This window comes from Rattus norvegicus, chromosome 7, assembly GCF_036323735.1.
Source record: "Rattus norvegicus strain BN/NHsdMcwi chromosome 7, GRCr8, whole genome shotgun sequence".
Classification (NCBI taxonomy): Eukaryota; Metazoa; Chordata; class Mammalia; order Rodentia; family Muridae; genus Rattus; species Rattus norvegicus.
The window spans coordinates 50,206,218-50,350,396 of NC_086025.1; the positions used below are offsets into that span (position 1 = coordinate 50,206,218).

The following is a 144,179-nucleotide window of genomic DNA, read 5'->3' on the forward strand; positions in this document are numbered from 1 at the left end:
ATGTCATGTACTTGGTGCTGAGATCTTAAATCTTATTCTTCACATGCTTTTGAGTTTTGATTGTGGTAACTGGTCTTGTATCAAACAACACTGCAGTGTCTTGATGCTAACAATGTATTTCCATACAAGAGTATGAATTGAACTTTCATTTTTTTTTAAATAAAGTTGAGATGAGGTCTCTCCCTGTAGTCTGAGCACACACTGGATTCAATATGTAGCTCAGGATGGCTGCTACATCAGTCTTCCTGCCTCCCCTTGCCAGGATTATAGGAGTGACGCCCGGTTACTTTTGCTTTTCAAAGAGGTACTTCCAAGTATCAGCATAAAGCACGGTAACTATTGTGACTATACAGTGACCAAAGTCTGTAGTCCCCATTACCACATGGATCACTTTACAAATCAACAATACATTTTAGAAAACTGTCTTTGTGTATGTTCAAATTTATATGATTTTCCTCTAATACTGCATTTATTGTGAGCTAGTATGTGATAAACTTCATTATACTTTTGTTGTTTTTGAAAGGTGGCCTGTTTATCTAAATGTATTTGCAATACATGGTTTTGTGATAGTTTGCTTTACCTATAAAATTCTGTTGAGCGTTTTCATAATTTATTATACTTATGTATCTGGGAAATCCTTAAGTCCTGTCTCCATTTTGTCTTGAGACAGGATCTCACATAACCTAGTGACTGAAATCCTAAGAGTTAGAGCTGCTATTGAACTCCAGATAATCAAACTTCACTTCTTCAGGAGCTAAGTCAGCTAAGCACTACCATGCTGGGTTTAAATCACCACTGATAAATTCTATTTTACAGTCTCAAATCTAGTACCATGAAGTTATTAAGAATTATGGTTTCATTTTTTTAAACTACAGTTTTAGAAACTTAATTACCTTTTACTATTTCAGCAAATGAGTACTGGCTGAAAAAATCACATTATTTGTATTTTAAGTTTGTTTCTATCACATCTAATGACTTCAGGGTTTAGACCTTGTAATAACTTTTAGGTGCCAGCAAGACGACTTATATTGTTTCCAATTCTAAAGTCAACTTTAACCTTTTTTTTTTTTTTTGCATACCTATTGCCAATGAGGCTCAAATAGAACTAGAAATGTTTTAAAATTGGGAAAACTCTAAGGCCTTCTAGTTTTTTATGCAACATCTTTTTCAATAATTATATATTACCATTCTCCTCCGAAGTATTATCAAGACCATCTGTTGATATACGAACGGCATACCTTCTCCAGCACAGTAAACGTTTAAACAGGTGTTTTCTGAAGGTAAGCTGAGATCTGACACTTTGTTAATGAAACTTTGCAAAACTAATGTGAAACACCACTTTCACATTGTGTTTAAGTACATGGATACCAGCTCTTCATTTGTTAAATGAACAAAATAGATGACAAGCCAGGTTCAGAGGGCGGTTACATTAATGCTTGCAGAGCAAGTGTGACTGTATCCTTACTACTTCAAATAACTTGAGACGACTAATTCCAGCATGCAGAGCTATAAACTATTTGATCTCTTTTCTGACAATAAAGATATTAACTATAGAACATACTTGTCTTTGTATCATTTTAGAAAATGAAAGACTATATTAAATCTAATTCTAAAAAATAGGATGTTTGCAACAGATAGTTTAAATACAAACTTATAGTAGATTCCTATATACACTTCATTTAATAGAAATTTAAGGAAAATCGGTTTTTAGGATTTCACCTAGTAAACCTGTCACATTATCTTTAACAGTCTGCCCCCACTTTCTTTTAAAACAATTTCTCAACAAATATGACTGTAGGTCTTAAGTGGCCAATTGCATTTAATTATAATGCATGATCACAGAAGAGAGACTGAATACTATATTACATGTCTGACGGCTACTTGAAGTATTCAACTAAGTTTCCTTCTCTGGTCCTATTCCCGTGACTTTTGACTTGTCTATTTCCCACCTTGAACTATGTAATGAGTTAGAAAGATGGGTAGAAAGTGACTTTGATCAGAACTAAATTTTATATACAATTTCTAGAAAATGCTTAAACTGATGATAAAAATTAAGATATAAGTTATTCCCTGGGCATGCGGTGGTGGAACAAACTAAGGGAGAATTAGGTAGAAGCATTTTCTGCTACATCAAATTAGTTTGATGATACATATACTTAAAAAAAGTTCTATACAAGTTAAACTATCATAAGGCATTGCTATCAGTAGGCCCAGACTGTTTTCACCCTCTTCTTACCTCATCTGAAAAAGGACAGTGTATGTATTTTTTCTCTCTCATTGAATAGTGTAGACAGAAGGATTTGAAGGATTAGATCGAGAAAGCTAGACAGAGTTCCTCTATAGATTCTGCCGTACCTCCCATTCACATACCAGGATTCAAGAGTGGTAAAACATTTATTTTGCTATGCCAACCCCTGGAAAATAGGTCATTAAAAAGATGAGTCAAACTGTTTTTTTTGAATTTTATTATTGTTTAGCAATGGGAAAATGCAATTTATTTACACCAGCAGCCATATGGGCAGGGAACACAAGAGTTAATTAGCTATTTGTATAGGACGGATTACTTATTAAAAAATAAGAATCTCCAAAACAAGGACAGTGGTGAACCTCACACTACCCTCCCCCAATGATCCCAGCATGCGATAATGCCAGGTAGTAGCCCCTGGGCATGCGGTGGTGGCAACTAATTTATGGAAGGAAAAAACCACAAACCACAGAAAATTTAAAGAACCCCTTTCCCCCATATACATACACTCAGATACATAATAGGATTACAGGGCGGTCAATACAATTAATTGAAGCGGAAGGATAGAATTCTTTTGTTACAGGAAAGGTAGGGGAAGGGGAGAGTTCCTAACCACTGTCAACTATATGATGGAGAACATTTGCTCCCAAAAAGGTAGTTTGTTCCCTCAGGGCGATAATAGCTGGACTGAACCCACCTTTTATCTACACAGAGTGGGGAGCTATGGTCCTAATGGAAATGATGGGAGACAGAAAACAAAAACACTAATAAAAAGAGGGAAGTAATATGAGCAAACCATTACCCCAAACTACCACCCACATCTTTATGTTCTAACCAGAAAAGGCAAGAAAACTAAAGTCACATTTGAGCTCCCTATCTGAAGGCAAGAGTGAGTGGGCCATGGCCTTTCTCCCTTTCATGTTTCCCAAGTACTTTACATAAGCAGGAATCTCGAGACTGCTTTTTTTCTAGAATTCATTAAATGTTCAAGAATGTAGTAAGGTATCTTTTAAAAGTATTTTTAGCTCCTGCCAAGGTTTTTTCCAAGTTCTCAATCTTCTTGGACTAAGGATCCAAACTTTAAGTAGGCCCCAACCCTGAGTTGTAAAACTCTGAGAAGGCAATAACAGATAGTCTCAAGGCCCAAGCACTATAGTTTCCTTAACTCTTGAGTACAGTAATCCAAATTAGTCCATACAGTTCAAATAGGTCCTGGGAGAAGGAAGATACATACATACACAACAAGGATAGAATAGAAAAGTGGAGCAGAACCAACTCCTTCCTGTGTATACCAGCATTCATGGTTCTGCAGTCCTAGAGGCAGTATCCAAGTAGCAATGGGAAGAAAGAACTCATGACAAGGCAGGGAGATATACTAGCAAGGTAGGCTTATATAAGAGAAACATGTAGACATGACACTGCCTTGTAAATTCAAACGAAATTTTTTTCGTTATTTTCCCATTCCAATCCAAACAGAGGAAGCCATGAGAGATTCTCCTCTAAGGCTTCCATAATAACAGGTAAAACAAAACCAACATAGAAACTTAAAAAGTTAGAGAACAAGAAAGGGAAAAGGGAAACTTGTGTAGGTTTCAGGGCAGGAGCACTGGAAGATGAGCTGAAACTGGTCAAGATAAAACCTAGAGTGGCAAGCAGCACCTGGAATCATGAGCTGCACCAGATAGGCAGGGGAGCAGTGACAGGAACATGGCCAGGCCAGACAGATGAGGCTGGACCCTTTACTGGGGCACAGAATGAGGTAAGAAAACATTTCAAATAAAGCAGCACCTTTCTTTTCTGCTCACCTCCGGACTCCCACCCTCCATAAGCCCCCATTTAGGGACTAAAACAGAACAGTTTTGATATGCCACTCACTTCCCGTTTACTTCTAAACCTGCCTCCAAAGTCAGGATATTCCCAACTTTCCAACTCCCAGCAAGAAAAACACAGCCCCTGCTGTAAGGAGGTTCTGAGGACCAAGTGACGGACTTCCCTTCCCTGTAAGGGCAGGGAAGGTGGAGACAATCTTATTCACCATAGCAGAGGTCTGACTGCCCAATTTAAGACGGGATTCTGCAACCATACCAGGTAAACCAGGCCTATTTCAGGGCTCTTAGCATTAAACTCATTCACATTACTGAAGGCAGATGGAAAGTTTCCTTCTGGTTCAATTTTCAAACAGCCTCCTGCTTGCCATGATGCCTTTCTGTAGTTCAGTGGTACCACTGGAGGACAGTGACCTGTCATAATGATCAAGTCAGACCCATGGGCTGCCTACATCACTAGTAACTCAAAAGCAGGTAAAGACTGTCCCACCAAACTTATGTCCACAGTATATAATTCAAGACATGAGTCTTCCAGGTGGAGATGATATGCAATCGCAGAGGTATACTTCATCCTCATAGCATCAAAACGGAATCTTCAGCTGTTGTAAACCACCTTGTCCCAAATCTTTGCCACTCAGTAGGATGGAAAGACAGGTCTTTTGATGAGTCAAAGGTGAGGCCTTGTCCCACAAAATGCTGGACCTTGGGAAAACAGGTGATTCTGAACTTCTTGTAGACAAGGGCACAAGGGCTTCCCACCAATTTCAAACGGGAATTAATATTTTTAGTATTTAAGTCTCATACCTGACTTGCATTTGTATCAAAGAGGCCCAATTGGAGGCTTAGAAATCAGAGGAGCAGTCCACTGAAGCTGACTGATCATGGCCTGACCATCTACAGATTCCAAACTTCACAGGGAGCCCTTGACATCAATCAGATGCAAAATCTGAGAAACAAAAGAATTTTATAGGCTGGGTACACAGCTGCTCACCTGTGTACAGAGGGCAGTTCAGGGATCTTGTACATCCACGTGTATTTATAGAGCTCAAAATACATCATAAAGCCTCTGGCCCTTCTCCTGTCCAGGATTTCTGAGCTGGCACTGGATACTCTTTCAAATGGACCCGAATTCCTAAATTCTCCTCTCTGGGTTTTTTGTTTTGGTCTTCTTGTTTTCGTTTTTGTGTTTTAATGCTAAGATCTTTAAGTGGAAATGAGACTTTTGTTTGCTTTTTTCTTTTTTATTTATTTTTCTCTCCAACTTAGCTTACTCCTCCAAGCCACGGGACCAGTCTATATTATTGTCCTGGTCACTGTCGCCCTCTCTCATGTTGTGACTACTGGAATTCTGGAGGTGAACGCTGCAGCTCCGTCTGGGGCCCATTCCCAGGTTCTCCAGGAAGGGAGCAAAGCGGGAGGCGGCATGCGCCTTTGTCTTCCACTGGCTGAATGCCAAAATCCTTCACGCTACCAGTGTCTGCAAACTCCAGGTAGAAGTAGCCACACTTGACTGCCCGGTGCACCTCAAAGCAGAATCCCAGGCAGGAATCCTCTATCAGGTCTACATAGATCTCCTGGGCGATGGCCTCCAGCTTGTTAGTATCCAGGTTGGCCAACGAAATCTCCTCCATCTTAATTGGTAAGCGACTGTGCAGAGGGCGCTGGGTCTACTCACGGCACACTCGTCGGGCTCCGCGGGCCGCGCTAGGCCTGCAAGGCCTCTCCAGGCCGCGTCCTCCCGGTCGGCAACGGCGGCGTCCGCGGCGACAGTAACTGCTGCTCCGGAGCCCCAACGCTCGCACGGCTCCGACGACACCCACGTTCGGGATTCTGAGCAGCACCCGAGCAACGACTCGCCGCTAAACCGTCTCAGCGCCTCACCCAGCCGTTCCGGCTTCTTCCTCTAGCTGACGGTCTGGGCCCGCCCCCCCACTTCCGCCCAGCGCTGCGCCTGCGCACTGACTCCGCGCGGAGGCAGGGCTTTGGCTCTGGCGCAGACCGCTAGCTTAGAGCGTTGTGGGTCTGTATGAGCCAGTGGGGACAACTGTCATGCCTGTCGCTCTCTCGGTTCATAAAATGCCATCGACGACGCATATGGTATTTTGTTTAGGGATTTAAACGTTCGCTAATGAGTTCACCTGTGTTTAAATGATTTCCTATGTAGACTGAGGAGTAATAATTACTTGTCCTGTTGTGTGATCAATCGAATAATGACGTTAGGCATATTTATCCAAGTACAAGTGAAAATTTGTCTTATAGGATTGACTTGCAATTATTTACAGTACTGCCGCAGTTGTCATTTAAGTCCACTAGATGGTGCAAGGAAACAAATTGCTCTATAGTTTCTCTTTGAGTCTTCGAATGAAAACAACGAGAATCTTGACACTAAAGGCATAATTCAAATATATTGATCAAATAAACCTAAGGCATTTATCTCACTTATAAGACCATTAAGTCAGCGTGACTGTAAAGAAATGATTATATACGTCTCCAAATGTGCTACAAGATAAAAATGATGTGTGCATTGTTTTGGGGAGGCAGGGAAAAAGGAGAGGCAGATTTTCCTCATGTTACACTGCTTTCATTGTGAGAACTGGAACTGAATCCACCAAATCCCCTGCAGCCAGCTCCTAACAACTTTTCTCCTTTGACTAAAGCAAGCCCTTATTCTGTGGTTAAGGTCATTGCTAAAACACAGGATTAACCGCAATGGATCAGAAGATGGCAGCTATTCCTAAACAGATTAGTTGTGGATTCAAACATAAGGAGTCTCTGTATTATTTCCTCTCTTTCTTTTTCTTTTTCTTTTTCCTTTCCTCTTTCTTTTTCTTTTTCCCTCTCTTTCTTTCTTCCTTCCTTCCTTCCTTCCTTCCTTCCTTTCTTTCTTTCTCTCTTTCTTTCTCTCTCTCTTTCTTTGTTCATTATTTGATCCTCCTTTGCAACTGCTTTACTTTTGTAATTTACCAGAAAACTGGCTAAAGAAAAATTCAAATGCTCATTGATACCTTTCTTATTCCAGGTTCCAGATTAGAGAAAAGCATACGATCATCAGAACACTGTGTTTTTCTCAGTATAGAATTACTGATTGGTTTACAGGGTAAATTATTTGTAAAAAAAATTATTTTCTTATTTCTTTAGTCATTTTAGATATCACAGTTTGGCAGTTACGTACCATTTAGCTTGTACTGCTTACCTTTTGTGTTCCCAGAGTTCTGTTTTTTTTTTTTATTCAAGACTTTTTTTTTAAAATTGGACTTTTGTATAATTTATATGTTCGAGATTCAAAAATTAACACACTGATGCAATGTGGGATTTCCTAATAGCCACACAATAAACCATGCAATGACTAAGAGCACACATTGCTGAATCAGACTGCTTCCTACAGTAAATGGCTATGTAAATCTTGAATTTGGATCTGTTTTCTTGAAATTTCAGTCACAGATGTCATCACATAGTTTTGTAGTGAGACACATGGCAGTAAATATAAGAATTTTCACACAGTGCCTGCATGATGTACAGTGATGCAAACTGTTATGTGCCGTTAGGTGAGAAAAATACAGTTGTGACTTTAAGCATTTTTGCTGAACTCGTTGCTCTTCAAACGAACTTTAAAACCCGGCTTTCCAGGTATATGTACAAATTCAGAGACATTTGTGAAATTTAGACTCTTTTTTTCTGCAGGTCTTGGTTTGGGACTGACTGTCTAGCTTCATTTCTCAGACGCTTTGACATAGGCTGGTGCTAACACATTAATTGCCGAGCAAAAGTTCTTATTAACGGACAATTGTCCCTTGTCACCATCGATGTATAATTTGTTCTTGCCTGCTTATCAGAGTCTCTGTTCCCTTAATTTGACAAAAGAAATACCTTATATGGTGAGAATTGGAAACTGTCTCCTATTTATCTCATAAATTTAATACAGTTCAATAAAAATTATTTCGAATATATGTGCTTTTATGTTCATTGAAATTCAAATAATAGGATTAGAATCATTTTAAATATTCTGTCAGTGTTTGATTCCATTTACTCTTACTAAATGGAGACTACTGTGCTGAAAATTTGTAGTCTTATTCACATTTTGTCTTCTCTCAGTATCGCTAGCTAAATTTTCTTAATTCGAGTTGAAATATTCTGGATATTTCATTTTAAGTCAACATTATCAGGGAGTGAGAATTTATTGGTGATCTTAGTGGAGTATTGAATGCACTGTATTTATCAATAGTTCATTTTCTACGTGCAATGCAAATAATATGGAGCACACTAACTTTTCAACCATCTTTGCTTTTCTTCCCATGACCAAGTGTGTAGAGGGAGGAGCCACTCTTTCAGAGAAGAAAACACTTGAATCCTTATGTAAACGCATTTTAATAGGCATAGCCATATATTTGATACGTACCTGGCAGGGGAGATAGCATGGTCAAGAAAGCATTTTTTATGGTGGGAGTTCACCATTATACTTAGGATGTATTGGCACCCTCGTCTTCCCCAAATGGGAGACATCAGCTTCATAATTAGTGGTGGAAGGAACTGTGCTTTGTGTCTCTCATGTAAAATAAACAAGAAAACACATAAATTTTGAGTATGCCATCGTTGTCTTCACAGAAAATAGAGACAAACGAGACAGCAGTATGCATCCAGATGGACTTGGAAGTCAACGTGCTGGATTCCCAGTCATGTCTAGAGATATTTGTCAGAGAACATGTTTGTATGCGCACGTTTATGCTTTAAAACTATTTTTAAGGAGCTTGTTTATTCCTTCAGGATTTCATGTCAGTCTTAAATAAAAATCAAATAACTACTGATAATATTTTTAATTGTTTTATTTACATTCTAAATGTTGCCCCCCCTCTTCCTGGTCCCCCCTTCAAAAGGTCTTCACCTCATGCCCCCTCCCTGTTGCCTTTGAGGGAACTCCTCCACCCACACCACCAACCCCCTCAACCACCCACCCACGCACCCGAATCTCACACCTCTCCCACTGAGACCAGACAAAGCAGTCCTCTGCTCCATATGTGCCAAGGGTCAGGGACCAGACAATGTGTGCACTTTGGTTGGTGGCTTAGTTCCTAGGAGCTCCCAGGGGTCCAGGTTAGTTGGTACTCTTGGTCTTCCTTTGGGCTTGCAGTCTGCTTCAGCTCCTTCAGTCCTCCCACTAACTCTTCTATAGGGATTCCCAACCTCAGTCCAGTGGTTGACTGTATCTGTGTCTGTCTCAGTCAGCTGCTGGTAGAATCTCTCAGAGACTCTCAGAGAAGAGCCATGCTAGGCTCCTTTCTGCAAGCACAACATGGTATCAGTAATAGTGTGAGGGTTTAATGAGGAAAGGCATAAAAGGAAGCACAGAAAGTTTATGCTTCCTGTTTGGATTTAAGGATGGGCTTCCAAAACACAATATAGAAACTTTGAAATTTTCTAAAAAAAAAAAAAATCTAAAAATTAGTTAAGCTTTAGCAGTCAGAATGCGGTAACTGTTAATAGAAACCTTAAAAGTTTCAAATGTAAACCTGCATTGAATTAGTTAAAAAAAAATAACGTTTTACCCAGATAGATATGTTGACGATTCTATCACTTTTGATTTATTTGTTTTTCCTTAAAGATTCTTTTTCAGAAGCAAGTCTGAATGATTGTGTTCTGCACAATCTGGCAGTAAAGTGAAAACCGGTCCTATCATTCCTACGTCTTTCATTACTCAGGTACTTTAAGAAGAATGCATTCGTTCACATTATCACCACACAGTGAAATTTAAGAAATTCAGATGGAGTCCGGTATCAGATATCATTGTAGAACATATGACCCATCTGAATGTTGCCAGTTGTCCTACGTCTTTTATGCAGTTACTTTTGTATTTGGCCCAGGATCCTATATTCTTATATCATGGCTATTTCGATTTTTGGAACACTTGGATAACACAGAAATAATGAGTCAATTCAAAGTGAAATAAATTCAATTTTAACCTAATACTGTATAATCAGTTGAAGGCAAACTATATCCCATAAACTGGTGCTTTTGAGCCATAGGTCCACAGTTAGTTGAGAGCTGTTTGAGGTTGTAGAAGCTTTAAGGGGTGTTCCCTTAAGGAGTGGCTGATAAAGTGTGTCATTATTGACGGGTTAGGGCTGTATATTCAGCCCCTTCTTCCTGGTTACTAGCTGCACCCTAACTTCGAATGGGATGGAATCAGTAGGCTCTCTGTCCCTGCCATCATGCCTTGATTGTCACGAAGGACTGTATCCTGGAACTGTAAATGAACATAAACTTTTCCTTCTTTAAGTTGCTTTTATCAGGGTTTTTATTTGTTGTTGTTTATTTTTATTACAACAGGTAGTATAGTCAATACATATGGATGAGATAAAATGTTTTAAAGATGTGTTCAATGAAAGCTCATAGTAAAATTATTTTAGTAGGTTAGTAGGTCAGCAGTGCTACCTGAAAATGAAGATGGTTGTGAAGAAAGGTATCTATTCAGAAGCTTTACCAGGCTAATAAGGACTCCCTCTACACATAAAAACTCTCTGTAATGTCTATTAAATCAATGTCTACATGACAGTTCATTGAATCCCTTTTCTTTCCTGATAAGCCATGTTCTTTAAAAGATCTTGATCTTGCTAACTGCTGTTTGTGCAAACACACAGGTTTGGAAACACAACCCTAGAGATTTGGGAAGAGTACTATGGTGACAGGAAAAACTATTTTTCAAGCCAGTCTAGATCAGTAAAACACGTCTACAAATTGATAGTGTTCCTCAGAGTAAACAAGGTGGTATGTGATATTTGAATGGAAATCTCTATGAAAAACACTCAGGGTATAAGTTTTACACACATCCAACTTAATAGAAAACACAGACAATGAAAATGATGGTTTCATTTTTGGACCAGGAAACTAAAGTGAGAGATGTGAGGAGATTTGTTCAATCCTGTGGCAAAATTAGTACCAACTGCTAAGTCTTCTGACTCATAGTCTAATTCCTTTCCTGGTACAGAATGCTCTCCCCAGGGTCTGTTTTCTTAGCAGCAGAAAGTTTAGTGATGGCTGAATGTATTTTATTTTAAAAAACTAGATAATTTATAATATATCAATCATACTATCAATATAGGACGTGCTAGTTAATGTAAACTACATGGCTTTATAGACTTGGCATAATGTTATATTAATTTGATATTCTGAAAAAGAATATATTTCAGATTAGCAATTCAAAAATTCAAACTAGCAAATGATTCAATCCAAAAGAAAATCACACACCTAATTTAGAGCTGCACCACATATTCATTAAGACTCTCTCCTTTCCTTCGTTTTTTTTTTTTTTAATTTGACACGTTCTTGCTCTGTAATCCAGGCTGTCTTCAATCTTCAGATCCTTCTGCCTCCTCATACGCTTAAATATCAGGATTACAGTGGTGTGCCACCAACCATACCCACCTTAAATGTGACATCATTTTTACAACTTTCCAACCAAGACAGATTTTAATTGTTTGAAATAAAATCAAAGTTATGTCTGTGTCCTTTTCCACGGTGCTTTGCTTCTCTGTTAGGAAGACAGTTTGATGTAATTAATAGAACAAAATTGTTGTACGTTGACTAATGCTTATTGACTTTGTTTTTGTTTCTTTTCTCACATGAAGAACTATTTCCTTAAGTCAAGCTGTTAAACTGGTGGGTGGTATGCTTTTATTTCTTATATTACTCAGATAGTCATCTGGCGTATGCCACCAAGGAAGAGATTGAGTTTCTTTGGGAAAAATGGTAAAATTAAGAGAAAATTGGGATTTTAACACGAGAGTAGCTCAGGACTGGCTGTGAGTTAATTACTAATATTTTCTAAGTGACTCATTCTAATTTCTCGAAATGAACATTACAGCATTGTTTACGCTTTCCCTCTATCTGTGGTGAATCTGGTCTTTGATTTTCAGTTTTAACAAGTTCCACAATTTTGCTCTGATATTCATAAGGGTAATTAATTTCTTTCTAATCTCTCTATTTCTTTAACTACTGTCTTTATCGATCATTCCCCTATTTTATTGACCCTTTATATTTGTAGCCATCTATCATTTCTACTAATTTATTAGCCATTTCCATAGTGTTACTCTAATTTTATTTTAGTAAACTATGGATGAACATCTCATAGTCATTGGATATATATTGATTCGGATGGCTTTTAGTTCCAGAACTTTGGGTATTCATTTTATAGGTACTGTGATGGTTTGTACAGGCTTGGTCCAGGGAGTGAGTGGCATTATTAGGAGGGGTGGCATCGTTGGAGTAAATGTCTCACTGTGGGCATGAGTTTAAGACCCTCTGTCATCCTAGCTGCTTGGAAGTCAGTCTTCCAGGAGCAGCCTTCCGTTGAAGATGCAGAACTCTCAGCTCTGCCTGTACCACGACCGCCTGGACTTTGCCATGTTCCCACCTTGATGATAATGAACTGTAAGACAGTCCGAATTAAATGTTGTCCTTTGTAAGACTTGCCTTGGTCACGGTGTCCGTTCACAGCAGACAAACCCTAAGACTGATACTAACACATTAAATGTGTGTATCATCATTTGCATTATTAGGCACAATGCTATGTGCACAGAAGACTCTTCATACTCCATAGTTAAAAAGAGCTCTATCGCAGCAACTTTTAGATTCACACTTTATCTTTTAGTAGCCTAACTTGATAAAATTGATGTTTCTGACAGCTTTGTTCTCCCATGAGGATTATTCCAAAGAACAAAGAGAAATGTCATTTGAGAAAGAATTGTTTACCAAATACTAATAAAGTTTCTCAGAAAGAAAAAAATCAGAGTTACAAACACACATATGAGTGTTATGAAGTATTTAAACAATATATTTAATAAAAATTTGTAATTGGAAAATTTAATGTAAAAATTTGTCAGGAAACTATTGGACTTACAATTAATTGTACTGTTCACACATGCTTTACTTCAGCAACAAATTATTGTAGCTGTGAATGAAAATTTCTATTCCATAAAAATAAAGTATTACACGGCTATGTAAACATTTGTTTGGGCTGGAGAGATGGCTCAGTGGTTAAGAGCCACTGACTACTCTTCCTAGAGGTCCTGAGTTCAAATCCCCTCAACCACACGGTGGCTCATAAACATCTGTAATGAGATCTAATGTTCTCTTTTTGTATGTCTTAAGACAGCTACAGTGTACTTATATATAATAAAAAATATTTAAAAAGAAAACATTTGTTTACACCATATGTGAAATGCTAAAACAGCTGTGAAAAAGTTATTAACCTGGGTTTGTATCTTATTTAGGATTTCTACTGCTGAGAAGTGGCACCATGACAAAGGCAACTCTTATAAAGGACAATGTTTAATTGTGGCTGCCTTACAGGTTCTGAGGTTCAGTCCATTGTCATCAAGGTGGGAGCATGGCAGCATCCAGGCATACAATACCGGAGAAGCCAAGAGCTCCATCTTATTCTGAAGGCTGACAGGAGAAGACTGACTCTTATCCCTGGGAAAGAGCTTCAGAGCCAACCCACACGGTCACATTCTTTCTTTAACAAGGCCAAATCTGTTGCAGAACCTTCCCCTAACGAATAGAGATTTCAAGGAGCCAATCACTGGGCAAGTAGGTGGGACTTCCAGGAGGGAGAGGGGAAGAGGGGAAAAGATACGGTTTTTGGACTGGAGGCCAAAGTGTAGGTATCAGAGGCCCCAGTTTAGGTGGCAGATCCGCTGGGTTCTGCTACCAGAAGATTTATAACTTAGAAGAGCTTACAAATTATGATGCCAGTTGATGTGCCCAGCGATTATGTTACCTGTTGATTCTTAACTAAGTTTGTATAGTGTTTTCCTTAAAGCAGGACTCAACTGGGTTTCAGAGAGAAAGGTATGGCAGCAAAGTGTGGGTTTATGAGGCGAGCCAAGTGGAGAGATTTCAGAGCTCCAGGTCAAAGAGTCTGCCTGGTTGAGAACAGGCCCGCTGGTGCCTTGCCAGCAGTAGCATGGATTGCCTTTTTAAAATATTTCACACAACATACACCTACTCCAACAAGGCCACACCTCCTAATAGAGGCACTCCTTGGACTAAGCGTATTCAAACCAACACACCTTCTAATAGTACCAGTACCTGGGCCAAACATATTTAAATCACCACATTCTACTTCCTGGCCCACAGGCTTGTTCAAACTCTTGAGTATATGGGGATCATGCCTAGCCATAGCATAATGCACAGATTTAGTCCAACTTCCTAAGTCCCATAATCTATATCAGTCTCAACAAAGTTAAAAGAACAAAGTTCAAAGTCTCTTCTCAGATTTGTCCTGTCACTTAACTGCAATTCCTTATAAAATTAAAATCAAGAAAGTGGATCTCTTGCCTCCACCATCACAGGATATACATTATCATTCCAAACCTTCATAGTGAAGAAATACTGACCAAAGCAAATCCAAAACCAAGGTGGGCAAACCCCAAACTCAGCATCTTCATATCTGATGTCAAAGCTCTCTTCAGATCTCCCAGTGTTTTCATCTTTGCAAACTGCAACATAATTCTTTGTCTGGTTCCACTTCCTGTCGGCAGCTGTACCCATTAGGTCACACTTCCTAACAGTGCCATTCTCTGGGCCAAGCATATTCAAACCACCACAGTTTGCATGTTATGTTGCCTAGAGTACTGTACCATCTTTGAAAAAAAATAAGTGAAACAAGTCCAGAGACACTGTTTGCATAGCTTGTTATTGGCTTTCAATCGAGTGATAGTAGTATAAAGTGAATTATACAAGCAAAATGTCATCAATGAATTTTCAGAGGAAAATACCAACATAAATTTTCTCAAACTATAAATGATTAATATGTTCCCAAGGACAATGGGGTCATCACAATTTCATTGATTGCCCAAATGAGAATTTATGAGGTAATGTTTTTTCACACAGGCCCCCTACTGCACTACTTTAGTAAAGGGAAATGTGACAATATATATTTAATTTGCATTTTTTTTCAAATTGACTTATTAAAAGAAGGATTTTAATGATTAAACCCATGCTTACTTTCAAGTTTCCAATGCGAAGTGGCTTTCTCACATTTATTCCTACTTCTGTAAATCAGTCAGTGAAAAAAATATTAAATAGAAAACTCCATTAGTTTTATATGTATCAACTCAGAAGGCAAAGGATAGTGGTGATTTATTTTCTTGATATATTTATGTACTAAATGCTAATAAAAAGAATATTTAGAAGATATGTACTTAGGTGAGGTAGAATTCATGCGTACATTTCAGTTTTTAGGCTTACTACATTTCTGTATTTTATCTTGAGTTTCTACTTTTATCACATAGGTGTTGATGATGAAAACATCTCTGCTCCCAAATTTCTAGCACCCATACATCAATTGAAGCAAGTCTGTGCAGTGAGATAGATGCTATCCTGCATCGAAGCTCAAAAGCATAAATTCTTCCATCCGACAGGTAATTTCATTCATACTTTACTTCTGCATGTCATCACTTTTTTTATAGAATCATACTCTGGACTTTATATCCGCAGACTTATGACAGACCCTGGATAGATCCCACTTTTAAGGCATTAGGGATTTTGTTAATGGCTCAAACAGTTATGACCTCTGGGAAATTATATTATCATAATATGTTCCTTATAAAGGCTATCCTGAAGTAAACGACGATGGAACTTGTCTAGAAATCATTAAATATTCAATAAGCATTCTGGTCAACATGGTAGCATGGATGGGGAAGAAGTCATGTGGCCCCACCCTAGCTGAGAGCTATTATTAGCTGAAAGCTGCTGTCAGGGGAGAGTCCTTTGCCTTTAAGGGTGTGGTCTCTTGTAAATTACAGAGTGGTTGCTTCTCTACCTGGGTACAGAATGGCAGCTCTAATTGGACGTAGTGGGAATGAGGAGAAGAGAGAAAAATGTGACCAAAGTACTTTGATACTTCTGTGAAATTTCCAAATACTCTTTTTTTTAAAAAGTCTTTAAAAATTCTTGTGGAAAAATATTAGTCTTCAAATGTAAACAGTTCTCTCATTAACTTTTTCATATGTTTACCATACATTCGAAGCCTTGTATCTGTGTACCTTAAATTGTGAAGATACTACTAAAAGTTTATCAACTGTGTAGCTTTTTAATGGAGGTAAAGGAGTAATTCAGGCAATTATATATTATAGAAGTGGTTGAGCATCTCAATAATTCAGCATCTAAGTTCAACATGATATGGTCAATCTTATGATGAGAAAAAGAACATAAGAAGAGAACATTTGAGGCCTCAGGAAGTTTAGAGGTATGGTGGGATGGGTGGGGTGGGGATATCCTTGTGGAGACATGGATGGGAGTGGTCTATGGGGAGAAAATATGGGATGGGGAACTGTCAGGGGGATGGACTGGGAGAGGAATAAAATCTGGAGTGTAAAAATAAATAAGTAAATAAATAAATAAACGAATGTAAAAAATTTGAAAGAAGAGTATTGCTGCTCAGCAAATATGGGTATAATGAGGGACATTTGGGTATTAAAAATAGAGAGATGAAATAATATGCCAATATTTTTTATCACTGAAGTAAGTTCATAAAGCACTGGGGTGAATGAAAAGCCCATGGAAACTGAGAATCACTGAAGTTGAGACAGAAAGATATAAGGCTTATGGCAGGTGACATACCCTTAGAGATTTTATATGAGAGCATCGTGAGGAGTTGATGCTTCTGATGAAAGGGAATGCTGGAAAGTCATAATTAGAGCTGCGATGGCAAACAGAACACTGACCATGAGAGAGGGGGAAGTACCTTGGTGTGTAAAGTCAACCTGTTGAGATTTGATTAAAAGCAATGAAATAACAGTTTCACAGAGGCGAATTTACAAATAAAAGCGTTTTGTAAAAAAACAATAAAGTCCTATGTGACTCTGAGTTGTTATGAGTGTTATGAATGCATAATCTGTGTCTTTAAATACACTAAAGATTTTCCATAAGGGATTTAGCTATTGAGCTAAAATATAAGTTATCTCATCCAATAAAGGTAAAGGTGGTAAAATTTAAAGACATTAAAATAGTTATGCACAGCATGCATTTCTTAAATTGCAGCTTGACTTGTCTTCATTGGTGCAGTGATTGTAAGGAACAAATTAATTTCTAGGTTATAATTGATTCTGTTCACAGAGACAGTGACAGATTTCTGAACCCAAAGTCCTATAAACCTTGACATTGACTACCATATAGATAACGTAGGACTTTCGTTCATTTATTGTCGAAGAGCCATGCCTGGCAGGAGCTTAAAAATACCCAAGGTCTTCCCCGCATACTCCACATTGTTGGGCAGTATATCCAGTGACATTAGATCTGCCACAGCTGTTCATGCATTTAAATGAAAGTTAAAGAAGTTCTTTTTGATCTAGTTTTAGTGTTTACCTAATTTACATGCACGGCTCTGTTCCAGAAGAGCTTGTTCGAAGTAATTTTCTCAGTTTTATCCGTCACTGGTATTTTTATGCCTTTATTTCTCAGCCCCTAAAATGCGACACAAATAAAAGCAGCTTTCTAAATAAAAATTGATTATTTGGGGAATACTTACCCAATAAACCATCTCCTTATATGCGTACATTATACATTGGTTTTTAAAGAGAAAAAAAATCACACGTCTTAATTCATTGTGGTATACAGACAGCAATATTCTTATCTGTGTGTTAAAGTTAAATTGGGAAATCTGACAAATGCTTTGCTCAGATGGTTGACAACATCTGTGTACAATGTCATCCTCTGGTGATGCTGGAGCACTGTATTCACCTCTTGGAATTTGATCCAGTCCTATTACAAGCATTACCTCTGGTAATGACTCATGTCCTTTCCAACACACCAGCAGATCTAAAGTCTCCCTTAATTTAAGGTCTAAACATTAGCACCTTACACTGTATGGAGAGGAAATAGAGTGCTTAGAAGAAACAATTTTTAGTTTTTTCTTTTGTAGAGGTTTCCCAGATAGTGTGAGTATGTGTCCATGTGCACAGGTAAAGTCTATGCATACCTATGTGCAGACCCGAGATTGACATACTGGGTATATTACTGAGTCTCTTCCTCCCCTCTTTTTGAGGCAGGGTCTTTCACTAAACCCACAGTTTTCCATTTCTGCTAGACAATGTAGCCAGCAAATTGCTGGATACTCCTGTCTCTGCCTGTCTAGAGCTAGGGTTAAGATATGTTCCATCAAGTGCCCAGCTTTTGTATTATTTTTTTAGATTTATTTTATTTTTTTTACATTTTTCCCCATTTTTATTAAATTGGGTATTTTTAATTTACATTTCAAATGTTATTCCCTTTCCCAGTTTCCAGACCAACATCCCCCTAATCCCTCCCCCTCCCCTTCTATATGGGTGTTCCCCTCCCAAACTTCCCCCCCCCCCGTTATCGCCCTCCCCCCAAGATCCTGTTCACTGGGGGTCCAGCCTTGGCAGGACCAAGGGCTTCCCCTTCCACTGGTGCTCTTACTAGGCTATTCATTGCTACCTATGAATTTGGAGCCCAGGGTCAATCCATGTATAGTCTTTGGGTAGTGGCTTAGTCCCTGGAAGCTCTGGTTGCTTGGCATTGTTGTTCATATGGGGTCTTGAGCCCCTTCAAGCTCTTTTAGTCCTTTCTCTGATTCCTTCAACGGGGGTCCCGTTCTCAGTTTAGTGGTTGTATGGGTTTTGAGGTCCAGAACTCTGGTCTTCATGCTGACACAGCAATTATTTTCTGTACTTTGTCAGCTCTCAAACCTTTGTTGATTTATTTTCACCTTAAGTTGTTATGAAAGTGATGCACCCTAGAATCACATGTTTCTATTGCTTCTTAATGCAGAAATGAATTTACATCCATAAAACAATTTTGTGGAATTATCACTTAAAGTGTGTGATACATTCGAAGCCATTAGAATGAGAAAGAAAAATCTCGAAAGGAATATCAATACTGTGGAAGTAGAGCTCATTAATCATTACCAGAATAATTAATATGAATACCAGAGATACTGCCGTGAAATAATTTTTGTTATTTATTAAACACAAAGACATGCACACATACTATAAAATGCTGTTCTGTTGTTTAACCACTAATTTGCTTTTTACTTTAAAGAAGTATCAAATAAAGATTATAGGTTTTATTTTTTCTGTTCCCGACACTGCACACCGACTGGTTATTATCCAAATTTATATGCCAGGGATGCTTAATTCTGCTTTCTTGAGTTAGTAACACAGTGTTACTATATTTAGTGCTAGTCTATGCTGAATCTCCTGGTATATAAAACACTTACACACATGTATTAGGTAGTTCTGATAATTCAGTAGATTTATACAATCAGGTTAATCAGTATTTATATATCTTTAGACATTTGTTATTTGTAATTGCCTCAAAATTCTAAACACTTCCCATTTTTTGAGGTGTATAACTTGTGTTGTAGACTGAAGTCATCCTACAATGCTGGAGAACCCTAGAACTAGTACTTCACATCCAATTGTGTTTGTGTGCTGTGATCTAGTTTTAGCTTCTAGGGACCAAAATTCTACCATTTGCTTCCAGGTGATCAGAAGTTTCACATTCCACAAATGAGAGTTATCTGTTGTTCAAAATAGGTAGACAAATGTCTAAGCACAGAAAGAAAAACCCCACTTGAGGTTTTGATATTCATATTTAGTTTAAATCACAAAATAAGATTGTTTTAAGTTACATGACTTTTTTTTATTTTCAAGTTATTTTATTTATTTACTTTCCAGTCATTGCGCACCCTTGGTGCCCCATCCCACAGTTCCTCCTCCCATTCCTCTTCCCCCTTGCCTCTGAGAGGGTGCTCCTCCCCATCACCCGCTATGAAGTGCTTACCTGACTTGGCTGTCCTCTGAGAGACCCTACCAGCAGCTGACTGAGACAGAGGCAGACACTTACACCCAAACAATGGACTGAAGCTGGGGATCCCTGTGGTTGAATTAGGGCAAGGATTGAGGAAGTTGAAAGGGAGAGCGACTCCATTAGGAAGATCAGCAGTCTCAACTAACCCAGACCCCAAGGAGCTCCCAGAGACTGAGCCACCAATGAGGAGTGTACACAGGCCGGTCACAGGTCCGGGCACATAGATAGTTGTATAACTTTTACATATACGTAAAATTATTCATCAAATTTAAAATAATGACTATAATACAGGTCTTACTGTCTGTTATATGACTTTCTCTACTGTCCAAAGGCTACTTAATTCCAGAATAGGCATAACAAAGCAACCTTAATGGAGGCACATATGAATTTTGAAACTTTCTCTGCATTAATTTCAGCTGTGGGAGATTATTCTGCTTGCGTTCTGCTATCAACAATCACTATATTTGTTAGTATTAAGTATTTAAATTTCAGGAGTTTTAGGCTTAAAAATACAAATATTGCATGAGACTTCCATATGCCCACTACTCTGAGTGTCTCGTCATTCAAATATTACACTAGCGTGTTACATTCTTTACAACTGAGAAACCACAATCAAAACATATTAGCATTTTTCTCTACGATTCTCACAGATTTCAGTCATTCCTTCCCTAACACTGTTTTCTGGTTTAAGATCTTACCTAAAGCGCTACGATGTATTTGATAACATAACGGGTCTCCTTTTTTTCGTCTGGATTGTGAAAGGTTTCTCAGATTATTCTTATGTTTGATGACAATTTTGAGGAGGACTGGTCAAATATTTTTATAAAATGTATGTTAATTGGAGTATGTCTAGTGATCCTTTTGATGGTCAGATGGAGATAACGGTGCTTTGAATAAAATGGCATAGCACATCAGCATTAAACATGCAACAACACTCGAGGACACTGATAGTCCTAATGGTGATTTCCTCTGTGAAGTAATGACTGGCAGGCTTCTCCACTGCTACCTCTCCTACAGTCAATTATTCCATATTTAGAATAAACACAAATTAATACTGAGTAGGAGACTATAATTTACCTCTTTGAGAAGAGAACATTTGTTTAAATTATTTGGACTGCGTGGTGGTACGAATATGTTTGGCTCCTATAGCCTCATGGCTTTGAATGCTTGACCAATAGGAAGATGCATTACTAGGAGGTGTGGCCTTATTGGAGTAGGTGTGATCTTGTTCAAGAAAAGGTGTCACTGTGGGGTTGGGCTTTGATATCTGATATGTATGTTCTACTCCCACAATGGGAAGATAGTCTCCTGGCTGTCTTAGTATCAAAAATTAAAACTCCGAACTCCTTCTCCAGCACCATGTCTGCCTGCACACTGCCATGCTTGCTGCCATGATGATAATGGACTAAAATTCCAAAACTGTAAGCCAGCACCAATTTTTTTAACATTCTTTTTTCTTTTTTTCCTTTTTTCCATCTTTATTAACTTGAGTATTTCTTATTTACATTTTGATTGTTATTCCCCTTCCCAGTTTCCAGGCCAACATCCCCCTAACCCCTCCCCCTCCCCTTCCCTATGGGTGTTCCCCTCCCCATCCTCCCCCCATTACCGCCATCCCCCCAACAATCATGTTCACTGGGGGTTCAGTCTTGGCATGACCAAGGGCTTCCCCTTCCACTGGTGCTCTTACTAGGCTATTCATTGCTACCTATGCAGTTGGAGTCCAGGGTCAGTCCATGCATAGTCTTTGGGTAGTGGTTTAGTCCCTGGAAGCTCTGGTTGCTTGGCATTGTTGTTCATATGGGGTCTCAAGCCCCTTCAAGCTCTTTTAGTCCTTTCTCTGATTCCTTCAACGGGGGTCCCGTTCTTAGTTCAGTGGTTTAATGATGGCATTCGCCTCTGTATTTGCTGTATTCTGGCTGTGTCTCTCAGGAGAGATCTACACCCGGTTCCTGTCAGCCTGCACTTCTTTGCTTCATCCATCTTATCTAGTTTGTGGCTAGATGTATGGGCCACATGTGGGGCAGGCTCTGAATGGGTGTTCCTTCTGCCTCTGCTCTAAACTTTGCCTCCCTATTCCCTGCCAAGGGTATTCTTGTTCCCCTTTTAATGAAGGAATGAGGCATTCACAGTTTGGTCATCCTTCCTGAGGTTCATGTGTTCTGTGCATCTAGGGTAATTCAAGCATTTGGGCTAATAGCCACTTATCAGTGAGTGCATACCATGTGTGTTTTTCTGTGATTGGGTTACCTCACTCAGGATGATATTTTCCAGTTCCATCCATTTGCCTATGAATTTCATAAAGTCATTGTTTTTGATAGCTGAGTAATATTCCATTGTGTAGATGTACCACATTTTCTGTATCCATTCCTCTGTTGAAGGGCATCTGGGTGCTTTTCAGCTCCTGATTATTATAAATAAGGTTGCTATGAACATAGTGGAGCACGTGTCTTTTTTATATGTTGGGGCATCTTTTGGGTATATGCCCAAGAGAGGTATACTGGGTCCTCAGGGTAGTTCAATGTCCAATTTTCTGAGAAACTTCCAGACTCATTTCCAGAATGGTTGTACCAGTCTGCAATCACACCAACAATGGAGGAGTGTTCCTCTTTCTCCACATCCTCGCCAGCATTTGCTGTCACCTGAGTTTTTGATCTTAGCCATTCTCACTGGTGTGAGGTGAAATCTCAGGGTTGTTTTGATTTGCATTTCCCTTATGACTAAAGATGTTGAAATTTTTTTTTTTTTATTAACTTGAGTATTTCTTATATACATTTCGAGTGTTATTCCCTTTCCCGGTTTCCGGGCAAACATCCCCCTCCCCCTCCCCTTCCTTATGGGTGTTCCCCTCCCAACCCTCCCCCCATTGCCGCCCTCCCCCCATAGACTAGTTCACTGTGGGTTCAGTCTTAGCAGGACCCAGGGCTTCCCCTTCCACTGGTGCTCTTACTAGGATATTCATTGCTACCTATGGGGTCAGAGTCCAGGGTCAGTCCATGTATAGTCTTTAGGTAGTGGCTTAGTCCCTGGAAGCTCTGGTTGCTTGGCATTGTTGTACTTTTGGGGTCTCGAGCCCCTTCAAGCTCTTCCAGTTCTTTCTCTGATTCCTTCAATAGGGGACCTATTCTCAGTTCAGTGGTTTGCTGCTGGCATTCGCCTCTATATTTGCTGTATTCTGGCTGTGTCTCTCAGGAGAGATCTACATCCGGCTCCTGTCGGTCTGCACTTCTTTGCTTCATCCATCTTGTCTAATTGGGTGGCTGTATATGTATGGGCCACATGTGGGGCAGGCTCTGAATGGGTGTTCCTTCAGTCTCTGTTTTAATCTTTGCCTCTCCCTTCCCTGCCAAGGGTATTCTTTTTCCTCATTTAAAGAAGGAGTGAAGCATTCACATTTTGATCATCCGTCTTGAGTTTCGTTTGTTCTAGGGATCTAGGGTAATTCAAGCATTTGGGCTAATAGCCACTTATCAATGAGTGCATACCATGTATGTCTTTCTGTGATTGGGTTAGCTCACTCAGGATGATATTTTCCAGTTCCAACCATTTGCCTACGAATTTCATAAACTCGTTGTTTTTGATAGCTGAGTAATATTCCATTGTGTAGATGTACCACATTTTCTGTATCCATTCCTCTGTTGAAGGGCATCTGGGTTCTTTCCAGCTTCTGGCTATTATAAATAAGGCTGCGATGAACATAGTGGAGCACGTGTCTCTTTTATATGTTGAGGCATCTTTTGGGTATATGCCCAAGAGAGGTATAGCTGGATCATCAGGCAGTTCAATGTCCAATTTTCTGAGGAACCTCCAGACTGATTTCCAGAATGGTTTTACCAGTCTGCAATCCCACCAACAATGGAGGAGTGTTCCTCTTTCTCCACATCCTCGCCAGCATCTGCTGTCACCTGAGTTTTTGATCTTAGCCAATCGCACTGGTGTGAGGTGAAATCTCAGGGTTGTTTTGATTTGCATTTCCCTTATGACTAAAGATGTTGAACATTTCTTTAGGTGTTTCTCAGCCATTCGGCATTCCTCAGCTGTGAATTCTTTGTTTAGCTCTGCACCCCATTTTTTAATAGGGTTATTTGTTTCCCTGCGGTCTAACTTCTTGAGTTCTTTGTATATTTTGGAAATAAGGCCTCTATCTGTTGTAGGATTGGTAAAGATCTTTTCCCAATCTGTTGGTTGCCGTTTTGTCCTAACCACAGTGTCCTTTGCCTTACAGAAGCTTTGCAGTTTTATGAGATCCCATTTGTCGATTCTTGATCTTAGAGCATAAGCCATTGGTGTTTTGTTCAGGAAATTTTTTCCAGTGCCCATGTGTTCCAGATGCTTCCCTAGTTTTTCTTCTATTAGTTTGAGTGTGTCTGGTTTGATGTGGAGGTCCTTGATCCACTTGGACTTAAGCTTTGTACAGGGTGATAAGGATGGATCGATCTGCATTCTTCTACATGTTGCCCTCCAGTTGAACCAGCACCATTTGCTGAAAATACTATCTTTTTTCCATTGGATGGTTTTGGCTCCTTTGTCAAAAATCAAGTGACCATAGGTGTGTGGGTTCATTTCTGGGTCTTCAATTCTATTCCATTGGTCTATCTGTCTGTCTCTGTACCAATACCATGCAGTTTTTATCACTATTGCTCTGTAATACTGCTTGAGTTCAGGGATAGTGATTCCCCCTGAAGTCCTTTTATTGTTGAGGATAGCTTTAGCTATCCTGGGTTTTTTGTTATTCCAGATGAATTTGCAAATTGTTCTGTCTAACTCTTTGAAGAATTGGATTGGTATTTTGATGGGGATTGCATTGAATCTGTAGATTGCTTTTGGTAAAATGGCCATTTTTACCATATTAATCCTGCCAATCCATGAGCATGGGAGATCTTTCCATCTTCTGAGGTCTTCTTCAATTTCTTTCCTCAGTGTCTTGAAGTTCTTATTGTACAGATCTTTTACTTGCTTGGTTAAAGTCACACCGAGGTACTTTATATTATTTGGGTCTATTATGAAGGGTGTCGTTTCCCTAATTTCTTTCTCGGCTTGTTTCTCTTTTGTATAGAGGAAGGCAACTGATTTATTTGAGTTAATTTTATACCCAGCCACTTTGCTGAAGTTGTTTATCAGCTTTAGTAGTTCTCTGGTGGAACTTTTGGGATCACTTAAATATACTATCATGTCATCTGCAAATAGTGATATTTTGACCTCTTCTTTTCCGATCTGTATCCCTTTGATCTCCTTTTGTTGCCTGATTGCTCTGGCTAGAACTTCAAGAACTATATTGAATAAGTAGGGAGAGAGTGGGCAGCCTTGTCTAGTCCCTGATTTTAGTGGGATTGCTTCAAGTTTCTCTCCATTTAGTTTAATGTTAGCAACTGGTTTGCTGTATATGGCTTTTACTATGTTTAGGTATGGGCCTTGAATTCCTATTCTTTCCAGGACTTTTATCATGATGGGGTGTTGAATTTTGTCAAATGCTTTCTCAGCATCTAATGAAATGATCATGTGGTTCTGTTCTTTCAGTTTGTTTATATAATGGATCACGTTGATGGTTTTCCGTATATTAAACCATCCCTGCATGCCTGGGATGAAGCCTACTTGATCATGGTGGATGATTGTTTTGATGTGCTCTTGAATTCGGTTTGCCAGAATTTTATTGAGTATTTTTGCGTCGATATTCATAAGGGAAATTGGTCTGAAGTTCTCTTTCTTTGTTGTGTCTTTGTGTGGCTGAGGTATAAGAGTAATTGTGGCTTCGTAGAAGGAATTCGGTAGGGCTCCATCTGTTTCAATTTTGTGGAATAGTTTGGATAATATTGGTATGAGGTCTTCTATGAAGGTTTGATAGAATTCTGCACTAAACCCGTCTGGACCTGGGCTCTTTTTGGTTGGGAGACCTTTAATGACTGCTTCTATTTCCTTAGGAGTTATGGGGTTGTTTAACTGGTTTATCTGTTCCTGATTTAACTTCGATACCTGGTATCTGTCTAGGAAATTGTCCATTTCCTGAAGATTTTCAAATTTTGTTGAATATAGGTTTTTATAGTAAGATCTGATGATTTTTTGAATTTCCTCCGAATCTGTAGTTATGTCTCCCTTTTCATTTCTGATTTTGTTAATTTGGACACACTCTCTGTGTCCTCTCGTTAGTCTGGCTAAGGGTTTATCTATTTTGTTGATTTTCTCAAAGAACCAACTTTTGGTTCTGTTGATTCTTTCTATGGTCCTTTTTGTTTCTACTTGGTTGATTTCAGCTCTGAGTTTGATTATTTCCTGCCTTCTACTCCTCCTTGGTGTATTTGCTTCTTTTTGTTCTAGAGCTTTTAGGTGTGCTGTCAAGCTGCTGACATATGCTCTTTCCTGTTTCTTTCTGCAGGCACTCAGCGCTATGAGTTTTCCTCTTAGCACAGCTTTCATTGTGTCCCATAAGTTTGAGTATGTTGTTTCTTCATTTTCATTAAATTCTAAAAAGTTTTTAATTTCTTTCTTTATTTCTTCCTTGACCAGGTTATCATTGAGTAGAGCATTGTTCAATTTCCACGTATATGTGGGCATTCTTCCCTTATTGTTATTGAAGACCAGTTTTAGGCCGTGGTGGTCCGATAGCACGCATGGGATTATTTCTATCTTTCTGTACCTGTTGAGGCCCGTTTTTTGACCAATTATATGGTCAATTTTGGAGAAAGTACCATGAGGAGCTGAGAAGAAGGTATATCCTTTTGCTTTAGGATAGAATGTTCTATAAATATCCGTTAAGTCCATTTGGCTCATGACTTCTCTTAGTCTGTCTACATCACTGTTTAATTTCTGTTTCCATGATCTGTCCATTGATGAGAGTGGGGTGTTGAAATCTCCCACTATTATTGTGTGAGGTGCAATGTGTGTTTTGAGCTTTAGTAAGGTTTCTTTTACATATGTAGGTGCCCTTGTATTTGGGGCATAGATATTTAGGATTGAGAGTTCATCTTGGTTGATTTTTCCTTTGATGAATATGAAGTGTCCTTCCTTATCTTTTTTGATGACTTTTAGTTGGAAATTGATTTTATTTGATATTAGAATGGCTACTCCAGCTTGCTTCTTCTGACCATTTGCTTGGAAAGTTGTTTTCCAGCCTTTCACTCTGAGGTAGTGTCTGTCTTTGTCTCTGTGGTGTGTTTCCTGTAGGCAGCAGAATGCAGGGTCCTCGTTGCGTATCCAGTTTGTTAATCTATGTCTTTTTATTGGGGAGTTGAGGCCATTGATATTGAGAGATATTAAGGAATAGTGATTATTGCTTCCCGTTATATTCATATTTGATGTGAGGTTATGTTTGTGTGCTTTCATTCTCTTTGTTTTGTTGCCAAGACGATTAGTTTCTTGCTTCTTCTAGGGTATAGCTTGCCTCCTTATGTTGGGCTTTACCATTTATTATCCTTTGTAGTGCTGGATTTGTAGAAAGATATTGTGTAAATTTGGTTTTGTCATGGAATATCTTGGTTTCTCCATCAACGTTAATTGAGAGTTTTGCTGGATACAGTAATCTGGGCTGGCATTTGTGTTCTCTTAGGGTCTGTATAACATCAGTCCAGGATCTTCTGGCCTTCATAGTTTCTGGCGAGAAGTCTGGTGTGATTCTGATAGGTCTCCCTTTATATGTTACTTGACCTTTTTCCCTTACTGCTTTTAATATTCTTTCTTTATTTTGTGCGTTTGGTGTTTTGACAATTATTGACGGGAGGTGTTTCTTTTCTGGTCCAATCTATTTGGAGTTCTGTAGGCTTCCTGTATGTCTATGGGTATCTCTTTTTTTAGGTTAGGGAAGTTTTCTTCTATGATTTTGTTGAAGATATTTACTGGTCCTTTGAGCTGGGAGTCTTCACTCTCTTCTATACCTATTATCCTTAGGTTTGATCTTCTCATTGAGTCCTGGATTTCCTGTATGTTTTGGACCAGTAGCTTTTTCCGCTTTACATTATCTTTGACAGTTGAGTCAATGATTTCTATGGAATCTTCTGCTCCTGAGATTCTCTCGTCCATCTCTTGTATTCTGTTGGTGAAGCTTGTATCTACAGCTCCTTGTCTCTTCTTTTGGTTTTCTATATCCAGGGTTGTTTCCATGTGTTCTTTCTTGATTGCTTCTATTTCCATTTTTAATTCCTTCAACTGTTTGATTGTGTTTTCCTGGAATTCTTTCAGGGATTTTTGCGATTCCTCTCTGTAGGCTTTTACTTGTTTATTAATGTTTTCCTGTGCTTCCCTAAGTGTGTTCAGGTCTTTCCTGAAGTCCTCCAGCATCATGATCAAAAATGATTTTGAAACTAGATCTTGCTTTTCTGGTGTGTTTGGATATTCCATGTTTGTTTTGGTGGGAGAATTGGGCTCCGATGATGGCATGTAGTCTTGGTTTCTGTTGCTTGGGTTCCTGCGCTTGCCTCTCGCCATCAGATTATCTCTAGTGTTACTTTGTTCTGCTATTTCTGACAGTGGCTAGACTGTCCTATAAGCCTGTGTGTCAGGAGTGCTGTAGACCTGTTTTCCTCTCTTTCAGTCAGTTATGGGGACAGAGTGTTCTGCTTTCGGGCGTGTAGTTTTTCCTCTCTACAGGTCTTCAGCTGTTCCTGTGGGCCTGTGTCTTGAGTTCACCAGGCAGCTTTCTTGCAGCAGAAAATTTGGTCTTACCTGTGGTCCCGAGGCTCAGGTTTGCTCGTGGGGTGCTGTCCAGGGGCTCTCTGCAGCGGCAGCAACCAGGAAGACCTGTGCCGCCCCTTCCGGGAGCTTCAGTGCACCAGGGTTCCAGATGGTCTTTGGCTTTTTCCTCTGGCGTCCGAGATGTGTGTGCAGGGAGCAGTCTCTTCTGGTTTCCCAGGCCTGTCTGCCTCTCTGAAGGTTTAGCTCTCCCTCCCACGGGATTTGGGTGCAAAGAACTGTTTATCCGGTCTGTTTCCTTCAGGGCCCGGCGGTGTCTCTGGCAGGGGTCCTGCCGCTCCTGGGCCCTCCCCCACGGGAGCCCAGAGGCCTTATACAGTTTCCTCTTGGGCCAGGGATGTGGGCAGGGGTGAGCAGTGTTGGTGGTCTCTTCCGCTCTGCAGCCTCAGGAGTGCCCACCTGACCAGGCGGTTGGGTCTCTCTCTCACCGGGTCTGGGAGCAGAGAGCTGCTGCGGGCCGGGATCCGCGGGTGTGGGACTTCTGGTAAACACAGAACGTGCCCGGTTCTAGAGAAATTCTGCTTCCGTGTGTCCCAAGCTCACCAGGCAGCTTTCTTGCAGCAGAAAATTTGGTCTTACCTGTGGTCCCGAGGCTCAAGTTCGCTCGTGGGGTGCTGCCCAGGGGCTCTCTGCAGCGGCAGCAACCAGGAAGACCTGTGCCGCCCCTTCCGGGAGCTTCAGTGCACCAGGGTTCCAGATGGTCTTTGGCTTTTTCCTCTGGCGTCCGAGATGTGTGTGCAGGGAGCAGTCTCTTCTGGTTTCCCAGGCCTGTCTGCCTCTCTGAAGGTTTAGCTCTCCCTCCCACGGGATTTGGGTGCAGAGAACTGTTTATCCGGTCTGTTTCCTTCAGGGTCCGGCGGTGTCTGTGGCAGGGGTCCTGCCGCTCCTGGGCCCTCCCCCACGGGAGCCCAGAGGCCTTATACAGTTTCCTCTTGGGCCAGGGATGTGGGCAGGGGTGAGCAGTGTTGGTGGTCTCTTCCGCTCTGCAGCCTCAGGAGTGCCCACCTGACCAGGCGGTTGGGTCTCTCTCTCACCGGGTCTGGGAGCAGAGAGCTGCTGTGGGCCGGGATCCGCGGGTCTGCTGCGGGCCGGGATCCGCGGGTCGAAAATTTCTTTAGGTGTTTCTCAGCCATTTGGCATTCCTCAGCTGTGAATTCTTTGTTTAACTCTGAATCCCATTTTTTAATAGGGTTATTTGTGTCCCTGCAGTCTAACTTTGTGAGTTCTTTGTATATTTTGGATATAAGCCTTCTATCAGTTGGAGGATTGGTAAAGATCTTTTCCCAATCTGTTGGTTGCCATTTTGTCCTAACAACAGTGTCCTTTGCCTTACAGAAGCTTTGCAGTTTTAGGAGAACCCATTTGTCGATTCTAGATCTTAGAGCATAAGTCATTGGTGTTTTGTTCAGGAAATTTTCTCCAGTGCCCATGTGTTCGAGATGCTTCCCCACTTTTTCTTCTTTTAGTTTGAGTGTATCTCGTTTGATGTGGAGGTCCTTGATCCACTTGGACTTAAGCTTTGTACAGGGTGATAAGCATGGATCGATCTGCATTCTTCTATATGCTGACCTCCAGTTGAACCAGCACCGTTTGCTGAAAATGCTATCTTTTTTCCATTGGATGGTTTTAGCTCCTTTGTCAAAAGTCAAGTGACCATTAGTGTGTGGGTTCATTTCTGGGTCTTCAATTCTATTCCACTGGTCTATCTGTCTATCTCTATACCAATACCATGCAGTTTTTATCACTATTTCTCTGTAATACTGCTTGAGTTCAGGGATAGTGATTCCCCCTGAAGTCCTTTTATTGTTGAGGATAGTTTTAGCTATCCTGGGTTTTTTGTTATTCCAGATGAATTTGCAAATTGTTCTGTCTAACTCTCTGAAGAATTGGATTGGTATTTTGATGGGGATTGCATTGAATCTGTAGATCTCTTTTGGTAAAATGGCCATTTTTACTATATTAATCCTGCCAATCCATGAGCATGGGAGATCTTTCCATCTTCTGAGGTCTTCTTCAATTTCTTTCTTCAGAGGCTTGAAGTTCTTATCATAAAGATCTTTCACTTGCTTGGTTAAAGTCACACCGAGTTATTTTACATTATTTGGGACTATTATGAAGGGTGTCATGGAGTTATGGGGTTGTTTAACTGGTTTATCTGTTCCTGATTTAACTTCGGTACCTGGTATCTGTCTAGGAAATTGTCCATTTCCTGCAGATTTTCAAGTTTTGTTGAATAAAGGCTTTTATAGTAAGATCTGATGATTTTTTGAATTTCCTCTGAATCTGTAGTTATGTCTCCCTTTTCATTTCTGATTTTGTTAATTTGGACACACTCTTTGTGTCCTCTCGTTAGTCTGGCTAAGGGTTTATCTATCTTGTTGATTTTCTCAAAGAACCAACTTTTGTTTCTGTTGATTCTTTCTATGGTCCTTTTTGCTTCTACTTGGTTGATTTCAGCTCTGAGTTTGATTATTTCCTGCTTTCTACTCCTCCTGGGTGTATTTGCTTCTTTTCGCTCTAGAGCTTTTAGGTGTGCTGTCAAGCTGCTGATATATGCTCTTTCCTGTTTATTTCTGTCAGCACCAATTAAATGTTTTCTTTTATAAGAGTTGTCTTGGTCATGGAGTTCTTCACAGTCATGAAACCCTAACTAAGATAGACTACTTCCATGAACTTTTGCTTGTTTCTATTTCCTGCAGCGTTAAACCAGAAGTAATTAGTTGCTTCTTGGAACACAACACCACCCAGTGATATGTGCTTAGGTGCTTGACTTTTTTTCATCCTAATATGTTAAGAAAGGTTCCTGTTTACCTGTGATTGAACCCCTTCTTTTGGAGTATCAAATTTAATATTTGGCCGTGAAATTTGTTCAAAGTTCATTTCATGTTTTGCCCAAAAGAATAGATTTAGGTCCATTGTTACAGAACCCCCAGTTTATTGGAAAAATGGTTCTAAAATCAAATTCTGGTTTCTAGATATTGATAATGCTATTTAGGTATAATTAATTTCATTCTTGTTAGTGAACAGAGACAGTTCTGTTTAATATATATATATTTTCTCTTTATATAATATATAACTTTCTATATAGTGGATCTATTCACTAACAAGACTAGAACTGACTATAATTTATATAATATATATATATGTTTAAACAAAACATATAATTTTAGTTATATTAAATTATTTATTATATTATGTATTATAATTTTATTTTTCTAACAAAATATAATTATATATATTATATAATACATACAGTATTCTGTGTAATGTACATTAGTTATATTAAAACAAAATACAATTGTAGATATCATTTTATAATATATAATACTATATAATTAAGAGTATTTATATAAAGTAAATAATATGTAACTATAGTATACTATATGTTATATATGTGATACAATAATCGTATATTTACATATAGTATATGCATGCAAACTAGCCAGGTATTGTTTTCTCATGTAAGTTCGTTCAATGATTTTTATGATTAATTATAATTTACCCTAAACATAAATTTAAGTTAACTTTTCAGAATTTTTCACCAGTAGCATTAGAAAGAACCTTACCAACCACAATAATCCTTATGTATATTGTATTTTATATTTAGACCTGAATTTAGTATTTTCCAAGGTTACTTTAGTCAGTACCTTTTATATTCCCTTCCATTTAGATAAATTACAGAATAACAATTTAAATGCTTTTCCATCAATATGCACTTCTTTCAGTAACAAGTAGGCAAGATTATTTATAAACAGAACTTGTGTTGAGTTTGAAAAATGGAGTTGCCTTCTTACTATTATTGTTTTACGTAAAACCCAGGTGACCCCTGGTAGACTTCTCTCAGTTCATCCAGGAAAATGCCCCAATTATTCCATCCACTTCCACGAGAAAGGACCTGGCTTTGCTTAAGCGTGCATCTGGTCAGCAATGTCTCTGGTCTATTTCTCTAAGAAAAATAGGGGAAGTGCTTAGAACACTGGACTGCCATCAAGTACTGAAACTGTGTTAGGACTCTTGTTCTGGTATAAAAAGAATCCTTTCGTATATTTCAGTGATAGTCATGCTCATGCCCAATGGAAAGTGAAGGCTAGTCCCAGCTGTTGACAGGTAGAGAATGAATTGCCATATAAGGAGATAATTATTATTTTAATGCTAGATGTGATTGAACAGCTAAAAATAAAGCCTAGACACTAGTAACTTTTTCCCTAAAATTTTAATATCCATCAATATATCTTGGCACATTTATGACCCCTTCTTGCAACATTATTGAGCTGTCATGAAAAGTTTTAAAACTCTCCTTAATAGGGTAAGATTTATGCTCAAAATCCCAAACAACTATTGTATTTTTTAATATTTGATACCAAAGAAGAAATAGCTGTTAAGTATTCTGTGAAATTCTGCAAACTTTAGGTTGAACTTTTCAGATTATTTTAGACGAATATAAAATAAATCAGGACTTTCAGGACTTGTTAACCATTCCTAGAAGGGTACATATCTTCTCAAACAGTATTTTAAATGAGGGGCAGAAAACTTACCAAAGGTTTCATGGAGAAATGTAGAAAAATAAATAAATATGCACGGAATTAAATTATATCCACTAAATTAACCACTTCCTTTGAGTCCACAGTCTATGGGGGCAAGGCATTATTCACTGATTTCATGAACATAAAATACACTTCTAGAGCCATGGAAATTCCCCATGACTCCTAGCATACCATGCAAGAACACAGTCATTGGTATATTACTGGCTTTAAAGAGGAAAATGTATGAATTGGAGAGAAAAAAATTAAATGAATCTTGCAAAGTCCATTTCTAAGCTAGCATGTACAAATAGTGCTTAAGGCTCTGTTAGTAGTAGAAGAAAGAAAACTATAATTTAGTTAATTTATCAAGGACAATAGACACCTTACAAAATAAAGTTCTTACAGTATTATGTTGTTAAAGAGTGAAAGCATCGGCTAAACAGAAAGGCCCTGCTGATTTCACTCTGCAATAGAGCTCTCCAGTCATGTGGCATGGCACCGACCTCCACAGTTTTAATTTTATTATGCTAATATTTTAAAATGTTAGATTTAGGAATAACTTTATTTCTGATAAATGCATTTAAAGTAAAACACGTCTTTTGCAGGCAACCTTTCCTATGTACAATATTGCAATGTCAATTTTAAGAAATAAACTCTTATACAGCACGAAGAAAGGCGATAAATTGCCTAACACTAACCCCTGTACAGTTGACCCAATTTATCATAGATCATAGGATAATGCTGCTGTTACTTTTTTTGATATATTTCTTTATTTACATTTCAAATGTTATTCCCTTTCCCGGTTTCCTGTCCATAAGCCCCCTATTCCCTCTCCTTCCCCTGCTGTTACTTTTAGATATTATAATAATTTTAATAGTGGTGGAAATGTTGCCAGGCTGATGAACAGACTATTGACACTCTCTCTCAAATTCACAATGCTAGAGTTTGGGAAACATAAAAACAAAAAGCTACTCAGGATCTTAAAAAAAATGGGCCTCTATTTTGTTTTGCTTATACTGCTAGGTTGTTTCACAGAACCATGCAAGATACATCAACTACTGATTCCTACTTATATTCAGGGCTGGTTTTCTAATTTAATATGAAATGACCTCATATGAATAAGGCTATTAATGCTTCATATACAACAGAAGAGTCTAAATACAGAAATAAGTGATGTCTTAAAACTATGACTTGGAGTCTAATAAGAACGCTAGAAGAGGATGACTTAAACCCAGTCGAAAGAACAATGAAGTCTTCCATTTAACTGTGAGGTGAATGTTGACCTTCATATCACGATAGGTCCGTGATTATGGGCGTCTATTACACAGGTATTACATGCACATGGATTTCCACTAGAGGTATCTCTTTGCTTTCTTTTTCAGTCAGGGCTGTCCCTTCTTGTCAGGGACGTTTGACATCCGAGTCTTTTGACTGTCAAGGCCTGCCACTGTGAATTTGTGGAGTTTTTTATTTGACTTTGTAGAGCTGGATTCCTTCTATTCTCTCAGATATTTGCTCTTCACAGAAGAGTGAAGAGTATAGGAAGCATGGACAATGTGCCATCATGTCCATCTCCAAGCATTTTCAAACGGGGCTCCTCCAGCATCTGAACTTCTCTGCCTCGTAGAGTGAAAGGTGTGGCTCAGGATCACCTCAGACTCAGGAAAACCGTGGAAAGGTCAAGGATTTCTTTCTTTTTTCTACTTACACAGAGGAAGGCAAGAGAAAGGAGTTTTGCCTAGTTTAGGGGCTAACGAGTTAACACTACCATCATCGTTATTATCTCATCACTTGATTCCAACACTGAGCCTGGTCCTGTGGATACAAGTTAAAGGACAGCATTTCATAAATTGTGCATCGGTGTGACAAACTTCTCTTATGAATAAATGCATTGCGTATGATTTGAGTATCTTCCTATACAAGTTTTTTTTCTCTAAGGAGGATCTATACTTTGCACCCTGGGATCAAAAAGGGGTATGTAAAATTCATGCATGAGTCTTACATGAGAGATGTTTACTTTATGGACACATGATTCAGGATACATGTCCTATAAAAGTGAAGTCTTTACCTGAACTTTTCAAAAGTCAGGAGCTACTAACTGGCTAAAGTACTCCTTGGAACTTGACTTTTTTGAAAATTCCAAGGGGACTGCATTTCTCATCCAAAGGAAGAATAGACATATGAGCTAAAGTTGGAGCTATAGAAAGGCAACTGGAAAAGGCCAGCCTGCAGGAATTTACTGCTAAATTAGAAGTTTTCATTATCACCAAGACACAGGGTCAGAGGTGGTGTTTTCTGAAAGCTTATTTCCAGCCCTCCATGAAATAAAAACCTGCTGGCATGCAAGCTGCCTGCTGGAGATTAGTAAACAGCTAACAAGTCAGACTCTTGGCACAGATGCAACGATGTATTAAGCAGTATGTGTATGTTTGTGTGCGTGCACAAGCCCTGTAAAGATCACAGATGATGGACATTTTAAGGTAACATGTGTTTTTCTTGGAAGTTAAAGGGCAGACACTAGAGGAAATATCCTCAGTACTTCATTATTACAGTATATGATTATTTAAAACAAAAGTAAACATTTTTTGAACCATTTACTAAAAAGTTACCTTATTGATTTTTCTTTCTGATAAAACTGTACACTATCAAAACTACATCATAATTTAATAAATTTGTTCGTGAATGTTATAAGTTACAATAATTTTATACTAATGTCACAGTACTTTTGCAACATCATAGAAAACATTTTGTAAATGTTGAGTTATGAAAATGTCTACTTAAAAGATTCTAATAATTTACCTTTTTACTAGTAAACTTTACTCATCATTATTAAAATATTAGCAACAAATTATATTTTGTTGTAAGTCAGAAAGCTAATTTCATTTTAAACAACTTCATTCCTACTTTCCTGTTTTATTTTAATTCTAAATTAAATTAATGGCCAGCATGTGAAAACAATGCATATAAAGATTTCAGGTTCTTTCTTTGATATGCCTATGAGTGTTGCAAAAATACTTCTTTCTTAGTATTTGCATTTAGTTTATTTAGTTTATTATGGCTCTAATCAGTCTTTGAACTTTAGATTGTCAAATAAATGACTACTGTATGGTTTTGGCTTACGAGCAGTTTCTTCTGGTATTTTGAATTTTATATGACTGTTTAACTTTTTTGAACTGAAGTATAAATTTAACATATCTTTTATTTTTATATGGACTAGTCTGGCTTGGAATTTACAGAGATCTACCGGCCCTGTGTTCCGAATGCTGGGATTAAAGGCATGGACAACTGTGTCCTGCTTCATTTTTTTGCTGTTTTGAAAATAAGTAACCCATTTCTTTTTGTGTAAGTTCTTTAAAAAATTTTGTTATGTCTACCCATGTTTTATACCTTTTGAGTACAAGATATTCATAAAAATGCTGATTGCTGATTTTTTTCTCTCAATTCACTCAATATGCATCATGAATGATCAAGTAATTTTTACTATTACTGTAATAGTTGGCCTGTCTTTTGTGAAGAACAGGTATATAATATAGTATGTGTTTTAGAATATAGTGTATTGTAGTTTAGTAAGTTTATAGTAGTTGAAAGCAAGGATACTCACACCATCATACAGCTTTTGGTATGGTAATAGAATTACTAAGGGTGATTTCATTAGGTGGAGGACTGGTTGAAAGGGCCATTAATCCAGAGTTTTCTGGTGATAGGAATTGAATCCGATCCCTGTGAATCACATTTACAGCTCCGAAGCTTATTCATTTCACATTTTACTGCAATTTGAAACCACAGGGTTTTGTTCATTGTCAAATGATAAAAGTGATGTGTCACAAGTATGCAGTGGCTTCCACTGATGTTAAGATATTACAGACTTCATATATATTATGTTTATAATTAAATATGTATTTGTGTATGTTTAAAAAAGTGTGTGTGTGTATGTGAAGGACTGGTACAAAGTACGTTATATATTTTTGCAAAAATGTCATTATGAAATCTATTAAGATATCAAAAATATGTGCCAATAAAATAGACACATATGCAGGTGCAGAGACACACAGACACATATATTTGCAAGTGGTTAGAATGTTAAAATAGCATGTTAGAATAAGCGAAGGAAATGGTTATATAATATTTATCTAAAGATTTTTTATACATTAATGATTAAAATCCTGCATTTGTTCTTAGAGAACTGTGCATTTTCCTGCATAGAAGGGTTTTAGTTCACAACCTTTTTCTGCTCTAGCGTTTATGACTTTGTTTTCCCATGCCATATGGCCTTCGTTACTTCTGATAAGTCATCTACTTATCATTCTTTTTCTTGATGTCTTCATGTTCTTCTCTGTCTTTAGTTTTGAATAATTTGTGTTTAAATTTATCACAGGGTGTATTATTTCAGTTGCATTTTCTGAGTAATTTGAGAATTTGGGAATTTTCATACATTATTCTCATACAATTTTATGAACTTTTTGCTCTCTTTCCTTTTTAATATTTACATCGCATTTATCATGGCACACAGTTTTCAAACAGAAGAAATTAGAACGCTCATACAGTGTTGGTATTGTGTGCAGTAGCAGCTGTATTCTACAAAGTCCTTTGTCAGCCCGCCATGGTGTCATATGCATGGAATCACAACACGGGGCCATGGAGGAGGAGGATCAGGAGGCTTATCTTCGGCTATGTATCCGAGTCTAAAGCCAGGCTAGGCTGCAATACAAACAAACAAACGAGTTATATGTTTTGACTTAAAATACAAAAATTTCTCATGTTATTCCTTAACTCTCTATCTAGGATTCTATTCCAAGCAAATGTAAAGTTGAGTGAATATTCAAAGAAATCATTTCCTATGCTAATGGGATTTATAAACAAGCCAGTATGTGCTAGTGGGAGAATGGGTAGCTAATAGTGTATAGCCATACAATGGTATATTACTATATAATAAAGGAAACAAAAGTACTTCAATTATAACTTGGAGGAAAGTCAAAAGTGTTATGTGTACCAAAGTAGCCCCATGTAAAACAGCGCAGTATGATTCAATTTCTACATAATTCAAAGACGGTCCAGGGATAAAGACAGCAAATAGAGCACATCATTTCCAGGAAGATGGGCTGATAATGAAGAATGATTTTAAATAAGTTCAGGCTAACTTCCAGAAACAAAGGAAATACTCAGACAGTACACTATAAAGTGATTGTTCTGATTGTTACACGACTCTGTAGACTAAAATCTCTACATTCTATGCACACTTACAGGGCAAAATTTTATGCAGAATTAGTAAAACAGAAGAAATGATAAATGCAGGAGAGAGAGAAGATAGAAAACATGGAAATAGACTGCTTCAATTAATTACTGTATTTTATACTAATATCAATATATATAAATATAAATATCGATCTTAAGTTTTGAGTTAATTGAAAAATTGACTGACTGTAAATTGATACAAATATTCAGTACTTGATATTAACAATGAATAATTTGATATAAATATCAACATATACATATATAAATATCAATCTTGAGTTTTGAATTAATTGAAATATAGTTGCCCGGAAGTATGAGGTCACATTACACACTGGGCAATGCTTACCCTCTGTATTTCTTTTAATGTAATGCTAATGGTAGAATGGAGTAAGTGTGGCAACAGCCTCTAGACAGTAAACCACAGAGACACATGTTTCCCCAATCGTTGGCTATGGATTTCACAGACACATTTCAGCTTTTAAATTCTGGCACTCTAATTATCACTTCACTGGTGCACTTTCAGTTTGCATGTGCTTTACTATAAGGAAATATGAAACCGTTTCCATATACTTAAAGTATGTTTACTTTGCTCTGCACCTTCCATTAGTACACTTTTCTGATACTCAGTCCATTTTTCTCATTGATTTGCAACGTCTTTTTACATATTGGAAAGCTTAGCCTTTCGTCCGTATATTCATTGCCAATATTTGTCTCCGCTACACGGAGGCTTGATGCTGGACGGAAGGTCTGTCATTAGGTATCCCACATTTGACTTCAGTTTCATCTTTTAACTGTATTGTCTGAGCTTCCATAGTTCATTCACAAAGAATTGCCCACAGACAAGTCTTGTTTCTTGAAATTCGTAAGATCCCTTACAATTTATTTTCATTTACTATTCGTGCTGTGAAGGATGTGAAGAAAGAGCTCGCATTTGCGCATGCTCATGTGTGAAGCCAGACCTGGTTTTCTTCTCTACTTCTTTCTGATTTTCCTGAATGCCCATTACTATACTCACTTTACGGTGACGATTTCCATAAAAGTAGTTCCTCTGGTGCAGTTTAATTCCCTGCCAGGGAATGACAGGTTCCTGTTGGCTAGCTAAATTATAGATTCCCCTCCGGGCTCATTGTATCTGTTCATATTCCCTGACCTTCTAATTCTTTGATTAGTTTTCTTAATCTGACCTTTCCCATGAGAAAACCTGTCAAGGCAGAGAAAGATGACAACAGTGAGACCTGCCTGTCCTGTCACTGTTCTCATGGTGAGGCCCACCTTCCTGCAAATAAGGAAATCCCCCTGCCATCCATCAACCTCTCCTGCAGATTGTGCTTGCCACTTATTTTTTATGCTCTGTGATCCAGACACAGATTATTTTATATAGATGTCAGTTGGTACTTTTAAATTTGACCAGTAGTGTATTTTTTCCGAGTCTCCTTCTATGCTTTCCCCCTCCTCCCCTCCCCCCTTCCTGGATCACCACTTCTTCCCTAGAGCTTCTGGTAACTTTTGCTAAAACAACCAAGTTATTTCCCCTAGGATCTCATGTCACTTCAGTGGAGAAGGCATGATGTCCAAGTAGGTTGTAGCAATGACAAAACCTCCCAGAAATAAACTCTCTGGGTACTGGTATATTTCATCCCATTAAAACATTTGTGACTGCAACAACAGAGCAAGGATCAAAAGAATTTACAAACAGCAAAAGCTGCCAACTACTGATGGGTCAACGGCTCTCGGTGGAACTTGGAAGAAATATTCCTTGTACTCATAGCCTCTGACTCTGCACTAAATCTGTGTTATTAGAGCAATTATATGACATATTGGAAGCAGAAAGAAATGCCCAAGTGAGGTTAACACAAAGAGGTATAAGGAAGAAATACCTGATTTGATAAGAATCTACTAAGAGAAGGGTAGACAGTATCTAAGAAATTAATTAAAATTTTCCTATATCATTGAAGTTTACTCAATGTCAGCTACAGCTTGAATAAATATGGGGGTTAAACTCATCACTCTCTATCTATAAGGTATGTGTGAATTACAGTTATGAAAGCTATAGACCTGTATTTGGTTTATTTTGCAAATCTCTCTTATCCTATTCTATTGATTATTAATCAAAATAGTACCGTACTTTCACATGACCATGGAATGGAAGAAATTTTGTGAAATAAGCCATATTATCTCCTTAGCCTCCCATGTCAACTTTATCAATGCAAGTACGTAATCTAACCGAAGAATGCTTTCCTTTCTGTCTTCTATCTCTTATTCAGAGAACTTCTACCATTACCAGGAGGTTCCTTCCTCTACACACCACAGAAATGCCACTTTGAGGGGTCTATTTAACTCATCACTTCAGCGTCCACTCATCACCTAAAGTTAATGTAGTAACATACTGTCACTTTTGATGTAAAAGATGCTTTGAGGACCTGGGTTCATTGAGGTATGGTCACTGTGTTTGAATTTGCTAATTTTTCTCTCTGTTGGCTTTCAATACATATTCACAGAATAAAGAATAGCCCATAAGATCCAATGTTCCAAGCTTGTGAACTCGGAAAGAGCCCAAGTAACGGCTGTAGAAACACAAAAGTACATTCTCTGTAATAGGTATTTGCTCTTTGGGTTTATTTTTCTCCAGCCCCTGGAAATCATGGCTTCATTCCTCAAATAACATCCAATTTTCCTCATGTGAATGCCTTCTCCCTGTGTGTGCGTTTCCTAGGAAAGGCTGACACGGAATATTCCCTGTCCTTGCACAGAAAATAAAGATGCTACTGTAATAGAGCAAGATAATGTAAGTACATATAAGGCAGGCAGTCCGTTCCAGCCACCTGAAAGCCTGTTGCTGGATGTTTTTCCACGTTGTTTTTCAGCTGTTATTTTCTTGGATAAACCAGACCTATAGCCTCCCTTTTAACTTCCTTTCAGATAGGTCAGGTAAGGCTGATTTCTATTGCTTACAAGTGTCTCAATTGCTGTAAGCCGAGATGCAATTAGTCTTGACACAGTAACACAAAGAGAAGTTATTGCACATATCAATAGCTTCACTTACAAGCTAGGGAAGGATGTTAAAAAGGAGAGGTGATTAAAGCTTACTCTGAGTTAAGAGCCCCTGGCTGCTGGAACTAAGGGTGTTAATAGGGCATAGTAGGTGAACCTATGACTACTGTTTGCAAAATGGTTACATTGCTACTGCCTTCTAAATACCTACATTTATACTGAAGAATTAGTGCTTCACCTCTCCTTCCTGAGAGAAGCTTCACACTACAGTGGGGTTACTGTAGAAAGTTGAAATTGGACAACCTGCCAAGAGTAAATGATGACAGGGTGCTACTAGGCTTAAATGGGGCGGCTGTATGCTCCCCTCCACAGCTCAGGGAACATAGGAGAAGAGGTGTTAAAAAATATAAGAGCCAACGGACAGAGAAATCTTCAGCTAAATATGTCTTCCGGGATGACATGCCTGTTGCATTGGCTAATCCCCTGCTGGTTGGTTATCTGCACAAGATCTGAACAAGCTCTGGCCTATCCACATTTCTTTACCGATAGTAAAGGGCCCCATGGGGACTCAAGTCTCTCTGGGGGGCACTGGGTTCCTGTCGCTGGAGTAGGAGCTGTCACTTTCTTCAAGGTTGTGACCATGGATAAATTGCTCTTGCTTGGAGTGGAAGCTCCCAAGCATGCTCTGGCAAGAGGCAGACTCAGTTCAGTGGGTTACACACAAAAGAAGACAGGAGACAATTGAGGCGATTTGCTGGAAAAAGGTTTCCGTAGGAGTGGACGAGGTGAGGTGACAAAAATTCATTAAATAGATTATTCAATTGTCGAACAAAAAAACTATGAATATTTTCCCCATGTAATTAAGCAATGCATTTAGCGTTAACTTTAGCAGTTCAGCCCCATAGATGAACTTATATTCAGTTGTAAATATTAAGATGCAATTTCTTCTAAAACTCAATTACTTCCATCTCTTGAAGACAAGAGGGAAATAGAAAGGAGTGGTGGTTTGTACTGTAGTCTCAGCTATTCAGGATAGTTGTTTGAGTATAAGGGGTGGAGAAATCTGGAAAACAGCATAGCAAAATTCTTTTTGAAAAGAATGAATACACACACACACACGTGTGTGTGTGAGAGAGAGAATGATCAAATTTATTGTAATATTAATGATAATATGTGACTCTGTTTTCCTTTGCTCAATATACCATGATCAGACAACATGGCATTTTTTTTAGGCACTGAAAGAAAAGAATGATTTGAGCCAATTTAGCCTTTTTCTCTCACATATATTAATTTAACTATATTAAAAGGAGGGTTTTAGAAATAATCTTGTCTTCTTGTTACATATCATTCAACTGAAACATAAAAGGTAAAATATAAAGTAATTATTGTGGTTTGAGAGTGAACTATTCACCATATATTCATACATTTGAATGCTTGATTGTCAGCTGGCAGAGTGGTTTGGAAGTTTGTGGAGCCCTAAGGTTTGGGAGCTTTCATTAGAGGAAGTGAGTCCCTGAGATGGAGCTTGGCCCCTCATCCTGTACACTCCCTACTGCCTGATGGTTGGTGCCATGGACTGTGACACATTCCCTGCCCTGGTGGATTGTGTTCCCTTGGAATCTGAGCTAAAACTCGGAGTCAAAATAAACCCTTCTTTGTCATTAATTGCATAGGGGGTCTTTTATCACAGCAACATGTGTGAGCGGATGTAATACAGCTGCCATGAAGCATTTCTTAGAACAGTGTTTCCCCACTTTGTGGAAGATTTTATTCCATTTTGACAGTCATTCTGATGGTTTAATATAGAGGCTACTTAAGTTTTACTAGACAGTATTAGTTGGTTTTCTAAAAACATGCAGGAACCACATTATTGTCAGATTTTGATTCCCGGTTGGGACATTGGAATTATGGGAAGATAGCAAGGCAAAGTAGGGGTTGAACCTCTCATTCCTTGCCAATGGTAGACATGGAAGGAAAATTACATATTGCTTTGTCAGTTTTCAAAGGCCAGAGGCTATTGCATCGAGTAGGATGTGAGAGGGGTAGATTAATAATGGAGATTTATACTTCAAAGAATTATGTCCACGCCTCACTTACCCCTTCATAAATTTTATAGTGAATCCTGTAGCTATTCACTCTCATGGAAATGGAGGCTGTGTCACTGAGCATACACATGTTTATAATGAAGTTAAAGGTTGTCTTATGTTCACTCTGGCAATCATCGTAGGTCCATTCACAAGGTTGGCGAGTCATCGGAAGAAGAGCTTCTGCCTTATAGCCATCCTAGCCTATAGGTAAACTAAAGTGGCATGGAGAGGAAATTGATCTAGATACACTGATGTACTCAGGGTGACAACATTCTTCTCTTAAAAATGGCACATGGATATTTTATTTTGCAAAAATATGTTGAAGACAGAAAAACCTGTATTTATGAAAGGAATCAAGTTCTACCATTAAAGCAATTGAAAATAAAATCACAACTGCTGCCTGGTTATAATTCTGAGATGTCATGAAGGATAAGATAAATTCCACTTTAAGATATGTTATAATATAAAAGATAACATATATGTCCTACTACTCCTGAGGTGGTAGTTTCTCCAACTTTCAGTTTCAGTTACACAGTTAGAATCCATCACCCTATCACAGGCACAGCTCATTGTTTAGAGGATACAAATATAACATGCTGGGTCTATTTTTGTTGTGTGTTTATTATTTCAGAGCCAGCCATTTGTTGGATAACCAATTAGGGGACTCATTCCTGGGAGAGGTAATTCCCCATCATAGCAGTCATTAGTTGCCTGTACATCTTTGTCTATGTGTGGAACCCCCTTTGCTTCTGCATTAGCATACATATTGGTAAATAAAATGAGTAAGATAAATGAGAATGAAGTTTTCCCTCCATGAAAATGATAGTTACAGAAATGAAAATTAGTCCAATTTGGTAGTTTTACATAAGAAAAAATGATAATTAGTACAACTCGATTATTTTACATGTATACACAGATTAAAATATAATACTTTCCTCCATAAATATTTTCAATTATTGTATGTCAATAAAAATACCTAAGATGGAAAAAAGTCTTAAAATGTAACAGTAATAGTACATGTGTCTTTACATTACTTTTCTTATTTAACTCCATGGCCTTTGAAACCCTCTAAATCATAAGGGCCAATTAAATATTAAACAAAGTTCTATTATGATATAATTTACATTCATATAAATTTGAAAAAAATAATGATAATCCTATTAATCTATCCTATTATGGTCATCTTTTAAATGAGAGTTCTTTACTGAAACTAAGAAATTAGCTTTAGTATGACACTGGGCACTCTAAAGGAATGATTTGCTTTTCTTCAGTTGTTGGCAATAATTTCCTCGTGAGAGTAGAATCAAAATTGCCAAGACATTCAAGAGATAGCATGCCTTCTTACTCATGCCTGCCTTTCTTTAGTTATTTTGAACATAACATTTATCAATTGAAAGAGAGTTGACTATTTTCTAGGTTGCTTCCAATCTGATGTTATGCAATGATTCCTTATGATTAATTTCAGTAACAGATTCAGAGGGATTGTTGAATGGTGACAAATACTTGTCATAATTCTTTATCAGTGCTACATAATTTCAATTTAATAGCAGTAATTGGTAGCTTTGAATATTTAGTAGAGAGGATTCTCAAAAGTTTCTTTATGATAATGTTAATACTTGATATACTTTCCTTCTACTTTATGAAGTTGATATATCTTTGCATAGATTTTTGGAATTCTTTAAGAAAAATGTGTCTCTTCTCTGCTTATATAGCTATTAAATAACCTAATTTCAATAAGAACAGCAAAGCTAAAATAGTGAGAAATACCACTCAAAAAATGAAATATCAAATTGTGATACTAATAGATTTAAAAAATGAAGATAGACGTAAAGATACTCTACAGAGCTGGAGAGATGGCCCAGAGTTTTATAGCACTCACTGTTCTTCCAAATGGCCTGAGTTCAATTCCCAGCAACCATATGCTGTCTCACAACCATCTGTAATGAGGTCTGATGCCCTCTTCTGGCATACGGGCATATATGCAGACAGAACTCTGTGTAAGTAATAAATCTTTTTAAAAATATACTCTTATAAAGTACAATACAATGTGACAAAAAAAACCCACAACCACAACCACAACCACAACCACAACAACAACAACAACAGAAAATACAAAATGATGAGACACAGAGGACACAAGAAGACTCCGCAAGAAATCTCATCTATCTGGAGGTCTGAGAGAAAGAAATCTGTTAGGTCACAGTTCTACAAATAGACAAACTACCAGAAAAAGAATAGAAAAGAGAAAAATAAAGAAACAATCTTAAATATGTCTCAGGGTAAAAATGCATATGATTCATGTATAAGGCTTTAATTTTGATTAACTAAAAAAATTACATACTAGGTTGAATCACATCACATTGTACTTTTCTGCAGTAATTTCATATGTCATTCAACTTATTTCAAGGAAACGGTACATTAATTAAGAAGCTGGGAGGCAAAACAAACAGATTTTGTCACAGACATGAGAGAAGGCAAGGGGTGTTTAATTTCTAAGCATCCACACTTGGGTCTGCAGGCTAAATTAACAAAACAGGATGTCTGGAAAAAATCTCAGTTCAAGAACCATGATACATACTTTTACTATGTAGCAAAAAACCTTCAAATCACTAAAACAAGGGAACAAGCAAGCAAAACAAAGCAACCAATCAACTAAGAATTATAAAATGATAAAAAATGAGCATATTTTTGACAAATAGCACAGAAAGATGTTAAAGAAGTCTATATTGAGCAAACCACTGTAACTGTTGAAAGTTTAGAATACTTCTTTAAGCACACACAAAGGTTAATATAAGGCTAAAATATTAGAACAGCAGAAGCATTACTTTTCATCTAATTAACACATGTAAAAATCACAGTGAACATTTTATTTTAAAGGTCGTGATATACTTTAGAATGATTATATATTTAATTGTAATTGATTTTTCTTTCATATTTTATAAATTGTGGAATGGAAAGTAATTATCACACAAAAATAAGAATGTTCTGAAAATAGATATAAATACTTGCTTCACTGTGAAGACATTTAAAAGAACATGAGTATTTTTCTAAAGGTCTTAAATTTGAGTTGGGACATTGGTGCAATGGTTAAAATACATGCCATATATGTATGGAGACCAAAGTGTGGAACCATACCTCTTATATAATTACTGGGTATAGGTGGCAAATTACTTGTAATTCTAGTGTCTTGAAGACAAGAGAAGCTAGCAAGGGCAAGATGGCTAGCTAGATTGGCCCATGTGGTTGAGCATATAATAAATAATAAAGTGGAGAATGATCCTAGAAAGTCACTTTGTCAACAGGGAGCCTCAGTATGCACACATGCACATGCACAATGAATCTACACATATATGCACATACACATCAAAGCATCCATCGCTCATGGACATGCAAACCCAAATGCATACATAGAAAAAGCAAAAGTCTTAAATGTATTCTTATTGAGAAATAAACTTTTCTCTCTGGTATCACCATGCAGGTTAAAATGGAATATTTCCCTGTACTGACTTGAGTGAAAGGAAACAAACACCTTAAACTACCAGTAATATACTAGAGTATAGGAGTCTTTTGAGAGAGTATTTGGCAAATATTTGGCAAAAACATAAACACAAAAAGCAATGCATAGTCTTTGACCTTGTAGCTCCATTTACTGTGGATATATATCAACCTAAACAGGGTAGTATAACGATGGGTGACAAATTAAAACAAGGCAAAAACAACCTGCGTGAAATATAGCTGCCTTTGGGTTGGTGGATAACATTTAGCTTCAACCCCCAAAAGCATCAAAGAAAGAAAAATGGGTTATTTGATGTATTACTTCAGTACCATTGATGAGATGATATGAACATCAGAAATTAGTTTGCCCAGAGCTCCTGAAGTGCGCTTGAAGTGGTATTCCTCCCAAAGGTCTGCTGAGGAAAGCTTTTCTTTCCAGGGAGACAGTCGCTGGTTTGTTGCTAGCTGGTCAACATCTAATAGCATGCTTGTATATTCTTTTCTCTGTTGGTGTGGCTGTTGGTATTTCTTTTGCTGGAAGAATGCCAAACATAGGGCCATTGAAATAGCTTTATTGTAAACCAATTATCTCTGTAAAAACCTTGTCTGCAAATGTTGTAATATCCTACACAGTACTGGTTGTTTGTACTTTAATTTGTGAATAGTGGTTGGGCAAATTTCAGGCTATCCAAACTTAAATTCATCTAACTTAAAAAGTTTCCACATCATCAGAGATATTAGGAGAATAAAATGACATCTGGGATATGGGGAAATTATGTCAAAGGACACATATGACCCTGGCTCTACTCCCCCTTTCTGTAGACGCATTCTGGAATCACGCTGTGCACTGCTCTAAGCTACTCCACATTGTGTAGCATTGATTTATCAGATGATCCCGTGACCTGAGAAACTCTGTTGTATGAGTAGCATTTGATTTCACTTTGAAGATGACGTTGACTTTGAACCTTCTTAAATCACTTATCCAGTTCCACCCATAAGCCACAGATGGATGGATTAAAAGAGCAAAAGTAGAAATGTTGGTACCCTATAAGCATTTGAAGCAAATTAAGACTTATGAGGATGGAGCTCATAAAAAGAGAGTCTGACCCTGCGAGTCAAGGCACAGATGACTGCTCTTCTAACCACAACTGAGCGTGGCTTAAGGCTCTAAGGCAGAGAACTCCTGATTGTCCACGTGCTCTCCTTCAGCCCCCTCCTTGGCGGGAAGTCAGTGTAGTCCAACTGAAATTTGCCTGCCCTCATCCTAGATACACTATCCATCTTTTCACCAACTCTTACGTCTCGGTCTTGTCCTGTCATTCACTTCTTCAGTCTCTACTGTTGGGGTTTGAACATGCTTTACCCAAAGGGACTGGCACTGTTAGGAGGTATGGCATTGTTGGAGATGGTATCTCACCGTGGAAGCTCTGGAAGTCTCCTTCTGTGCCCAGGCTCTACCCATTGCAGAAGAGAGCTTCCTACGAGCTGCTTGAGGATGCCATTCTCTCCTGGTTGCCTTTAGAGAAAGATGCAAAACTCTGAGCTCCTTCTCTAGCACTATGTCTGCCATGAGTTCCGCTATGATGATGTTGGACTAAACCTCTGAATCTATAAGCCAGCCCCAATTAAATGTTTGCCTGTGTAAGAGTTGCCTTGGTCGTGGTGTTTCTTCAGAAAAATGAAAACCTAATTAAAACCCTACCAAATCTGGCTCCTGCAGCTCTACTCTTACAGAAACTTGACTGTGTAGAGGCAGTAGCAGTAGCAGTACCAACAGAGCCTCTTGCAGACCTCCAACTAGGCTTCTGTACAGGAACAAAACTGATATGATGAGTCTCTCTCTCTCTCTCTCTCTCTCTCTCTCTCTCTCTCTCTCTCTCTCTCTCTGTGTGTGTGTGTGTGTGTGTGTGTGTGTGTGTTTAAAGGGAACTTAAGAGTTGCTTATAGTTTGTGGACTAGTTAATCTAATAATAGCTGTTTACAAATGGAAAATCCAAGAATCTACTAGCTGTTCAGTCCAGGAGACGGGATGTCTCAGCCTGGTTTCAGTATATGTTTGAATCCCAGAGAAGTAGACTATGATAGAATGAAGTTACCCAAGAGAGTGGGGCAATGCAGGCAAAGAGTAAAAGCTTCCTTTGTCCGTGCTCTTTTTATATAGGTTTACAAACACCTGAGGATGTGACCCAGATTTAAGGTGGATCTTTCCATTTTGAATACATGTATAGCTATCATAATATTGAACAAGCAAGACTAGACTGTTATTATTTAGATCAAGTTGGAGAAAAGAAAAGAGGTATAGAGAAGAACGCAAGCCAAAAACCATCTCACGTCTAATATACCAGAAAGGAAGTAAAGTTGACAGATTCCACAAAGTGTCTTTTCAAGAAACAACTGGAAAAAGAAATCCTGACACAACAACCGTTTCTTTAGTTCATCCTGAGTTGGATTATATGTAAGATTCTATTGAGGAATGGCATTATAAATCCCACTCTTACATGCCATAATATTCAACAATCCAAAGCAACTTGAATTTATCACTTGTGCTCCTAGAGCGATGTCTTTTCTTTTTTGTTTGCTAATATCAGACATATACTGAATTCCTATCTTCTGTGATTTTATTCTGAAAGCCCAAAAGTTACTTTAAATGAGACTAAGGGTTCTGCTAAGGGTTATGAATAGAATGGTGACTTTCATAGAACACTGTATAAGCTGGACCACATCACAGGCACACAACAAGGTGTTGAAAATTTGCATACTTTCTATTTCGATTGCCAAGTTGGTAGTCATTTTTAAAGAGAATTTTTGTCCAGAAGGCAGGGTATTATTTTACTGGCACAAACTGGAGCTATTTACCAGGTTTATTCTATAGTTACACTTCCAAGGTTAAAGAAAAAAAGCAAAATGGGGCAATCTCTTTTTACATATCTCCAAACATCTGGCAATCCATGGTCAGGAACCATAGGGGATCAGCAGGAATAGATCTGCCTAGCTGACTGTGAGCAGCTCTGTTTTACGTCGCCTCTCTGGGGATGGGTGGAGGAAGAAGTTTGACCTTTATTTCTGGCAATGATAATGACAGGAAGCGCCCCAGCTTATCATCAAAGTCAACTTGAGAGTAATGTATGCAAGTAATAACACTTTAATTTGTGGCTCTGATGAACCCTAAAATAATGAACAAGAAAAGGATAATGCCTAGGAGAAGAGCAGATCGGGAAACTGGTTCTGATAAGTTGTCCCATGCAGTTCTCATTGGCTCTCGAGTCTCGGGTTTTACATACATAATTGGAAGATGGCTTTTCTATGCACACTTAGCTCTTAAAATTTTCCAGCTAATATAGCAACTTGTGTTTTATTTTCTGTCGGCTGTAGATAGTTTCTCCATCTCTCACCTTACTGTTTCTCTTCAACATTCATGAACTTTTTGTACCTAGGAAGAATAAAGTCATAGCGGTTCATCTTATAAATTAAAGATGTGAAATGAGAATGAGTTGTCTCTATAGAATACCGAAAATTGGGATTTGTTGTCAGTCTGCCCTACACTTAAGAACTGTGAGACTTGCTGAAGCTCTTTGGTAGAAAATTGCTAAATAAAAGTTACTCTTATCACAGATTAGCTCCCCCGTTTGAAACAGAAGCATCTGAGAACAGATTGACACTCGTCACTCTCTGTAGACCAGCTAATCAAACATTGCTGTCTGGTGCCATGTGCTACACCCTGGAGCTGACACGCATTTAGCCTCTGAAGAAAGGGCATGAAACTGCAGCAGTGCGCCATGAAATCTGTTTAAATCTGGCAAATGTACCGCAATGCTTTGTTAGCAGTTATCAATTCACAGTGGTGGCTGATAAGAACAGAGTCATAATGGGATGTCAGGAAAAATGATGATCGCTTGCTAGTAAGTAGTCATTCAGTTGCCCAGAATTAAACAGTTTGACTTCCACTGTGGCATTATGGCTACTACCATGAAACTCATAGCTTCTATTACCCCCGCGGGCCCCACCTCTGTTCTGAAGAAAACAGATTTAGTTTGGGAAGTGATGTGCTGGCATCACGACAATGGTATCTCTCCTAAAAAAATAGGCAGGGACAAAGATCCATTCTTTCTAAGACTGGAGCATGTTGAACTGCTCTCAACATGAACACCATGAGAAAATAAAAAATAGTGAGTTTTAAACAAAAATAGTGAGTTTTAAACCAATATGACTATCCAAGACAGTTATAAATACCATATTTGTTTATTTTCGAAGTCAATTATCATCTAACTAGGTTTCTCTAAATCACGAATCATTTCGCTTCTTCTCACACTGGCAAATTCCAGAGTTGTTTTTCAAATGGATATTGGCAAATAAGTTGAGCAGGTGAGGTAAAAAGTGCAACTTATGTAACTCTCCCACTATGTTTAAAGCCGCCCAATTCATTTATGTTTAAATATCATTTTATTGTGAAGTTTAAGAATTATTAAAAGAGAATTTTTAAAATAAAACACCACACACACACACACACACACACACACACACACACACACACACACACACACACACACATTCCTAAATAGGAAACCATATACAGTCTGTATAATGCTGCATAAATGTACGTTTTCAGGATGACCATCTACTATTGGATCATCAGTTGGTGTCCTCTTCCCTAGGGGAAAGTATTTCTCTCACTCTAGGCACTTCTTCAGTATCTGCAGTTCTTTAGATAGGGATGAAGCCTCGTGAGCTTCCTTCCATCTGCCTTAGCATGTCTTCCTTGGCGCTATCCCTGTTGAACTCTTGTTCAGGCAGTCAGTCATATGAGTGAGACTTTATGAGTGTAGCTCCTTACATTCCTAGTAGACAAAATCTCAAAGGAAACTCCCTGATCTTCTGACTCCAAAACTCTTCCTGCCCACTACTCTGTAAGGATCCCAAAGCCATCCATGCAGGAGGTGTGCTGTAGATGTATCCATTGGGACTGGGCTCCATACCTCTGAATTTTTATTATGGGTTTCAGCAATGATCCCCTTATGATGCAAAGAAAACATAAAAATAATTAGGGGAACATGGGGTCTTGGATTTTAAAAGAGAACAAGGAGGGTACATGGGGATGTTTGGAAGAAAGACAGGGAAGGGGGGAATAGTTAAAATAGATCATTTTGATTTATCTATTATGTCCTAGCACAGCCTCTCAATTGCCCCTCTAAGCTTCATAAACATCCGGAGAGCACCTATCCAAACCCTTCCACAGAGACACTCATCATGGAATTCTCCAGCACTTCTGTGTCATATCCAACCCTTCCTTGTTCTTCAGTTTCCTATGTCAAAATTATTCTTTCCTTTTCTCTCATTTCCCCCATATTTCTTCCCCAGGAACCTACAGATGAGAGTAACAATGGCCAGATGAGTAATATATGCAGTTAAGTTTGATTGTCTCTAACGCCAGTCTTACTTTTGTTTCACACCAACAGTTTAAATTATATTGGAAAGGGCCGGATGCTCGTATCTAGACTTGGAGAAAGTGCGTCTTCATTTGGAACTCTAGTGAGCAAATGCGAGTTAACTACTGCATTATCTCATCCCGAGAATACATGAACATTCAATTAGGTGTCTTCTCAGTAGAATGAAATTGTGTTTCAAAGTATACACCTTCAGGAAGAGAGCTGGTCGTTGAACTTACACATAAACACTCTTTAGAATTTTTTAGTAATCTTAATGGCAATCCGCAGTGATGAATGGGAGCTGCTAGTGAACTGAAAAGCAGGATAAACTCATTAATCAACTCAATATAGCATCTGTCACAGGTAACTTTCGAGTTATCTGTTTTGTCCTCATATCTGGAAAGGCTTAGTTGCCAGATAAGTATTGATAAAATGCCAGCGAGAAAAATATCTGAAATTGATGTATAGCGGCTTTGACATCATGTACTTGAATTACAAAAGAACGCCGGTATTTGTTATCACACTAACTCTTGTAGGTACCAACAGTAGATGGAAGTTCTGTAGGAAATTAGAGCTAAGAATTGAAATAAATTGGATAATAATAGCATTATCACATTCCTATTCTATGGATAGTCAAGCCGATTTCTCATTCCCAACTCTGTGTTTCAGATTCAGCTCTTTTCAGAATTCTGAGGCCAAGATCAGGAGTTTGACGTCCATTCCTCTCCTTTAGTCACCTTTACAAATTACCTCTGAACAACGGCATAGACCCACTTCCAGGGTGTCATTGTGTCTTGTCATCATTTTAAGCCTCTCCCTTGCTTTGTGATCTTTTACTATACCCATAAAGCACAGGTTACTTTTGTAGCTCCATGTTTCTCATCACCCTACTGCTACTGTCCCCATATGTTTTCTCGTCTCTTAGAGAAGAATCAGACATTTTGGTGCAGCTAAGTCTCTCTTTAGGCTTACATTTGATTATAAGGGAGTCGGCATGTGGAAGAGAAAAATCCCAAAGGCTTTGAATATAAGCCGAAAGCAAAAGTGAAGGATTTTATGGTATCCACTAGCTAACCAGTGTCCAGCTGTCTTGCTTGGTATGGATGCACACAGAGGTGGAATTTTACCTAAGAAAGTAAAACTTCATTTTAATTTTTCTTTCCTTCCTTCCTTTTATCTTCCTCCCTCCCTCTTCTTGCCCTCACCTTCCTCGATCTTACAGATAGGCATGCAAATTTGCATTTGGAGGCTAGAGATGAAAGATGATGTTTTTCTCAGCTTCATTCCCTCATTCCACCATGCATCATCGGTTTGTATTTTGAGATGAGAATACTCAGTGAACCTACCAGTCATTGATTAAACTAGACTGACTGCCAAAGCCTTCTAAGGCTTAGACTCCATCCTCACCTCCTCCACCCCCACCCAGGCTGAGATCAACCCTGTGAGTCTGGTCCGGCTTAAGTGAGTGTTTGGGATCTCAACTCAGTTTCTTCTGCTTAGGAGACAAATACTTTCCTCCCTGAGCCACGCTGCCCCCATGTCCCCCAGCCAAGAGAGTAGCATGCTTCTTGTATGAATCATATATCATTGTAACTTTAAGTCTTCAGTGTGTGTTATGGTGGGGATGATTATGAGTTCCAATGAAGTAAAGGTAACTATAGGTCATTTCAGTGGCCATTATACACACCCAAGTTTGTCTTATCACTAATACTCTTTCTCTCATAACCTTGGACAGTGCTATATATCACCAAATTTGAGGATTGGAACAGTGCAATGGTCTGAGCACTTTCTTGACTCAGTGAGTTTGATTTTAATGCTATTTGTGTTTTATTCCATTTTGCTTTGGTTTTTGTGACTTTTTTTTTAATTTCATCCCTAATATGCTCCTTCCTATGACTATATTGCATATTTTCTTCTGTCCCCTGAAATTATCTTTGAGATATAGTAGATTTGTACATCCTTCTCACATACCATTCATCTTTTTCTTTTATTGGATTTTTTTATTTACATTTCAAATGTTATTCCTTTCCCAGTTTCCCGGTCATAAGCCCCCTATCCTATCCCTCTCCCTTTCTTCTATAAGGGTGTTCCCCTCACTATTCCACCCCTCCTTCCCACCCCTGACATTCCCCTACACTGGTGGTCCAACTTTGGCAGGACAAAGGGCTTCTCCTTCCATTGGTGCCCAACAAGGCCATCATCTGCTACATATGCCACTGGAGTCATGGGTCAGACCGTGTATAGTCTTTGGGTAGTGGTTTAGTTCCTGGGAGGTCTGGTTGGTTGGCATTGTTGTTCTTATAGGGTTGCAAGCCCTTTCAACTCTTTGAATCCTTTCTCTAATTCCTCCAAAGGGGTCCAATTCTCAATTCAATGGTTTGCTGGTAGCGTTTGCCTCTGTATTTGACATGCTCTGGCTGTGTCTCTCAGGAGACACCTATATCTGGTTCCTGTCAGCATGCTTCATCAATCTAACCAGTTTTGGTGGCTATATGTATATGGGCCAACTTGGGGGAAGGCTATGAATGGCTGTTCCTTCAGTCTTTGCTCCAAATTCTGACTTCATATCCCTTCCTATGAATATTTTTGTTCCCCCTTTTAAGAAGGAATGAAGCATCTGCATTTTGGTCATCCTTCTTGAGCTTCATGTGGTCTGTGGATTGTATTTTGGGTAATTCAAGCTTTTGAGCTAATATCCAATTATATGTGAGGTATATCATGTGTGTTTTTCTGTGATTAGGTTACCTCAGGTAGGATGATATTTTCTAGTTTAATCTATTTGCCTATAAATTTCATGAAACCATTGTTTTTGATAGCTGAGTAGTACTCCATTGTGTAGATGTACCACATTTTCTGCATCCATTCCTCTTTTGAAGGGCATCTGGGTTCTTTACAGCTTCTGGCTATTATAAATAAGATGGCTATGAACATAGTGGAGCACGTGTCCTTGTTGTTTGTTGGAGAATCTTTTAGGTATATGCCCCGGAGATGTATAGCTAGGTCCTCAGGTGTTGCAATGTCCAATTTTCTGAGGAACCTCCAGACTGATTTCCAAAGTGTTTGTACCAGTTTGCAATCTCACCAACAGTGGAGAAGTGTTTCTCTTTCTCCACGTCTTTGCTGTCATCTGCTGTCACCTGACTTTTTTATCTTAGCCATTCTGATTGGTTTGAGGTGGAATCTTAGGGTTATTTTGATTTGCATTTCCTTGATGACTAAGGATGTTGAGTATTTCTTTAGCTACTTCTCTGCCATTCAATATTCCTCAGCTAAGAATTCTTTGTTTACCTTAGTACCCCATTTTTAAGTAGGGTTATTTGGCTCTCTGGAGTCTAACTTCTTGAGTTCTTTGTATATATTGGATATTAGTCCTCTATCAAATGAAGAATTGGTAAAGATCTTTTCCCAATCTGTTGGTTGCTATTTTGTCCCAATGACAGTGTCCTTTGCTTTACGGAAGCTTTGCAGTTTTATGAGATCCCATTTGTCGATTCTTGATCTTAGAGCATAAGCCATTGGTGTTTTGTTCAGGAAAATTTCCCCAGTGCCCATGTGATTGAGACTCTTCCCCATTTTTACTTCTATTAGTTTGAGTGTATCTGGTTTGATGTGGAGGTCCTTGATCCACGTAGACTAAAACTTTCTACAGGGTGATAAGAATGGGTCAATTTGCATTCTTCTACATGCTGACCTACAGTTGAACCAGCACCATTTGTTGAATATGCTTTTTTCCATTGAATGGTTTTAGCTCCTTTGTCAAAGGTCAAGTGACCATAGGTGTGTGGGTTCATTTCTGGGTCTACAATTCTATTCCACTGATTAACCTGCCTGTCTCTCTACCAATAACATACATACAGTTTTTATCACTATTGCTCTGTAATACTGCTTGAGGTCAGGGATGGTGATTCCCCCAGAAGTTCTTTTATTGTAGAAAATGGTTTTCGCTTTTTCTAACTCTATGAAGAATTGAGTTGGAATTTTGATGGGGATTGCATTGAATCTGTAGATTGACTTGGCAAAATGGCAATTTTTACTATATTAATCCTGTCAATTCATGAGCATGGGAGGTCTTCTAATCTTCTGAAATCTTCAATTTCTTTCTTCAGAGACTTGAAGCTCTTGTCATACACATCTTTCACTGCTTAGTGTCACATCGAAGTATTTTATATTGTTTGGGACTATTGTGAAGGGTTTCATTTCCCTAAATTCTTTCTTGGCCTGTTTAATCTTTGAGTAGAGGAAGGCTACTGATTTATTTGAGTTAATGTTATGCCCAGCCACTTTACTGAAGTTGTTTATCAGGTTTAGTAGTTCTCTGGTGGAACTTTTAGGGTCACTTAAGTACACTATCATATCATCTGCAAATAGTGATATTTAGATTTCTTCCTTTCCAATTTTTATCCCTTTGACCTCCTTTCATTGTCTGCTCTGGCTAGGACTTTGAGTACTATATTGAATAATTAGGGAGAGAGTGGGCAGCTTTTGTCTAGTCCTGATTTTACTACGATTGCTTTAAGTTTATCTCCATTTAGTTTAATGTTAGCTAATGGTTTGCTGCATATTGCTTTTGCCATGTTTAGGTATGGGCCTTGTATTTCTAATCTTTCCAGGACTTTTATCATGAAGGGGTGTTGAATTTTGTCAAATGCTTCCTTGGCATTTAATGAAATGAGCATGTGGTTTTTTTTCTTTGAGTTTGTTAATATAGTGGATTATGTTGATGGATTGCTGTGTATTGTACTGTTCCTCCATCTCTGAGATGAAGCCAACCTGATCATGATGGATGACCATTTTGATGTGTTGTTGGATTCAGTTTGTGTGAATTTTCTTGAGTATTTTTGCTTCAATATTCACGAGGGGAATTGGTTTGAACTTCTCTTTCTTTGTTAGGATTTTGTGTAGTTTAGGGACAAGCATAATTGTGGCTTCATAGAAGGAGTTAGATAGTGCTCCTTCTGTTTCAACTTTGTGGAATAGTTTGAACAGTATTGGTATCAGGTCTTTTATGAAGGTTTGAAAGAATTCTGCACTAAACCCCTCTGGTCCTGGGCTCTTTTTGGTTGGGAGAATTTTAAAAACTACTTCAATTTCTTTAGGAGTTATGGGGATATTTATATGGTTTATCTCTTCCTGATTTAACTGGTATTTGTCTAGAAAATTATCCATTCCCTCCAGATTTTCTAGTTTTGTTGAACATAGGCTTTTGTAGTAGGATCTGATGATTTTTTAAAAGTTTCCTCAGATTCTCTTGTTATGTCTCCCTTTTCATTTCTGATTTTGTTAATTTCTATACACTCTCTGTGCCTTCTGGTTAGTCTGGCTAAGGTCTTATCTATTTTGTTGATTCTCTTAAAGAACCAGTTTCTGGTTTTGTTGATTCTTTGTATAGTCCTTTTTGTTTCTATTTGATTGATTTGAGCCCTGAATTTGATTATTTCCTTCCTTCTACACCTCTTGGCTATATTTGCTTCTTATTGTTCTAGAGCTTTTAGGTATGCTGTTAAGCTGTTAATGTATGGTCTCTCCAGTTTCTTTTTGGAGGCACTCAGAGCTATGAGTTTTCCTCTTAGCACTGCTTTCATTGTGTCCCATAAGTTTGGGTATGTTTTGCCTTCATTTTCATTAAGTTCTAAAACGTCTTTAATTTCTTTCTTATTTCTTCCTTGACCAAATTATCATTGAGTAGAGTGTTGTTCAACTTTCATGTATATGTGGGCTTTCTGTCATTTTTGTATTTGTTGAAGACCAGCCTTATTCTTTGGTCATCTGATAGAATGCATGGTATTATTTCTATCATCCTGTATCTGTTGAATCCTGTTTAGTGGCCTATATATGTTCAATTTTGGAGAAGGTGCCATGAGGTGCTTGGAAGAAGGTATATCCTTTTGTTTTAGTGTGAAATGTTCTATAAATATCTGTTAAATCCATTTGGTTCATAACTTTTGTTAGTTTCTCTATGTCTCTGTTTAATTTCTGTTTCCATGATCCGTCCATTGATGAGAGGGGGTTATTGAAATCTCCTACTATTATTGTGTGAGGTGCAATGTGTGATTTGAGCTTTAGCGAGGTTTCTTTTATGAATTTTGGTGCTATTGCATTTCGGGCATATATATTTAGGATTGAGAGTTCACCTTGGTGGATTTTTCTTTTGATGAGTATGATGTCAATTCTTATCTTTTTTGATGACTTTTGGTTGAAAATTGATTCTATTTGATATTACAATCGTTATTCAGGCTTGTTTCTTTGAATCTTTTGCTTGGAAAATTGTTTTCCAGCCTTTTACTCTGAGGTAGTGTCTGTCTTTGTCTCTGAGGTGTGTTTCCTGTATGCAGCAAAATCCCGGGTCCTCTTTACATATCCATTCTGTTCATCTATGTCTTTTTATTGGGGAATTGAGTTCATTGATGTTATTTGATATTAAGAAATAGCGATTGTTGCTTCCTGTTATTTTTGTTGTTAGAAGTGGAATTCTGTTTGTGTGTCTCTCTTTTTTTGGTGTTGTTGCAAAGAAATTACTTTCTTGCTTTTTCTAGGGTGTAGTTTCCCTTCTTGTGTTGGAGTTTTCCAACTATTATACTTTGTAGTACTGGATTTGCAGAAAGAGCCCCAAGAACAGTTTTGTAAATTTTCTGTCTCTTATTGCCATCTTTCAGCTATTCATGGCATGACATAAATAGTGGCCTAAGAAATAATGGTTAAGTAATGCCAGTCCTAAAAACAAAACATCCTTACATTGTCTTTTATTTAATGTGACTTAAGAGAACTTTAGAGCCTTAACATCCATACACACAGAGGAACTTGTTAAACATCCATGTCCCATGATGGACCAGCTTTTCTCTCAGTCTCTCTCTCTCTCTCTCTCTCTCTCTCTCTCTCTCTCTCTCTCTCTCTGTTGTTGTTGTTTTGGTTTGGTTTTCTATGCTTTAATGTTTGGGATTGTTTTGAATATTTCATCATGGTAAGTTTGTTCTCCCTGAGTATTTATGGATTTCCAGAAGTTGTTATCTCTTCTTAGAAGATATTTATGATTATCCCAACCATATGAGTCCTCAATACCCATATCTTTGACTAAATTAAATGTCCCTTTCAATATCTAGTTTTTTCTTAGAAATCTCAGACTGTAGGAGCCCTCCTCCAGCAGGAGATCTCAGTCTTGTTATATGGCTTTTATTAACTTGCCTAGTGTCTCCCCTATCTAGTATTTATTAAGTATTGTTTAATTGAAATTAAATTACATTTTAAAAGATAGGCTTTTTCTATATACCTAGGGCTGATCTCATACTTAGGATTCTCTGTTTTCTCCTTTTAAGTTGTGGTTTGTAGCATCAAGCCTGGCTTAGTATTTATTCTATTTCTGTGAACTCTATTCTCCTGCTAGAATGAAAGATTCACTCAATCATAGATATTATCTCTCTTGTTTTCATTCGTATACTCAAGGTGATATAGATTGGTACACAGGTACATAAATTGACTAATAAATTATATATTTTCAGTGGCAAAAGTATTATAACTTTGATAAGTGTGAGTCAGAAAGAAAATTATTCAAAAACAGTTGAATTGTTGAATTAACAAGTCAACATGGTGTTTCAGAAGTTAGAATTTTTGTGTGTCCTATTTCTGTTGGTTGATATGATTTTGTTGACCTTATGCTTTAGTTTTTTTTTTAAAATTTAAAGTAACACTGAAATTTATTTCATACAGTATAATATAAACTACTATAACATATGCAACAATTAAGGTAATTTACAGGTTGTATGAGCTGGTTTTGCATCAAGTTGATGTGAATTAGGGTCATTAGTGAAGAAAAAGCCTCAGTTGAGGAAGCTGTAAAACATTTTCTCCATTAGTGATCAATGGAGGAAGGCCTGGCCCTTTGTGTGGAGTGCCTTTCCTGGGTTGGTAGTCCTAGGTTTTATAAAATCATAGGCTGAGCAAAGCCACAGGAAGGAAGTAAGTAAGCAGCACCACTCTATGACCTCTGCATCAGCTCCTGCCTCCAGGTGCCTGCCCTGCTTTAGTTTCTGTCCTGACTTTCTTCAATAATGAACAGCAATATGGAAATGTAAGCTAAGTAAATCTGTTTCTCACCAACTTTCTTTTCAGTCATGGTGCTTCATTGTAGCAATAACGATCCTAAGACACAGAGTAACTCATAATCTTTATGAAACTCTAACTGAAAACCTAATTTTTGTAGAAGTAGAAATTAAACAGAAAGATTTAAACTGGCTAAATATTCTGGACTAATGAGTAACAAACTTGAGAGTCAGTTTCAGATAGTCTGAGTTTTTGTTCGTACTTTTAATATGTATGTATTTTTGTTTGTATATATGCATATGTATGAATTTATTATCTATCCATTTATAATCTATCTATAATCTATAATCTATCAATCTATCATCTATCTATCTACTTATCTATCTATATCTATCATCTATCTATCTGTCTACCTGTCATCTATCTATCATTTATCTAGCTACCTATCTCTCTCTCATCTATTTATCTATCATCTATCTATCATCTGTGTATCTATCTACCTATCATCTATCATCTATTTTTCTATCTTCTATCTATCTGTCTACTTGTCACCCAACTATCATTTATCTATTTATCTATCATCTATCTATCTATCTATCTATCTATCTATCTATCTATCTATCATCTATCTATCTATCTATCTATCTATCTATCATTTATCTATTTTAGTTTTGGTTTTATAACATAGCCCAGGTTAGCCTCAGCCCTCTTCTGCCTCTGCTTTCTTGGTGCTGGGTTAAAGGGATGTAATATTATTATAGGCTGCTCCTTCAATTTACAATCTGTCCTTCCTGCATGATGTGCTGGAGTTGTGGTGGTACAGAACTTGTGAGCGTGTCAACCCAATATCTCCTTTAACTTGAGGCCCATACCACAAGAGGGAGCTCGTACCCTACAGTGAGTGGATGGCCAGGAACTAAATACTGGATAGCTCAGAGACCTAGTGTAAAGGCAAACAGGACTGCCCTCCTTGCCCAAACCTGACTAAATAATTCCTAAAAATATTCTGCTATTCTACTCGAGTCACAGATCAGTGCCTTGTCCGGTCATCATCAGAGAGGCTTCCTTCAGCAGTAGTCAATGGGAGTTGTGCAGAGACCCACAGCCAGACAGTGTTGGGAGAGAGTCTATAAAATAGATGTTTCTATCTGATCCTTCAAATTGGAGCTCATGGAACCCCTCAGAAGAGGGAAAAGAAAGGAAGAGGGAACGGAGGACACCAGGAGAACGTGGCCCGACACATCAACTAAGCAAGGCTCACACAGGCTCACATAAACTGAATCTACAAGCATGAGAGCTACATCAGTCTCTGTCAGGTCCTCTGCTTACCTGTTGTGACTCTTAGCTTGCTGTTTTTGTGGGGCCACCAACAGTGGGAACAGGTGTGTCTATGATTCTCCTGCCTGCTCATTAGACTCCTTTTATCCTTTCAGGTTGCCTTGTCTAGGCTGGCTGTGAAGGGTTTTGCCCTATCTTATTGTATCTTGTTTTGTTTAGTTGTTGCCTCTTGGAGGCCTGCTCTTTTCTGAAAGGAAATGAAAAGGGACTGGGTCTCCGGGAGAGGGGAGTTGGGAGAAAACTTGGAGTGGAGAGAGCAGAAATTGTGGTTGAGATGTATTGTGTGAGAGAAGAATCTATTTTCAGTGAAAAAAAATAAATAAAGGGAACGAACATCATCCCTGTGAGATTTAACAAGCACTTGCTGACAGCTCCTCATGTTGCAAAGAGTTAAGTGCTTTTGATTGAGAGAACAACACTGAACAGTTACATGCTAAATGCAGCTTTTACATTTAATGGACTAGACAGATGAGTCAACTATGAGTGAACTGTTAACTATAATTACCATGGAAAGCATTTGATGAATAAACACTCACACAGAGGCTAAGCAAACACATAAATACACGTGCCAATGGCACTTGCCATATGTTGTAGAGTGAATTTGCTATTCCCAGTGATTCAGGAGAGCTTTTTATATTTTTAAGCTAGATTCAGGAGGCTCTGCAAGAGTTACCTAGGAGAATAGAAATGATCCAGATGGAGAATCACAACAATGGTAACCTGAGTTGTAATTTGATTTGCGTCTTGTATTACAAGCACACCTGGAAGGATACAGGTTTTCACTGTGACATGGCCATTTGGGTTGCTAGTAACACACAATCTCATGCAATTCATCTTTTCATTTCTACATCCATCAGGGTTGTTTATTTTTTATACTCTGGAAGACAAAGCCAGCAATGGAAAAGAACATAAGTAACAAATTTTAAAACGTGCACAAGTGGTTTTTAACATTCAATTAGCAAATTTAATTAAATATTCTAATAGATAAAAGCAATGCTGCATTTTAATAGATTTACCTATGAAAAACACTTTCTATGACTTCCAATAATCTGTATGATAACTTCTCTTTAAGGAAATTACAATTAAAAGGGTTTCATTTATTTTACCCTAAGCAACCCTTAATGCTTTAAAATAACCATTGTTGAAAGAATAAATAAAATAATCACTATGGGCTTCACAAGCATTTTATTATTTTCAGTTTTATACATATAATCTTATTTTATTATATTATTCTGTGAAACAACAGGTTTTCTACCCATCTTAAATTGTCTTTGTATGTTCCTGTGTGTATATGTGTACATACACATCTGTTTTCCTTTTTTATGGAAAACAAACATTTGAAAAGAGAAAGTATTATACATGTTTATTTTCATCTAGTTCTCTGTCATCGTAATGAAACATCTGATACTATAATAATCAAGTAGGAGAAAAGTAAAGAAAATATTTAATAAGTTCTTTTAATCAAATTTCAGAAAACCATTGGAATGTGAAGATCTTAGATTTACAAAAACATTTAAGTGGATTAATTTTCTTTTTCAAATGCATTAATATGTGATTGAAGAATGCAATGGAACTGTTCATCTTTTTACTACATATTGGCCCATTTATTTTCAAGAAATGAGGATCTGTCCTGTGATTAATTGCATAACATTGGCAGCTCTGCTTTTTGTTAAAGAACATCCCATCGGTAACTTGGAAAGAATTTAAAGACATTTATCAAAGTTCCCATTTGGAGTCTACAGAAACAATAAAGTAGATATTGACTTCTCCTGAGGAGTGGATCATGATTTATTGATTCAAAGGAAGAGGCCATATTTACCTTTTGTGAAAATAATTCTGGACAGTCAATGAAATGTAATGTCCTCTACATTAGTTCTAATCAGCACCAACTTGAAACATATCACAAGATGACACTGTTTAAATAGCATTTGCATCATTTGGTTTAAAAATATTTATGCATTTAGATAATCCTTGTAATACATAGACTATTAAAAGTGGAAAGTATGCCAAGAATTTCACAATAAAGGGAAAACAATGTTACTATGGCTTAATGTTTTCTTATCAGTTTTCCATAAAATGATTATATTTGTGTATGTTTATTTTGACTTAAAGTTTGAAAAAAGTCTGTCTGTCTGTCTGTCTGTTTTGCTCTCACTGTCTTCCCCCTCTATCTTTCTTTTCTTTGTGTCAGTGTCAGACTGCACAGTGTAGACTACCTCAGAACCCACTGTGTAACCCATGCTGACCTCAGAATTGTGGCGCTCCTCCTCTGTTAGCCTTAGGGAGCTGTGATTACATATGTCATCCTTCACTCACGTTAGTATAAGTTATTCTTTCCAAATATACATTCTTCATGCAAGGCATTATCCATCACCTCACATTGACATGTGACTTGCTATACTGAATAGATACACTTACGTCACATTAATATTGTTCGTCACTGAAACTTGTCTTGGCTAGTGGTATGTGACATACATGTGTCAGCTGCATCATGGACCAAGCTTTTGGCAATGTTTCTCTCAGTTACTTGATTTCCTCTCAGTTATAAGACTAATGTATCATTTAAGGTCTCCTTCAGTGTTGATTCAGGGCTAGAAGACCAGCTGAGGAGGGAAGCAGCATCTGTTTCTATATCTTTACACTTTGAGGAAATAAATATCAAGCAGAAATTTGGGTCTGCTGCTATTATGTAATGGTGCTGAATATTGCTTATGTTCAGTAATAAATCCCTCTACTAACAGCTGGGAAACCGAGATGAGACTCTACCCCTCTTCCAAGATAACAACTTAGTCTGCTACAGTTTTATCTGCATATACTGAGGGAAATGTGTTCGATTTAGTCAGAGACAGACTAATTCTTACTCGTGGAAGAACAAGAACCAGAATAATGCCTTTAACTGCCCACCCATTTCGTATAGCAATCTTTCTCAAACTGTGGGTCAAGACCCCTTTGTGGATCAAAGGATTCTGTCAAAGGAGACCATTGGGAAATGCAGATATTTAATTTAATTATGATTCACCATAGTAGCAATGCTATAGCTATGAAGTAGCAACAAAATTAATTTTATTTTTCTTGTCACCGCATGAGAAGCTGTATTAAAGAGTCATAGCATTAGGAAACTTAAGAGCCATGGCCCTAGATTGTGATATAGGAATGCCCCAACAGTGACTGTGTAAGCTGGAGAATACACAACAAAAGTGCCTTTTTGGTTGAAAAAAAAAGATCCAATAAGGGTATGTCATTTCTAAATCTGTTCCTAGACTGGGAGTTGCTTTATGTTTTCCTGGATTAAAAACAATTGTTTCTGGGATGAGAAAAGGAAGGTTCTATTATCACAGAACAGAGAGGAAATGGAAGGTCAGCTCTGCCTTTATTCCAGCAGTGAAGATGAGTCTGCCCCTTGATGCAGGAGACATCTCCACTTCTAGCACAAGAATGCTCACATAACAAGCATTTCAGAAAAGAATGTGAGTTCTTTGTGTGCATGTGTGCGTGTGTGTGTGTGTGCCTGTGTGTGTGTTTGTATGTGTGTATATGCATGTTTCTGTATGTGAATACTTCATATATATGTAATTACAACTATGTATGTATCAGCTCTGTTTTTACATAGTAAAGATCATCCTGTTAGTATTACACATATACATCCCACTCCTTCTATTACCAAACAAGAAAGAGGTGAGGTACTTGTTCTCTTGTAAACAGATGGAATTTTACCATGCCTGTATGTAGTGCTTGGACATACATTTTTAAATAATTGCTTGACATCCCATGACAAAACCATGTAATGAGATTCCTACAGCTCTACTATTGAATAAGAAGGTTGCTCGGTAATATATAATAAATATGATGCTGTAATAACTGGTATTTTATGATGTGTGCTTTTACATTCATTGACCTTGGAGTTTCATTTTAAATGGGGAAGTCAAATACAGAGCTCACACATTAAATTTGACTGTTTTATAACCATTTGTTAATGTATTAAATTTGTTGTGTTTGTTATATGCATACCATAAAACAGAGGAATGCTATCTTGGCTGTCACAAGCAACTAAAAGTCGTTTGGATATTTTAGAATTACAATTTACCATCTTAAACATGTTACTTCAACTGACGATAATCATTTTTATTCCTCTTCTCATTTGAGTTTGTAGAGCTATAAATCAGTGAGGGTAAGTCCTAGATGTGACATCATGTTCTAGTTCCTCTGAAGTGGGATGTTCACTTGGTTTTCACGTGTCATAATGGTATCTTTTATCACCTACTGGAAAATAATTTTTTTGTCTTTACAACACACGGATTGAAGTGGATTTCCCTCCTGATAAAAACAATTAGTAACATTTCTCTTAAATATCAGGCAGTTTAGAATTTTGTGACAGTAATGAGATATCATCAAGTATTTGCTGAATAAATCTGTTGAGAGTATCATTACAGGAAAACATAAACTTTTAGAAATCTTGAAATACCAAAATATTTCTAAACTTACTAAAATGAAATATGCAAGAAAACAGCCAGATTTACTTTCACACCGGACCCTCAGATCTGTGAGATGATATGTAAATACTTAACACTACCATTTGGTAAATATATATTCAGTTCCCTTGTAAATGCTGACTATGAAGTATTTAATTATTTCAGCTCACATTTAAAGGCTTATATTATAAGAAAAATCAACTTTTACAACTTTATATGCATATACATATTTGAGATTATAGCTTGCTTCACTGGGTTATCAAAACTTTCTATTGCAAATGCAAGTTTAAAAGCCCAGAAAATTCAGCTATGACACACACTAACTATGGAGGTGCTCCTCTGACTCAAGCCCTTTCATGGATTTTTAATTATAAGATCACTCAATAATCTCTTTATTTTAGATATTCTTAATCTTCTTCTTAGTTTCTCTTATTTAGTTTATTAAGTTATTAGTCATTCTTTTATTTAGTTTAGGAAGAAAAAGTTTTCTCATAGATTTAAACAGGACTTTAGAGAAAAGAGTGGGCACATAAGTAGTGAATATTTTGGAATGAGAATATGTGTCTCAAGCGCAGGTCAGGATATCATCAATCAGAGGCTATATGCATAAAGTCTCACTCACGAAAAGGACTGCACAAAATGAAATGTGCACTGATTTAGGACACCAGTGGGCATGCCTGAAATGGAGGGGAAAACCCCATGGTGCCTCCTCCACCTTATACAAAGAACTATACACAACTGAGAGAATCCAAGAGCAGCATAAGTAGGTAAGGGCAAATCAATTGATTGGCTAGTTCAAAACTGTCAGTCTTAAAAAGATACATGCAAGCAACATTTATAAATTCAAAGACTATATTTAGAAATATATGTTTATACAAATATATATGCAAAAATAGCAATTCATGAAAACACAGATCATGAATTTGAAGGATGGTGATAAAAGGAATAGGAGGTGGTCTGGAGCAGGGAAAGGAGAAATGTTATAACTAAAGTTCAATCTCAAAACTAAGCAAAAGGAACAAAAGCAATATAAGGATACTTATACTCGTGCTTTAGAATATATTTAACTAGTCTAATTAGGTTCAAGGCTTGGTCAGTTACTAGTAGATGATATTTCAGCACACTTCAAATTGCAAAATAAGTAGTGTTGAACTTCTTTTACCTTATAGGTATAATCTAAGATTTCTAACATCCCTTTGGAGACTGCAGATTTCTTAAGGATATTCCAGTTTTGTTAAATCACCAACTACGTAATAAAGAAGTAGAATGTCGGGGTTGGGGATTTAGCTCAGTGGTAGAGCACTTGCCTAGCAAGTGCAAGGCCCTGGGTTTGGTCCTCAGCTCCGGGAAAAAAAAAGTAGAATGTCTTGTTTGTAAGTGCACCATCTCCCATTGTCTTTTACTCATGTAAAGGCATGAGCAGAGGCTTTCCACATTTAATTTATCTGTGTCAACTCTCTCATATTTACTATACACATGATTAATGTATGTCCCTCAAAGGTAAAGATTCTAAATAAGTGGATACTGCTGGTGATAATGGAGTTTGAAATGTTACACACAGAGAAATGTTCCCATGTCCTTAAATTCTGTATTGTGTGTTATATTCTAAAATACAGATTCAACTTGGGATTTTCTAAGGAAGCAGAATGTTTACATAACCTGTCAAAGTATCACAGAGGAAAATTCTAACGGGGAAGAAACATCTAATATGAAATGACTTAGGAAAAAAAGTATATCAAACCTGTGACAAAAAAATGGACACTTCATCTAATCTTAAAGATGAACCAATTATGAACATAGTCAACAAAGTATACATACTCAGTTACAAAATCTACAAAGCAAAAGGCCACAGCACACACTGAAGAAAATACACAACACATGGGTCATCCCTAAGGGTGTCCTCAGCCACACCTGAGGGTTTCCTCAATACCTGTGAAATACTGCAGTTGTTAGTAGCACAGCAGGTTATTTTCAAGAGGTTTGGTGTATAATTGTTCTAGGGTAGCTCATTTCTCAAACTCTTTCTTATTTCCAGTATATCAATAGTTTTCCATCAATCTTTTCATAGGAAAGCACGTTTTCTATGGAAAAAATCTTCAGGTAACTTACTGATTTGTGGCTGGATGTGACAGTCACCAATTACAGAACTTCCCTTTAAGACGGATTAGACAGATGTACCACATTTTATATTGACTCCTAAGGTACCAGAACAATTTTTGTTGGCTATGACAGATATGGCTCATGTGCCATGGTTATATGATTTATAATTTCACTGACAGACTTCCAAAGCTTTAAATATATGAAGAACCGCTTATGCACTTATTCTGTAATGGATTTTTATATTATTTGTTACAGGATATTCGAGCACAATGCGAAACCTGAGATTGTGTTTACTGGAAAAACTTATTTCTAGCTGTGGTGTGGCTCAGTCTTAGACACATCCTTAATCCCATTGGCTGGAAAGCAGACACTCCCTTAGTACACACCTTTCATCCCAAACAATGAAGATAAAGTTGGTTTGTAGAAAGAAGCACCGGTGTTTGAAAAATGGTGTCTCAGTGAGTGGCAGACAAAGTGAAGAATCCAAGCGATTTTACAGAGTAGGATATGTCTGACTCTCATGACAGAGAGTGGGGAAGTTACTTAAGGGGCAGTGCAAAGAGATGAAGGAGGCAGGGTTTTTTTTTTTTCCATTTTCTTTTTTCTTTTTTGGGTATTTTCTTTATTTACAGTTCAAATGTTATCCTCTTTCCACATTTCCCCTCCAGAAATCCCCATCCCATCTCCCACCCCTTGCCTCCATGAGGCTGTTCCCCCACCAACCTACCCACCCACTTCCTCTCGCCTCCCGGTCCTGGCATTCCTCTATGCTGGGGCATCGAGCCTTCACTGGACCAAGGACCTCTCTGAAGGAGGCAGTTTTATTGGGAGAGCTTTACAGAGACAGGTTAAAGATAGAATAATTAGACGCAGGTGACGGTAGAATGAGTCAGAGAATGAGAAGGAGCCAGAAGGCTAAAACAGATCGTCAAAGTTAGTATGAGGCGAGACAGAATAATTCAGTAAGAAACCAAGAGAAGCTAGATTGAATCAGTCAGCTTGGAGAGGAGTTTGAGCCAGGACAGCTGAGTTGAAACAATCAACCAGAGCACAGAAAGAGCTAGAAAGGGTAAACTTATCAGCAGCAAGTCTCAAAGAGTAAAAACCTTCGAGGCCTAGAAAAGATTGAACAGAGGCTTCTAGGTTTAGCCGGTGGCAGCTATAAGCATTGGAGATGACAATTAAAACAGGTGAGTAGCCGTTACTCCTACATCTGGTGCCTATGATAGCCTAATGTCCATTAATGACACTGAGGCATGGCATTATTTACCCTTTCAGAGACAGAACCTTTGCTGTACATCACAGTAAAGCTTCTAGAAGTTTCCATACGTGTGACAAATAATGCACTTTAAAAATTAGAGGCATTAATGTTGTTCAGAAAACGCGAAGCCTCAACGTACTCTTGGGAACAATTAGCATTCTGTCACATAGTGTTAACACTGGTTTCCTATATTACGGAGGCAAAGGGGGTAATTATCAAAATAGATGTAAATGGAACTTGCTTGTTAGAAAATAGTAGAACCAATTACCCTCAGTGGATAGATAAGGACTGGAAAATCTTTCAGCAAATTTATTCATCCACTCAGACTTTATTTCTAAAAGCAAGCAAGGATCATTCCATAAATATTTTTTATTAGTTTATAAAATGCGAGTAATTCAAACTGCAAAAGAATATCTGAGGCAGAAATCATTTATAGCTGATAGGAGACCAGTCTAAATTATTAGGCCTTTTTCCTATATGTGGAGATAAAACCAGCAATTTCTAATGCATTCTTTGAGATAGATTCCATAATAACAACACAGAGAGCATTTCTAAATTTTACTGGAGACCTTTTGTCACACTGGAGATAGGGAAAAATCCTCAGGTGTTCTGAAGACAACTCCTGCATATATGTATTAAACTAACTAAACTGCATATTTATCCAATCAATTTAATTATTATTGTACAGTGCCTATTTGTGCTTCGCTGTAGTTTCTTTTTTAAAGATCTATCTATAAATAAAAGCCTTCCATCATTTCTTGTAGGACTAGTAAAGGAAGGGTTATTATTATCTTTTAGTGGTTCCTCTCTTTTTATCCTAATTATAATTATCCTACTAAAGCATCATTGCAAGGCAAGGAGAAAAATAAGAAGGCATTTGGAAATGCTAAAGTGAGACAAAAAGAATAAATAAAATAATAGAATAATCCTCACGTATATTGTGGGTTTTTTTTTCACATGGGTCCTTTAGGTGGGGATATTATATCCACTCTAATACTTGTGAAGCCAATAAATGAAATATAATAGAGACTTTGTAACTAGGTCACAAAGAACAGTACAGTAGTGTTTAAACATCTACATGGGATTTGTTTTTTGAGACATTTGAATTGAAGTTTTAAGTTATCTACAGAAATTTGATGAGTTCTTTCACCTGTTGCCATAGAAAGATTTTTGGACTAGTTTTGGTGATTTAAACACATATATCAAAGTTTCAATTGTCCTGGAACGTTTTATCAATTTTAATAAAATACAGTTGATGCTCTCACAAAGGAAAAATTGTATTTCTCTAAGTCTGTGTGTCTATGTAGTAATTTGACTAAATAAAATATTTGGAAGCAATAACTGTTACTATATACATAGTGCACATTAAAACATATTTATGGTTCTCAATATATTTTTCCTGGTGGCAAGTTTTTCTTATGAGTCCTGTAATATCTTAAAGCATTATTGGGCTTGTGTTGGCTTGCAGTACATTCAGACGACTAAGAGTTCAGGCTCTAATTCATGCTTTCTAGACTTCAGTCCTGTGCACCAGAAATGTACGTACACCCTGAACTACGCTGCTTCATCTGTCTGAGTCTTGGTTTATACATCTGAAAATGTTTCTAATTATGTAAAAATTAAATTAGTTCATAGACATGTACTCAAAACTAGCTGGTACAGAGTAAATATTATATGTATGGTATGTATAATACCATATGGCACAGGGTACATATCATATGCATGGTATGTATGTATGTATGTATGTATGTATGTATGTATAATAATTGCTGTCAAGCACCTTTTTGAAGTGTGATAGAGAAAGTTTCTGAAAGCGCATGACTCAATCTCTAACACATACCATCAAACAAAGCTGTTCTTAAAAAAAAAAGGCAGGACTGGTGGTTTTCTAAATAGTGTGTTTTCTTGTTGTCACATCCTGACCTCATCACAACGTCTGTTCATAGTTACTCAGAATGTTTAACAGTGGGTGTGCTGGTAAATGCTCACAATTAGACAGAAGAGCAGGACTCAACTGATCTCTTTTCTATGATTTCTGATATGGAACACATTACAATCTATACTTAAACATCCAAATGTTTCCAACTCGATTTCATAGATAGAATGTAATATTTTTGTCAGTTGCCCTGTACAGTTGGGCATGTTTTCATGCCTATGCCACATACATTAAGAAAAAAAGTGGGTTTATTCAAGTATTGGCTTCTCATATTTCCAATTTAAGTTTAGCCCTAGAGGACACGAATCTCACTCCTATCAGATCTGCAGTTCATATTTTTTGCAACCATCTAGAAAACTCCTTAAAATAACTCATCTCCATCAATAAAAGGCATAAAAGATTCAAAATGGCATTAACAACTCCACCACTCACAAAATATTGCTCTAAGCAGGCAAAATGTTATTTATACAATATATATATACATATATATGTATACATATACATATATATATATAAAACCTATATATAATATTTCTTTGTTTAATTTTCCTTCTCGTTTAACACTAAAGTCCTGGTGTTACCCTAGCATTCTGGTAGCTGTGCTCATGCTCATGCCAATTGTCATCCTCAAGATCCTTTCTTTTTATGTGATTGTCCAGCACTGATTAGCTTTGCAAAGCCCTGAGATTGGTTCCAGTGTAGGAAAGTTACTGAAGTTCTTCTGATCTTGAGGTTTGCCAGCACTGCTAAGTACTGGTGTCAGAGGGATACACAACTATGGCCAATTTATGTGCTGCTGGAATAGAATGCATGATTTTATTGTATGCACGCATTCTACCAAGGGAACTATAGCACCAATGGAAAATTCAGACATAAATACAAAACTAAAATTTCACTTCATAAAAGTGAATAGACATAGAAACCCTTCATTTATAAAGGAGTTATGTTCTTGTGAGTACAAATATGTAACAGAACAAAGAGTGCTGTTACTCATATACATGCAAATTGTGCATGTGTCTTTCTGAGGCATGTTGTGTTTTTGCATGTGTTTTAATGTGGATAGTAGAGCTTTCTACCAACGTGACTGCATAATATAGTCTTAGGGTGCGATGTGGCTGAACCAAGCTGCACCTGGCATTTTAACTCTGAAAGATGTAAAACTTTCCTTCAAATGCTTTACACTCTCCAAGGATTCAAGGCTTTTATGTTTTTATTGGCATGAGAACAAAGTCTGTTTTCAAGGATAGTACATACTTGCCAAGTGAATAGGTAAGAAATTTCAGGGTGGCTTTGTTAAATTTGTGTTTTACTGTATCTTCTATGTTTTGAGATTATATTTTAGTTACCTTATTATCATCAATCATCCTTTACTTTTGTCAACCCCCCTCATAGACTTCTACTTGCTCTCTTTTGAATTTTTGGCCACTTCTTTTTGTCGATACTGTTAATTGTTGCTACATGCATATATGTATGTACACATATATTCCTTAATGTAACCTTCTTAGTCCGTGTAATGTTTCTCGCAGGTAGATTTCAGAGCTGAGTATTTGGTGTTGAGTTCATTTTTCGTATTCTCAGCTTTGCTTAGTCGCTGGTACTCTCTGTGCAGGATGGAGGACTCGGGTATTCACCTGTTACACGTTAGCGTGACCATTGTTATTATCTTTGTTCAGCTAGTGTTTAGGCGATCATGTTGGTAAGACTTTATGGGTGTATATGGGAAGGTTTGGAGAGAGGATAGGAAATGAAATGTAATAGTATTATAATGTCGAAAACAAAAGAAATTAAAATACAAATTAAGCCAATTTACAATTTCATCTTGGTGAAGAGATTCTTCGTCTTCTTTTTTTAAAAATATTTATTTATTGTATATTATAATACAGTGTGGCTGACTTCTGACTCACCAGAAGAGGGCATCGGATCCCATTACAGATGGCTGTGAGCCACCATGTGGTTCCTGGGAATTGAACTCAGGACCTCTGGAAGAGCAGAGGGTGCTCTTACCCACTGAACCATCTCTCCAGCCCCCAAGGAGATTCTTCTGAGGTTCCACTCTTAGCTGATGAGTTTAAAGGCACTTGCAGGCTACTGGAGGAGGAAATATGACTATGATAAGGTTCCCATACCAAGTGGATGACCCCAGACCCATGTTCAGGTATAGTTGGCTAACCCAGAGAAAACTTCATACCTTTGGCAGAGTTTTACTTCATTTTGTTTCTTTGTTTTTAATTTCTTTTGTCTTATTTTTTGTTTGTTTGCTTTCTTTTTGTCTGTTTATTCTTTTATCTGAAATAGCCAGAGAGAGAGGGGGGAGTGTGCGGGGTGGGGGAGAGGGAGAGGGAGGGATATGCATGGGAAGATCTGGGAGAAGTTGAGGGAGGATAGACATGATATAAATGCACTATATGCAGAAAAACAAGCAAAAATTTTATAATATGGACTAAAGTAATAAGAAAAGTGCCAAAGTTAAGTATTCTAAAATGTCTCATAAAAGTTAAACCCTCATATATGAGAAAGAAAAGACAGATGAAGGAAAGAGAGAACTTAGGTTGACTGGAGGTACATAAAAGAATAAAACCAGTGAACAATGAATAGATCCAAGGAGGCTATAATTTACTTGTACTGTAGAGTTTAAAAAAGTATTTTGAATAAAAAAGATTTCTTCTTGATAATTTACAAATTTTAATTATGAAAATTAAAATCCAGAGGCAATAGGCAACAGTTTATGTATTTCAGTGTTTATTTATTTTTATTCCAGACAACATTGTCAGTTATCTTCTAGATTTTTTTTCATTTTTTTTACCTTGGGAAGATATACAAGGTAGGTAAAGAATTTCCTGGACACTGTGCATATAGCCTCACCGAGGTGGAAATTTCTAGTTCTTTGGAAAGTTAGTTATGTCAAATGATGTTTTTCTGGGGCACACGGGATGTCTTGCTAAAACAAACACGTGAAAGACTGTTTTCCTGAGACAGACACAGGTGAAAGGATGTTTGGATAAAGTAGACACGTGAAAGCATGCTTGAGGAGGGAGCATAAATATGAGCACACAGACAGTGGGAGACGATCACTAAACATTGGTTTGGTTTGCTCTGCCTCACCATTCTTCACAAAAGACAGGTATGTATTGGTTATCCTTACATAGTGTTGTTGAGCTCAACTTGTGCTAATCCTACCACTGAGAGAAACTCCCAAAATATTGCTCCCGAAGTTCCTGTGGAAGCTTGTGGCTTCTGTTGCCTTGCCTCAGGCCAGTGAGTGAGCTTGGTGGCTTCTTCAAGATTGAACTACAGCTGCCTTTTATCTGCTTGCTGAGAGGACTGGACTGTAGCTGCTGGTTAAGCCTGGCCTCTGCCTGACTAGAGGACTGATATCTACCTGCTGAATCATATTTGGTGTTTGCTATGTATTGCCAAAGAAGATTAAGCTCGCCCCCAAAGAATTGATGCTGGGCAGGTCCACTGCCCCATGTCCTAATAACTTTTCTCTTCCACTGCCTCTGCTGGGTAGCTGACGACTAGAAACTGAATCTTATTTATGCCTACAGCTCACTATAGCTTTCAAAGTTATGCAGTGATTAGGCCTTATAATTTAATGATGGTCATTTGATGGTACATCTATATGCAGTTTATTTATCTTAGGCAGAAATATGGAATGGTTAGAAAAATATGATTTTGCTTAATATGTCTCCATCTTTTACTGTCTTTGGAGTAAATTAGTGTTGATTAATACTGTATCAAATACTCAATGGTCATAAATGAAGAAGGGATGATTGTATATTCAATATTTATAAATTTTATCCTGTAAACAGGTATTCATTTTCTTTCTTTATCTTTAAAAATGTTTAAAAATATATTCTTCCACCTTAGGCTTATTAATAATACAAGACTCTCAATATTTATTGCAATAATAGCTCCTTACATAAATTAAAGTTTCTTTTATCTCCAGTAGTCAGCTATGGCATCCCTAACCATTTTTCCCATTTTCTCTCTTCGTCAGGTTTTTTTAAATACCATCTCAAGTTAGCATGCTTGCTTCCCTTGAAGTATAGTTTTTCCTTTCTTTATGAGAAGCACAGTACATTGTGATTCAGTTAAAACAAGTCAGCTTTGGCTATGATCCTGACTTGTGGCAGCATCGTAAGAGTCATTGAGAACTGTTTGTCTTCTCCAGTCTTTAAAAGAGCCTTGTTGACATCACTGAATCTTTAGAAGGCATGACACATACTTTGGATAGTAGGGTCATTTATTTACTAAGGAGCTGCAAGACCAGCTCATTGAACTCTCCAAATGGTCCTCTTTAATTCTCTCTTAAATGTCCTGGAGCTGGAGACATATATTCTAGCTGGAGAACTTACTTCCCTGAACAGTTCAGCATGAAAACATCATTCCCTAAGGGTCTTTACAAGTCATTTCTTTTACAGCCTTGGTATATGTATATAAAAGCTGAAAATAAACTGAATATTTCTTACATGTCTGCCATAGGTCATGGAGCACTCCCACCATTGATCTACGTGACGTTTCCTATATTCTTCATGTCCTTTGTGTATAGTTCCAGAACTTCGAGCTGAGATTGGTCTCGTGCCCTGTTAATCTCAGCAAACAAGTCAATTTGTCCCATATACACTGAAAGAAAGCTCTAAGAAGTCTTAGGAACTGTAGAGATATAATTTTCCCTTATTACTGAGAGATGCAATAGGGTTGTGGGAATATGAGGTAATGACTTCTCAGTGTCAATGGGATCTGAAAAGAAAAAGTCTGATACCTTAAACTCTAGTTTAAAAACAAAACTAAGGGAAGATAGTTCAATGGTTAAGAGTCTGTACTCTCTTCCAAGAGGGTACCACTCCAAACATCCAATTCTGGTGGCCCATGCATGCCTATAACTTGAACTGCAGTGAGACCTGATGCCCTTTTCTGGCCTCTGTAGGCCTTTGCATACCCATGCATGCACATGTACACACACACACACACACACACACACACACACACACACACACACATATGCACACGCACACGTGTACACAAGTAATTAAAAATAAAACTTTTAAAAATAAAAATAAACCAATTTCTAAACTGACTACAGTCTTAAAATTCCTCCAACCAAATGAATAATAGTAAGGCATTAAAGAATTCTCAGAAATGTGATTATATTCCCTTTAGTGTAGGTTATGTTTTTTTTTTAAGATGACAGATACATGCATGGGTTTATAATTTGATTGGTATCCTTTGGGGAAATCAAGGCGAGCAATAGCCAAGCTAAAGGTTAGGTACTTATAGAATATTAGCACTAAGGGAAACTTATAAGCTCTGGTCTTTCTACAGCCAATGGAATACATGCTGGTTGGATCAAGAGTCACAGAAACATTATAAACAATCTTGAATTTTGTAGTTTAGTTTAAGATGTATTTGAGTCTACCTAGGTTTCTCTGCTATTTAGTTCATTGATTCAACAAATATATTTGAGCTTTTATTATGTGTCAAGTCTGTGTATTGGGAGAACATCAAATAGAAAATCTAGAGAGGTCAAGCAGAAATAACAGTAAGTGCGATGAAATGTTACATTCCTGGGAAGAGGAACTGTGGTCAGGATTATATTGAGATTGAGCGGCAGGGATAAATAGGGTGAAATGTTCCAGTGAGCACACTTGAAAGAGAGCTAATTAAGTACTTGAAAGTGCTGGGTGTCCAAAGCCTTTTGGGACTGTAAAACACAATCCCACAGTGTTTGTTAACTAACCAGACTTCACTGAAGCATTACTATTCAGTGTGCAAGAGAGAAAGCATGCAGACTCCAGAGACAATGATCCATTCCTCCCTTTCTTTTGTACATAGTAATTGTCCCCGTTTTAAAAAACGTTCTGTTGTGTTACAAGAATCTTTTTTGTTAATTTCCAAGTTATAAACACTGATCACTCTCAACTATTTATAGCTAAGGAATTAATGGTGTTAAATGTTACAATGTCAGCCATCTATATAAAAGGTTCTTGGGTGCCAGAATTAACCCCTAAACTTCTATGTAACAGCCTTGCTCACAAATTCTTAACTTTAGGTTCTGCTAAGTGGTTTAGAGAACTATAAAAGAGTTTTCAAAAGTTTCGGATGGACTGTTTCCCAGAAGTCACCCATGGGAATATGAGTGTCTCTCACTGTTAAGTATGTGGGTGTGGGGGTGTGGGGGACATGCTCCTTGTCCCATGGAGAAGTGCATGGAAAGGAGCTTCTGGAAGTTCCCTGGTTTTTTATTTTGTTTTTGTTTTTGTTGTTCTGTTGTATGGTTTGGTTTTTGTTTGTTTCTTAAGATGGAATGATGGTGATTTCAAAGTTACAATGTAAGAAGCTTTATATTAAGAGCAATGATTTGTCCCATATTAATAAGTCTATTAAATAAATATAATCTCTCAGCTAAGTAGGAGCTATCAAATAAGGTAATAACGCCTGTTGCTAAGCAGTATTCTACAAACTATACTTTATAGAAACAGATGATGAAATGGTGTAATATTTTATCTTTCATTGACGAGTATTCAATAGTGGAATAGAAATAACTACTAGTTATCTGAATCAAGGAAAATTTCCTCACTTAAACATAGATTAGCTTCTGATAAATGAAGATTATTTTGATATGTGCTGAGTGGGAAAACTGAAGTTATTTCTTAGTATCGGCATAATAGTCTGAGGATTAATGTTTTATGTTAATTAAAATTAAAAAATTAAAAAAATTATTTCACTGTCTAATGGAAAAATGGTCTGAGCTATTTCTTCAAACTTGATAAAATATTTTGTCTTTGGGAAAGTGTGTACAGCGTGATGAAAAGTTGATTTAATGTTTCATGCATCTTAGTTTAGTGACTGCCTTTCATTGTGGAGAGCTTTTGGTGCCACTTCTAGAAATTTGGCATTTGTCACTGGGTTCGGACAAGGGAGCAGGCTCAGATAAGAATATTAGACATAGTGACCATGGGTTTTTTTTTACTGCTGTGCTTTATTACTACCTTGTGTGATCTCTTTACTTTCTATTTTGCTTGATTGCTACCCTATGTGATCTCTTTGTTTCCTACTTCGTTTGATTACTATCTTGTATGATCTCCTTGTTTACTACTTGTCTTCATTATGTTGTTGTTGATCTAAGAACTGATCATGGTTTTTGCATATACTATAGAAAGATATAAAAGCAGGCTGGCGAGAAATATGTGGCCTCAGCCTCAGCACTGGCTGGAGTCATGTTATGCCTAATTGTCTTTTTCTTTTCAGTTCTCACTCCCTCCCTGGAGACCCTGTTGACTGACCGAGCTGGCTTGGTCATTTGATGCTAATGTATTTTGCAATAATAAGGAAAATATTTGCCATTTAGAAATATCATTAACCTCTGGAGACTCGTCATTGATTTCCCCCTGCCATTCTCAGGAAGATTTTAAAACTGAATTATTTCACCATATTTTTACATACTGCTGAAAATGTTACCGCCAGAAGAATTAGGACATATATACACTTATCAGGCAGTAAGTAAGGTAAGACCAAAGACAAAGCCTCCTGGGGCAAGACAGTGCTGTAGTGTGGAAGAATGAAACATTTATCAAATGATGATCCAGAGCTCAACCAGTCTAATTATGTCTGGAGTGAAGTACCAGGAACTTGTTCCAGGGTTCCATCACACCTGAAGTTTGTAGCATCTGTGTTAATCATTTTAGATGCATAATTGCTTTTGCTTCTTGCAGGTCCTCGGCAGAACACAAGAAACTGCGATCATATTTTCCAATTTAGTTCATCTCCTAGTCCTTCACTCTAATGACATATAACAGAAGTACCGTATATTAAAGTGCAGAAAGAGGAGGGAATCGATTCTGTAAATTAACATGCAGGATGAATTCTTCAACTTTGATAATATCTACAATTAGTTTCTAGTTGCCTATGCATCTCACTTGTAAATTTATAACATTACCACTTACAGCTCGAAGCCATGTTGAATGCTTCAGTGAAAAGTCAGGGCTAGCTGATCCTTTTCATCCTCAGATACAACTCTAGTAAGAGCTTATAAAATATTGGCAAAGGATAACCTTTTAGTACAGCTTTACATTTAAGATGAGTACATTACTAAGTCATTAAATAACACTATTAAATATTGGATTAGCTTTACAGGCAGTACTGTAACTTTGAAATACTGGTTTAATATACTTATGGGAAGTAAAACATTGCTCATCTCTACTTTCCCTATGGTATTTATATCATCCTTACCTGAGAGCTAGTTCCAGCCTCTCTTTGAATAATTTTAGGATTTGAATTGAATGGATATCATGGGATCCATTGGTTTTATGCTTATTTTTAATAATTAAGTAGACAATATCCTTCTGAAGATAACAGACTAGGGCAACTACTAAAGGCTTATAATTGATTTACTTGGTTGCTCTTTTCAAATGATTTCCCCCAAATTGTAATAGGTTTTCTCATAATTAAAGCTTATAGCCCCTGGAGGAAGATTCTTACTCTTACCTGGACATAGAAAGAATGGAAACAATAATCAAACAACTCTCTTTATTGTACAAGTTTGTAACCCAAAATAACGTAGATGGATTCTTATGTGGGGTAGAAAGCTTTAGCTTTTCTTTGGGTTCTAAATTAAGAAAATCAGCAAACCGTAATTCTCTTTCTAAAACCCTGTCTTTAGCCTGGTTCCTTTGAGCTCAAAATAACTTCTCTAGTATCAAGGGAATGGAGAAGGGTAACAATGCCTCTTCTATATGTGCATTAGGCAAGTGGATGTACCCGAGGCTAGAAGTGGAAAAATGTAAGCAATAACAGATTCTTCTAGAAAATTCTATTTCTGAGAGTCTAAGGAACAGGGCTCAAAGGTAAAATTGACCTTTCCTATTTATAACCTGTACTGCGTAGTTAAATGTAGTCATGGAAATCTGACAAGCGGATGGTTCCTTAAATGTCGAAATAGAAATATAGGTTATAAAACTTCAAGATAGGTTCCCGAATCCCATGGGGGAGAGAGCTGGATTCTCAAAAGTGCAGACAATCCTGAGAGCTCAGGGGAAGACTGCCCCTTCTGCTCACATTCCTGGCCCAAGAGGAACCCACCTGAAGACTTCTGGACACAGGAACCTTGGAATAGTCAGGGAGAGGATCCTTCTGGTCTCTGCCTGCGCTCAGAGTTGAAAGCCAGTCGTCAGGAGCGCTGGCACACTTGAGAGCAGAGATAAGACCACCATTTCTGCTCTGAGGGACCTGCCTGGAGCCCTCAGGACTCACAAAGGCAGGAGCAGTCTGGGACAGGACCCTTCCGGTTTTGGCCTATGCCTGGAGCTGACCCAGTCCCACTGCTCTCTGTACCCAAATCCTGTGGGGGAGAGAGCTGGACTCTCAGAAGTGCAGACAATCTTGAGAGCACATGGGAGACCACTACTTGAGTATACATGGACAGACCCATGGCTCCAGCTGCATATGTAGCAGAGGATGGCCTTGGTGGGCACCAATGGGAAGAGAAGCCCTTGGTCCTGCCACGGCTGGAACCCCCAGTTTAGGGGAATGTCAGGATGGGGAGATGAGAAGGGGTGGTTGGTTGGTAGGGCACGCTCATAGAAGAAGGGGGATGGGATGGGGGTGTATGGATGGGAAACTGGGAAAGGGAATAACATTTGAAATGTAAATTAAGAATATCCAATAAAAACAAAAACAAAACAAACAAACAAACAAAAACTTGAGGATCAATCTCAGCGTTCCTTGCCAATTTCCTGGTTTCATTTATTGTCTTTGTCTTCTAAAGGGGTGTTCTCACTCAATTTGAGCTGGAAAACAATGTCAGATTCTTAATATATTGTTACAGATATTAATTTCTGCATAATTATCATTCACATTGATTTAATTTTATCAATTACTTTGAATGTATTAATCAAATATCATTTCCTAAAAATCAGATGTCTCTGCAGAGACTCCTCATGAAGACCTGGGTCTAAGTACTATCCAGCTAGATGATAGATGATATCTTGGAATATTTATATAGTTTTAAGTTTATTTAGTGAATGACAGTTTTTCTGGACATGAAATTGTTACCATTCAACGAATTATTTCAAACAAGTTTTTAACCTTTAAAAATGTATTGGGTCTTTTGGTTACATTTTTTAAATGTCTTTACCAATGTGTAGTATGTGTTGGAAAACTTCCTTGTATGTTTCAGTTTCTTTTTGTGGAACTAACTCTCTCTCTCTCTCTCTCTCTCTCTCTCTCTCTCTCTCTCTCTCTCTGTTTCTTTCTTCCTTTTTCCCCCACCCCCTCTCTCTTTGTCTTTTTTTTTTGTTGGTTGTTGTTGCTGTTGTTTGTTTTGTTTTATTTTGTTTTTCCAAAACATTGTTTCTCTGTGTAACAGCTGTGGCTATCCTGGAACTCACTCTATAGAGCATGTTGGCCTTGAACTCAGAGTTTGAGCTGCCTCTGCCTTCTAAGTGGTAGAGGCATGTGTGACCACTCTCCGACTGGAACTCTTATATTCGTATTTTGCATAGACTTGTACATTGATTTGTGTTTCAGTACTTTTTACTTGGTTTTTCCTTCATGTGACTTCTTACCTTTCCTTCTGTCATCTTGGCAAACAAATTAGTCTTCAAATTTCTTTCTGTTTTTGTCATATCTCATTGTTCATGTTTTCAATCCTGATATGCATAACTTGTATTTGACATCGATGTTTTATTTCTTCATTTCTTTTCTTAAGTTATTAATGACCATGCAGATCATTCTGATAGTATTTATTATTCAATATTAAGTGAGTTTTCCCACTGGTTTTAAAAATCTTCCTCTGAGCATTGTTATTTATAAAGCAGAATAGAGGTCCTTCAAAAACTAATTATTCCATGTCATCCAGTAACTCCAGTATGAGTATATGTTTAAAAGAAAATTAAATTCTGTTTATTTTTACATTTATTGTGAGCCATTATTGAAGTAGTTTTAATGCTCATTATGAAAAAGTAAAAACCATATGGTATGTATGCATGCATATATGTCTTGTATATATATTTATATATAGCCAAATATTATTCACGTAAATATATAGTATAATTATATATTCATATATTAATTGAAATAAATATAAATGAGGGAATAATATTTATTAATCCAGAAGAGGAAATATTGTCATTTCAACAGTGGAGATGCACCTGAAAGCCATTACTTTAAATAAAAATACAGTAAGTCAATCACAGAAAGTTAGGTATTGTATCATCTCACACGTTAGTGAAATAGTAAGATCATCAGACTTGTAAATACAGACAGCCAAATAGTGGTTACCATTTGCTGGATGAAAGCATTGAAAAGTTTAGGAGATTTTTTAATTTTAGAGTGATGATTTTATTGAAGAAGGTGGCAGCATGTCACTGTTAAAGAAAATACAGGGACAAAGATTGGAACAGAGACTGAAGGAAAGGCCATTCAGAGACTGTCCTACCTGGGGATCCATCCCAAATGCAGACACCAAACCCAGGCACTATTGCTGATGCTTGCTGACAGGAGCCAGATATCGATGTTTCCCGAGAGGCTCTACTAGAGCCTTAGTGATACAGATGAGGATGATTGTAGCTAACCATCAGACTGAGTACAGGGACCCAAATGGAGGAGTTAGAGAAAGGAATGAAGGAGCTGAAGCGGTTTGCAACCCCACTGGAAGAACAACATCAACCAACCAGAACACCCAGAGCTTCGAGGGACTAAACCACCAACCAAAGAGTGCACATGGAAGGACCCATGGCTCCAGCTGCATATGTAGCAGAGGATAACATTGTCTGGCATCATTAGGAGAAGAAAACCTTGGTCCTATGATGGGTCGATTCCCCAGTGTAGGGGAAGGCCAAGGCAGTGAGGTGGGAGTGGTGAGTGGGAGGGGGAGCATCCTCCTAGAAACAGGGATAGGAAGTATGGGAGAGGGGGGAACTGGGAAAGGGGGTAACATTTGAAGTGTAAATACATAAAATATCCAATAAAAAATAGAAAAAGAGAAAGGCTTGTAGATGTAAATGTTTTCCAGTTAGTCCTGAATAATGTTTAAGTGATTCAACAAAAATGCATGACAGTCTAGCAGGCTATGTCAACAACAACAACAACAACAACAACAACATCATCAACAACAACAACAAAGGATTGGGCACTATCTCTGATGCTCATCTCTAGGCCACCATGGTAACATTACCCAAGATACCTATGACTTCAGGCAAGAGGAAGATTTAACAGTCCCTGTTCTTGTGTTTTCTCATTTAGGTCTCCTTCTACACTCTCTAACTTTGTGACTTTCCTTCTGCTATATAATATTGTTTTCTTCCCTATTCAATAGGCTGTGAGGATCTCAGCAGCAGTAATGGCCTTCCTAACTTAAATTTCTCACCTGTTTTCTGACATTTAATTATCAGCCATTGTGTAACAAAATAACAAAGAGCAAATTAAATTGCACTAAATTTGTTTTATGTATGGCATAAAAATAAACACAAATTCATTATTATTCCAACATGCTCCATGCCTATTTGCTCATTCTTGCTGTTTTCCCCCCAAAGGTAGTATCTACCAAGCTGTATGATGTTATGCATATTTATTGCAAAGATTAAGAAATAAGGTAAGTTAAGGTTTATATTTTTAAATATAATTTTAAAATTATAGCACAGTTGACAGAGACAAGATTAAGGAGAGAGAGGAGAGAGAGAGAGAGAGAGAGAGAGAGAGAGAGAGAGAGAGAGAGAGAGACATTTGAAGACTTAGAGAGGTCATGGGGTACCTGATATGGAGTTTCAAAAAGTCAAAATAAAAATAGAGGATATCTATGCATGCAAATTTGTACTATAAATAAATAATGTGTTCTAACAAAAACAGAAAGTATCTCCTTTGTATCTCTCTCTCTCTTGCTCTCTCTCATTTCCTTCTTTTCTTCAATTCTCTTGCTTTCCTTCCTCCCTTCAACCTTATGGTTGAAAGACAATATTTTGTGAACGTAAGTTCATTTTTATAATCTAGTACACCATCAGTAAGAAATATCTGTTTTTTTCCCTAGAATGCAGTTTCTACTTTAGACAGGTAAAGCAGAAGAGGCGCTGTGGATTTTGGGACACCATGTTAACTATATATATATATATATATATATATATATATATATATATATATATATAGAGAGAGAGAGAGAGAGAGATAATAATACTTAATGCACATGTTATTCTGAATTAAATGAAATATTAATTAAATGAGTTAGTTATTGTGAAAAATTCTGGACCTTGTTAATCTTTCAACAGATTCCCACTTATGATGATAATTATGATGTTTATAAGAACTTATTCCAATTTGTTTTCATAAGGGATGTCTAATTTCCACACTTGGCCACACTTTGGGCCAGATGATTCTTGTATGGATCTTGGTCACACATTACAGGATGCTTAGAATCATCCCTTAGTTGTACATGCCTGTGACCATGAGAATTAAGGCTGTCTTGAACTAGTTAGAAATGAGCTTCCGAGACAGGGATTTCCGTAGGTGAGAACTACTGGTCTATGTAGCATTTGGTGCATCGGAGGCTTGACTGCTGATATATCCACTTTGGATTTTTTCAATTTCCGTATTTAGACCTTATCCTTTGGTTATTCCTTTTGAATACTGGTCGCCGCATGTGCTTCCACAACTTCAGCGGCATCACTATTGCATTTTGCCACAGCTTGTAAAATAAGCGAATCTCTTGACTCACAAATGATCTGGACCTATTAAATAATGTTCCCGGTGAATCCCAGGAGTTCATAAAATATAGTAACATGTAAGGTTATTTTTATTAAAAAAAAACAACAAATATTTCATTGTATCAATTGAGTCTAATTACAAAATCTTCAAATTTGCTTTTCCATGCTACCTTCCCTTGTATTTCATGCTTTGATTATACTACATATATTATTGTATTCTACCAATCTTGTATAACTCAGGAAATCCCTTATATTCTCAGAATGCAGGAAGACAGGTGAGTTCCTAGCTCGTGTAGAACTTAAATGCCAGCAAAAGTAAACTAAGTTGGTAAGCACTGACCCCCAATATTATATTGGCATGTCAGAAAAGGATCAATACCTAGTTATAACTGTCTCTCTGAAGACCGGCCTGCTCTATTTCTATTTAACACTGAGGTAACTTCTTCAGCTCCCTGAATACCATGACTCCTCCTTGAGTCTCTCTTTAGAACTCTCTAGAATTACAGATGTTGCTTTTCCTAAAATTAAATCTCCTCACAAAATACAGGCTATTGTGCGGAGGGGGTGTGGCGGCAGTCCCAAGATGCTCCGGGACTACAGCTAAGTCTCATGACTAGCACCTGACTTCCTCACACACCTGAGACTAGCCACGTCCATTGTGAGAGCTGCGCAGGCGCACCATGACGCAAGATCAGGCCATGTGACGTGGACCTATGAACTGAGATTACACAGTCTGGACTGAGGAGGCGGAGTTGAGGGAGGATGTAAGGGAGTGTGCTGGGGGCTGAGGAGGAGAAAAAAGAAAGGAAAGATTCCTGCTTGCATGCTGTAAGGTTCCTGAATAAACTGCTTTGAGAAGAATGCTATGTCGTTGCTCTTTTCTGCGGGTCCGAAACAAGCGACAGGCTATGCTTTTTCTTTATTTTCTAAACACCAATTTAAAAGCAAGTCAAATCATGATCAAATTATAAAGATCATTACAACTTGAACACCATTACAGCTTATTGTTTCTCAACCTATGGGTCTTGACCTTTATAGGGGGTTTGAACATCTCCTTTCCTAAGGGTAGCACATCAGATATCCTGGATATCAGATGTTTACATTACAATTCTTTTTTTTTATGTATTAGTTTTTTTTTTATTTATATGAGTACACTGTCACTGTCTTCAGACACAGCAGAAGAGGGCATTGGATCCCATTACAGAGGGTTGTGAGCCACCATGTGGTTGCTGGAAATTGAACTCAGGACCTCTGGAAGAGCAACCAGTGCTCTTAACTGCTGAGCCATCTCTCCAGCCCTACATTACAATTCTTAAGAGTATCAAAATCACAGTTATAATTTAGCATAGAAAATAATTTTATGATTGAGGATAAGAATTTTATTAAAATATGTCACCATTAGAAAGGTTGAGAACCACTGCAAATGCTTGTTACTTTCAGCTCTCATGACCTGTGGGGGAAAAGTAGTGTTTGGGCTACTAGGAATTCTACTGGGTAATATTATTCAACCCTCACAGTAATCTATAGGCAAATCTTCTGTCTATAATCACATTGACAGGGATGATGGAAATATTATTTTAATGAATTAATTTTAAGTCAATTCCATGTATAAACATTGGAGACAAAAACAACTAAACTCAATGATATCGAATCTTAGAGTGTTAGGTTATAAACACAAAATATTTTGATTAAATTATATGAATTTAATCATGTATACATTGGGCATTTTCAATTTTTCATAAGTGGGAATGATTTTTGCCTAATTCTAGTTTGTTCATTCTGCATATCACGAGAGGAATTTGGACTATTTTCTCTGTATAACATTTAGGTTTCTCATGAACTTGTCAGCTCGGTGTGAGACAGTTTTGACTCTTCATGGAATTTGCTTGATATTTCCAGCTAAAGCCTACACAAGCTATAAAATATGAGGCTGAGTTTGGCAAATTTTAATAATCCTGATGAAAAGGATTATACAAATCTGTAAAAACACTCGTCTCTGCTCCAGTTATAGCTAGTATTTTATAAAGGGCGGCTGTGAATGTCCCTGTGGGACAAATCTGTGAGAGTGAAAACACCATTACCGTAAGGAAGCTGTTTAGATTTTAATCCCTTGAGGTTTGGATTGAATATATTGTGTTGCAAAAGTGGGCATAAAGAGGGAGGGGAAAAGCAAAACTATTTTTCAAATAGGGACTGGTAAACCATAAAAAATGCCTCAGTCCACCAAATAAACATATGTAAACACGGCACACTACTTTCTTTTCTCTTTGTCTCTCTCTCTCATACCCACACTCACATGTGTACACACAGGATGCAGTAGAGACACTGAGTGCTTCTTGGTGCTCTAGATGCTGATGTCTGAGATTAACAGTTTATAGCAAATCCCTTCTGGAACTGTGATCAGCCCTTCCAGTCTCCTCACTCTTGCTGGAGGTTTCTATGTGCAGGGGTCAGTGTCTGCTGAGATTCAGTAATCTCCCCTCACAGAGCAGGAAGCTCACAAAGTTTCTGGGGGAGTACACGGAGTTTTGTTCTCAATTGCAACAGCAGGTACATTTTTGGTCTGTTGTGTTATTTGCTTTCTTTCATATTCTCAGTGCATTCCTCAGAGCCATTTCTTGAAAATTCCTACCTCAGATCACCTTGTTCTCAAAATTTCCCATTGAATTTGTTACTTTTGCCATTAGGAGTTTGGAGGTTCCTTTTGAAATTAAAATAATATTATTTAGTTTTTTATTCAGTTCTGTGGTACAGTACTTTTTGATATAATGTATACCATAGGCAGCAAGATTGGTTTTCTCTTAGGATAAAATAAAACCAAATTGTAAAAAATTCTTTAATTTTTAAAAAATAAATTTCATATTTGCCTTTCCTTATTTTTATGTTAAAGTTACACTAAACTTTTCACGTATACACAGGAGGGCTCACATTCCATGAATTTCAGTTGCTATATGGAATATCAAATATCAACACAGTGATACTACTGAAGGTATCTGAGCTTCAGATCTGTAGTCACATCCTGGGGTAAAATCATGTTGGACAGCAACATGTTGAGATTTGTTCTTGCTCTCAGAGAAAGTAATTTAGACTCCTTTCCTTTCTCACAGGAATATTCTTGAACTTTCTAAGCTTGATATTTAAGCTACCTACCCAGATTTGGATAGATTTCATGTCTTGTTTTATATTTATCTTTCTGTAAAGCGTTGTCTGGCTCTGAACTACTCAGTGGTGTTTTTGAATTACTTGCAAAAGCTTGCATGCAGGAACTAAACCCAGAGTGAAACCTGCTTACAGAGTTTCAAGGATAACCCCATGAAGGTTTATGTACCTGACTTCTTGCCCAAGCATCATTACCTCTAGTTTCAGAGTCTGTATTCATGATATTCTTGCTTTTAGTCCAGACCTTGACAGACTTTTACATTCATACAGTTTTTTTTAATTCTTTCTTTTTTCCCTTCCTTCCTCAATGCAAGAGGTAGACAGTGACATAAAGAACTATTTAAAAAATAATTTTTAGAAGGGTTGCTCACAGGAAAAGGGAACTACAAGAAATAAAGCAGACAGAAACAAACTCAAGGGAAAGTGTGGCTCTTCTGGAGGAAGGATCTTGGGGAATGAGTATCTGTGTTACACATTCCACTATATTTAGTGTTAGTTTGACCTGTAACACAGAGAGTTGTCTCTCTCTGTATCTCATTTTCAAGTTCACTGGCCAATGCACCGGAATTTGAAGGGGGAGGGGGCACAACTATCAAGGAAAGGAGATAGCTGTGAATTGTTATTCAATCAACACTGAGCATCCTGAATCTAAAACATTGCCATAGGGCAGGTAAAGGGGGCCACTGAGGGCAATAACAGTCTCGTTCTTCATCAGTATCCATTATCCATCCACCTGTTTTCTACATAGAACATAAATGTCTGGGAATGAGGTCACCTTCATCTACTGTGTATTACAAAGTGGGCGATACATATTAAATGATATTGAAACTCATAAACTCAAACTCTATGATAGAAATCTGAACTAGGAACTTTATGCAATTGGAATTTGTTTTGTGATTAATAGAGTTATGAAAATATTCCCACAGGAAACAATTAGAAGACATAAATACCAAAGGTGGACTTCAGGTGCTGTGAAACAACATATTAGAGTGGTGTGATCAGTATCACTTATGACTATTTTTGACAAGAGAAAGTCTTTTTAGTCTGTTTTTCTTCTGAATGTTTATTTCTATAATACCTAGTTCATGGTATAGGGCTTGGTGAACCAGCTTAGAGGTTTCTCTGCCTTCTACTGTCCCCTGGCTTAGAGTTATGTCCAAATCTAAAGATGTATCCCAGGATTAGAGAGCCTGAGAAGTTAAAATCTACTATAATTAGAATCTCTCTATACTCGTTCAGTTTGAAAATAAGTTTTATTAACATTTTTCCTATCAGACCCTAAAAACTCTTAGATATAACAGATTTACATTGGGGTAGGATTCAGAGTGATCTTTAGGTTTATCAGCCAAGTTAATTTTCTTTTGTTTTGCAAAGAAGGAATAATTAAATGAATTGGGAAATTATGGTAAATAATTGTACCATGTTCACTTGAAACCGAAATCTACTTGTCCTTTAGGTAGACAAAAGTTTGGGGCAGCTGAGCATGGTGATGTGTATTTGTAACCCTAACACAGGAGAAAGTGAAAAAGATCTGCTACTTACAGCCCACCTATTCTACATCGTAAGTTTGAAGCCAGCTGGGTGCAATTCAAGATTATCGAGATAACTTACCTGATTAGAAAGAGTTTACATTTTTACCTTTCAAAATAATTAACAACTTAAGAGAAGATTCCAACAAAAGATACATGATTTGTGGAAATGTGACTAAGATTTCGGTAAGACAGTTCACAAAATAAATGAGACAGTAAATTGGAAAAGAAAGTATAATATGAAGGAAAAGTTTAGCAGAAAAATTGAAACACTGAAAGGAAGAAAGAAACTTGACAGAAGTAGTCATATATATATATATATATATATATATATATATATATATATATATATGAACCGCATCAGGAAGCACAGTGATAGACAAGCCCACATAGAAGAGTAAATATCAGGATTGTGCAAAAACCAGGTGAGAAAAATAATACATTCAGATATTAATAAGATGGAAAAGAGGAATGTGACCAATATGTTAACCAGTTGTGGGATATAGTCAAGACATTCAACCTGAGAACTCACAGGGCAGAAAAGGGAGTTGAGATAAATCACGAGGGATAAATAGAACATTTGATGAAATTATAGCAGAAGATTTTGCAAATCTGAGAATGGATTAGACATCCCAACACAAGAATAAAAGACATTTAGAATCTCAAACAGACATGAACATGAACAGACCCCAAAGGTGTCTTAGGTAAGATTCCAAAAAATTCAAAGGAAAGAAATAATACTAAAAATCATATAAGAAAACTGAGGAGTCATGTACAAAGGCAAGGTTATCAAAATAACATCCGACATTCCATCAGCAACCTTAGAAGCTAGACTAACATTATGACATATTTCAGGTTCTAACTTGAAAAGCTGTGAACAAAGATTTCTCCACACAGCAAAGCTATCTTTCAAGATTGATGGAGAAATAAAAGTTATTTTAAGACACATGTGAATTAAAGTAATTCATGGCCACTACTCTGGAAAATTCTCAAAGGAATGCCACACAGTAGGAACAGGGTAAACAACTTTCTACATGGGAAGAATCCATCCAGGCATCATTAGTCAAGAACATGTTCTTCTTTGGCAGAGAATACAGATTCAATATCCAGAAAAGTGAGTCACAACCTTCTATACTCCTGTTGTAGGGGATCTGATGTCCTCTTCTGGCTTCCAAGAAAACTGCATGCACTCAGTGTACATATAGAAATTCAGACAAAAGCCTCATACAGGTAAAAAGTAAATGTTTTATTGAAAGGTAATGGTAAACATCGATGTGCCAAAGATATATGTGTGCGAATGTATATTTAATAAATATCATATATTAAAGTCAATACAGAAGTCCATACAGGTATTGACACAGTAATAGTTGAAGGCTTTGATACCTATGCTTGCATTTAGATAGGACTTCCAAACTAGAAACAGCAAAGATCTTATACAAACAAGTAGATCAGTCGGATTTAACAGACATATACAAACTATTCCTGATAAGAGATGGAGAATACACATTCTTCTCAAAGGTGCATGACACTTTCTCCGAAATTGATTATATTGTAGTCCAAGTTGAAATCAACAGAGAAATTGAATTACAGAAGAAACCAAAGTCACTCCACAAAACAAAGGAGCTAGAGAAAGGACTGAAGGAGCTGAAGGGGTTTGCACACCTTCAGGTGCCTGTCCGGGTGTCAGTCTGTTTGTCCTGTTCTATGCTTTAGTTCTGGCACACATTCAAATGCTCCTTGGGTCTTGGGCTGTATTCCTTACCATCCTGGAGCCATTCACTCTTCCAAAGGGCATGTCTCAGGTTAACTCTCACTTAATGTCTAGACTTTCCTCAGAAGAGTAAAGCTTTTGCCGTGTTGAGAAAGTGAGGAGCTTCTGTCCACTTATACAACTGTTGATCATGTAATAGCCTTTTAACTGGGGCTGGGCAGTGCTTCGTGAGAATGGATGCTGTTTCTCTTCTGTTCAGTGTTTCAGTCACAGTGTTATGTGAGTGTACAACCCATTATAAATGTTGCGTGTGGATTTACTTCTTTTAAAATGTAAACATTTGGGTGAGATGTATATTTTGTTAAGAAAACATTATATTTAGCTGGCTAAGGCATGTTTGTGTCCACATGAACAGAATTAAAAAAAAAAAAAACCTTTCTCTCCATGTGCCTATCCCACAGTTTCATTTTTGTGTATATTGGATTTCCCTCACACAAAAGAACTCCTGACTTTCTCCTTTGACAATAAGGGTTTGCACCAAGTATTAGTTCATAGGATTTTGAATCTTAAATGCATTATAAAATGTTTATGTGTAGCTCCATGGATGGAATTGCTCTCAATTTGGGGAAGAATACTGATAACTTTCCCTTGATAGAGTAAGTTAATTTTTCTTCCTGCAGTTTATTTGCTCTGGAAATATCAGAAAATGCACTGCTCAGAGGTTTCTTAATCTCTTGCCATTTAAAATGACAGTTGATGTGGTGGGAGTGGTGGCACAAGGGAATGCCATTTCTTTCCACAAGGCTTATGCAATGGACAGAGTGCAAACAGCAGATAAAGCTGAATCATTGTGCCTGGGATAGAGGCTATTTTAATTGCAAATCCAGCAGTGGAGAAATCCTTGTCACTGCCTTAGAGGAGGAGAAATAGATCGCATCCTTCTTGTTTCTGAATGCATGCTTGTTTCATCCGGGGATCGAGCTGGACCTAGCTGAGCTCCATGCCAAGGCTTCCTGTCACTGCGAGTGTCTTAGCTAACTCATTAGCTGCAGTATATCTTCTTGGGGGAAGTAAGATTTGCTACTCATGACATCCTTGCCCGATCAGACACCCAAACCGAGCCTCTTGAAAGTGATTTGCAAAAAGTAAAACATACAGGGGGCATTACCAGGTTAAGTACAAATCCTGTCTTTGCTAATTTGTTGATATCGTTGTATCAGTTTAAAGGTATCAATCTTGGCTATTGATTTGTCATATTATCCAGCTTAGAAAGCTTCAGATCCTACTCCCAAGTCTCTAATTCATACAGACATGTCAACACTTACTAACAGAATATCAGAGATTGTGATGTTGTTCAGAGGCAGAGGCTGAGGCATTGCAAGTGACTGGAGTTAATTCAGGAGTATTGGTGTGGACTGTGCTCCAGGTGCCTGTGCGTTGTCTATGCCCTTCCAGGTTACTAGGTATACATTTTTTTAAAATCTGAAACACATGAGAAATGTACCTTCCTATTCTTAATAGAAACCCCTTCACATTATATATACAAAGTTTATCTTTGCTTCAACTTAGATGTAAACACATTCTCCCCAAATTCAAACAAGAAAGAAAGAAAGGAAGGAAGGAAGGAAGGAAGAAAGAAAGAAAGAGAGAACAAGGTGGATGGAAAGTACCATCCAGTAGAATGTTGTTTGCATTCCTCGCTGTTTTAGTGAAGGAAATGGTGAGTGTTTGAGGCTAGCTCCCTTGCCGTATACTTTTCCACCAGAGCACACTGCTCATCCCATTAAATCTGACTGAAGTGTGTGCAGTGGAAGTGAGTAAGCAGGGGTCACTGAAGGTCAGACAGGTTATCTAGATGGGCTCACTCTAGCAGCCAATCACAGTGCCACAGTGAGGTTCAGTCACTAGGAGGGGAGGGGTGTGTTTGAGATAACACCACTCTCAGGATGACCCCTGCCAACCTCAGGGTCAGCCTTTAGGCATGCCTGAGGATGCTCCACTGAATGGCTCTGGTCTAAACATTGCATCTTTCCAGTATGTGCCTAACACAGAGATCAGTACCATCCATCCCCTCTGAATGCTGTCTAAAGCCTGACCCTTGATTTCTGGAACATGCTCTATCCATTTATTGATGACACAGAGGTTTGGGATGTGTTTCTCACTCAGCAATAATAACTGAGGTACCGAGTAATAAGTTCACTGCCTTGGTCTCTTAAAATAAACTCATTAGCCAGCTTTAGATTAGTCACATTATTTGAATCATGTATTATATTTTAATCTTATGTGAAATTTGAAATTATTTTATATTAGAGTAATTTGATTATTAAATTCTTAGTAAGAACTTAAAATTGAATTTTCATTATGGGTTTTTCTATTTTCTGCTTCAAAAAGCTTTCTTTTTACTTGGTCCAAGACTTGTGAGAGGCTCCAGGGTGGTTACAATGGTGCCCAGCGGCTTTAGAGGTTCATTCAAGTGGAGGTCTGAGGCGTCTGATGCAGATCAGAGGAGGGAGCCTCTTGGAAGGCGCAGAGGCCTAGTTGTGCTTGAGAGTGAGGCGCTCAAACAGATACTGGTCCAGAGATGGACCCTCTGCGCTAGTTGTGTCCCTGCTACCCTATGGAGGTTGGTCATCTTCTTGATGAGCTTCACCTCCTTATCCAGTAAGTGGCTTTCCAAGAAGTCACAGAGGTGAGGGGCTGTGCAGTCAGAACCCAGGGCATTCAGGTCCAAGAGGGCCTGGTTCAGGTTCTTCTCCAGGGCCAAGGCAGCTTATGAGGTGACTGGAATTTAATAAAGTGGGAGTCCCCGGGTCTGTTCCTTCCAAACACTGTTTTTGTTTTTGTTTTTTTTGTTTTGTTTTGTTTTGTTTTGTTTTGTTTTGTTTTGTTTTTCGGAGCTGAGAACCAAACCCAGGGCCTTGCGCTTACTAGGCAAGTGCTCTACCACTGAGCTAAATCCCCAACCCCCTGTCCAAACACTGTTAAAGCAAGACACAGACCCAAGAGATCTCCAGAAAATGGGGAGAGGGGTTTATTTTTAATGCTCTCAATTGCTCAGATATTTTAGTCTACTTTTGTTCTTAAATTCTCTATGCATCATTTTAGTTTGAGTATTGGATTGTAAAGATCTTGAGTATACACAAGCTTCTTTTTAGAAGTGCTTGCTCGGCCACGTGGATACACTTAAACAGTGAGGATTTAGCACTGTGGTTGACATTTGTACCGATTCTGAGTATGAAGTGGGTTCAAGACCATTGGCAAGCAAAGCTAATTTTTTTTTTAATATCGCTATTGGAAACTGTACCTCATTGATGCGCACTTCTCCACTCTAGAGGGTATTCATCATTTTTTACATTTAGGGTGTGATGTGAAAGAATGAAAGGGAATTCTTTGAATTACTTTGAATTGAACTAAAAACTATAATAGAAGAGTACTTGCCTATATGTGCATGCACACACATTAATGTGTGCATCTGTGTGTGTATGTGAGACAGACATGTGTGAGTACCTGTGTGTTCACTCTGACACTATATTTACTACAGCAGAGTATCTTAATCAGATAGTTTTCATGACTTAAAAATGTCGAAAGTATTCAAGATTACAGTACCTGAGTTTTAGTGCAACTTCCTAGATTTTATTTGAGCATGATAACTATTTGATTAAAGACAGGTGAACATTTTATTTTGATACATAAAACAGTAATTGCCCTCAAAAGACTTAAGTCTTCTACCTTGTTGGCAATTTTATGTGATCCACACTTTAATCTTTTAAACAGATACACCCTTTTTAAAGCTGTGAGAATGTAAAACGTCCGGTAAGTGCAATAATGCTTTTTCAAATAATTGCTGCCATATAGTAGCTGCGGTATCACAAATCTAAAGCTGGCAAGCTAACATAGAATTATATATGAGAGAACCATTATATATAATGCACGGGGCAGAGAAAACAAAACCAAGTGCCCCCATTACTTCCTTTTTCCAGATAGGTCCCAAAGACAGTTCAGTGGCATCATAACACAATTGCCCACATTACAAGCAATGAACCATTGAAAGTTTGAAAAGAAGCCAAACACAGTCTCTCTTCCCAAGCACTTCAGATTCATGAAGGTTTCAGAGTTACAATGAACAGTCAGTGACTAGGATAAGCTTTGGTAACTGAAAAGGAACTAACCATCTTAAAACTTTTCTTGTCTTAACATGTACATAGGTGACAAAATCAAACCTCACAGGTCTATTCTGTTGAAAGAATGGAAGGATTAAACTGCCTGGTAAGTTTCCTGATATTAATATTTACCTAGTTTACCTGGGAAAACAATAATTTGAGTTGGAGTTATTTGGGAAGAAGTTATCCTTAGGTATTTTTTAGAAGAACATATTGAAATTTAAAGGAAGAAATAAATACTCTGTGAGAATAATTTTAGGGATTCTTGTGCTCTACCTGAGAAAACCTTTAAATAAGCAGCCTAATATTATCAATGTTTAACTCTTGATAAACTCTTGATAAAGCTTCATCATATCAGGGACTGAGATGGGTTCCAATCCTCACCCTTTTGCATCCTGAAAGTTTATCAGCGTTTTAGTCTTTGAATCTGCTTTCCATTGAAAAATGCATCCTTGTTACGTGGATGAGACACTCTTTATGATGCTGACCAATAGAAATGGAAATCATAAAAATTAAAGTTAGTAAAGAAACTTTCTCTTAACAGGGAAAGAGCTATCTAGATTGAATCTCTGTTATGTGTAGAAAAGTAATGAATGCATCTTCGTTTTCCTTTATTTATCTCCCCCTGTTTTAATTACACATAGGGTATATGTGCTATCATCCATAAGCTGGCACTCTATTGAGGCTTGCCAATAATCATTTAACTCAGTTGTATCTTTCATGTTTTGATGGCTAGTTACGTTTTTGAGAAAGCGATTCATTAAATCTTTGAGCAATAAAAAGAATTTTAATTAATTAATGGAATATGATATTCCACAAGATAGGCTTAATGAGGAATTAGGCTTGGCTTGATGAGTTAGTTTCATTCAGCTATTGGATAATTCACCCTATGATAATGACATTGCCATTAATAACTTATCATTCATTCATTATAACCATGTGTATGACGGCATGCTGACATTGTTTTCACAGTTCTATCATGGATGTGTTAATATAGTAACAGAATATTATGTATTTTTTGTTTTATATAATAATTCATTATTGCTTCCCTGTGGGTTGCATCATTTCTTCCTTGCTGGTTGACAACAGTGACACAGATTTTTTTCTACTTAGCCATTAGGTAAAATCTTTGTGTCTATAAACACAGCTCTAGACAAAGCCTTGTATGACAAGATTCATAAAATTCTCTATAGAATTTTCTATAGAGATTTTTTTTTGCTTTTATCAAGTTTTAATTGTATTATTTGTTGAAGTCAGTACAACAGTTTGATACCTGTATAGAGACCAAATCAGACTATTTAACATTTACATCTCTTTAAGCATTGTAAAGCTATTTGATGGGTTCTTAATAATTTTACTTAGTTTGTAAGTACAATGTGGTACATCATGAAAACATACAGTATGTACTAAGCAAAACAAGTTAATTTGTATTTCCTTTTTTTTTTCTTCAGACAGGTTCTCACTGTGTAACCCAGACTGGCTTGGAATTCACGATGTAGCCCAGGCCGATTTGGAACTCACAATCCTCCTACCTTAACTTCCCAAGTGAGCTAAGAGGTTTGGGAACTGGAGACTTATTTACTACTTCAATGTTGTTGTAAAAATATAAAAATAAAAAAGTATTGTGGTCTTTTACCCTGCTAGGTCCGGCACCGCAGTGCCACAAGATATCTGCTAGATATCCCAACCCCTCGGGGCCTAGAGTCTCCTGCCGCTGCACATTTTCCTACACTCAAACCATCATATAAAAGAACACACAACACAATAATCTTTGACCCAATTGATAAGATATAATTGCCCACCTAAATATACAAAGCCCAGTACCCTCCATCCCTTAAGAACATTTGTGACAACCTGTAAAGGTACAGCATGGAATCTTAACGTCACCCACCACATTCCTGTCTCAGCTTCTCTCCCTCCTCTCTCCCTCCTGTCTCCTCCTTTGTGTCCTAGTCTCCTCCTCTTCCTTCAAACTTCTCTCCCGCTCATCTTCCTTCACATCCAATGACAGGCCTCCTTCTATCTTGTGCCTGCCTCACCTGTAACATCATCCCACATTTCACCCTTTTTGTCTAATTAAAAAAAAACTTCTCTCAAATATAAGCTGAGTGCAACTATTATCATTTTGTAATGAAGAGCGTAAAATATATCTAACCCAGTCCAACACTATATTGTCCCCGCCAGCGGGGACCCAGTTATTCAGGGTCCCGAAGAGGCTTTCTACCTGTGGGCCAAAATGGGGGTGAAGAGAAGAAGGAGACCAAGCAAAAGTTCTGTTGTCAAGGTCTCGTTTATTGAGAGAAATGTACAGCATTTAAAGCTCTGAGGCAGGAATAGAAGCGGGAACTGAAGCTTAGGGTGGGGGAGTTTGGGAAGTGCCCAAGGATATAAGGTGAATCACTATACTGCAAGATATCCTCCTATAACAAAGAGGCAACAGTCTTCCGGGGACATGTTCTTTGAAAAGGTCGAACCCTTCTTAGGAATCTGCTCAGGGACATCCAGTGTTTTGCTCAGGCTGAAACATCCTGTCATTGCTCCTGTCAGAGGCTCTTAGTTCAACAATCTCAAGTCTGTATGGCAGTCATTTCAAGGTTAAACCTCTGTGGCCATGCAGCCCAGAGTCAAGTAGCCACCTTGAGCTATGCAGTCACAAAGCGGCTAGGCCCAAATCCAGTATGGCTCACTACACTATATCAGTTAAACAGAACATTTAGTTATCCATTCCAGCTTAAGAAAGGCTTAAAATCTGTATTATATCTTGGCTAGCTTGTATATTGTCTGATAACTATCCAATAAAATATGTATTTTCAGAGTTAAACAGCCTGATAGGCTATGAGATTATAATCAGTCTTCAACCCTGTCAGAAATCTGAGAATGACCAAATATCTATACACATAGAAAGCCTAACACGGCTTCCAGAACTGAGAGGTGGTAGAGACAAATCTCCACTAGCACAGTCCCCTGTTAGCAACATGTGAGCACAAGTCTTCAGCCTTCTGGCTCAAAATCAACTGACAGACTGTTGAAATGCAGATTTCGAAGGGCTGATCACCCTGTCTTGGCAGAGTTTAATCAGTCAACTATACTGCATAATTTGTCCTTTTCTGGACAGTATTAGTCTGCAGATGAAACATGCAGATTTGTCTAGTGGCTGCCTAACCACAAAGTATTGCGTCACCTGGAGGTAGAGATGTTCACATTCTTCATTAAATCCTCCAAAGGGGAACTGTTAGGAGCAGATATGTCTCAACAAAAGATAAATAACTTTAAATCTCAAATTTTGTGGATATCTGACGTTTTGAAAACCATCTATCTATATAAGGTAATCTGAACTGATGTCTCCATATCCTAAATTTTATCTTGAAAGTACTCTCACAACCTCAGAGCCTTGACTTTGCTATTTGAATCTTAACTCACAGGTGTAATCAACTCAGAAGTTTGTAATGACAACAATAGAAGGACTGACTCTAAATCTTGTACTTTTAAACTTTTTTGACAAATAAATTCTATACCCAAACATATGATTTAAGATTAGTCACCAAATGAGATTATGACTGTACAATTCAATCTAGCTAATTCCTCCCTGTTAAATTACAACCAATTTTAAATTCCTCATAAAAACAACTTTAGAATTACCACTTTCAGCCCCCTCAAAGTCCAGGGAATTGGGGCGACGACTCCTCCATAACTTCTTCAAGCTGTACATGGGCGTTGAGATGTCCTTGGGGGTAGGGGGTAGGAAAAATGAAGCAAATGCTGTAGCTGATGTGTCCTGACTGGACACAGCTGAAAGTCCTTGAGTCCAGGATTTTAAGTAGGCACACTCTGTAAAATACAACTCTCAAGACAAAAGTTTAGAATCAAGATATCTTTTTGTTTGATTCTCCTGAATAAATTTTTCAGGTGGTCTACCTCTATCAAATCTGATCAGTATGACTCTGTGAGGTTTCCAGAGCCTAATCACAAATTTTAAAAGCACAAAGACAAAATCTTTCTCCCAAAATACTGTGTCCCTTAGTCTGAAACCAGAAAAGCTTGTATCTTGCTCTCTCTCCCAGAGTAATAATATAACCATAAAACTCAAAAGTCATACCCATCATGAAGACTAAACAATTTTTTAAAAAGGAGGTAAGCTACACAATGAGCCTGATAGGCGTTTGTACTCTGTGATATCAGGAAATTAACCCAAAATTCCCATGGAGCCCATGTTAAGAGAATCCGAACTTCCTGTTGTGGTAAATATCAAAAGTAACCACAAACCCCTGGCTAGCCAGCATCAACGAGCCATATGGCCTTTAGCAGGGTAATTCATAAACCAAATACTTTCTAGCAATTTCAATATCAATAAGCAACATATCAAACCAGGACTTTAGCCCAAAATATCTCAATCTGTCAAACTCTCTACCTGGAGCCACAGATTTTTATTTAACCTTAATAACTTCTATAATATATGTCTACATTCACTCTCCCTGGTGTTACAGACATTCATCACAACTCTCTACTTGGAGGTAGTGACTAATTTTTCCCTATCTAAATTCTGAACCATGAATGAAAATCCCTACCTGATTCAGGTAATCTCTTTACTCTCCTCTTTCTAAAAACAAACTCAATCACCTTTTAATAATACCTGTAATTAAGAAGGAGCTTGTCTAACTAGGATTTCAACCCAAAATTTCTGTGGAGCCCACATTAAAAAAAATATGAGTATCCTGAAAGACTTTCTAAACAACTTCCTTTAAAAAGCAGCTTTAATCTCTAACTCTCTGAGCTGCCAATACTTATCACACAGCAGGGGACCTACAGCCTGCCAGCCCAGGCTACTTCCCTGTTTCTTTGTTTGAATTCCCTCCCTTAAGATATCACATGACTTAACATGGCGCTGGCTTCCTCTTACTTAGAAAATAAAAACTTTCTCTCAACTCTTAGGGTTACTAGTGGGTTCTTGCCCATCACATTAGTTCGCCATCTGTTGTAAAAATACAAAAATAAAAAATTATTTTGGTCTTTTACCCCACTAGGTCTGGCACCACAGTGCCCCAACATATCTGCTAGATATCTCAGGGGAAACACATCCCAACTCCTCGGCGGCCCAGTGTCTCCAGCCGCCGCACACTTTCCTACACTCAAACCGTCACATAAAAGAACACACAACACAATAATCTTTGACCCAATTGATAAGATATAATTGCCCACCTAATCATACAAAGCCCAGTACACATCCATCCCTTAAGAACATTTGTAACAACGTGTAAAGGTACAGCATGGAATCTTAACGTCACCCGCCATACTCCTACCACAGTTTATCTCTTCTGTAGAGATTGTTGTACATGTTACTAAGTCCTGAGATTTTGTCGCTTTCAAATTTGTTAGCTCCTTCCATCACAGACTGACTTATAAAAGCCATGTGTAACTGTAGAAGACAGGAATCTATTGCATACACTGCTTACAATGTCAGTATTAGTGTGAATATAATTATGCATATGATTGCCAGTTAGTACTTGATATACTAGGATGATTCTGATTTTGTAATTAGTACTTGGGAAATAATCTGTCTGTATCCTGTCATAAACTGACCCCTAAAGTATGGTGTGATGGTTGACATGGCTTGTGTTACATCTTGGATACTTAGTATGACATCCCCATGTCAGGCAGGTTCTCTGGTACTTGTTGTCAAAGTTGGGCAATACTCATTTCATGCCACTCTAATGATTTAATAAGAAAATAAGCATTACAAGCTTAGTATAGCTCCTGAAATGAAGTTAGCTCTCCATAAATACTAATTTTATCCTAGTCCTCCACTCTCCAGAAGTTGAATTACATGCACACATTATAGGCAGCATAATTAATAGCTGGGGCTTGCTAACATTTTAAAGTGTTAGATACAGGAACATCTTCTGCTCTATAAATGCCAGCAGATAACAACAGCATCTTTAAAGCAAACGTGCTCAAATAACTTGTGACAGCTACCTTACCACTCGGCAATAAATTATAATAATAGTAATTTCCCTATGAAACTGGAAACCCTTTCATAAAAAGAACAGTTCTTTTATCTTTAACTGAATAAATCGTAGTGTATATTGTGCTCTCAACTAGAAAATAAAGACATTCTCTGGTAGAAGTTGAAATTTATGATGTTCCTACTTGTGGCACTAGAAAGCATGCAACTTGGAAGAAATGTGACTGTGTTCTTGGCAGGTATGACTACTGCTTTCTACATAAAGAAGAGCTATGGCATTCATGAGCAATGTCTCTGACATTTGCTTATTGACATGGGTGACCTCAGCTGCTGTCTACTGATGTTGATGGAGCTTCTTTACAGTACACTGCCGATTTCCAAGTAAACAGTCTTTGGGAATCTGCTTCGTTTTGTGATAATATTTCAAGCAACTAGACAGTTTGGGATCTAAAGGTTCAAGAAATTTTCTGCTGGGAGAAGAATGTATCACAAGTTAAATAGATAAAAACATTTAGTCAGGATGGAGATGTGGCAGACAGAAAGAGCCATGGTCATTCAGAAGGGACTTTTACATGGTGATATTGGCTCTTGCTTTCAACTATAAAATGTTTCAACTTCATGTTATTGGTAGTTGTCCTTTCCTGATTTGTTTGAAAATATTATTTGCATGAAAACATGACCATAAATGTGTACTTGTTTGGTAACAATACCTCTCCTATTTTTGATGAGGTGGATGTTTCCCAAATACCTACAACATGTCTGTTTATACAACTTGTTATTTAAATGTATTCCCAACAAAACATTGTTCCATAACAGATGCATTTATGTTACCTGGAAAAATAAACATTGCGAATTATTATTTTTAACCTAATTTTTAGCTCATGGAATTTAAATAACAAAATTTATTTAATTTATTTAATTTCTTCATTTAGTTTTTTTTTTCTTCTCTTAGACCAGAAGTCTTGAACATCTGATGAATTTGATGCGATACAGTTAAGATAGTATTTAAAAAGAGTAGGGAAAAATTAGGGAAAATTTTTGGTCCAGTTGTAGGATATGAGAGAATAAATTTAAAAACATCAAAAAGCAAAAGGAAAAAAGAAAAAGAAAAAACATGGGAACTTAAATATAAGATTTATACCACTGAGGTTGACCCTACTGTTGATATTCCTCAGCTCTCAGAATTTGTACAGGCTTCCCAGATTTGCTGAAATGAGCTGCACTGAATCAAAACACAAAGCTGGGGACTCTTCCTGTACCCCGTAGTAAAGTTTGTTCCAGTGAATTGCCCCTTACCTGACTCCTAGGCCAACAGCCCATGTTACAGACCAGCATAAGCCAAGCACGGTGCTACATACATGTTATCTGTCGTGCAGTAAGCTAACCAACAAAGTAGTGAAGCTAATAATGAAGCTAAGAAATCACATACCAAGAGTAAAATTACAACGATTCCTTACTATATCCTAGAAAGATCCAGAAGGGTTCTCTTAGGATTGAAATTATTTAAAGGAATAAGCCATTTTTAAACTTTCATTTTTAAAACCTTTTTTAATTTTTAATTTTATTTTATGTTTGGGAGTGTTTTACAGGTATACAAGTGTACTGTGTAGTTCCTTCTGTATGAATAATTGGGCATGACGAATAAGGCATAAAGTCTCCTGGAACTGGAGACACAGAAAATTGTTGGCCACCATGTAGTACTAGAATTTAAACTCAGGTTCTTTGGAAAAACAGCCTCTGCTAATTAATCCCTCCAATCACACTCATTTTAATATTTTAATAAGTCTTACAAGTGTTTAATTTAATGGACACTTAAAAATTAACACTCAAGTTAATTTATGAATAAGATTAATCCCACATTTAGTAATGAGACACTTGAGCTTAGATATATATCCATACCTTAAGACCTCTTAAGTGTACAGGGTCCTAACAAATTTCTCTGTGTGTTTGGAATACTTTAATTTAATATATTTTAAGTTTTGTGTATTTTTGAGGGGAGGTGTTTATGCATACATGAGTGCAAGGTCACTCAGAATTTAGTTGACAATGTTGTGTACCCTAGTGGTGCAGTCGACGGTAGTTGGGAAAGATTCTACTAGGGTGCTGGGAACAGCATTCGGGTCCTCGGTAGAAGCAGTACACTGGTCAACAACTATTGTTGCCTGTGCCCTGGACAGGTCTCCACTTGACCCTATCTGCCCTTGTGGTTGTGGGGGTGAGTTGGCACAGAGTCAAGGACACAGACTCTGGTAGCAGGTGGGAAATGTTGCAGCAAGCTCCTTTGAGTATTGGTACAATCTCCTTTAATACTCTTCACCCACACCCCTATTAGTCCCAAGAAAGCATCTCTTCTAAACAGTAGTTCCTGATTGGCTGGCATTATTTGTACTTGTAATCCTTGGTCTCTCAGGCAGTGCTCGATTTGGTCCTCTTGCAGAACATGCTTTTGCAGCTGCACGGTTCCTAGAATATACAGAGAGGTGGCCCCACTGTTCCTGCTACAAACTACATTTATCCTACATTCAGCTTCTTACAGAAACAAATCACAGGTCAATGGTAGAACAGAAATGAGACACAGAACATGTGCTTTGAAGGTGCCCAGTAGACCAAAATGTAAAAAGGTCATAAGTCCATCCAATTATGAATATTTTATTACAACATAGGATGTAACCCTACATGGACTCCTCAGAGAAGAAAACTACTGACTTAGGATGATGGGGACCTATGATGACAAAAATGGAGATGACTGAATGATCTCTGTATCATAGAAGGCAGAAACTAAAGGAACTGGCAGAGATATAAAAAAATCTTCTTCATGTGACCAGGTGATCTTAAAGGCATCTAAAGGAGAAACATTTCCTTAAGATTCTCATTAGTGTGGCAAAGAATTTTCTAGAAGGTTTGATGCCATCCAAGGACCTTTCTGCTCAACTCTCATTTTCTTCTTTCAATGTAGTCCTTTGTGGTCTGACCATCCTCCCCATATATTTCTGTTCATTTACGTTCATCAGAGGTTCTCCCAAATACTGGATTGTTCACATCAGGTTTCTAATGAGTGTCAGCTCCTTGGGTGACTCAAGTAGATACAAAGGTCTACCCAGTGCGATACTTAGTTTATTCTAATTTTGTACTTACCAGTATATATTTCAATGTGTTCGCTTACATGTCACTCTAGTAGACTGAGTTATTATTCTGTGGTAAAGTGAAAAGGGCCTGTAATTACAATATGGTATGGAGTCAGTGAGCAATGTGTGGTTTCTGAAAATGACTTTATTCATTTTATGTGACTACATTAAATTCAATGTTGTATATCAAATCTGGAATTATCGCTTAGATTTATAACTATTTTTCTTCTTTAAGATTTTATTATTTTTTAAAACCCATGTGTATGGGTATCTTGCCTGCTTGTTATTCTGTCTACCCCATGTGTACAATGCTCATGTAATCTAGAATAAAGGATTGGATCTTCTGGAAACGTAGTTACAGAGACTTGCTACCTACCATGTGGGTGCTAGGAATCCAACATGAGTCCTCTGGAAAAAGAGGCAGAGTTCTCAACCTCTGTGCTGTCTCTCCAATCCTAGCATTATGATGATGAATAGACTATTTTCTATAGCCAGTACTAACTTGGGAATCATTTGAGGTAAAGACATTCTCACCCCTTTTGAATTCTTAGCTCATAAATTGACTGTCTAGCAACCAAAAAAAGTCGAGTATTAATTTCACTTTATTTTAAATGTTAATATTTAAGAATAGCTGTAGTGCATTAGTTAATTAAACCATGATTACTTGTGCTATTCTCCTTAAGGATGTCAAACAAACAGTGGGTTTAGAACTAATGTGGCTTCTACCAATACCTTAGAACAAATGGTTCACAAGAAGGCAAGTGTCACTGATTGACTGGAAGAATAATAAAAGCATAACAGACGGTCATAAAAGACATCCTGTGACCGCTGGATATTTTAGAAGTCTGTTTTAGATAAAGGAAGTCATTTGGTATCGATTTAGTTCATTTGCCATATCCACACTAAGACTCTTCCAAATGCTGACCACTAGATTAGATGACATAATAACGTCTTATTTTGGTACACTTATTCTATTATTTGTACCCCTTCATATATTACATGTTATTTATTAGTGGTTCTTAATATTTATTTACAATTGTAATTTAATTTTAACAATTTTATGATATTAAAAGTGTATCATTCTATCTATTGAACACTATTCTTTTCCCTGCTGTTTCTACGGATTTTTTCATACTTAAACCCAAAACCAAAATAAAAATCATTTAGAACAAAACAAACCAAATGAATCAAAATCTACTTCATTTGTATAAAACCATAATAGATGCAATAGACTATTTTTAATAAAATACTTTTTTATTTTTGGTGTTACAGTTACATTCTTTATCATTTGTATTTTAAATTTCTATACCTTCTCACTGTCAGATGTTGTTTGGAACAGACATTAATCTTATAAAACCATTCTTCCAAAGATCACCCTCATTTTCAAGTGGACATAAAAATCCCCTCATGTAGTACCCCTCACAAAGCAGAATGAGATCTTTGCAGCAGGATCTGAGGAGAACAAGTGTGTGAAGAATATGCCGAAATGAAGCAAGCATTAGGTAGGTAAAATAAATCAAGTTAATAAATTGCTAGATATTTAATTAGAGAACATAGCAAGTGGAGCAAAGCTCAATCTCTTTTTTTAAGTTATTAATTGGTTATTCTATTTATTTATATTTCAGATGTTAGCCCCCTTCCTGGTTTCCCCTCCACAATCCCCCTATTCCATGCCCCCTTCTATGAGGGTGCTAAAGCTCAACCTCACTGTCATGAAATGAATCTAGTCCTTCCCAAGAAGAAAGCAAAAGCCCTTTCAAAGCAGAGCATCTCTCTCTCTCTCTCTCTCTCTCTCTCTCTCTCTCTTCCTTCTTTCTTTCCTTCCTTCCTTCCTTTTTTTTATTAATTGGTTATTTTATGTATTTCCATTTCAAATATTATTCCCCTTTCCAGTCTCCCTCAATAATCCCTATCCCATCTCCCCTTTCCCCCTCCACTTTCACTTTCTATATCTAAAACAGACTTCTAAAGTATCCAGCGGTCATAGGATGTCTTTTATGACCCTCTGTTATACTTTTATTATTTTATCAGTCAATCAGTGATACTTGCCTTCTTGTAGAAGCCACATTAGTTCTCCACCTACCCGTCCACTAATTCCAGCCTCACCCTTCTACCATCCCCCTATGCTAAGGCAACAAGCTTCCACAGGACCAAGGGCCTCCCCTTCCATTGATGTCAGATAAAAGCAACCTCTGCTACATATGAGCTGTAGCCATGGACCCATCCATGTATATTCTTTGGTTTGAGATTTAGTTCCCAGGAGCTCTAGTGGGTCTGGTTAGTTGACGATAAAGATTAGTAACGGTGAGAGTGTCAAGTCAACAGATGTTATCCAGCAGTTGCCTTTTCGTTTCTTAGATCTTAAAGTTTCTCAGCTTTTTCTGTCCTTGTAAATCCAACTTCAGTTCAATACTGTGCAGGGAAGAATTCATTACATTCCTGTCTCCCTTCCTCCAGATTTTCCATTATCTTATACATTTTCAATGATTTAATACAAGCTGAGTTTATAAATTTGATAATGTTACTTCTTTCCTACATACCTAGTGTCATTGGGCTTAGGGGTAAAAAAGAATTGGATTTCCTCACTGTGATATTCAATGGTTTCACAATTCACTTTAAGTCTATGTTTTAAAAAAATCTTCATCTTAACTCATATCCTTCAAGATCTGGCCTTGATGTGCTTGATATTTCTCTAAAGATTTTTCATTTATTCCTTCTTGCCTTTTGTTATTCTGTTCCATTTCTGTGAATATGCCTTCTTTTCCTGTGATCATTGAATTACATATCACTCATTACTCATTTGAACCTGGAGATCATGGCAAGTGTGAGAACCAATATTAAATATACTCTAGTTACAATAACTGGTGAATTCATAAATGATTATGATTGAATCCAGTTGGCTAGTTTAGCACCTGTGTTAGAATAAAAAATAAATATAAACATGCTTTGAATTTAGCCAATTCTTATTTATACCATTTGAACACAAGATTATTAAATGTGTCACTTTATCTTTATGAAGTATATAACCCATTAACACCATCATAATAGTCCAACCATCCTGAGAGGAAGGCTAAGTAAGGATGGAATTTCCTGGCCTGGTTCTGGTGGAAGACATGGCTAGACAGGGCCACATGAGAATTCCGAAGGCTTTTGAACAACATAATTTCTTATTTGTAGGAAGGTATTGACACAAACATAGCATGAAATAGGTAGAGATACAAGGATATCAGAAATTATAGAGACACAGGTACTGTGCTTTCATCAACCCAGAAAGTGAGTCATCCTTGAGAATTTTAGAATCAGACAAAGCAGGGGATGGAATCCAAACCTGAGATTTATACTCCAGAGTGATAAAATGCATGTCTTTGAATAAGCAAACCAAACATGTTCTCTCTATAAATATGATCAGTCCAGTCAGAAACAAATGCTTTAGCCTGTGCTATGATTCCCAGGGTTTCACATTCCCTGAAATCTGTTTGGATTTTTTTTAAAAGGGAATCATGATGAATTCTGATGATTCACCAAGAAAAGACAATAAAGAAATACATGTGGCATGAGTTTCCTTTTTTTCTTCCTACCAAAGAAAAACCATTAAGAAAACTAAAACAATTAGAATGATTTTCTGAATGCTTTTTATTGACTACAGAAAAAAAATGATTTCTGTTACTGTAAAACTATATTTTATGGAGTAACTTTTGAGAAGACAAATGCAATGTCTCCCAAGATAACTACTTCTCAAAAGGAAAAAAAAAAGCCTTCTCTTGACAGCTAGTTCCAGAGTTTGAGTTAATGACTCTTCCTGTGACAAATCAGTGTATCAAACATTATTTCCACTTTAACATGGGCATTAATACACTATGGGTCACCCAACAAATTTAGTTCACTTGTATAACAAAATTTATTGGAACACAGCTGCATCAGTTTATGTGCTTATCATATAAGGGTGTTTATATTGAACAATGACAGAGTTAGGTGCTGCAGTTATGATCACGCAGCCCTCACAGCTTTAATTACTTCCTTTCTAGCTCTACCAACCTCTGGTCTAAGCCATCAGTCTCTCTTGTGGTAAATCACCTTTCACTGCTTCCTCAGGCCTCTTCATGTTCTTTTGCTTCTATTACCATTCTCCAGCACTACCCATGATTCACTGGCAGAAGTTTCACCATGAAAAGGTAGCAGAGCCGTTGGCTTTCCAGCAATGGTTGCTCTTTGTATCAGCAATGATGCACCACTTAATCCAAAAAATATTAGATTGTAATAAGGAAAATTTCCCCTATGTTTTTTTAGGAGCCATTAAGAAGTTGTAACGTACATCTTAAGCTGGACAAGACTTTTGATGCTATTATTCTAAGTCTATGTACACATAGTGCAGTCCTAAGAGTAATGTATAATCTAGGGTTTCTTTCAGAGAATGACTTAAGAGCTTCAGTAAATAGTCTGGAAATAATGTCAAGCATCTCTAATAATCTTGTATTGACTTCTGATTACATTTATAATCACAAGTGACAACAAAATAGTTCATCTTCTTGTGGATATTTAAACCAAGAGTATCTCTTGAAGATGTCTTTGTTCTCTTAATTGACAATGGCAAGAGCAGTGTCTAGATCACCCAAATGATACAGTAACTAAAAATAATAAGACAGGGAAAATAATTTTATGCCTCACAAATGGGAGAAATTTCACGTGGTTCCTCTATGAGATAAGGAAAGTTAGTTTTCTCAAAGAAAGAGTTCCTAAAAGGATTTCAATCCCATGTAGTCAGCCTTAAACATGTTTATATGAGCCTACATGTATATGTGTGTGACTATAATAATTGTAGAATAAGAGCTCATGGATTTGAGAGTAGAAATAATATAAATAGAGCACCCATGCATCAAATTAAAAATATAAAATGAATGTAGGAGCAATGTCAAGTCGTGCATTTCTACTGTATCAATTTTAGTTATGAACTTTTCTGAATCTTAGATTTCCATGCCTGTTCTAACAGACAGTGGAGTCCTTCTCAAGTCCCATGAGGTGACACTAACCCATGAGACTGACTGGGACAGAGCTGTTCACACTCTCTGTGACCTCGTAGCTTCACTTTTCACTTCAGTTATTCCATAAGTGTTTATGCAAAAGGGAAATTCAAAAGCATTTCTTAAACTGCTTCATACCTAATATCCACTGACTTGCCGAAATCAAATGAATTTGAATCTCTGTTCTTCTAAAGATACCAACGTTCAAGTAGGCACCTGAATCCAAATCAAATTCCCAGTCTTTCTTGAACTACACACTTCACCATCTAGTCTTTCAGGAAATGCTAATCCTCTGCTTCAGAAATTTCTAACATATAAATTTTAGGACTATAATCAAATGGACTATATCTATTATACATAGTCATTTTCTAGTTTTTTATTCTTTTTCTTTCTTTTTGAATTCATCAAGAAAAATTGTTAAAACACACATTTTAATCCTTTATATTTCTTTGACTATACGTAGAATTGAATCTTATTTAGATATAGAAGTGATAGAGATGAAATAATGTTATTGCTTAAATTGTTCCTTTATGGATATCAAGGTTACTTTTTAAAATACATTGTTATAATAATGAACTAAAATGTATTTGAGTGCATAGTTCTCATGGGATGTTCGGGGTGATTAGACTGGTTTATTAATAATAAATGAAAGGAACAACTGAATAAAATACATTCAATTCTACAATCACTTATTAATGAATCTTAATGTTGCACACTTACTAATGAATGCTAAGTAGTTATGTCATTAGAATATCAGGCATTATGTTATGCTGCTGTAAATGGCTTTATATTCCAGTTTCTGTAGAAGACCACCTTAGGAAAGCTTTTACAATGAAACACAGAGAAAGTTGCTCAGTTCTCCACTCTTACGACCAGTGATCTCTGAAGAGTTTCTTGTAATATGATAAATAATGAACCACTGTTGCAATAAAAGCCGGCCCCAAGCAGTTTCCTCAAGTCTGCCTTTTACTGGCATGGTGACATAGTACAAGCCATTTAATATCCCTGGATGTAGAATGCGAATTTACTCCCTAGTGTTACTCTACTGCAGTGTTAGGAGAATTAATTAGACAGTGAATCCGAAGGCTCCCAGGCTCGACAAAGAGAGACACAACTGTAATGCATTATTTGCCTGTGAAGGAAAGCAATGAGAAAGCCACTTTCCCTACTAATCAAAATTAGTCCTACCGAGAGAGGGAATGGTAGCAAGTAAATTAAGACTATTTTTGATAGAGTTTCTAGTCTCACATATCCTAGGGCGGCAAGCAGGGAGAACAAACACATCTCTTAGACAATTTAAATATATTTCACCCATTAAGAAAATGGGACCACCTCAAAGGCATAGTGAAAAAGATTTCATAAAGTCATTAAAGCACAAACTTTGCAATAGTTGGGGCAGACTGAATGAAAGAAACATGTGCAATGTAAAGAAACCAGTGGAAACTTGAATGATTTTTTTTTTTTTTGCTCCATAGCCACTGCTGTTAGAGAGTTGTAATGAAAGATCATATTATATGGTGTGAGACACAAGGCGTATGTTCTAGAATTCGTGATAAATGTGGATGCTGTGAGTGTTTATAGGAGTTTAGGCATCCTAAGGTAGCTATGGATTAACAGTTATCCTAAAGCACTCCTTCATTTAAGTCTGTCTCCCTATGGATTTTGACCTCTTTTTGTCATTATTGTTCTTATGATCATCATCATTATTTACTGCCAAGAGTTCCACATCCTATCTAGGATTTTTTAAAAGCTGCAACAGTTTCTTGCACGGTTATTTTCTGAGCCAATAGCAATTGAAAACGACCATATCCTTGGTCCAAGGATGACGTCCTAGCCATTGTCACACATTACTCTTTGGAGGATCACTGGAAATGATGAGGATGCTTGGGTTTTGTAAGGAAGGATGGTTTCTCACTTAGACTTGGGTTCAATTTAAATATGCTATCCTGTGGACAATATGTTACCTACTAGAATCCAAACCACTCATCACTCTTGTCACCCTGCCTTGTCTGGGTCCCTATAAGAGAATCTTTGACTTCAGAGTCAAACTGTTTTTTTTTTTCTTGAAGGGATAAATTACACTGGTAAAGACATGGTGGGGAAAGAAAAAATAAAAATGTTATTTTCAACAACCACAAAAGTTCTTAGCCTGTGAAATCGTATTTGAAGCAAGACTTTCCAGTCCATCTGATCATCCCAACTCATTTCAAATTTACAATACAGGTAGTTGGTGAGAACGTTTAATTTTGTTTTAAAAAGTTAAATTTTTAATGACCTACCATTATGTAAATTTGCCTTCGGAGCGTCTGGTATGATGTTTATCACTGATTGTCAACTTGACTGGATATAGACCTTCCTTAGTGATCAATTTCTGGGCATGTGTGGAAGGAGTTGTTTTGTTTTTTGTTTTTTTGGGTTTTTTTGTTTGTTTGTTTGTTTTTTGTGTTTTTTTTTTTTTTCGGAGCTGGCGACCGAACCCAGGGCCTTGCACTTGGTAGGCAAGCGCTCTACCACTGAGCTAAATCCCCAACCCCTTGGAAGGAGTTTTAAGTTGGATTAATTTAGATGCGAAGGTTAGCCTTGAAGGTGGTTAGCTTCGTTCCACTGGCTGGAGTCCTGAACTGAGGGAGAGGTGACCCAGCATCCATCTTTCCTTGAGGAAACATCATCTTTTACGTAGTAACGGCAGATATGAAGTACGCAGACGCCTCATGCTTTCGCTGCCTTCCCCCATCATAATGAATTATGTTCCTTCAATCTGTAAGCTGTTTGTAAAGAAACCATTCTGTCTTTAAGTTGATGGACAATTTTGCCTCAGCGATGAAAAAGTCACTAACCCCTGGTTTATGAACACGGAACATCGTAAGTATCTTTGTATCAATATTTAGGCTAGCACTGCAATTGAGCAAGATTTTGCTTTATTCCTTATTGTTAGACTATTGTAGCTTTTCAATTGTAGGCTGCAATCAAATTATTTTATTCCTGTGAGGGAATTAGGTTTTTCTTAGGGGTAAAAAAGCACAAATTAATGTACCTTGAAAGACGCAGAAGGTGTATTCCAAGAGGAAAGAGGAGATTATACTTTTTTCAGATATATTAATAACATCATATTATTTATCAGTTGCTTGATTTGATTATAATGGAAGTAAAATTAATTGCCAAACCGTGTGTCAGATGTTTAACTGAAAGTAGATACTTTTAGAAATTGACAGTATATTGAAACTTTGCTTGTGCTAAATATAATTTCTAGTTAAATAAATATTTGTTAAGCATTTTGATTTTTTTAAGCAGTTAGGAAGTAATAACCGAAACAGAGGATTGTGTTGAATTAATTTGGTGATATCACACTTTAAAATAAGTGGAAATGATATTTTTCCTGATTTCTTCCCTATTGATCAAAGCACTGGAGAAATTAGGAGTATTTATCTTGATGGTGATTTCAAATTAAAGCTGATTTTATAAAAGTAGCTGTCAACATAATGAAAAGATTATCGAATTCTGTGCCCGCTGGGTGAAAGGACCTACAGGAGCAATCAGGGGCAGGACCCTTTGATTCCTGTCCACGCCTAGAGCTGGAAGACAGTCTCTAGGAGCGAAGCCACAGCTGAAGGCAGAGCACCTGCTCTCAGGAAAGGCTGAATGAAAACAGGAACAGTTCTACAGGAATGCTGGCACAGAGACCTACAGCAGGGCCAAGTCACTCCCAGAAACAGCAAGACAAGCAAGCACCAGAGACAACCCAATGGTGAGAGGCAAGTGCAGGAACCTGAGCAACAGAAACCAAGACTACTTGGTGTCATCAGAGGCCAGTTCTCACACCAAAGAAAATACTGGATATCCAAATACACCAGAAAAGCAAGATTTAGATTTGAAATCACACTTTTAGGTAATTATGGAGGACTTTAAGAAAGACATAAAGAACTCCCTTAGAGAAATGCAGGAAAGCACAAGTAAACAAGTAGAAGCCCTTAGAGAGGAAACACAAAAATCCAAGAAAGAATTATAGGAAAACACAACCAAACAGGTGAAGGAATTGAAAAATGGAAATAGAAACAATAAAGAAAGCATAAAGGGAGACAACCCTGGATATAGAAAACCAAAGGAAAATTCCTTGTTTTTAACGTAAGTAAAAAAACGTGGCTTTCAGTTTCACTTTGAAAAATCCACCACGAGGTGGCAGTCAAGAGAAGTCTATGGGATTTTTATCGTGGAGTTTATGCAGAAGGCTTCAAGTCCTGCTCCTTTGAAGAGTTACCACACACCTGACATGTCAGTGGCCAAATCAGTATTTAAAAGTTGATGTACACTCTAATCAAAAATGATAATTACCTGTACGAGGACAGCAGCAGGAAACCGAACATCCTGGAACTGAGCCAGACATCTTCAGTGCAATTCTTGACTTTGAAATGGGCACTAATCACAGTAATTCTGTGTCACTATATTTTCATTGCCTCGTGCCAAAATAGTCTTGGTTTTGTGTCTAGTAATGAACATTAGATATCAGAATCATTTAGGGCCAGGTGCCTCGAGGATTCCATAGAAGTGATCAGGGCTGAGAAAAATACGTCTTTTTCAAGGAGACAGTTCACGTAACTGCCTCTGCGCTCTCTCACAGATAGGGTTGGGCACATTGGTGTGAATCCAGAACAAAGTACAAACGTTTTTTGATTAAAAAGCACGGTGACCAAGACAGAAACTTTGAGGTTTTTGTTGCTGTTACTATTGTTTTGACAAGGTTGAGCTGGATGTATCCTCAGTCCCTTCCAAAATTACTTTTAAACTTTGCTCCTGAAAAAAATACCACCCACGAATGATGGTTATTTGAAAAACAGAGACCGTGAATTCTCATCCCCCTTTTAGGCCTTCATATGTGAATTTCCTGCAGGAAGAAAAGTATGCTTAAGCTCGGCTTGCATATTTATGTATAGCAGGATTTGGTGATGAAAATCAGTGGCTGGGTGTCCACAAAACATTGCATGAATCTGTTTCTATAAGCAATTTCTGTTACTAATTTAATGAATTTCATTGCATGTTGTGAAGAAGTAATTTTAAAAACATACACTTGGAATTCTAATTTACAAATTAAATGAAAGGGTAGGAGTAATAAATGTCAGATTTTTACGTCAAGTTATCAACTGAGAACTTCTCTGAATAATTAGTTGTTTGATGCATGCTAGGAAAAGCTGTAATAAATGTATGCTCAGTATTTACTCAGACAACGCCTGCTGTAATGAATGAAAGTTCAAGTGCAATCATTTTTTTCTTTCCCTTGGTTGTTCCTCACTCTTCTCATCTAACAATTACAGAAATGGACTTCTGTTAGTATTATTATGAAGACAATATTTATAAAAATGAAGATGTTGTTAAGTATAAATTTCTGAAGTTATCCATAGAATTTCCCAGCCCATGGTGAGTGTGACACAGAGGGAAGTTTTCGTGAATTCTGGATTTGCTTTTGTTTTTTTTTTTTGTTTTTTTTGTTTTTTTTTTTGTGGTTGAGAAATTGCTTCTGGCACCAGGTGGAGGCAGTGTAGAAATGTTCACTATCTTACAGGATCCACTCTGAAAATATTTTTTGCACTTATATTCAAATGAAAATGTCCATAGTTAAGAAACAAGGGTTCACCATCTTCCTTTTCACAGAGAAACAAACAAACAAAAATTAAATCAGCCCAGATTGGATGATGCTCTTTCAACATAGCTAACCTTTCATGTGTCATGTGACCTTCCTGTTATTTCATTGATAACACAGAACAATGGTTATACGTAGGCAAAATACTCATACAGATGAATAATATATCTAAAACTAAATGAAATAGATGTTAGGGAATAAAACATAGGAATAAACATAAACATAGGAATCAACTGATCATGAGTGCCTAGAGACATGATATTCGGCACAATGAGAGGGCATTGTTGGAATAGATGTTGGACTACTTGTGAGGGATTCTTCAGTGCTGGAGGTTTTAAAACATTTCCTGTTTTGAATTTTTCCCCAAACCAGAAACAAATTAGAACATTTAAATAAGCACTGGCAGCTAATAGTGAGAGAATTCATCACCTAATATTAATGTCACTGTTAGTTAGCATAAATATTATGTCCTATGTGATCGCAGACTCAGACAGGAATGAGATTATGATTCTTCACAATCAAAGCTATGTGTTCCAGTGCAAGCAGAAGGCAGGCATAAGATAAAGAACAGGGGCAAGATGCTATGAGCAAATTCAGTTTTGTGCTAGCATCACTCTTGGCTGAACCTCAATGTTTGTATTCACTTAAATAATTATTTAATAATAGTGTGAGTGCTTAGAGGAAATATTGCATCTGCCCTGGGAGGCTGTAAAAATCGACCATGGATGGCAGTGTGCTAACAAAGGAAGTATGAAGTCTGTGTTCTTTTCAGTCAAAATTGGCTGAGTTAACATTTAATTTTCTACAACAGAACTTCAGTGATCCTGAACTAGAAAAGACACGTTTATGATCAAGAATTTTGGGATTAAAGGTAGGTTAATTTTATCATGAGCAAAAAAAAAAGCTTTTAAGAAAGAAGGATTTCCTTTATTCATGAGCCTAGAGCTTAGAGAAAGCTGTCTATTGATGTGCAGCATTCCCATTGTCTAAATAAAACTGTCCACAGAGATAATGGAAAATCTTACTTCCATCACTGTGTCAAATAATTCTGTGCACATCACAGATTATAGATATATTATTTCGCTGTAATATAAATTATTTTATATATTAGTTACACTGTTCAGTATAAATTTGCTTTCCGTTGTTCAGTCACCATGGTTTCATCACTCACACCATGATTTTCAACACTCTGATGCTTTCCATATGTATATGGGCCATATCCAGAGGATTTGTCTTAAAATCTTTTATGGGAAATGCATTTTACAGGTGATTTTTGCTTTGTTAACTTTTCCTCTGAAATTGAAAAGCTTTGTTGAAGGACAGCAACTGAATAGAATGACTAGGAAAAGATACACAGGACCCCCAGCCATCTAAATAACCAGAGCGTTGACTGTACATTGAACATATAACAGAAATGGATCATAAGCTGCTCTGATGAAGGAACAATCGTGTAAAGATTTCCAAAGGAAATTTCTCTGGATCCTATCCAGACTACATTTCCTTATCTCCTCATATCAGGAACTTGTTTGGTCTATGATCTTCGGGATTAAGGGTGCACAGTTAATGCTGGAGAATTAGTAGAAGGAGCTCTGTTTAGTACGAGAAAGGATGGCAGCTGAAAATAGGCACAGTTCTCTCCCGGTTCGCAAAGCAGATTTCAAATGAGGGATGATTCAAAGAAGCTAAGGGGTTCAGTATTGGAAGGAAGTTGCAAAGCAGTGGGAATTCTGGCTAAAGAGGAAACAGAAGTTTAACCTAAGACTGACGGTGTTGTACTGCCACTGTGGTGTTTTTGAATTTCCTTGCTTATAGACATGTACTACTTGGAAGCTTCACGAACAAGTTCTTTAGAACTCATTTATCTTCAGGGGAAACTCTATGTTTAATTTTATTGTTGATTTAATTATATCTTCTCAAATTATCTGGTCCGGGTGTGTGTGTGTGTGTGTGTGTGTGTGTGTGTGTGTGTGTGTGTGTGTGGAGAGAGAGAGAGAGACAGAGAGACAGAGACAGAGACAGAGAGAGAGAGAGACAGAGAGAGAGACAGAGACAGAGACAGAGACAGAGACAGAGAGCCAGCCAGTCAGAGGGATGACTTGTTCTGAACAACACACAATCATTTTTTTCTTTTTTTAATTGGATTTTTTTATTTACATTTCAAATGTTATCTCCTTTTCCGGTTTCCTGTCCATAAGCTTCCTATTCCATCCCTCCTCCCCCTGCTCTATGAGGGTGTTCCCCCACCTATCCACTCACCCCTCCCCACTCCTCGCACTGACATGCCCATACACTGAAGCATCTAGCCTTGGCAAGACCAAGGGCTTCTCCTTCCATTGATACACAACAAGGACATCCTCTTCTAGAAATACAAAAGCAGCTGGAGCAGTAGGTCTGTCCATGTGTACTGCTTGGATGGTGGTTTAGTCCATGGGAGCTCTGGTTTCTTGATATTGTTGTTTTTATGGGGTTGCAGACCCCTTCAGCTCCTTCAATTCTTTCTCTAACTCCTCCATTGGGGACCCAATTCTCAGTCCAATGGTTGGCTGTGAGCATCTGCCTCTGTATTTGTCATGCTTTGGCAGGGCCTCTCAGGAGACAGCTGTATCAGGCTCCTGTCACCATGCATGTCTTGGCATCAGCAATATTGTCTGGGTTTGGTGGCTGTATATGGGCTGGATTCCTAGATGAGGCAGTCTCTAGATGGCTTTTCCTTCAGTCTCTGCTTGAAAATTCGTTTCTGCATTTCCTCCTGTGAATATTTTGTTCACTTTCTAAGAAAGACCGAAGCATCTGCACTTTGGTCATCCTTCTTGAGCTTCATGTGGCCTCTGTATTGTATCTTGGGTAATCTGAGCTTTTGGGCTAATATCCACTTATCACTTATTATATCATGTGTGTCATGTGTGGGTTTTTTTTGTGATTTTTTTACCTCACTCAGGATATTTTCTAGTTCATACATTTGCCTGTGAATATCATAAATTCATTGTTTTTAATATCTGAGTAGTATGCTATTGTGTAAATGCACCACATTTTCTGTATCCATTCCTCTGTTGAGGGACATTTGGGTTCTTTCTAGCTTCTGATTATTATAAATAAGGCTGCTATGAACATAGTGGAGCATGTGTCTTTGTTGGAATATCTTTTGGGTATATGTCCAGGTGTGGTAAAGCTAGGTCCTCAGGTAGTACTAGGTCCAATTTTCTGAGGAACATCCAGACTGATTTCCAGAAGATAGACTCCAGAGAATCAAATAATCTTACATCTGATAGAGGGGTAATATCCAAAATATACAAAGAACTCAAGAAGTTAGACTCCAGAGAGTCAAATAACCCTATTAAAAATGGGATGCAGAGCTAAACAAAGAATTCTCAGGTGAGAAATATCAAATGGCTGAGAAGCACCTAAAGAAATGTTCAACATCCTTGGTCATCAGGGAAATGCAAATCAAAACAACCTTGAGATTCCACCTCAACTCTAGTGCCAACAGATATTGACAAAGATGTGGAGAAAGAACATTCTTCCATTGTTGGTGGGATTGCAAGCTGGTACAGCCACTCTGGAAAACAAGATCATTTTTTAAAGAAGAAAAAAATGTATCCTAAGAATAAAAATGAACATAAAAATAACTTTCTTCCTAAAGAGTTTGAAACACTGTGAACTATTTTTTTACAGATACTATGACTCATTTCAACAACTCTTAAGCTGAACCTGGAATAGTGAGATACACAGAAGTGACCATTTTGCATGTTATTGTGAGGAGTATCAGATGTCAGAGACCAATAGTACTATTTTTGTATAGGAAACCAAAACACTTCATCATTTTCACAACATGTACAGTAAACATTTAGATGGTAAGAGTATAAAAAATGACTGGGTTACGTTGTAGAATGTGAGTAGTTATGGCTCAAGAAGTATTAAGGATCCCTGAACACATTTTTGAGATGTATTTTGAGTTTATATCATGCTGGAATTATAAGAAACAGTCAATAAAGAAGGAAGCAGACACACCAGTTTACACTGAAAACTTTTTTGTGTGTAAGAGACAAGTTGTGGAAAAAAAAAGTGGAACTAGTGAGCACTGTATAAAGTGAATTAATCGAAGGGAGAATTTGAAGAAAGCAAAGGTGACCAGAAAAAAAAAACAGAAAAAATAAGCAGGAAAAAAATCCATGCTGCTCACATTTTATCCTTAATTTAGAAGATATGGTTCAATATTTCTCTTGAGCAAAGTGCCAATTAATAAAATTGTTGATATGGAAATTATAATTATATGGCTTGGCTGAAATTTTGTGGAGGGCAGTAATTTCGTTAGAGTATTTTAAAAACAACGATTGAATCAAAATTACATAAATAGATTGTTTCATCAAGTTTATGTTCTGTGTGTTTTATGTAGTGATTGTAGATGTATGCCATTCTTTGGACATTCAGGTCTTCATTTGGACAAGAAGGCAGCAAATTGTCTTCAGTAACATGATAGGTACGTGTTAGGGCAAATCTAATGGTTAAGAAATATAACAAGTGCTCATACAACTACGTAAAAGCCTCCTATGACTCAGTCAGAAAGGAGAGTTATGCTTGAGATAATACATCATATTATCCTATTAGTGGATGTGAGAACGAGATCGTTGGAAAGTGATTCAGGTGAGGCTTTGCTTTACAACATTGTGGGGAAGCCTGCACTGCAAGCTTGGAGAGATCACACATAAGGAGACCTAAGATACCTCAGCAAGTCTCCCCTGAGTGCTAAAATGGCAGATTGTGGAAAACCCCAAGAGAGAACGCAAGTGCTAGGAGGTGGCGCGCACTGTGTTCTCTGCTGCTGGCGAAAAGGCCAGTGTGGCTGGACCAGCCATTCCACAAGACATGGGACTGGAGAGGTCCCTGGTGCTAAAAGTTAGGTTATGGAATATTTGTAAGAAGGCCACAGGAATTTCTATGGTTAAGTCATTGGGAAATTTTGAAAATGAGATAATTTTGTTAGAATTGCAGGTCAAGGCTTTCTTTTGGCTTCAGGGTAGATGGTAAAAGGAGAAATCAACATGGCAGTATGCTACAGAATATCTTGGAGCAAGTGGAGAAGGGGTGAATGAATTAAGAATTGTCCACATTTGGGCTGTGTTTTCAGGACTGTGATGCTGAATTGCAGAGTTGGAATTTGTTAAAAATGAGGGTAAACATCACGAAGGCTCATTGTCTTGGGCAATGGAGAAAACTAAAAGACCATTGGTCACTATAGTTCAGTTTATACATGTAAATCTACAGTAGCTGCTGAGAAATCAAGTGACAGAAGTATTTAAGGAAACTGGGGTCTCAGAAGATAGCGTAAGATTATCATTATGCTGATGATATTGACTTGCCTGGAGTGGGAGAGAGCCACTGTGGAGATAAGGGTAGTGGATTGGGAAATTTTGGCATTCATGATGGTCTAAGGAATGGACATTGGAACACTCCACATTTGATGTTAAAAACATGTTGACAACTTAAGAGACACTTGAAGGAGAATTCTGAGGCCAGTCAATGATGGTTTGAGGGTGGAAAGAACTATTCTTTGCCCAGAACTGCTTAGCTATGCTACCTTATTATCTCCTATATCAATCTCATATCAGTAGTGTGAAGATAGACTTACAGTCAGGGAACTCTTCCTTGTTCTCCCTAAGATGCTCATATTGAATAGTCTATTTTCTCTTATTTTTACATATGTACATATTATACATTCTTATATATACATTTATATTCACCATACATATGTGTGTGTATATGTGTGTGTATAGTAAATATATGTATGAATGTATAATATATACATGTATGAAAAGCATACATATTATATACACATACATGTGTGTGTGTGTGTGTGTGTGTGTGTGTGCATGTGTGCTGTGTATGACCCAGAAAGTGTAGGGTACAAGATAAAATCAGTATTATTCTGTGAAATGCTAATGCCGTAAAAAGATAATTATTCATGTTTGCATTTGACTATGTTGAGTCCATTGGTAAAAAAATAAGTTAGGATGGAGCAATGAAAAATCTGCCCATAGTTGTTTCTGAAGAAACAAAGAGGGTGATAATACATGCCATAGATAAGCCTCTAAGAGATTTGCAGAAAATCAGCGTAAAGAATACAAAGTGAAAATAGGCTTATTTCTAGATATACTTTATGAGAAGAAAAACCTTTTAGATTTTTAAACAGTACAGGAGACATTTTGAGTGTTGAGCATAAGACATGTATTTATAGCCCTGTGAGGACTCTTTAATAATGCCATTAATTATGGTGGCTGCACATGGATACTGACTCATGCTGAATTAGTTAGCGGCATTAGTCACAGAATCCCACAATATGTCTGAGTGTTCACTTTTGTCCTCACTTTCTGAGCACTACAAGGAGGTTAAGTGACTTGCCAATGATCATCAAACATGTTGCTGAAGAAGCCAAGAATAAATCCTTAAGATCCTGACTCCAAGTTATTTATGTCACTGTATTTATTGACTTTACCTTCTGCTTAGTCATTTGTTGGGCACATTTACGATAAAAATAATGAAAAGCGACACTCCAATGCTTTAAATAGAGAATTTACTTTACACCCTGGCAGGATAGAAGCAGCATAAGTCTTTTGGCTACCCACTGGGTTTCTAACCAATGCTTTATATCCATCAGTCAGATCGTTCACTTAATTTTTAGTCTCTTTTCTACATATAAAATTAGTGCTACAGTTTCTTACAGTATACTTTATATTATACAGTTTATCACTCCGTGGGAATTATTAAAAATTGGCTAATTTTACTGCATCTTTATAATTTGAGATATTTATAATTCTCCTGATCTCAAGAATCATTTAAGCACAGATTCTTAGTACTGTGTTCGCATAGGTCTCAGTAAGTTCAAAGTTGGCTATCTTACTTCTTCCTAAAATATCACATAACTAAGCTTCCTTTATGTGGAATTAAACAAGTAATTCTGTCATTCCTATAAAATGAATTCAATTCATATCACTTGACATATACACATGGGAATCTCATGCAATCTTGGAGAATTAAATCTCAGGAGAGAACTTGATTAGTTGTGTGCTCTCCTATCTATCTATCTATCTATCTATCTATCTATCTATCTATCTATCTATCTATCTACCTAACCTACCTATCTACCTGTAGGCTGTTTATCTATTCTCAACCACATGGTATTGTTACTGATGTGACTGAACCTATTTCTAATATATTTTATGCAGTATTCCTTCACTATGGATTATTTTTAACATCAGTATGCATGGATTATATTATGTCATGTCTAATATCAGTTAAACACATAAAAATAATTCTTATTTCAGAAATTACAGTTTTCACATCTTGAGAATGTAATTAGTATTTTTTCATGATTTATTTTTCTTCTCTTTTATTGAAAATAGTTATTTTTTCAAACTATACTCTGATTACAGTTTCTCTTCACTCTACTCCTCCAAGTTCCTCTCCATATTCCCTCCAATCTGAGCTCATCCTCTTTCTGTCTCTTCTTAGAAAAGCAAGCAACCTTCAAAGATACAATGCATAATAAATCATACAATTATATATCAAAATAAACATATATTAATAAGAAAATATAAGCAAACAGGAGGAAAAGATCTCCCCAAAAGTTATGAGAAACAGTGACAGAAGCAGAGACAACTCATCCACACACTTGGGAATCTCATAAAGACACAAACAAAAGTAGGTACAGACCTGTAGGGGAGAAATATTACATGGAGTAAAAATAGTCAAAAGCTCTGATATGAAAATTTGGGACAGGAATCCTTCGAAGATGCTATTGAGTTTGTTTACTGTTGGATAGCTACTGCTGGACATGCAGCCTTTTCTGGATTGGTACCATTATTGTAGTAAAAATGACTATCCTAGCAAAAGCAGTATAGAGAGTCCATCAGGCCTTATAAAAACTCCTATAGAGATCTTAAAAGAACAACTTTTATTTTTATATATAAACACACACATGAGAGAGGGAGAGGGAGGAAGAGGAGAGAGAGAGAGAGAGAGAGAGAGAGAGAGAGAGAGAGAGAGAGAGAGAGAGAGAGAGAGAGAGAGAACACCACAGGATACCTAAACCACTCCTGGATACTAAAAGAATTTATGGCAGTATCAACATTCCAGACCTACAATTGTACTACATAGTCAATAGTAATAAAATCAACAAGGTTTTGACACAGAAACAGATACATTAATAATGGAATCAACTGGAAAAGACAGACATATATCCATATCCATACATTTTTGAACACCTGACTTTCTATTACGTGCCCATAAATACACACCGGAATAAAGTCAGCATCCTCATGAAATTATGCTGTTTAAACTGGCTGGCTGCATGTAGAAGAATCCAAGTAGATCCATACTTATCACCCTGCACAAAACTCAACACCAAGTGGATCAAAGACCTCATTGTAAGATAAGATATTCTGAATCTGATAAAAGAGGAGCTGGTGAATTATCTTGAGCTCATTGGCACAGGGAAACACTTTCTGAATAGAGCACCATTAGCATAGGCACTGAGATCAACAATTAATTAATGAGACTTCATGAAACCAAAATGTTTCTGTACAACAAAGGACAAGGACACAATTATTAGGGCAACGCACCACCTACTGAATGAGAAAATATTTTTACCACCCACCCATTGGAATAACTGAGGGAATAAGTGAAAAACATTTAAAGCAATGTCCAACATCCTTAGCTATCAGGAAAATGAAAGACTTTGGGATTTCATCATACACTTATCAGAATGGTGAAGATCAAGAAAACAAGTGAACTCTCATACTGCTGTGGGTGTGGAGTAAGAGAAACACACATCTATTGCTGCTGGGAGTCTAAACGTATGCAGTCACTATAGAAATCACTCAAGATCCAGCTATACCATTATTGGGCATAGACTCAAAGGATGCTTCATTCTATGACACTGACAATTGTTCAATCATGTTCATTGCTGCTCTGTTCATGATAGTCAGAATTTAGAGACAACCTAGATGTCTGTCAATGGATAGGGAAAATGTGATATCAGGAAATTTGCAAATTGCTGTAAGTAGGAAAATGTTATCTTGAGAGGTAGCCTTCACCCAGAAATACAACTATGGTATGTGTTTGTTTATGTGTGGACATTAGCTATTAAGTCAAAATTATCAGGCTACACAACACAAAGATGACATAAGCAAAAATCATCAAATTACCAGGGAGACAGAGCCAAAACTGGCACCCTGATATCACCAAAGGAAGCATCAGTACCAGGAATGAGTTGCATCTAAATGAGTTGTTGGTCGAAGGAGTATTATGGGAGTCTATTATAGCCGGGACTATTGGACAGGCTATAGGCTGCTCTCCACTAATTGACTGTAAACACTATTCCTGAACATAACAAGTACATAACCCTTTGAATCTTAAGTCGAGCTGGTGCCTACTTAGAGACCTAACCTCTATTGTCTCATGTTCATTTTTATATTTTACATCATGATCATTAAAACATTTATGTTTCCCTTTAAATATTTGTATATAGTGACAATAATTATTTAAATTTGAGTGCTTGCCAATTCATTTCCCCCTCCTCTGTTTAAATCTTTGTAGTAATCCATTTTCCCTTGTTATATTTTTTGCTTTTTGCTAGATCCCGCCACCTCTCTCTCTCTGTCTCACTCTCTCTCCCCGCCCCAACTCTCTCTCCTAACTAATTCCTCTAGTGCTATGGAGTGTCCAACAGAAACCTACCTCTAGCCAAATCTGCCAAAGGAATAATTCTCCCTACCTCAGAAACTATGAATTACCAATAGCTCCTCAGAATGGAGTAGATCCAGAACAGGCTCTTCTGTCTTTACCTGGATTTTGGCAGGTTTGATTTTGTATAGGTCTTCTCCAGAAAACTACAATTGCTCTGAATTCACGGTTGTCATAGCAATGTCATTTTACCACATTTCTTCCCAACTTTCAGGCACATATTTTTATTCCTCTCTCTCCTCAATATTTCCTAAAATTTTGGTAGTAATATAGTTATTACAAACATTTGATTTAGGGCTAAACATTGAGACTTATTCTCAGCTGTGACCAGTTCAGAATTTCTCTCCTTTGACTGCTATACACTGACTAAGGATGAAACCAAGCAGTTCATGTATTTAAAACTGAATTTTTAAGAGGGCAATTTTTCAGCATGAACATCCATCAACGTAACAATAGGGCTTATCACCTCCCTTCCCAAACTTCTTTTACATGAATTACAGTGCCAACTATATAATTTCTTGTTGTGGAGTCTTTTAAATATCACACTACATATTATGATTTGTTTGTGTCTGAAATTTGTTCTCTTTCTTAATGAACACTGAACATTTTAGGATTGGACACTGCAGTTCCTAGTGGTCCTTATTGTCACTTTTTGACATTTGTTCATAATTTCTTATGGACCTTGGAAGCTCTTATTATGTTCACTGTTACTTGCTTTACTTGTGCTCAGAGTTACAACTCATAGCTATTTGCCCTACTCATAGACACTTACGGAGTGAGTCATCATAATACTCATACTTGATATAATTAACTCTGTCACCTGCGTAGGTCCCTGGACACTCAGCCTGTGGTGCTTTGGTCTATGTATATAGATTTAGTAGTCATGATGGTTAACTTTATGTGCTATTTAGGTTGAACATCCAGTTGTTTAATAAAGTGCTAATCTAAGGATGTCATTGAAAGTATCTCTAGGTTTGTATTCAGAGCTAACTTTAAGAAGAATACTTTTGATACTGTAAGTGGTCCTCAAGGTAAAGATGTCTAGGGTCAAATTAAGGTTTTCCAGAAGAAAATATATTCTGAATATAGTATTAACTCGGGGTTGGGGATTTAGCTCAGTGGTAGAGCACCTGCCTAGCAAGCTCAAGGCCCTGGGTTCGGTCCCCAGCTCTGGGAAAAAAAAGACAAAAAAATATAGTATTAACTCCTGTTTAAGTTTTCAGAATGTCATCCAATTTAAATTGGTTCTATGTATCACCTGTCTGTCTGTCTATCTATCTATCTATCTATCTATCTATCTATCTATCTATCTATCTATCTATCTATATCACCTACCTACTATCTACCTATCCCTATTAATTCTATATCTGCCTATCATCTATCATCTTATATCTAATCCTATCTATCTATCTATCTATCTATCTATCTATCTATCTATCTATCTATCCATCTATCTATCTGTCTGTCATATATCATCACTTATCATCCATCTATCATCTCTATCCCATATCTCTTTCTGTCTGAATTTCTGTCCTGAACTAATATTTTCCACAATGTCATTAATGAATGATGAGATCCAGTCTCTAGATCTTTTGTTAAAGGTGTTCCCCCAAACTCTAAGATCCTTCACCTGTAGTGTTATTTTTTATTTAATTAAAATTTATGTTTAAAATAAATGTTTAATTCAAAGATAGTTCTAGGTTTGATCTGATTTTCTTCATTTATTTCCAGCTGTCTAATGACTAACTGTTATTTTCCTTGTATTTATTAATGTATCTAGTTTTTTAAACAATAGAATATGACATTCAAGGTTATTCAATTATGCATAGAAAATTACACTTTGATATTTAGTATTAGAAATAAGTCAATTGCTTAAAGGTCTTCATTTCCAAATTATATTTAAAATTTTATTACTAGCAAACATGTGCATTGTTTATGTTATTAAGCCCAAACTGGAAATATTTCAGAGATATCCCCGGTCCTCTACTTACATGGTTACATATTTTCACTGATAATCTTCAGGCCTGGTCTCATTTACTTTGTAATCAGTATTATCTTGCCTGTGTCTTGCCAGGTAGTCAGAGTTTGTCAAGTGTTCAATGAAAGCCAATCTAGTGTTCATTTGATATGTTATGTTGAATTTCCTCAGAAACATAAGTGCTAGATCTCTCATCGCTATGAGACTAGGAATGAATGCTTTACAACCTCTCTCTGTATTATATTGTGCACATGTGTGTGTATGTATGTATGTATGTATGTATGTATGTATGTATGTATGTATGTAATTGAATTGGCTCATCAATGCATCAGAAGGTTGACAAGACAACCTCTCTTCTCTGAACCTCATTTGATATCTCTCACTGAATTTTCTTTTCTGGGCTAATTTATTCAGAATTTTCATCCTGTGCTCATATACTGACACTTCTGTTCTTTCATTGATTCATTTCAGGTCTAACAGAACTGGAGAATTACTCTTTTCTCAGCATTACCCTTTTGTATTGTTTGTTTTCCATTTCACTAAGTGTGTGATGGATATAAGACTGCATTTTTGCTCTTATGCAATAACGATTGAGGTGAGTACCATTCCCAGATAGAAAATATTTATAAAAAGGACCTAATAGAAGCCCTTTGCCTTGTTCAAAAACATACTGTCTTCCATTTGCTGTCCATTTCATGCAATTGCTCATCTCCCAATTTAGTTTTTCCTGGTGGGGTCATCATTACTGACTTGTTTTTGACATGCAACTGGATTGTAACATAGCATTGTCATTTGTTCCTTTAGTCCACATTTTTAAGTCATCCCTTTAATAAGACAGTTGTAAAAGCTTTTTGTTTGCAGTCTCAAATTCTATTATTTTCTGCTTCTGAAATATGAGGTATGTGCCTTGTGTAACGTGCTTCCCACGTTACATGTGTGTCTGCTGCATTTGCTCTCTGTTATGTCTAGAACAATTGTGGCTTGATGGATTCTTTTTAAATTGTCAGTAACAAAGCTATTGTGCCGCCTGCTAATAATTAAGAGTTTGGCTAGTACTATAGCAAAATAACAGGCCACGTGAAGTGTAGTTTATCATTGTTTAATACTCTGTGTACTTTGAGTTTCTTACTTTGCTACAGAAACTATGTTAAAGATATAAAGATAATTACCTAAGAGTTAATTCAGTCTCCTCAGTACCTTGGATAGCAAATGGCAACTCTTCAATTAATGTTTGACTCCAGTCGATAAGGCAATTTGTAGCATTTTAAATAATATGTTGGATTTGTTGTGTAGGAAAAATAACATAACATCACATGAAAATGCTATAATATAGACAGAACCTTGATATTTCTGCTTTTCTTTATCATACTTTTCACTTAAGAAATACAAATACGAAGCCATGTTTTTCTTGAAATCTTGCCACAATGAAATCAGAACTTCTGTGTATACTGTTTAAAATAAGTATCTCCTGGGGTGATTTCATTTTCACAGTCAATATCTGACTACATAAAGACCTAATAACATTTTTAAAATGTAGTATAAATTTTGTGTTCATGTGAACTGCTATGAAATTATGAAGATCAATGTTTGTGTGGAGTATAAAATGCGCATTTAGCTAATTTATAATAAGCCTGCCCCTGCCATAAAACAAAGTATGCTCTGCTATTTCTTCCTTTTCCGGTTTTATGACGAGAAATTGGAATGCCTTAGCATTAAAAAGTTTGTAACTATTTTTGCCATTGTTTACTCAAAGTTCTCTGTTGTTAAGGATATTTTTACAGGAAGACTCTCCTTGACATTAAACGGAAAAAAAATCCTATTTATTTTAGATTTTTCTAAAAGAAAGTGATAGCATAGACTGTTAAGGAATTATTATAAAACAATAAAATACCAAAAATTGTTATATAAAATCAGACAAGTAACATTATTTTATTGTCTTTACATATTTGGGAGCTTGTAGTTAGCCCTTGATGCTATGTGATTACTTTTCACCCTGCTCCATCACCCCTGACTCCTATAATCTCTTATAAGCCATAGGTGCTAAATATTAATCACAAATGCAGGCACCTTTGAATCTCTGCCTGGTATTTAAGTGATGCTTTTAATCTTGGTGTGAATATTTTTAGTAATATGCCTAAGGTCATAATTTTTTAACTTTATTGATTTTAGCTATGCTCTCTGACCAGTATTTTTATGTTATATCCATATATTCAAGTATTCATCTTGTTTTTAAGAGCTTGTCAACGAATTACTTCAATTGACTCATTGCATGTCTAACTTTCTAATCATCTCACTATGGAGAGATTTATCTTTTTAAAGGCATTGAATATCTTTATTTGGAAACAAAGTTGGTAACTGTTTCTCTCACCTTTTTTCACTTAATAAATTATTTGAAATAAAAATGTATTAAACAAAACAAGCAATTAGTTGATAAGTTGTGTTCTGACCCATTGAATTTAAATGCACTTAAAAGTTCTCAGCTTTTTTTCCCTTATACCATGATGGTCAATTAGATTGTTCCTAAAGGTTTTAGTTTTAAATTTCTAAGAACCTCATTTTTCTATCCAACTAGGTATAAATCATATATAAGCTGCTTTGGTGGGATAAAAATGAACCAATTAAGTTATATAGATATTCTCTAGCTGAGAGATAACAGTGAACTGGTTTATGCTAACATTGGGCGTATTTTCTTTTCCCCATTCTGTCATGCTGTTTGCACAGGGCACATGTAATCACCTCTATGGTCTACCTCAAGCATGCCATGATAAGTGTCATGGCAAGACACATGCAAATCATTAAATTTCACCATGCTAGCCTGTTAGGTGTCAGGGAAATTTACTTGGAATGGTGTATCTTCCAGTCTGTCAACTGCTTTTATTTCCACAATGGCAATCTAGAACTCTATAATCTTTAATATGACGCTGCTTCTCAAATCCAAATTATTCTTTTTTTTTTACTAATGCCTGCAGTCCTTACCTTCCTTCTTATGTCAGATTGTAACTATTTTAATATTCTACTTCTTATTCTGTGAGAAGTATGTGTCACTGAACATCAGGACAATATGAGAAGATCATCAGTAGCAAGAATAATAGAGAATGATAGAAAAGCCTAGACAATACAGAGTATGAAGCATCTAGGATAGATGCTATAAGACATTAGGCACTCAGGCTAGAATGGACAGTTTATTGCTTTTAAACTACAAACCTGTGCATTATACTCTTGTACTGAGTATTATGGATGGTTGGAGAACAATTTCATAATCCCATCCAAATATCAAAAGTCAGAAAAATACATAAAATATACAGTGCATCCATCTAGAGAAATTGTCCTAATTGGTATTGGAAGTGGATATAGGTGAATTTCTGTGTGGGTGGTGAGGAAATTCCCATGGCTGGCATATCACTATACGCTATCACAGACTTTATGAGTCCTGTGCTGAGACTAGGAAAAGTAACTTATCCTAGGGTGCAATGAGACTTTGCCTTACAAATTTGTAAAGCTTTTTGACCCTTTGTTAATTACAAATGCTTTATATGGTTTTATTCATTGTGTGTTTTGTGGCTTTCTAATTTTGATTTATTTTTAAAAATTATTCTCTAATATATTAAATCCAAATTGCAATTTTCTCTACCTCCTCTTTTCCTGGTCCCTCCCCAACCCCATCCACTTCTCCTCTGTTTTCCTCCAGAAAATGGCAGACCTCCCAGGGATATCAATCAACATGACACATCACATTGATTTAAGACTAGACACTTCCATTTATATTAACCTTTATATTAAGGCTTCATGATGCAACCCAGTAGGAGAAAAGCATCAGAGACATCCCCTGCTCCCACTTTTAGAAGTCCTACAAGAAGATCGAGATACACCACCATAATAGAGGGCTTAGCTCGGTCCCATGCAGACATTCTGATTGTTGGTTCAGTCTTTGTCCCTATGAACCTAGGTCATTTTGGGGTTTTCTTATGTTGTCCTTGGCACCTCTGCCTCCTACAACCCTTCCTTCCCTGTACTACAGGATTCCCTGATTTCTCTCTAATGTTTGGCTATGACTCTCCCCATATGTGTCCATTAGTTGCTGGATAGAGCCTTTCTGATGATTATTATGATAGTCTCCTATGTGTGAGTATAGCACACACCATTAGGAATCACTTCATTTCCCCATCTATTTGTTTTGGGTTTTTTGTTTGTTTGTTTGTTTTGCTTTTTTTTTTTTTTTTTTTTTTTTTTTTTGGTCTGGCATATTTTGGTTCTGTGCTAGGTCTCTGGGCTATGTAACCTCTAGTTTTTGGCCCTCCAAGCAGTGTCAAGGTGGGCTCCCTCTAGTGGCTAGGGTTTGAAGCTGGCTTGGTCTTTGGTTGGCCACTCTCAAAGTTTCTGTGTTATCTTTATGCTGGCCAGTCAAGTTGTAAGTGGAAGTTTTTGTGGCTGAGTTCTTGTCACAGTGTTGACACAAGAACTCTGTCCTGGTTACAGAGAATGGCAGTGTTGGTTCCATATCCACTGCTAGGAGGGCTATCTAGGGTCACTCTCCTAGAGGCCTGGAAGTTTCCATTGCAGTAAGTTATTATTTCACCTCTGAAATGACACCCAATTTCAGTTACTGCTCCCAGTAGTATTGTAGGTCTTCGACTTTCACAAACCTGATCTCTCCTGTTCACATCCCTACCTGCCCCCAGCTCCACCCCGTGCCGCTATGGATACTCATCAAAAGAAAATTCCAAAAACGTGTCTCAAGTCCACGTCTCTGTTTTTAATTTACCCTTTAATACTTTTTTCTAAAACTAAAGCCCAGCCACAAAGATTGACCTAGGCTCACCTAGAGAAAGAATCATCATGATCTCCCACCATCAGAGCTTATCCTACCAGAAGGTCTTCAGAGACAGTTTTGGTGGCACACATCTGTAATGCTAGAATTTGAATTATGAGACAGGCAGGTGGAGAATTACAGTCCAGCCTTGATTAGAGTGAAATCCTGTCTATAAAGAGACAAATGCAAGACATAACCAAAGACTAAGGTCTTTCTGGACAACAATGGGGTCTGAGGTGACATCTGCTGATAACAGGTTCCCCCTCTGGATTATTTCTCAGAACTCTCTGACCTTGGATGATTGTTAGCTTTTATAAAACTACATTGATGGAACTCACGCTTCTTAGTTATGATGATAAAATAATTATAGCAATGTGGAAGCTTACCTGATTGTTATCGTAAAGTATTATGTAGTATTCATAGTTGGATGTGCTATGCAAGCCTGCAGCTTGTAGGTTTGTTTATACCAGCAATACCAATGATTTGTGAGACATGCACTGTGTTCTGACATTCAATGTTAAATTAGCTCTGTGGTTTTCAGCTTCACTACCTCGTTGGGGGTCCCTTGTACTTGCAGCTTGCTGATGGCTGAAATGGCACTATGTGGTATATGACAATCTAGTTCACACACTCACAATTCTATCTGTATGCCTATATCCCCCAGTTTGACTCAGAATGTGGAAGACTCTACTATTGCCGTTCTTTATAGCTCTGCTCAGATCGCTGAACCTTGTAGAGTAAGCTCCGCACCATCAGGCAAATCAATATGACTATTCATTTATAGTCATCAGCATCGCTGACCCCTTGACCACCTGAGTAATCAATGACTTAAAATAATTTTTCAGCTTTGTAAGATTTTTCTCTTCCTCTCACCATACTCTGCATGCTCAGCAGAAGCTAAAAATTTCTCATCAGATAGAAAAAGGAAAGAGAGAGACATATATCATAAAAGAGTCATTTCAAATTCACTTCGCAAGTCCCTAGGCCAGTGTAAATTTCCGTGGCTCCTTTCTTCTCGTTTCTTCACAGCGCTGTAGTCAATATTTCCCTCAGAACTGAGTCTGAATGCTCATTGAGATTATCTCCCTCTGATTCCCTTCAGCTCTTTTAATTGCTAGGTTTCTGGTTATCTGCATTATGCATATTTAAAACACTAATATGAGAAAACACATCTTGAGGATCGCAGCTTTATTAATCGATCAGTTTCTTTCACGGTGTGGTTTCTGTAGAGATGTTTCCAAACCGTCTGTTTCTACTTTCTAAACTCTAAGTTTTTTCACTACTTTTGCTGGCTCCATCTTATGCACCCAGGTAAAAAGGCCAACAATAAACCTGGTGTCAGCGTTTCCTTGCTTAGCCGCTCACTCTCTCGTTGCATCTTTATTCTCTCCACCCTTGAGTTTTTCTTGACTTCAGTTTTCCACTTTTTTTCAACTTTGTTCAACAGTCTATACTGTCTTTAAGTGTTCAATGTACCCATTTTCTCTTTTGTTTCACCACACAGCCTTTATGTGAGGACGGCCGCATGCGAGGCTGCCTGTCTAGTACTCCCTCACCCTCCAACCTCTATCTTTCATTTATACAATTTAAACTATAAATAAATTAATTAAAAAGCCCAAACCCTCGAGACACACTTGTCCTACAAATTTCAGGTGCAAGGAGTTGCTCTAAGCCTCATGCTTGTTCACTCAAGAAGCCGTAAGTCATTCTTTGCCATAACAAGGAAATATGTGATACTTAATTCAGAAAGTTCAACATCTCAACTTTTATTTTATTTTTAATGTCTCTTCTCTCAGGATGTGTTTTCTTTCACCTCGTGGTACACACAATCAATCGAAATAAAAAGATAGACATGACTTATTTCTTTTTTTCCATTTACATAATTTATCCGCAAATCTCTAACTACTCCTCCACTTCCTCAGACACTCATGGTCATTCTCATGTTGCTTCAGTCCCTCCTTTCTTCTGCCCTCTGATTGATAGGGACTCATCACCTCTTACGTCCTATAGAGTTCTTATCGACTATCTAATAAGTGTATATATTCCTGTCACATTTCAATTCTTATAGTGGTCTTTGCTCCCAAGTCTTTGAAATGTTCCTGGAGTTGTACCCTGTACTGGCCGCGTGTCACAGTGATTATTAATAACCACAAGGAAGGGGATTTAGTGGGTAAAGACACTTGCCAGCCTGAAAACCTGAGTTCTGGGACACAGAAGAAGGAAGGAGACAATGAAGTCCCACAAATTGCTCCTAAACCTTTATATGGACATTGTTACACTTATGTATCTACATACATAAACACCTAATAAAATAAATGCACTTTAAAAATAAAACTAGCAGAAAGAACCTTCTCATATTTTCTCAGAGTGTCGCTTCCCTCATTACTAGTACCTGGGACCTTCATTATTCTTCCTGTTGTCTCTTTGGGGGACCCTTCTTCACTCATTCTCTTTTAATTGTTAACTATGGTATCTTTTTAGTATTTTTCCTCACAACGTTTTGTTTGGATATATTTTTCTGTACATATTACTTTGTATGTATATAATATACATATGTATATAATATACTACTTTAGTGGTCTTTTACTTAACTATTATAGTGTGTGTTTTATATTTTTTCTGTTTTTGTTTGTTATATTCTGCTTTATTTCTCTTATCAATTGCCTTTTGATTTCTAAATGTAAAGAAAAAGGAGGATCAATGTGGATGAGTGGGGAGATCTGGAGCATCTAGGAGGAGATGAGGGAGGGGAAACTGATCAGAGTATGTCATAGGGATAAAAATCCAATAAGCTCATTCTTTTACCCGGTTTTACTTTGCAAGTTAGAAGCCAAAAGTTATGGGAATCCTTGATTGATTACAGGCTAGGTTCTGCAGACCTATAAGATGTTCTATTTCATTATCTACTTGCTCTCTATAAAAGGGCAATCATAACTTTAACTGATTAAAACATTAAGCAGTATTTGTCTTAATTATTAGACCATAAATCTATATTTTTAAGGCTCTATGCTATTTACGTCAACAACATGACCTGTTCAATAAGTAAATTATTTTTTACTAAAAAGAGTAGCAACTGGTAATTCAGAGGAAAATAATATGTAAACAGGAGAATTAAGGGAAAGAGTTGGGATTTGGGGAGTGTAATTATGAATATATAGGATGTAAAAACATCATGAACTGGGGCTGGGGATTTAGCTCAGTGGTTAGAGTGCTTACCTAGGAAGCGCAAGGCCCTGGGTTCGGTCCCCAGCTCCGAAAAAAAGAACCAAAAAAAAAAAAAAACATCATGAACTAATGGGTTTGAAGTAGAATGGTCTGTTCTTTGGTTAACACTGAAGTGTTAAAGTGAAATAAAATTTAGTTTCATTTCAATTTATTGAAACTACTAAACAACTATAACAATACATTGTTAATTTCACAATAATAATATTATTGAATTGGGTTATTTTTGACTGCCTGTGGAACTAGCCTGCATATAATTATATGACATTACTAGTCTGTTTGGAAAACAACTTAGTTAACCATTAAGAAGAATGAATAATTGAGAACGGGTTCTTAGCACATATTTTTCAAACATTACATTTTATTTATTTATTTATTTTCTTTTTTCCTTTTATTGGATATTTTTTATTTGCATTTCAAGTGTTATTCCCTTTCCGGTTTTCCTGTCCATAAGACCACTATCCCCTCCCTCTCCCCTTCTTTGATAAGGATGTTCCCCTCCCCATCCACAACCCTCCTTCCCGCCAGACTCTGACATTCCTCTACACTGAGGGTGCAACATTGGCAGGACCAAGGTCTTCTCCTTCCATTGGTACCCAACAAGGCCATCCTCTGCTACATACACAGCTGGAGCCATCAGTTAGACCATGTATAATCTTTGTGTAGTGGTTTAGTCCCTGGGAGCTCTGGTTGGTTGGCATTGTTGTTCTTATGGAGTTGCAAGCCCCTCAGCTCTTTCAATCCTTTATCTAATTCCTCCACCAGGGGGATCCCATTCACAGTTTAATGGTTTGCTGCTAGCACTCACCCCTGTATTTGACATGCTCTGACTGTGTCTCTCAGAAGACATCTATATTCAGTTCCTGTCAGCATGTACTTCTTAGCTTCATCAATTGTATCTAGTTTTGGTGGCCATAATAACACCTGTAGGACAGGTTCTGAATGGCTCTTCCTTCAGTCTCTGCTTCCTTCAGTCTTTGCCTCCATATCCACTCCTATGAATACTTTTGTTCCCCCTTTTAAGAAGGAGTGGAGCATCCGTACTGTGGCCATTCTTCTTCTTGAGCTTCCTGTGATCTGTGGATTGTATGTTGGGTAATTTGAGCTTTTGGGCTAATATTCACTTATCAGTGAGTGCATACTATGTGTGTTTTTCTGTGATTGGGTTACCTCACTTAGGATGATATATTCTAGTTCAATCCATTTGCCTACGAATTTCATGGTCATTGTTTTTGATAGCTAAGTAGTACTCCATTGTGTAGATGTACCTCAGTTTCTGAATCCATTCCTCTGTTGAAGGGCATTTGGGCTCTTTCCAGCTTCTGGCTATTATAAATAAGGCTGCTACGAACATAGTGGAGCATGTGTCTTTGTTGTACGCTGGAGCATCTTTTGGGTATATGCCCAGGAGAGGAATAGCTAGGTCCTCAGATAGTGCAATGTCCAGTTTTCTGGGGAACCTTCAGATTGAATTCCAGAGTGGTTGTACCAACTTGCAATCCCAACAACAATGGAGGAGTGTTCCTCTTTCTCCACATCCTCTCCAGCACCTGTTTTCACCTGGGGTTTTGATCTTAGCCATTCTGACTGTTGTGAGGTGGAATCTCAGGGTTGTTTTGATTTGCATTTCCCTGATGACTAAGGATGTTGAGCATTTCTTTAGGTGCTTCTCAGACATTTGATATTCCTCAGTTGGTAATTCTTTGTTCAGCTCGGAACCCCGTTTATAACAGTGTTATTTGGCTATCTGGAGTCTAACTTTGAGTTCTTTCTTTATTTTGGATATAAGCCCTCTATCAGGTGTAGGTTTGGTAATGATCTTTTCCCAATCTGCTGGTTACCATTTTGTCCTAATGACAGTGCCCTTTGCCTTACAGAAGCTTTGCAGTTTTAGGAGGTCCCATTTGTCAATTCTTGATCTTAGAGCATAAGCCATCAGTGTTTTGTTCAGGAAATTTTCTCCAGTCCCCATGTATTCGAGACTCTTCCCCACTTTTCCTTCTATTAGTTTGAGTGTATCTGGTTTGATGTGGAGGTCCTTGATCGACTTGGACTTAAGCTTTGTACAAAGTGATAAGAATGGATCGATTTTTATTTTTCTACATGTTGACCTCCAGTTGAACCAGCATCATTTGTTGAAAATGCTATCTTTTTTTTTCTATTGGATGGTTTTAGCTCATTTGTCAAAGATCAAGTGACTATAGATGTGTGTGTCCATTTCTGGGTCTTCATTTCTATTCCACTGATCTACCTCTCTGTCTCTGTGCCAATACTATCCAATTCTTTTTTATCACTATTGCTCTGTAATACTGCTTGAGGTCAGGGATAGTGATTCTCCCAGTTCTTTTATGGTCGAGTATAGTTTTCCCTTTCCTGGGTTTTTAGTTATTCTGAATGAATTTGAAAATTGCTCTGCCTAACTCTATGATGAATTGAGTTGGAATTTTGATGTGGACTGCATTGAATCTGTAGATTGCTTTTGGCAAAGTGACCGTTTTTCCTATATTAATCCTGCCAATCCATGAGCATGGGAGGTCTTTCCATCTTCTGAGATGTCCTTCAATTTCTTTCTACAGAGACCTGAAGTTCTTGTCATGCAGATCTTTCACTTGCTTGGTTAGACTTTTACAGTGAGACAGTATATGTTTTGGTCTCTGAGGTGTGTTTCCTGTATGAAGGAAAATGCTGGGTCCTCTTTACGTATCCAGTCTTTTAGTATATGTCTTTTTCTTGGGGAATTGAGTCCATTGATGTTAAGAGATATTAAGGAATAGTGATTGTTGCTTCCTGTTATTTTCATTGTTTCAGGTGGAATTCTCTGTGTGTGGCTCTCTTCTTTTTGTTTCTTTGCCAGGAAATTACTTTCTTGTTTTTCTAGGGTGTAATTTCCCTCCTTGTGTTGTAGTTTCCCATCTACTATCCTTTGTAGGGCTGAATTTGTAGAAAGATATGTCAATTTGGTTTTGTCATGGAATATCTTGGTTTCTCCAACTATGTTTTCAGAGAGTTTTGCTGGATATAGTAGCCTGGGCTGGCATTTGTGTTCTCTTAGGGTCTGTATGACATCTGTCCAGGATCTTCTGGCTTTCATAGTCTTTGGTGAGAAATCTCATGTAATTCTTATAGGTCTTCCTTTACATGTTACTTGACCTTTTCTCCTTACTACTTTTAATATTCTGTTTTGTGCATTTGGTGTTTTGACCAATTATGTTATGGAAGTAATTTCTTTACTGGTCCATTCTATTTGGAGTTCTGTGTACTTCTTGTATGTCTATGGGCATCTCTTTCTTTAGGTTTAGGAAGTTTTCTATAATTTTATTGAAGTTATTTACTGGCCCTTTAAGTTGGGAGTCTTCAATGTCTTCTATACCTATTATCCTTATGGTTGATCTTCTCATTGTGTCCTGGATTTCCTGGATGTTTTGGGCTTGGAGCTTTTTGTGTTTTACATTAATTTTGATAGTTGTGTTGATGTTTTCTATGGTTACCTTCTTCCCTAGGGAAATTATTTCTTTTATCTCTTGTATTCTATTGGTGATGCTGCCATCTATGACTCCTGATCTCTTCCCTAGGTTTTCTATCTCCAGGGTTGTCCCTCTTTGTGTTTTCTTTATTGTTTCTATTTCCATTTTAAAATCCTAGATGGTTTTGTTCAATTTCTTCACCTGTTTGGTTGTGATTTCCTGTAATTCTTTAAAGGAATTTTGTTTTTCATTTTTAAGGGCTTTTACTTGTTTACTTGTGTTGTCCTGTATTTTTTTTAAGGGAGTTATTTACGTCCTTCTTAAAGTCCTCCATCATTATCATAAAATGTGATTTTAAATATAAATCTTGCTTTCTGGTGTGTTTGGATATCCAGTACTTGCTTTCATGGGAGAACTGGGCTTTGATGATGCCAAGTAATCTTGGTTTCTGATGCTTAAGTTCCTGCACTTGCCTCTAGCCATCAGGTTGTCTCTGGTGTTAGCTTGTCTTGCTGTCTCTGACAGTGGCTTGACTCTCCTATAGGCCTGTTTGTCAGCACTCCTGTAGACCTGTTTTCTTTCAGTTGGATCTGGGAACAGAGAGCTCTGCTCTCAGGTGTGTAGGTGCTCCTGGTGACTGACTTTCAGCTCTAGGTGCAGGCAGAAACCCAAAGTGTCCTGCCCCTGACTGCTCCTAGGTCCCTCTCCCATGGGGAACAGATGGCACAAGGTGATTTCCTCTTGTGTCAGGAATGAGGGCAGAAAGTAATTGTCTCTTCTGAGTTCTCAGGAGTGTCCTCACTTCTGAGGGTCCAGCTCTCTCCCCCAGGGGATTTGGGTGCAGGGAGCTGTGTGACCGGTTCAGTTCAGTACTGGGCACAGGCAGAAACCAGCTGCTGACTGCTCCTATATTCATGTATTCACAGGCTCTATGCAGTTTCCTTTTGTGACAGGGATGTGGACAGTAGTGGGCAGAAATGGGGATCTGTCTCATGGTCTCAGGATTGTCGGAACTTCTGGAAGTTCCGTTCTCTCCTCCATGGGATTTGCGTGCAGGGAGTTATGTGATTGGTTCAGTTCAGTGCCAGGCACAGCCAAAAACTGGAAGAGTCCAGTCCCAGAGGGCTTCTGCCTTTGTGTGTTCTGAGTCCACCAGGCAGGTCACTTGAAGCAGAAAAGTTGGTCTTACCTCTGCTCTCGGTTGTGTAGGCACTCCTTGGGACTGGCTTTCAGCTCTTGGTGCAGGCAGAATCCTGAAGGGTCCTGTCCCTGACTGCTCCTAGGTCCCTGTGTCCAGGGGGCACAGATGGCATTAGGTGATTTCCTCTTAAGTCAGGAATGTGGGCAGAAAGTAGTTGTCTCCTCTAAGTTTTCTGGAGTGTCTGCACTTCTGAGGGTCCAGCTCTCTCTCCATGGTATTTATTTATTTTTGAATGAACTTACACAGTATGTGTGTGTGTGTGTGTGTGTGTGTGTGTGTGTGTGTGTGTGTGTGTGTGTGTCTGTGTGTGTGTGATGACATATTGCAGTCCATTTTCTCAGTCGTGTTTTAAGAGTTTCAGAGATTAAACTCAGTTTGCCACACTTGCATCATTGAATGTCAATTGGGCCTTTCTGCTAGCCTCTATTTTGAAGTATTTATATCCATACAAGCATCAATGTCTGTACTGATGTTTGTATTCGATATGAAATAGCAATTATGTACATTACTAGAAATGTCATTGAATTATTCCGTGAGCTCACTGAGGCATAACATGAATAGTAATATTGATTAAATGATATAAATCAACCCTATTCACTAACTTATTTTATATTCTTTCTCTTTCCTTGCATTTTTCATGTTTTCCTTTATTAAAAATCATTACTTAATGATGACCTCACTTCCTTTGTAGCCATGCATTGTATCTAACATCACTGAGTATCTATTATGTGCCAAGATATTTGCTTTTAACCTTAAAAGGTGGTTTTGTGGCACTCCTGACAGTACTTTTTAAAGTGTGGTAAATGGAGCACCATGAAGATTACATGGTTGTCTTGAGCCCCCAGCAAGTTGAGCATGGCTTGTTTGCAAACTCAGCGTGGTTATGTCCAGAACCCAAATTCCTCAACACTGTTGGTTTTCCATACCATTAACTCCTATACTGGACCCATTTCCTGAGTCAGACCTGGTATTGTGCACTATATACAGCAATGGATATTCAGTGGCAAAGGAAGATTTGACTTTAAATTGAATAGCCTTCAGTATGAGATCCAAATCCATCTTACCCATTGTATCTTCTGGGAAGACATCTTGTTTCTGAAAGGGTGAGTCTCCACATGAAGATGAACAACCTTAGAAATTAATTTCTAAATCTGCACCTTATAGCTGCATCCCATAGAAAGAGGAGATAATGGATCTAAAAGCTTATATGGATTTCAACAACATTGAAAGCTTCTCACTCATTCAAACATTTTGTTGTTAGAGAAGGGCTAAGTGAGGACTTTGTGACATACACTGAGGATGGTTAATTATTCTCTTGATTTTGGTTTTATTGCATGTAAAATGAAAATTAGCTCAGTGAGTTAGTCTATATCTTGGTACTTTGGCATGCGTTTGCCATTGAGCATAACCTAATCTCAAGGCATGTGGGCTCCCTATTTTAATGCTCTGTACCAAGTCACCTCAGTCACTATTTGGCTTCCATTTAATGTCTGTTTTCTCCATGTTTGTCTATCACTTAGATGTCAGGTCATAGACTCTCAAGCATCTTGAAGTTTTAATCCATCTCAGCTATAACACCATCAAATTGGGCTGATATTTTGCATGTCTTACTACACTGGATTTGCTGATTAACCATTCTGATGACTCAGTAAATTGCTTGGGGTTTCAGACTGGATCTAAATTTCAGTATACTCAAATTTTATACAGATGGGTTTTTTTTCCAGATATGGCTTTTCTGTTACTTTTGACAAGCATTGTCTTGACAACATGTGACTTGTTGCTACTGTTCTTTCATACAATTTAACTGCTCTGAATGCCAGAAAATTCCATCCTCTAACACATCTATTGATCTGGTGTTCTCCTAGTTTTGGTCTTTCAAATGTGATTAGATGCTTCCTCTTTTCAGTGTTTACTCTGAGAGCGTCATTCTGCTGTACGTTTACATATATGTATATGTGTATAGGTGTTCCTCTGCATGTGTGTGTGTGTGTGTGTGTGTGAATTGTGTGCTGCCGAATATGAATGTTAGTGATATGCATGTTCTTCTCTATGTCTCTCTGTTTGTGATGAGTGTATTCCTATGTGTGTGACCTATGTCACTCTGTCAGGATACATGTGTGCGAACTATACATGCATCTGTTTATGTGCAGCTGTGAACTGCACATGCTTGTGTGTGTGTGTGTGTGTGTGCACGTGCAAACGGCAGTTGTGAACTGTACACGTGTGTGTATGTTTGTGTGAACTGTATGAAACATAGTGAATCTTTAACTTTGCCATTCATCCACTTGATAGAAACATTGCAGAACAATAGCTTTGAATTTTGCAGAGGTCCAGTTTATCACATTTTCCCCTTGTGTGTACTTACTTAATGCCGAGTGTGAGGATTCTTTATCTAGCCGTAGACTCTAGAAATCTCTGATTTCTCCTCTTTGTTCCATGTTGAAAACTGACCAATTCTGTACTTGGTCACTTTAGCTATATAGTAGCCCTTAATATTAGTATTCTGAAGTATTATCTTATTTTACTACTCTTTGTCTATAGGGTTTATCAGCTTTTTGCTACAAAGTAATGGATACAGACACTCTTGCAAATGTTTTCAAATGGAAGTCTTCTCATTTGCTTCTAAGGAGAATTTCAGGGCTAACTTTAGATGAAAGGTTCTTCAATCACAGGAAAGATTATATATTGCCTTTCTTAATGTGCATCCTCCCTGAAGGTCTTGAGACTGATACATCTAGATGCCCATATTGACTTACACATTAAATGCTTTACATGTTTTAATTGAAAAAGCCAGGAGCAAACTTTAGCTATGGGTGGGATTCTCATCATACTGTTGTGATTTGTACTAACAGAGCCCTGTGGCTCCAGGTCCAACGCTGAGACTTGTAATGGCCCAGACCCAATCTTTCATATGCTGTGAAGGGAGGCTTTGAAATAGTTTGAAATTCAGCCTTCTATGTAGATTATTCCCGGGGAGTTAGAGAAAGGATTTGCCTTATTCCCACATATTTGCTTTTCCTGGCTTCAGAATCCTCATGGTAAGTTGATGTTGTCCACACAAATTTGGAGATAACATGATTAAGCAGGCATGCCCACAAGCTATTGCTACCATGAGTATATGAAACAGGCTACCCAGAAAATTCCTGGTGTTGGAAAGGCAAGCATCTAATCTGTCTTGAGCTAATTCCAAGCTGCAAGTGTTTCTTTTAGCCTAGGGGAGTATAAAATGTCCCTCTGCAGATCAGATTCAAATCTCTTTGGCAAGGAGATTGCTTTGCATCAAGGGATCCTGCATCCAAGAACAGGCAGCGTTTTGCACAGTGGCCACTTTGTAGAAACAGCATGCTCATGACAGAAATTTCAAGAGATGTTTATGAAAACGATAATCTTTCCATTTAATTTCAAATATATCCCACGGCTACATCTTATGACTTGACAAAGAGCATGTGGAAACTCAGGAAGAGGACACATAAGATCAAAAACTGGCAGAAGGGTGATGAGAATCAGTTGGCATCTTAATGATTTCTGTTAAGTTCCTTGTGGGTAGAAAGATGCTTGAAGTACCATCAAATTGGTTCTCATTTCCCAGAATGAAGCACTAATGAAAATGATAACAACACAATAGGCTATCACTAGCATGACTCTTTGTACTCCAAAGCCTTGTCTCCACCATTTTGCTCCAGATAACATCTTACTTTATTACAATATCTAGTGGTGACTAGTGTCAATCATATCCTAGTACCTTTTTTTCATTAAATGCAGGAGTGGCCAGATGGCTAAATTAGGAGGAACAAAGAATATTAATAAGTACCTATTGAAATTACTTCTTGTGTAGGCTCATGTCCTATCCAAAGAGATCAAACACTTTTTCCAAATGGCCTGACACCAAGAAGTAAATATAAAAATATTTGGAGTTGCCTCTAGTCCATGTAGGAATCTTAGATGAGCTATTACAAAATGATGGAAACAGAGGTAAGGCTCATCATATACACCTCTCAGAGTTGAGTCCTACCCTAATTTTTACTTTGGTAAAGGATGTCCCAATATTTTTCACACCCTTAAGTTCTGTGATAATTATCATGACTCATTGGTTCCCTACCCACTTTTTGTCTTCTTTCCTTTCTTTATTTTTATCTTCTTTACTCCTTTTTCCTTTTTTTCCCTTTATCCTTTCCTCCCTTCTTCCATTCATAATCGGTGATTGATCATACACATTAATGGGATGTGTTTGGATATTTTAACACACATATATTATACTATAAGCATTGCACTAAGTGTGCATGATGCCTTTATTCATTACCTCACACATTCA

General features: G+C 37.4%; 1 protein-coding gene and 3 long non-coding RNA genes across 4 annotated transcripts; 3 read left to right on the forward strand and 1 right to left on the reverse strand.

Annotated features, from left to right (window-relative positions):
• Positions 1–2,448: 2,448 nt before the first annotated feature.
• Atxn7l3b (ataxin 7-like 3B) lies at positions 2,449–5,973 on the reverse strand. The gene has a single exon (NM_001136261.1). The coding sequence runs from the start codon at positions 5,700–5,702 to the stop codon at positions 5,409–5,411; it is 294 nt and encodes a 97-aa protein (NP_001129733.1). The 5' UTR covers positions 5,703–5,973; the 3' UTR covers positions 2,449–5,408.
• Positions 5,974–9,774: 3,801 nt separating this feature from the next.
• On the forward strand, positions 9,775–63,741 carry LOC134479689 (uncharacterized). The gene is made up of 3 exons (XR_010053304.1): positions 9,775–15,488; positions 16,203–16,315; positions 40,598–63,741. It is a non-coding gene; the product is annotated as an uncharacterized LOC134479689 (long non-coding RNA).
• A 19,660-nt stretch (positions 63,742–83,401) lies between these two features.
• LOC134479690 (uncharacterized) lies at positions 83,402–86,022 on the forward strand. The gene is made up of 2 exons (XR_010053305.1): positions 83,402–84,059; positions 85,709–86,022. It is a non-coding gene; the product is annotated as an uncharacterized LOC134479690 (long non-coding RNA).
• Positions 86,023–90,253: 4,231 nt separating this feature from the next.
• LOC102546573 (uncharacterized) lies at positions 90,254–97,355 on the forward strand. The gene is made up of 3 exons (XR_355472.5): positions 90,254–90,963; positions 95,766–95,826; positions 97,172–97,355. It is a non-coding gene; the product is annotated as an uncharacterized LOC102546573 (long non-coding RNA).
• Positions 97,356–144,179: the final 46,824 nt, after the last annotated feature.

Excerpts from the sequence above, each read along its gene's own strand:
- Atxn7l3b (NM_001136261.1), bottom strand. The coding sequence starts at position 5,702 with ATGGAGGAGATTTCGTTGGCCAACCTGGATACTAACAAGCTGGAGGCC.